The 144,179-nt window shown below is 39.1% G+C and overlaps 1 protein-coding gene across 4 annotated transcripts; it reads right to left on the minus strand.

The window, feature by feature from the left end:
* Positions 1-11,946: 11,946 nt before the first annotated feature.
* Positions 11,947-86,048, minus strand: MAP3K1 (mitogen-activated protein kinase kinase kinase 1). 4 transcript variants are annotated; one of them, XM_047757816.1, is made up of 20 exons: positions 85,539-86,047; positions 43,752-43,902; positions 42,933-43,133; positions 39,332-39,532; positions 38,804-38,920; positions 38,117-38,265; positions 32,052-32,173; positions 31,396-31,477; positions 31,106-31,289; positions 28,710-28,988; positions 25,511-25,632; positions 23,778-23,869; positions 23,319-23,508; positions 21,794-23,075; positions 21,259-21,411; positions 20,250-20,412; positions 18,716-18,847; positions 17,104-17,246; positions 16,267-16,398; positions 11,947-14,535 (listed from the first exon to the last, which is right to left on the minus strand). In XM_047757816.1, the coding sequence occupies exons 1-20, from the start codon at positions 86,018-86,020 to the stop codon at positions 14,386-14,388; spliced, it is 4,527 nt and encodes a 1,508-aa protein (XP_047613772.1). In that variant the 5' UTR covers positions 86,021-86,047; the 3' UTR covers positions 11,947-14,385. The 4 variants fall into 4 exon arrangements, with proteins under 4 accessions (XP_047613772.1, XP_047613999.1, XP_047613849.1 ...); XM_047758043.1 differs by lacking the exon at positions 85,539-86,047 and adding an exon at positions 84,452-85,024; XM_047757893.1 differs by lacking the exon at positions 16,267-16,398 and having other exon boundaries at positions 85,539-86,048.
* Positions 86,049-144,179: the final 58,131 nt, after the last annotated feature.

Below are 144,179 nucleotides of genomic sequence, written 5' to 3' on the forward strand. Positions count from 1 at the left end.
TTCTCTGGATAGATGCCCAGGAGTGGGATTGCTGAGTCAAATGGTAATTCTGTTTTTAGTTTTCTGAGGAATCTCCATACTGTTTTCCAAAGTGGTTGCACCAATTTACATTCACACCAATAGGGTATTAGGGTTCTCTTTTTTCCACACCCTCTCTAGCACTTATTGTTTGTAGACTTTTTGATGATGGCCATTCTGGCTGGTGTAAGGTCGTACCTCAGAGTGGTTTTGATTTGCATTTCTCTAATAATGAGTGATGTTGAACATCTTTTCATGTGTTTTTTGGTCATCTGTATGTCTTCTTTGGAGAACTATCTGTTTAGATCTTCTGCCCATTTTTTGATGGGGTTGTTTTTTTTTGTTTTTTTTTTTTGATATGGAGCTGCAGAAGGGGTTTATAAATTTTGGAGATGAATCCCTTGTCAGTTGATTCATCTGCAAAGATTTTCTCCCATTCTGTGGGTTGTCTTTTCATTTTGTTCACGGTTTCCTTTTAAGTTTAATTAGGTCCCATTTGTTTATTTTGGTTTTTACCATCATTACTCTAAGAGGTGGATCTGAGAAGATGTTGCTGTCATTTATGTCAAAATGTTTGCCCTATGTTTTCCTCTAAGAGTTTTATAGCATCTGGTCTTATATCTAGGTCTTTAATCCATTTTGGGTTTTTTTTGTGTATGGTGTTAGGGAGTGTTCTAATTTCATTGTTTTGCATGTGGCTGTCCAGTTTTCCCAGTAGCACTTATTGAACAAGATGTCCTTTCTGCATTGTATATTCTTGCCTCCTTTGTCATAGATTAATTGGCTGTACGTGTGAGGGTTTAATTCTGGGCTTTCTATCATGTTCCACTGATCTATACTTCTGTCTTTCTATTCTGTTGCACTGATCTATACTTCTCTTTTTGATGATTGTTGCTTTGTAGTATAGTCTGAAATCAGGGAGCCTGATTCTTCTAGTTCCATTTTTCTTTTTCAGGATGTCTTTGGCTATTCTGGGTATTTTGTGCTTCCAAACAAACTTTAAAATATTTTGTTCGAGTTCTGTGAAAAATGTCCCTGGTAATTTGATAGGGATTGTTTGAATCTGTAGATTGCCTTTGGTAGTATAGTCATTTTGATAATATTGTTTCTTCCAATCCACGAGCATGGTATATCTTTCCATCTGTTTGTGTCGTCTTTGATTTCTTTCATCAGTGTCTTCTAGTTTTCAGAGTACAGGTCTTTTGTCTCTTTAGGTAGGTATTTACTCTTAGGTATTTTATTCGTTTGGATGTGATGGTAAATGGGATTGCTTCCTTAATTTCTCTTTCTGCTCTTTCATTGTTAGTGTATAGAAATGCAGTCAGTTTCTGTGTATTGATTTTGTATCCTGCAACCCTGCCAAATTCGTGGATGAGCTCTAACAGTTGTGTGGTAGAGTCTTTAGGATCCTCTAGGTATAGTATCATGTCATCAGCAAAGAGTGGTAGTTTTACTTCTTCCTTTCTAATTTGGATTCCTTTTATTTCTTTTACTTCTCTGATTGCAATGGCTAGGACTTCCAAAACTATGTTGAAGAGTAGTGGCAAGAGCGGACATCTTTGTCTCGTTCCTTATCTCAGTGGGAATTCTTTCAGCTTTTCACCATTGAGAATGATGTTCACTGTGGGTTTGTCATATATGGCCTTTATCATGTTGAGGTAGGTTCCTGCTATGCCCACTTTCTGAAAGGTTTTTATCAGAAATGGGTGTTGGATTTTGTCAGAGGCTTTTTCTGTGTCTATTGAGAGGATCATACGGTTTTTATTCTTCAGTTTGTTAATGTGGTGTATCACATTGATGGATTTGCCAATATTGAAGAACCCTTGCATCCCTGGGATAAATCCCACTTGATCATGATGTACAATCCTTTTAATGCATTGTTGGATGTGGTTTGCTGGTATTTTGTTGTGGATTTTTGCATAAATGTTCATCAGTGAAATTGGCCTGTAGTTTTATTTTTTTGTGGTATCTTTGTCTGGTTTTGGTACCAGGGTGATGGTGGCCTCATAGAATGAGTTTGGGAGTATCCCTTCCTCTGCAATTTTTTGAAATAGTTTCAGAAGGATAGGTGTTAGCTCTTCTCTAAATGTTTCGCCTGGGAAGCCATCTGGTCCTGGACTTCTGTTTGTTGGAAGTTTTTTAATCACAGTTTCAATTTCAGTTCTTGTGATGGGTCCATTCATCTTTTCTATTTCATCTTGGTTTAGTCTTGGAAGATTGTACTTTTCTAAGAAATTGTCCATTCCTTCTAGGTTTTCCATTTTATTGGCATATAGTTGCATATAGTAGTCTCTTATGATCCTTTGTATTTCTGTGTTGTCCGTTGTTACTTCTCCCTTTTCATTTTATTGATTTGAGTCCTCTCTCTTTTTTGTTTGATAAGTCTGGCTAGGGGCTTATCAATTTTGTTGATCTTTTCAAAGAACCAGCTTTTCATTTCGTTGATCTTTTCTCTGGTTTTCTTTGTTTCTATTTCATTGATTTCTGCTCTGATCTTTATGATTTCTTCCCTTCTACTAACTTTAGGTCTTGTCTGTTCTTCTCTCTCTACCTGCTTTAGATGTAAAGTTAGCTTGTTGATTTGAGCTTTTTCCTGTTTCCTGAGGTGGGCTTGTATTGCTATAAACTTTCCTCTTAGAACAGCTTTTGCTGCATCCTATAGGTTTTGGAGTGTCGTATCTTCATTGTCATTTGCTGCTAGGTATTTTTTTAATTTCCTCTTTGATTTCTTCAGTGATCTATTGGTTGTTTAGTAGCATGTTGTTGAGTCTCCACGTGTTTGAGTTTTTTTCTTTTTGATTTCCAGTCGTATAGCTTTCTGGTTGTAAAAGATGCCATGTGATTTCAACTTTCTTAAAGTTACCGAGGTTGGACTTGTAGCCCAGGATGTGATCAATCTTAGACAGTGTTCCATGTGCACTTGAGAAGAATGTGTATTCTGTTGCTTTTGGATGGAATGTCCTATAAATATCTATTAAGTCCATCTGGTTTAATGTATCATTCAGGGCCTGTGATTCCTTATTGATTTTCTCTCTGGATGATGTGTCCATTGCTGTAACTGGGGTGTTCATATCCCCCACTATGATTGTGTTATTGTCGATTTCTCCTTTTAAGGTTGTTAGCAGTTGCCTTATATATTGTGGTGAACCTGTGTTGGGTGTGTAGATATTTAAAATTGTTATATCATCTTCTTAGATTGATGCTTTGATCATTATGTAGTGACTTTCTTTGTCCCTTAAAATATTCTTCATTTTAAAGTCTATTTTGTCTGTTATGATTATTGCTATTCCAGCTTTCTTTTGATTCCTGTTTGCATGGAATATTTTCTTCCATCCTCTCACTTTCAATTTGTGTGTGTCCCTAGAAGTGAAGTGGGTCTCTTGAAGACAGCATATATATGGATGTTGTTTTGTGTCCATTCAGCCAGTCTGTGTCTTTTGGTTGGGGCGTGTAGTCCATTAACATTTAAGGTAATTATGGATATGTATGTTCTTATTGCCATTTTATTAATTGCTTTGGATTTGTTTCTGTTGCTCTTTTTTCTTCCCTTCTCTTGTTCTCTCCTCTTCTGGTTTAATGACTATCTTTAGTGTTGTATTTGAGTTGACTTTTTTATTTGTTTGTGTATCAATTGTAGATTTTTGGTTTTCAGTCATTCTGAAATTTTGATGTAAGAGTCTATATATATGAGATTGTTTCAAGTTGTTGGTCTCTTAATTGCAAATGCATGTCTAATGTCCTGCATTTGTACCCACCTCTTCTCATGATTTCTGATTTTGGTGCCATAATTGTGCATGGGTGATTTTGTATCTTTACCTTATATATACCTTTACTGCTGAGCCTTGTCATTTGTGCTATCTTTGTTTCCTGTTGTTGTCTTTTCTTTTCTGCCTAGAGAAGTTCCTTTAGTATTTGTTGTAAGGATGGTTTAGTGTTACTGAATTCTCTCAGCTTTTGCTTATCTGTGAAGGTTTTGATTTCTCCTTCAAATCTGAATGAGAGCCTTGCTGGGTAGAGTAATCTTGGCTGGAGGTTTTTTCCTTTCATTACGTTAAGTATATCATGCCACTCCCTTCTGGCCTGCAGAGTTTCTGCTGAAACATCTGTCGATAACCTTATCAGGAGTCCCTTGTATGTTACTTGTTTCTTTTACCTCACTGCTTTCAAAATTTACTCTGTCTTTAATTTTGGTTAGTTTGATTAATATGTGTCTCTGTGTATTCCTCCTTGGGTTTATTTTATATGGTACTCATTGTGCTTCCTGGATTTGAGTGAGTGATTCCTTTCCCATGTTAGGGACGTTTTAGGCTATTATTTCTTGGAATATTTTTTCTGTCCCCTTCTCTCTCTCTTTTCCTTCTGGCACCCCTATAATATGGATGTTGGTGTGTTTAACGTTGTCCCAGAGTTCTCTGAGACTCTCCTCATTTGTTTTTAATCTTTTTTTCTCTTTTCTGTTCCACACCCATAATTTCTACTAATCTGTCCTCCACCTCACTTATTTGTTCTTCTGCCTCCTGTATTCTGCTGTTAGCTGCTTCTAGTGAATTTTTTATTTCAGTTATTGTATTTTGCATGTCTTCTTGTTTAAGTTTTATATCTTGTATCTCTTTGGTCAGTGTTTCCTGTATGTTATCTGTCTTTGCCTCCAGTTTATTTCCAATGTCTTGTATCATCTTCAGCATCAACAGTCTTTTTCCTGGAGGCTGAGAATCTCCTGATCACTTAGCTGATATTCTGGGGGTTTTTCTTTCTCCCTCATCTGAGTTATAGTTCTGTCTTTTCACTTTTATAGGTTTTTGGTGTGGTGATCTTTTTATAGATAATAGAGTTGTAGCCTCTCTTAGTTCTGGTGTCTGCCCCCCTTGTGGCTGAAGTTGGTACAGGGGCTTGCTGTAGGCTTCCTGATGGGAGGGACTGATGCCTACCCACTGGTAGGTAGAGCTGATTCCTATCCCTCTGGTGGGTGGGGCTTAGTCTCTGGATGGGATTAGAGGCAGCTGTGTGCCTGGGGGGCCTTTAGGCAGCCTGTTTACTGAGGGCCAGGTCTGTGATCCCACCTGTATTGTTGTTTGCCCTGGGGCTTCTCTGCACTGATGGGTGGGGCCGTATCTTCCCAAATCAGCCACCCCCAGATAATGGCGCACTGCTGAATATTCCCGAGAGCTTTGTTTCCAATGTCCTTCCCCCATAACAAGCCACATGCACCCCTGTTTTCCCAGGATGTCCTCCAAGAACTGCAGTCAGGTGTGACCCAGATTCCTATGCAGACTTTGCTTTGCCCTGGGACCCAGTCTCTGTGCGCCTTTAAGAATGGGGTGTCTGTTTTCCCCCGTCCTATGGAGCTCCTGTGCACAAGCCCCACTGGCCTTCAATGCCAGATGCTCCAGGGGCTCTTTCTCTCTGTGCCAGATACCCACATGTGGGAGTTTGATGTGGGGCTCAGATCTCTCACTCGTGCAGGTGAGTCTCTATGAACCAGTTAATTACCGGTCTGTGGGGCTTCCCACCCTGGAGGTATGGGGTTGCTTATATCATGTAATCGCTCCTCCTACCTCTTGATGTGGCCTCCTCTTTGTCTTCTGGAGTAGGATATCTTTTCGAAGGTTTCTAGTCCATTTGGTTGAAGATTGCTCAGCATTTAGTTGTAAATTTTGTTGTTTTTAGGAGAGAAGTTGAGCTCCAGTCCTTTTATTCCACCATCTTAATCCCATCCTCAGTCTTCTTTTATTTTGGGCCCTCCTCTGTGCCAGCCTGGCTTTGTCTTGCCTTGGAGAAGTCTGTGAGCCATCAGGAGAGGTTTTTATCACTGTCCTAGGACTGTCAACACAGAGTCTTCCTGGTCATAATGATTATTAAATAATATCTCCAAACTACAGAGTCCTTGACCACAGAGAAGTGATTCCTTGCATAGTACAGTCTTGGGTAGGGTCAGTGAAAGGACAGGAGAAACTGTAAGGGCCTAATATGGCATCAGTTATGCTAACAGTCATGCAGTCTCCAACGTTAAGTGAGCATCTTTATGACCATTACTTTGAAGTCTTTATCTGGTAAATTACTTGTCTTCATTTTTATTAAGATGTTTTTCTGAGGTTTTATCTTGTTCTTTTGGAACATATTTCTGTTTCTCCCTTGGCATGACTGTATTTGTTTGTTTGTTTGTTTTTTAATACCTTAGGAAAAACAGCTACCTCTCCCAGACTTGAAAGAGTGGCCTTGTATAAGTCCTGAACCTTATCTTTCAGTCTTGCCCTGGGACTTGGTTGTCTCTCAAAGTTTTATGATTGTGTAAGCAGTCTTTTCATTTTTGATAGGTCTGAATTCTTGAGGTGTGCCAAGACTATCACAGTCTCAGTCAGCACCTAGTTTCAGGTTGATTGGAAACTAACACTCAGGCAGCACCTTTTGAAGTATGCAAATATATACAGTCCTGTGGGACCTTAATTGTAAACTCTGCTGGCCTCCGAATGAGGTGATCTGGAGGCGTGCCCCTGAGCAACAGTTACAAAAATTGGAGCCATAGACGAGCATATAAGCTTCTTTCTGGGAGATTCCAGTGAGCTGTGATCAGGCTGAGGGAGGGTGCAAAGACTTGGACTATGTTCCCTACGAACAACTCCGTAGCTTCTAGATGTCTGGTAAACCTGAGGTCTGTCCCATGGGCTGAAATTCAGGATAAGTAAATAGGCCTTTTTCACAGAAAGAATGGGTTTGTGTTTCAGCCTGTGGTCTCTTTGCATAGTAGACCACCAAAGACTGCCTCTGCAAGTGTAACTGTCCCATGGGACCCAGGAATACAAGCTCCCCTGGCTACCAGAGCCAGATGATCAAGGAGCATCCCCTGCGTGTATTGTGAATGCCCACCAGCTTTAGTGAGACAGTGGGAGAGTGCAGACCTGAGGTGCGCTCACTGGTGTTGTCAAGGAAGAGGGAGAACATAAAAATGGTGCCCCCAGTGCTTCCTGCCGTGGGGGGAAGCCCCAGCAAGCCTCTGCCCTTCCAGCAGAGGCTTTATAATTAGCACATGGATCTCTCTCACGTATAGTCTAGGTGCTTTTCAAACTGCTGTTTTTACTCTGGTATCTGGGGTGAGTGTGTCTTTTTCAGTCCTTTAAAAGAAATATCTCAGTTCTGTACAGTCCTTTTGGTCCCCTGGACATGAGCCCTGTTGGTTTTCCTAGCTAGAAGTTTTGGGGGCTCATCTCTCCACTATAGGTCCCATGGATTGGGGGAACTGTTGTGGGCACAAACCTCAGGGAGACACTCTGGATTTTTGACACCCTTCCAAATTTGTGAGTAGCTGCACTGAGGTAGGGTTTAGGTGAGACTGTCTCTCTCCTGTCTCAATGGAACCCTTTTGTGATCTGTTGTGAAGGTGCTGTTCAACTAGTTTTCACGTCTTTTCCAGAGGGAAATGTTCCATATGTAGTTGTAGATTTGGTGTGCCTCTGAGGGAAGGTGAGCTCAGGATCTTCCTGCACCACCATCCTGGACCACCTGTGACCTCTGGTTTTCTTTTTTTGTAGTGTCCTTATCTGGTTTTGGTATCAGGGTAATGCTGGTCTCATAATATGAGTTTGGGAGTGTTCCTTCCTCTTCAGGTTTTTGTAAGAGTTTGAAAAGGATTGGTATTAATTCTTTAAATGTTTGATGGAATTCTCCACTGAAATCATCTAGCCCTGTGCTTTTTTTGTTGTTGTTAAGAGGTTTTTGTTTACTTATTTAGTCACCTTAGTTGTTATTGGTCTGTTCATATTTTTCTGTTTCTTTTCAGTTTTGGTGGGGACATTGTATTCTGCCATGATGCTGACATCTCTCTCCCCTCATAATTTCTAGATATTGCAGTTGTCTTCTTTCCCTCTGCCTCTTGTACTGCCCCATTTCGTTCTCTTTATAAAATGCAAATATGGCTATGCTACTCCCTGCCAAAGATTTCCCCGTGTATCCCCATATCTCAGAATTTCTCCTCCTTGCCGGCCTTTCCCTTTCATCCTAGTTACAACCCGCATTCCCTGGGTATATCTACATAGATAGTGTGAGATCTCATTAAGCAAATTGACTTTCAGGGAAAATAGCACTTAGTTATCTCAAAAATAAACTCTAATAGGAATTTCAGCATTGTAGGAAAAGGAACTTTGGGGCCTGAAAACTTTGCCTCTTATATCATTAACTTAGCCTAGTTTTTATCTCAGCAGATTCGGCACAGCCATGAACTGAGGGCCAAAGTGGTGAGACTGGCTTCAGTCATGAATGAAGTTCTTTAGTTACCGATCATGCAGAATATTTATTGCAAAATAAAGCTCACCAAATTAGCTATACCACTGTCATGGCATATTTGAATGCTACATATGCATAGTTTGCTATGTGATAATTAGGCTTTAGTGGTAAGCATTTCACATTAGTGCATAAAATTAGACATCAGTTTTCTCTTCATAAGTTAGTTCTCTAGCATCTGTAATTTCCCTCTTATCTTAGAAGACAAAAGTCCTGGATCTAGATACCCAAAACTGAGGTTCCACTCTAATTTTCTACTTTTTTGTTTGCTTGTTTGTTTGCTTGTTTGTTTTGTTTTATAGGTCTGGACCCAGGTCAGAGGTCAAAAAACAGCTAGTCTCAGGCCAGATCAAGCATATGAGTTTTGCTTAGCCTACAGTTCTTTATAAAATTTAAAAATTAGTTTCCAGTGTATAAACCTCAAGAAATTTCATGTAAAAACCCAGACTCCAGCCTCCTTCGAAAATGTAGAGGCTTTGGCAATACTGGGCTTTCCCCCCCACCCTATTCCAGTATGGCAGCCATGGCCCCCTTTAGACATGAATTTGGCATGAACTTTCAGGTCAGCCGAAAGCTCTGCTGAGGCCACTTCTAGCCCCACAGGCATGGAGTCTTTAACTTTTGGGTCACTCATTCATTTATGCAAACACGTATTTTACCAGTGTGCCTGGTACTGTTCTGAGGCATTTACACAGGTCTTTTGTTTCTCAACAACACCATTAGTTTCATTTTATAGACTCAGAAATGGAGGTTCAAAAAGTCTAACAGGTTACATGACTGGCAAGTGGCAGATCCAGATTTGACCTAGGTGATGACTCAAGCTCTGTGGTTACCAGGGAGGTGCTTGTTCTGCTCCAGAGTCTTAGTTTTTAAAAGATGCATCCTTTCCTCTCGTAATTCAACATGAGATTTTTGCTTACACCAGAAAATGACAAACTTAAAAATGGTTATTACATGGAAATACAGAAGTTTGCATACATTTGTTTGTCATTGTGTTCCCCAATGACTGCAGTATGTGATGCATTTTGTTTTCTAACAAGTGAATTACCACATCAGTTCACGAAGACATTTATTGGCATGTCCATATAGGCATGATATCCTGATATTTTTCTAGATTCCAGAACCTGCAGATTTGGTCATTTTATAAAACTATTAATATCATTTTTTTTTTCTTTGTAGGGCTGCACTTTCAGCATATGGAATTTCCCAGCTAGGGGTCGAATGGGAGCTATGGCCTATGCTACAGCACAGCAATGCCAGATCCAAGCTGCATCTGCAACCTGCACCACAGCTCACAGCAGTACCAGATCCTTAACCCACTGAGCGAGGCCAGGGATCAAACCCATGTCCTCATGGATGCTAGTCAGGTTTGTTACCCTTGAGCCATGGTGAGAACTCCCATAGTAGCATTTAAATAGAATCAGGGAACAGTAGAATTAATTTATTAATTTCTTTGAAGTAGAAAGCTTTTCTCAAAGTTAATATTTTCCTGAAATGACTGAAGTGTGCCCTTTAGGAAAAAAATCCATTGTCTATTTAAAAGGTGTACATTTAAATCAAGTTATACAGAAAGTTTAAAACAAATATAGAGACACAAAATGGCTTCTGAACTCAGTTATTCAGTGACATTTCTTATCCTATAGAGTTGGATTACCTAGTTTCTGATTTAATTTTATCATGTAAGATATGACTGCTGAACAGAAATATGAAGGATGAAAGTGGAAAATGCCAACATACAACTGCAGGTACAATCTATGACTAAGACTCTGGGGCAGAGCAAACGAGTTCCCTGGTGTAGCTTGGATTGCAGAAGGATTTAAATTGCATTTTCTCACTTGTGAAATGGAGTATAACCACTGTGTTGTAAAGTATGCCTGACAAATAGTAGCTAGTAAGTAAATCTTTATTCCCATTCCCAATAGTTTAATGCAAGAGAATGGTTATTATTATGCTTTTAAAATAGTATGTTAGTGTGCGATATAAAGAGTTGTATGAACAATCAATTACATTTAATCTGTGCCATCTGGGAGCAGTAGTAGTAGATGCAAGTATATAACATGCCAAGCCACATAAGGTAGAGTTTCAAAAGTATAGTTCTCAGTTAAGATTTTTAATTAAAAAAAAAAACTGTCAAAAAGCCCTTCGATATTGATAGTAGAGGAGGTTGTGTATTATGTGGGGCCAGGAGGTATGTGAGAAATCCGTGAATCATCTGCTCAATTTTATTGTGAACCTAAAACTTTCCTAAAAAGTGTTTGTGTGTGTATACACACAAGGCAAACTGGAACAATGGCAGTCTGGCTGGGGGGGGGGGGCATGCAGAGAAGGCAGCTGAGTGAGGTGGCAGCCTGATGGGGAACAGGAAGGTGGATTACAAAGGTAGATGGGGAACTTGGACAAATAAGTCAATATATTGAGGCAAATGGAAGCCAGGTTTCTTGTTGTCCAGGAAGGGAGTTCCAAGTATGGGAAGAGGGAATGCTTGAATGAACCTGGGTTGTGGTAGATTCAGAACAGACTGCTGTGAACTCATGGTGTTATGTGTGTGTGTGTGGGTATGAATATATATATTTTGCATATATATGCAAGACCTCAAATATGTGTGTATGTGTACACACACAAATATATATATATATATTTCTAGCTCTGTCTACCAAGAGGGCCTGGAGCAGTGACACTCAGGAGCAATGAACATATTTAGCACCCAGCTTTTAAATACCAGTCAAAGGAGTCAGAGCTCTTTGGAAAATTGCCTGATCCCAGGGCTGAAACAAACACATACGATGGATCTGAGGGTAGAGAAGTGTCCAGAGAATAATGGTGGCTTGTCAGTCAATAGAGAAGCTGCTCTGAGAGGCTCCCAATGGCTAAATGCGACAATTTGAGCAAATATGTGATGACAGTAATGGATTTTATCTCACTGAATAGGAATCTACAAGCCCATTTGATACAAATGAATAATAAATGAAAGAAGAGAAAGCTCTTCTTTCTAGCAGAATGCCCATTAATGCAATATAGAAGGTGGGCAGGAAACAGAAAACCACTATTTGGCAACCATAAGAGTAGTAATTCAGGCAAGAAAGCTCAAGTTGGATGAATCACAAGGTATTTATGTAGTGTCAAAATATCACCTCTACAAAATATTTAATATAAAGGTAGATGTTAATTATAAAGGGAAAAAGTAACTTTCCAGTGGCAGAGCCTACTCAGATGATCACAGTTAGTATCACCAGCAATGGGGTACATTGACCTTGTCTGCCTCCTCATATAAGAGAGACCCTGCAAAAAACACTGCATCATCTATGAGCTATCCCTGTCACAAATGCATACTCTGAATTAAATCATGAGGAAGCATCAAATGCAAATTAAGGGACTTCTATAAAACAATATCCTGTAATCTTGAAAAATATTAAAGTCATGAAGGTTAGGGAAGAACTGAGGAATGGCTCTGGATTGAATGACACTAAAGAAACCCTAGCTGGCAGCAAACCTGGTCTTGGTTTGGATGCTTTTGCTGTAAAGGACATAAACTGAGCCGCTGACAAGACCTGAGTGAGGTTTTTGTGTGAATGATATATGGGAGTGCTTTATAGTGTTCTTATGACTCTTATTTATTTTGAAAGAATTCCATACTTAAAAAAAAGTACAACTTTTGTTCAAAAACTTTTATTTACTATAAAGACAAAACACCAAAATAGGTACAAATACTATAAAATTGGTTCAATGGGGTAAAAATTTTAATTAAAATATCTTGATATATTTAAAATAACAAAGGATACATTTAAGCCAAATTTTCTTAACCCAGAGATTTTTTTTGTAACATTTGTTTACACAGTAAGGTGCTAATAGAAGTTAGCCCTTAAGCCCTGGAAGTCTTAGGAATCATAGTCACACAGCAAATATAATTTCATTGTGAAAGTGAACTTTGGTAGAAGAAAAATCTATAGGACACCTGAGGTAGTAGAAATTGGAATAAACAGCAGTAGACGTTATTTACAACTTGAGTACCAAATAACATTAAGAACACAAAAATAATTACACATTACAATTTTCAGTCCAGCTTTGATCCAAAGAAAATAAGAATATTACATCACATTTGCATTGAAAACAAAACAAAACAAAACAAAACACCACAATTACCAGCAAGCTGAGGGAACTGCAAACAAACTCAAACAATGGATTTTGACATCTAGAGGCAGTTTGAGTTTGAAATGTGGTGGGCATGTGATCTACAAAGTAATACTGATTAGCTGAGGTTCCTCAGTTTATACAGTTTACATTTTTGTCAGACACAGTATTAATCTGACCAATGATCTTCCAGTACATAAAATGGCAAGAGTGCATCTTTTAAAGCTTGCACATGAGAAACTTGGAAACAATCTTATTAGAATTGTGAAAATTCTAAGTAGTCAAAAAAAAAAAGGAAGAAAATACAATACATGTAGAAGCTACCAAACTTCACATTTCGGTACTATTTTTAACTCTTCAAATATTGCCAATCTTCCAACCAAAGGAATGTAAAATTTCACTAAGAAACACATTCATTAAAAACTGCCTTTTAAAAATTATATGCAAAATATCCCTGTAAACTTATCTTGTAACTTATTTTACTTCCAATTTGCGTTGTACATTTAAAATGTACTCTATATAGCTTATTTATTTATCCTGAGTCTTTGAGAATAACCAATTCTATTTAACTCTGCAACAATTCAACTGGCTTCTGAAGAGTTAAAACTTAACATCTCACAAACTTGTATTAAATGCTTAATCAGTACTTGTTTTAAAAGACTCACAGAAAAAAGGTAAAAGAGCTGCTGCCATTTTCCTTCAGGAGCCCATGCATCTGAATTCAACTCAGACAAAAACCATTAGATAATTGTGCAAAATCCAAAGAATTAGTATGTAAATGAAATTCAATTTTACTTTTCTTTCTGAACATATTTTTCCAAGTTCAAAGTAAATTTACTGTTTAAAAACACTATTATTCATTGGTAGTTGAGTAAGTTAATTTTTCTTTAATTACCTATCCAGGTCTACTGTTAAGAGCTGATGCATGGTAGAAGGAAAACAGCAGTTAATGTTGTTATCACTTGTGATGATGAATGATGGATTGTTACATACAGAGTAAGAATTAAATGGTGTGAAGTTTCCTACAAAAGAAACCAATACATTAAAAAAATTCAAATTTCAAGGTAATCTTGATCTTGGTTGTGAGCTGCATCACAGGATAATTGACTTTCACTTAATTTATACTTAATCTGCATGAGAAGAGCAGTGACTGACTCAATGAAGGTAGTATTTTATTATATTCCAATTTTAAAAACAAAATTAAATCTGTATTTAAAAAACTCTTGCAATAGCAAGATATTTAATAAACTCTAGTTCACATCTAGTTCTATTTTTTTTTTCTGGTTTGAAAAGATCACCTTTCCCTGAATATTAAACAAAAGTGAAGGTGAAATGAAAATATAGAACCATAATTTCCAAAAAAGAAATGAATTGGCCAACAGTAAAATGCACAATGAACCACAATTGCCCAGGTATTTAAAAAAATAAAGGTCAACTGTAGGTCATAAAGAAGTTATCAACTTTTAAAAAATATATTTATTTCTGCTACTTATAGCATATTCTGACCTAAAAGAGGCAGATGATTTTTATAACCAGTGACAAAAAAAAAAAAAAAAAGAAGAACTGCAGAACCCCCTGCTTGTGATCACAATATGACATGGAAGAATAATTGAAACATTAAAATTGATCCTGAGCCCCTCAGCTGCTAATATTGCTGAAAAAGTGCTCCAAAAAAATTATGCTTCTGTTAATTAGTCATGCAAACTTCATTGCTTTCCTGTTCACCTACGGCCAGTTCTTTGAAAGGCACGGTTTACAGTTTCTGCACAAATTGTGGACTTTTGCATACTAAGCTTAGGTACAGATCATGATTTGTCAATCACATACTTAGGTAAGGGTTCCCCACTGGTCTCATTCATAGCTGTTCAGTGGCACAAAGGCCAGCAGATTATCGACGTGGTTCCCCACAAAAGTTTTTTCTCTTGTTGAGCATCCTGTCTCCATTATAGTTTGTTTGTATAATGGCTACCATGTAGTACGGAAGACTGGATGCTTCAGTAGCTCTCTCGACGGAGGTCTGTCCTGAGGTTGAAGTTCTAAACAACGAAGCGCCACATCTCGTAAACCAGGAGACAGATGTGACGGGATTGATGGAGCAGTAGTTGCACTGGCAATCTGTAAGAGAAAACCCTCATGTTAAAGCTCCCGACAACTGGAACTTTTGATAAAGAAGTACATGTGCATATATTTCATAACCTCTGTTGAGGCATCCTGTACCTAGAGGAATTAAAACAGAAGTGGGCGGGCTTTTGCTAACAAGGAGTCTATGGAAAAACTCACCCATGGATGAGAGGTTTCCTTCAAATTTTAGGATTTTAGACTTTGACCAAACGCATCCTGATCAGATGGTACTACAAATTCTCTTTACTGTCGCAAATGAACAGGCTAAGTGCATCAGAATTATTAGAGAAGTATTCATTCAGATCAATTCTGCTTTCCGCATATTCACTCTCCAAAATAGTCTGCCCTCTTTGCTTCATTTATATATATGAAAAAATATAGATATATACACATATTTTAGCGCAGAGAGCTATTCAGAGTAAATAAGACTACACCTGGCCAGTCAATTTAGTACATCAGAAACACAACTGCACTGATATTTTTCAGGTGACTGAGGAAGTTATATCAGCATGGGGAGGACAGAAGGAGGTTAGGGCAGGTGAGAGGTGCTGGGGGTCAGCTCAGAGGACTAATACTAGCCACTCCGCACAGAGGTGACTATATATGCCAAGTGCTTTATTCAGGCCCAGAGGTAATTCTGTTTATCCTCATAATATAAATAATTAATGAAGTAGGTGCTACTATTATATCCATTTTATCAATAAGAAAACAAGGAGTTCCTGTTGTGGCTCAGTGGTTAACGAATCCGACTAGGAACCATGAGGTTGCGGGTTCGATCCCTGGCCTCGCTCAATGGGTCAAGGATCCAGCATTGCTGTGAGCTGTGGTGTACGTCGCAGACGCGTCTCGGATCTGGAATTGCTGTGGCTGTGGTGTAGGCCAGCGGCTATAGCTCCAATTAGACCCCCAGCCTGGGAACCTCCATGTGCCATGGATGCGGCCCTAGAAAATACAAAAAGACAAAAAAAAAGAAATAAAAGGTGGGCAGAATAAATCTCAATCATTACACTATTCTCTGGTAGAAATGGAGAGAATGGATTTGAGAGTTGTCAGCAAAGTAGAACAGACTTGGCCTCTGACTTAGGTGTGAAATTTTTTAATTTATTTTTTGTTTGCTTTTTAGGGCTACACCTGCAGCATACAGAGGTTCCCAGGCTAGGGGTCAAATCGGAGCTACAACTGCCAGCCTACACCACAGCCACAGCAATGCAGGATCCAGGCTGTGTCAGTGACCTACACCACAACTCACAGCAACCCCAGATCCTTAACCCACTGAGCGAGGCCAGGGACCAAACCGGCAACTCATGGTTCCTAATTGGATTAGTTTCCGCTGTGCCATGACAGGAACTCCAGGAGTGAATTTTTACAATACAGGACATAATAAATTAGAATAAAAAATTTTTGATCATACAGTACACAAAGAGCTTCAAGTTTTTTAATTTAAATGTTTGATATATACATATATAGATACATATTTCATCCAGAAGCAGTGATTCAGTATTTGCAAATTCAGGGACTTGATATATAGCATGACTACCATGAATAATGAGAAGTGACTGTATATGCTGCCAACATTCACCACACCACGTAAATTCCTGGAGATATAAACATGTATTTATTTCACGGAAGATATGCCTTCACGTTAGGTTGATAGTTAAGGAGAACCCGTGAAAATTTGCCCCTTGCCAATTTTAGCAAAAATAAGTAATTTTATCTCACAATTACCTTAAATATCAAAGCAAGATGATTGGAGTGTTTTTCTGCATTCCAAGGTGGTTTAGCACAAGCCATTTCTATAATAGCACAGCCAACACTCCATACATCACAGCTCCTACCATACTGCTGACCTCTTAGGACCTAAAATAAAGCCGAGGGTTAATTTGGAAATATGACTCATTAAGAAAAGCCATTCTGTAGTTATGGATTCTAGTTTTTTTACTTCAGAGTAAAACAGTGCTTGAGACAGCAATTCCATAGACTACCTGATGTCTCATTTATTTTATTAACAAACTTTATCTCATATGTGGAACAAAAATATTTTGGAGAATTGTGAGATCCTGAAGCAGGGTTGTATCATAGAATTTCAAAGCCACCTCAGTACGTTTAGCAAACTACAGGGCAAGAAGACAATAATCACTATGTATGAACATGAAGAGTTCTAAACACAACAGAAGAGGCGGCCAAGGTCAAAGCAGCAACTCTTAAACAACTGGTACTACTTCTAAAGCTTCTACTAAGATTTGCTTTTGTGTGCTCATCTCCTCTTGTAATAGAGAACAATTTAAAAAATTTCTATTATGTGTACTTTGGGTTGAGTTCAAAACAACTACTATAAATTACCCAATAATTCTCTGTTAGAAATAGGTTTTAATAGATTTGCTTAAAGGCTATGGGAAGGCAGGGATTAATGGTCTGAAATCAAGGCTATCATTAAAACCTTGTTTTTAGGGCCATAAACTTCTAATTAGTCAGCACATAGTGGATAATACTGCAGAATTACTTGGTATAATGCTGTCACACAGAATTGCAAAATATTTCATCACACTCAAAGCTGTTTCTCACCTCAGGTGCCATAAATGCAATCGTCCCCAACAACTGTCCCTGAAACTCTCCCGCACCAGTTCCTTTTGATGCCAACCTGGCTGCAGCTCCAAAATCAGCAATTCTCAGTCTCTGACCTGTGCTGTCAATTAGCAAATTGGCACCTGTCAACAAAAACCACAAATGACCTCATATGTTAAAATAAAAAACAGATTAAAAACTCAGTAAAATACTATTAATGAAATAGGACAGCAACAAAAGAAAGAAGTAGAGTACATGTCAGAGAATCTACTCTCCTTCTCAATTCACTGTACTCCTACAGGCACCCAGGTTTCTGCAGTGTAAAATAAAGGAAATCCAAAACCTCAGAGGAAAAATCTGATGAAGCATCAAGGCATAAAGAACAAAGGCACAGATTTAATAAAACTTTAAAGTGGTAAACCTTTAATATAGTGATTCCTAACAAAAAATATTTCCTCAGGAGTTCCTGGCTCAGCGGTTAGCAAACCCAACTAGCATCCATGAGGATGAGGGTTCGGTCCCTGGCCTCCCTCAGTGGGTTAAGGATCCGGTGTTACTGTGAGCTGTGGTGGAGGTCACAGACAAGGCTCGGATCCTTTGTTGCTGTGGCTATGGTATAGGCCTGCAGCTACAGTTTCGATTGGATCCCTAGCCTGGGAACCTCCATATGCCACAGGTGTGGCCCCAAGAAAGAAAAAAAAAAAAAAATCCTCAAAGTTCAAATTTTAGTAGAGTTTATGGTTTAAGACAAAGTTCTACTGAAACATACTAGACCAAACTTTATACTGCAATTTCATAATTATAGCTTAATAAAAATTAATGTTATAAAATTATTTGACTATGTTATGTCAAATCCTAAAGGTGTTCATGTCAGAAAACCAAAGTTGACATGATGGAGGACAATGTGAAAAAAAGAATGTAGGTAGTGTGTGTGTGCGTATATATATGAATGGGTCACTGCTGTATAGCAGAAACTGACAGAACATTGTAAATCAACTATAACAGAAAAAAGAAAAATCTTAAAAAAAATTGTGCACATCTAAAAAAAAATAAGAAAACCAAAGTTACTCAATAGATACACACATACACATACATACATACTCTTTTTTCAGATTCTTTTTCCTTATAGCCAATTATTTTGAATAAAACCAGGAACAGGAACTTCTGGGGAGGCAATACATCATGAGACCAAGACAAGGAATCAGAGACCTGGATTCTGTTCTTGGTCTGCCATCAGTTAGCAGTGAGACTGGAAAAGTCATAACCTCTCCAAGGAAGGCAGAATACATGACCTTGAAAGTTCCTTTCACTTCTAATAGTTCTCATGGTTTGAGTTACTCAGAAGAAACAATCCCATAGTTGATCTCAAGTTAGAAACTGTCAACAAAGGTCTTAAGTTTCTTCAAGTTCTGTTGTACAGCAAAGTGACCCAATCACACACATTTCCCTGTGCTGTACAAAGTAGGGCCCCACTGCCCATCCATTCCAAATATAACAGTTTGCATCCAAAAAAAAAAGAAAAAAAAACCCAAAATACAACAAAGGACTAAGTTTTAAAATTACATCTATTTTCTACTTATTGATAATATGCAGATAACAAAAGAATTCTTACCTTTGACATCTCTGTGAATAATCTGGTTTTCATGGAGATACGAAAGGCCACGAAGTAACTGTTCAGTGTAGTTAATAACTACTGATTCCTTGAAGGCTCCATATTTACTAAGCAAATGAGCCACAGATCCCCCTAAAGACAAATGGGTAATAATAATAATTAATCGTAAACTTAAGCCAGAATTCAAATTGTTTATTACACTTTGGTTACATAAGCTTGCACTGCATGAGCTCACATTCACATCTGAAGTGCTAAATTTATAATTTACATCAGAAGTGAAACTGATTTAAAAATTAACACATTCCAGTAATCTCAAAATTTATCAATTAGGAGATATTTTCATAGAACTTTCACGAACTGCTTTTCTGGAAGGTCAAGGTATCAGAAAGCTTTAAAAGTTAACAAGTTTGGATGGAACTATTTTTCATGTACAATTCACCTCTCTTTTTGACCAAGGTAAACAAAAATGCCTTTCTTAATGACTTAGGTAAACAGTGGTAACATGTTATTTAACAGAAGGTAAAAAGAACAGGAGGAGCCAGAAGACCCAGAGTTAGGCTTCATATCCTACTATTTAGCAGCTCTGGTCTGAGTCACAAACTCAGTGAGTCTTATCTAAAAATGTTTATAGTGTTGGAGTTTCCGTAGTGGCGCAGTGGTTAACGAGTCCGACTGGGAACCATGAGGTTGCGGATTTGATCCCTGGCCTTGCTCAGTGTTGCCATGAGCTGTGGTGTAGGGTTGCAGACGCGGCTTGGATCCTGTGTTGCTATGGCTCTGGCATAGGCCGATGGCTACAGCTCAGATTCGACCCCTACTCTGGGAACCTCCATATGCCATGGGAGTGGCCCAAGAAATGGCAAAAAGACAAAAAAAAAAAAAAAAGTTTATGGTGTAAAGCTATATGCAACCATCAACCTGTCTACAACCAACATGAGAAAATGTACTAAAGAAATGATTTTTAAATAGAAATACACTCCTCAAACAAAAAATTCCAAGAAAAATCAAGCATATATGTATTCATTCATTATAGGTATACTACCCAATAATAGTCTGTTTAAGTAGATGACAAAGTTCAACCTCATGTTTCAGTGCTAATTTACCTATACATTTTTCAACTTGTTTCTTAATTTTAGATTAATTTAAATTTTAATTTCCAGGTATATCTTTATTTTTATACTGTCATGTTAAAACATCTCCTAAATCTGTCCAATTAATGATGGGCCACCTGGAAAAATATTGATCGTATCATAGCTAGTTTAAAAAAATTATTCCTAGAAAATGGTGGTACACAATTATTTTAAAAGAAACACTGAAAAATCAGTTTAAAAGTCAGAGGTAATGAATATTTATATTTAAATGAAAGACAAAATATTTACAGTCTATACTACTATGCTGGGGCAATCTGCTTGTAGAAATCTAAATATTTAATAAAAGTAAGTATTCATTAAACTGTTTTTCCTAAATTTAATATAAAGCAAAAAAGTTAAATCTATGTACTACTATCTATAATTTTTTTAAAACATGAACTTACCTGCCATCCACTCAATGAAGAGATTATAATTGCTCTTCTCACATGTGGCTCCTAACATCCTAATGATGTTTGGATGATTCAGATGGCTCATCATTCTTATCTCTTCTCTTAATGCTTCTACTACTTCTTCTTGCTCAGAAGATGTATTTCTGACATATGTCACCTGTTTCAATTATAAAGTTTTGAATTCTTTGTTTATAATTTTCACTAACAACCTGATCTAAAATGGACAAACCCAAGTTAGCTTATATATTAATAGTAGATGGCATTTCTGCTCATGGATGTAATGTCAGATACTTTATAAAAAACCAGGGCAGGAGTTCCCTGGTGGCCTAGAAGTTAAAGGATCTGGCTATATCCCTGGTGTGGCTCAGGTCCCTGCTGTGGTGCAGGTTCAGTCCCTGACCTGGGAACTTCTGCATGCTGTGGGCACAGCCAAAACAAACAAACAACCTCCCCAAAAAACCCAATGACTTTATTATCAAAATCTTTTAGATAATAAGAATCTAACTTAAGAAGCAGTAGCAATAGAATATCAGGAAATGATAAAAAAAAAAAATGGACACAGCCAATCCTTCAAAACTGTCTGAAAACAGACTAAAAAATGAGAAAAGCCCCATCCTGGGAGAAGAACCCACACAACTTAAAAATGAAAACTTTATTACTGTCCTATCTTGAAAGGTATGCTCCTTATAAAACAACAGAAAGCCCAAGATGATGTTACCCCAATAATTTTGCTTAAATGAGTATAAAATCATACTTAAAAAGCACACACACAAAAACAAAGCCATTATAAGGGCCATCTTGGTATTACAGCTTATGATAATGATGCTTCAACTTCCAAATAGAACTCATGATGCTTTTGTTGCTTTGACAACATCTACTCTGAAATTTAGGTTTCTGAAAACTTCAAAAGACTAAAAAATATATACACACGGGATATACCCTTTATTTTTTGATTTGTTTCATTTTTTAATTTTAATCATGTACATGCTCATTACACATTTACCTGTTTAACGGCCATTAAAGTTCCAGTTCCCACATCTTGAGCCTGGTAACAAGAAGAAAATGCTCCAAGGCCTATTTGCTGACCTTTCAGCCATTCGGTGTCTTCTCTATAAGGCTGTTTTGCTTTGGTATGTCCTGGTAGAGTCTCTGGTGTCTACATATTAAATGAGAGCAATGTATTTACTGTTAAGTTAAAAGAATCAGAGTTTGTGAAAATGGCCTGGAAAAATATTAAATATTACTCTTGCTCAGTCTAGCTTCCCAAATCACCTATAAACCTGACCTCTGAATGGACAATGTTGGTGATCAATGTCAAATGCATAAGAGATCACCACTGCAGAATCAACCAGAAGTGCCTCTGAAATAGGCAACAAATATTTTGGTTCAAATAATGATACAAATGTTGTAGAGTCAATTCTATGTGAAAAACTTGCTTCTAACAGTTCACTCATGTTAAAAGCTGTATTTCTGAATTAGATTTATTTTAGCATGGCCCAAGGAAATTCTCTAAACTCTTAAAGACACAATATACTTACATCCTGTTGAATAATGATGATATCTTCTCCATTTTCAACCTGTAACTGAGGAACTATGGGGAGGGCATCCTGAGACGCTGACATTGCCATGGCAATTGCTAAAGCTTCTTCTTCTTCAGCTTCCATCTTTTCTTTGCACTTTTGATTATGATTTACATCATCTTTATAGGTATCATCATTTTCATCCTTCTCAGGAGAGAGCACAGCAACTTCTGACTTAAAAGTTACTGTTGTGTCACTTGAAGGCATAGATGCTTCAAGAAGGTCCTCAATACTGGAGTTGAGCTCTGTATTGACATCTAATCTGCATTTCTCCTCTACTGGGGTGAACACTGTCTCATCGCTGGGTATAACAGCATTACTACCATTGCTGCTACTGCCAAAGCTGTCATCACATTTGGAACTACTGTTCAAATCAAGTGTCATGCTATTTTTTGAGGCATCTCCCTGTTTACTTGTATTACTTGGAGTAGGTCGAGATGGCTTTGGCCTGTGTATATTACTGGAGGGCAGGGGTCTTGACTGAGTAAAGATTGGGGAGAGTTTATCTGAGTCTTTGTTTTCAGAACAGTTTCTCTGGAACTGTAGAGAAAACTTGCGCTGTGTTTGAGGAGATGCAGAAGGTATTTTGCAGGGAACAAATCCCTGAGGTCTATGCTTAGAGACATCTGTTACGGTGCCAGCTGGTACAGATGGGACAGAGGAAGTAGGAGTTGACAAGGCTGGGAACATTAACTGGGAATGATGAGATAAAGGAGAGGAGTTCAAACACTGACTGTGGGGCCTGCCTTTTGTTTGAACCATTGGCTTTGGTTGCTCCATTGTTGCTGAACTAGGAAGTCCTACTGAAATGCTGGCCAGTCGGTCAGAAATGTCCTCTGAACTGGCACTCAATTTTGTAGCACACAATCCTTTTCCAGTTTTCTCTAAATGGTCTGTGCGCTCAAGGGAACTGTTCTCTGTGGCTTCTGGATAGTTGTTAGGCACAGGTGCCTGCAAAAAGCTGTCATGTCGACCATTCAAAGTCTCGTCTATGCCCAGCTGGATGGCCTCAGCAATTTCCACCTCATCTGCAATAGCCATCAAACGACGACGCATCCTGGTAAAATGTGTGGAACTGGAAACATTCAGCATTTCTAACAGTTTTGAAAATACATGGGGTACTGCAGTAACCATTCTTGCAGAACTCAAATATATCCTTCGGGAGAGTTTACCAACCATTGAGTGGGAATTATCAATGGACTGCAGAGCAAAGGTTAAGAGGGACAGCAGCTTCTTATACCTGAAAGAAAAAACACATTCAATTACAAAATAAGTCAAAATTACTGTAAAATATATACAGATAAAAAAGATGGTACTGATTTATAGCACATGTCAATCAAATATTAAGGTATTAGTAACCTATACATGCTCTGTAATTTCTGAGTCTTTTTTAGAAGGAGAAACGTCCTTTTTGGGGGGTGGGATTTTTTGGGGGGATGGGGTAAGAAGAGGAGAAGTAATGTATTTTCAGAAGAAAAATTACCTGACTTCAACAGGCTCAGCTTGTGAAACATCAGTACTAACAATATGAGGGTAAAATTCAGCAGGAAATTCCAACAGCAGTCTATCTATGAGACAAAGGCGGCCCAGAAGTTCTTGCCAGTTGTTTGATTCAGTTTGGTTTCCAAGAATACAATTTAAGACATAATCAACACCGCCGATGCCAATGGATCCTAAAAAAAGGAAAGTGAAAATAACTGAAAAATAGTGATATTAATATCTAAAAACAAAACATGATCAAATGGTATAAGGTCAATAAATACTCTGAATTGTATTAATTTTAAGAATTTCTCTTTTAGATTAATTCCTATTTCTAGTATTAGCTGAGTCAATTTACAAAATTACTTCAAAATCATACAACTGTCCTCCTGGAGATTATGAGATTAACTGCTAAGGAAAATGATAAAACATGCTATGTTAATATTAAGCAAAAAGTTATTACCAGCTTTAAGTATTTCTCTGCCAACTGCCAACTCTCCTGCTTGGCCTTTGCACAATTCCAATAGCGTTGATATAGACAGCTGACTTGTGCGACTACAAATGAAAGGAAGCATCATCAGACTTGGATAAACATATACTAAAAGGGGAGTAGTAATGTAATAATGCTTTGGGAAAAAATGTTTTCAGGAGTGTCTGCTTTCCAGCCACTAAAATTGCATTAATGATGTCACTGTAAATGATATTATTATTAGGTCTAATTTTATAAATTTTACCTTATCCTCTATGTTTAGCATTGAATCTTCACTACTGGCTCTTAAATAGCAAGTATTAAATATCAAACCAGATAAAAGGCTTATTTTTATTATCTTATCTTAAAATAAGAAAGAAAACCTCAACATTTTGATTTCTGAATTTTCACTAAGAACTCTTGAATTAAATCCAAAACCTTTACTTTCTCTTCATACAACTATAGTCACTTTTAAATATCTTAGGTCTCTACCATATTTCTTATAATGTTCAAACATTCAAGTGACCAGGTAAACAACTAACTTTAGAATTTCAGAAAGTAGACAACAAAACAAATGCCATGAAAACATTTATGCTTTTACTTTAATAGTTCTCAGGAAAAAAAAACTATTGTAACATTAAGAAGCAAAATGATTTCCCTATGCATTTTGCAAATTACTTGTTAAATTTTTTCAGCTATTTATAGTATTCTCTGTAAGCAGTAAGAAAACCTCTAATACTTACAATCTGTAGGCTTGTGTAGAGAAAACAATGGAGGCAAAAGATAGACTTCATGAGATGACAAAAGTCAAAGAAAGTGCTTAATTTTTGAGACCCTCTACTACTGCATCATGTGGCTTAAGAAAGAAGACAAAGTTGGATTGAGAGAGCTCCAAGAGTGAAATGTCAGAGGCAAAGCAAGGGAGAGTCAGTGCTTCTTACCACCTGAGATCTGCTGGGACATGAAGAGATGAGAACAGCTACAAGTATTTACTGTAGCTATGCCTTATTATATGAAAAGTATGAAAAGTGGTCTTTTCCTGCCACTTTATGGAAAGGTGTCGGGGGGTGAGGGCAGAGAGAACCAGTGGTTTAATAAAAGCATAGTTTGTGCTCATTTTCTCTATCACCATACCTCATTTATTTACCTCAAATCTTTATACCTCCAATTCTCCAATTAGGGCTATTCCTGTTTCTTGCTGATCTCTAAGCATAGGGTGAGGATATTTGGAATTTCTGTTGCTGTTGTTATTTGACATAAACTATAATTAGAATAAAGTTCTATCACAAAATAATGGAACTGAGCTGGGGTTTGTTGTTTTTTTTTCAGTCCTGATAATGCAAAGCATGTATAATCATTTTATTGGTTCCTATCCCGTGTAACTCTCTAAAATGAGATTACACTTTATATATATACACATACATATCAGCTATTGTTCTTATCAGCTGGACTTCAGTTTAAGAATATTACTTTAAAATAAAAGAGAATCAATCACAGCACAATAATGTGGAGGTCCATACAGTGTGTTAGCATGGTTTTTCCTTGCCATTAGTTCTTCCTAGTCATTAAGACCTTTAACTATTACATGTTAATTTCAAATCTAATATTAGAAAGCAATATTTAAAGCTTCATTTAATAAGTATGGATCAAATATTCACTAGGTGTGAGGCTCCATGCTATGTTTTTAAGACAAGAGGGTTTGAAGCAGCTCACTGATAAGGCCTTACCTATTGGCATCTGCACACTTGACAAGGATGGTGTCTACAACTGGCCGGAGAAGTCTCTGCAGCTTGATTCTTTCTGCCAAACTATGGCAAGGAGTATATACTAACATGGCTCTCAACGTTTTCTGGTGGGGGGAGGAAACGGAAGGTTAGTTTAACTATATTTAAAAAGCATCAGAGACAATGGCCTAATCTGAGACAAATGGAGAAACAAAATAACGACAGGAATAGATTATTACCTGTAAATAAGACTCTATGAGTTGATAACCAATACAAATAAAAAATTGAATAAGTAAATAGATAAGGTAGAAAGGAACTCTCAACTATTTCCGTTATTTTTGAAAGTCTGAATTAATTTCAAAATGCAAGTTATTTTAAAAAGAAAACGAGCAAACTTGAAAAAGTTCCCAATGGCCAAAGCTAGAGTAATGTGAACTACAAAATACGTCATAATACTGAATTATAACTTATAGAATAAAATAAGTACTTATGAGTCTGTGGTGATGGAAATAAAAAACTGAATAAATATATGAATGGGGGAGAAGAGATAGCTCTTCTTTATAGAAGAATTCCAATTAATTAATACTGAAGGAATACAGGAAATAGATCACCATTAGAACACCATAGTAATCATTGCTGTGGGCATGATCCACTGACAAATGCTAATAAAAATCTGTGAACAGAAACAGGATATCTGCACAGTCTTAAAGTAACTCGCCCACGACATCACCTTAATCAAGTGATGAAGGATGGCATCACCAATAATTAGACTGACACGATGTACCCCTGATAACAATTCACTGAGGTGGTCACATCACCTCTGGTGTTCTTACCAAAAAAAAAAAAAAGTTGCATACATAATCTAATAATGAGAAAATATCAGATAAACCCAAATTGAGGGAAACTGTTCAGAATAACTGGCCAGTATACTTCAAAGATATGCCAAAGTCTACAAAAGAAAAAGATTGAGGGACTGTCACAGAAGGGAAGAGATTAAGGGGGCATGACAACTAAACGCAAGGTAAGACCCTGAGCTGGATCCCAAAAGAGAAAAGACACTAATGGAAAAACTGATGAAATTTGAATAAGGTCTGCAGGTTAATTGTAAAGGACACAGTTGGGACAATTGGGGACATGTGAATATGGACTTAACATTTAATATGTACATAACAGTACTGTTTTTAATGCCGAGTTTCCTGAGTATGCTGACTGCACCGTCGTTATACATAAGAATGTATTTGTTCTTAAGAGACAAATGCTAAAGTATTCAAAGGGAAATGTCATGATGTCTGAACATAATTTTCAAATGGTTCAGGAAAAAATTATATATGGCGAGGGAGAGGGAGGAAGACAAAACAAAGAAGGGCAAGAGGGAGGGGAGAAAGGGAAGGGAGAGCTCTAAGGACCGGAACCATTTCTGCCTCCACCGTGCCTATCACAATAAATAAGTGTAGAGGAATCAGAATACAGCATCATTCACAGAGTCCCTGTACTCCATGAGCTCACACACTCATTGGGAATAATAACAATAATAAACCAAACAGTAAGACAGTATACTGAGCAGTCAAGGTTTGCATTCAAAAACAGTTAAGATGAAAGAGGTAAAAGGCTGAGCCAAGAACCCTGGTCTTTATTGTAAAGTGTGCTGGTGCCTTAAGATGCTACATGAAAAACAGACCATGGTAAGATCAATTTGGGAAATAATTAATCTTACCCCATGATTAGATTCCCAATGTATGTGAAATCACTGGAAGTTCCTAGAAAGCTTTCAGTGAACAGACCCATTTAACCTCATGTAATTCAGTGCTCATCAATTTTAACTGAACATAGAAGTCCTTCAGGGAGTTTATATAATTCAGTCAAATCTCCACAGAATATGTTTTAGGAAATGTTGCTAAAGAAAAAGAAACCTCTAAAGGTTTCTGGGCTGGAGAATAAAGTGGCATTTAAGGAATAATGACAGCTACCATAGTCAGTGTTCTTACAGTGTACTAGATGTTATGGTTAAAGGTTTCTACTCAGTCTCATCTCAGACCTAAAGGATAAATACTTCCATTATTTTATAGGAGAGAAAGCTAAAGTTTAAGAGTCCTAAAAGTTACACTTCTAGCAAACTGGAGAACCGGAATTTGAATCAAGGTGTCTATGATCTTGACCATACATCCCAATTGCCTAGACCAGTCCCAGTCCCAGTTTAATTAGCATATTATTCAAATATCCCAGCTGGGATGATAAATTATGAAGTCACTCAATTCTGACTCCAAACTAATGTTCACAACCACCATGCTAAACTACCTCTCAAAAAGGTTTGCTAGGCATAGTTATTATAGGATGGATTAGAAAAAGATTACGAGTAGAAACAGAGAGATGAGTGAGTTTTAAAAACAGACTAGATAAGAATTATTCTAAAGCAGCTGTTCTGAACTGGGGGCAGTTTTGACCCTCAAGGTACAGTCAGCAATGCCTGGAAACAATGCTGGCTGTCATGACTAAGGGGAGGGGATATCTAGTGGGCAGAGGCTGGGAATGCTGCTAAACATCCTATAATGCATGAGACAGTACTGCTTACAAGAAATAATTATCTTTCTCAATGTCAGTAAGTACAGAGGCTGAGAAACCCTCTTCTAAAGATATATGTATATATATATGTATATGTATGTGTATGTGTATATATACACACACTCATAATGGAGAAAATCAAATTAGCCTCCAAAATTACAAACAACAGCTGCCTTGTCATTCCATCCTACTCATGAAAGATTATCAGTAATCTATGTCATGGAATCCTCTCTTCTGTGAAAAGGCTTCTGAATTTCCATACACCAATGTTTATTGAAAATCAGTTGTTCTTCATGTCTATTAATATCAAATTTAAAAAAAATCAAAGTAACTTTGATTACCATGCTATCCCATAAAATATTTTTGATTTGGTCATGTATTAGGTAAGGCAAATGTAAAGATATGAACAGCTACTTTAGGGGAGAAAAGTAAATAGTATAAAGAAAAGTAACATCCAAATGAACAGATTAATTAGAAAACTGAATTTTCTGGGACTATGGATAAAAACTAAATTTGGATTTTCCAGAATTCAATCAGGTAAAGTAGTTTTACTGAATCTTAAAAATGATAAATGCAAACTGTCACTCACAAAACCCCCCTAAACAAACCCATAATGCTATGGTTATAGAATAAAGCTACTTACTAAAGCAGCAACGTACACTTTGTAGACAGGGTCAGCACAGACCATTGACAAAATGTTGCAGCACGCCTCCACCACATCTCCTGAGATACTGGTCTGGGAAGACCCACTGGTGGCTCCAGCACTCGGACTGCTTCCACCATTGCTCCCAGAATGTCCAGTGCTCTCCCCATTTGCCAATAGCAGAGCCCCACTAACATCGTGGGAAAGACGCCTGAGAGCCATCTCTCTTACATTCCAGTTTCTAGAAAATAAGCAGCCAACGAGTTCCATTCCAAATACCTATAATCAAACAAACAAAATGGTCAATGTGAAGAAAAAGCAATGAATCTAGAGTGTTTTGCATTAAGCATGATTCGTGATTACTAAAAGAAAATTGGACATTTCTTAAATCTTCACCACACTCTACAATTTAAAAATATGTCCATAAGGAGGAATTTTATACTGAAGTTTAACTGGTAATTATCAAAAGCCCTTAACATTTATTAGCTCAAGTAAAATTAAGAGTGGACACCATTAGGCAATTAGATGGATTTATATGCATTTCTGTACTCTTGTGCTTGCCACAAAACAAAATAAATCTGTGAAGAACCTTAAATCTGTATTTGTGTTAAGGTATTTTACAGAGAAAAAAACTGAAGCAAGATTAACAAAAAACAAACAAAGCCAAGACAAGAAAGGCACTGGGGCAGACGTTCAAGATACAGAGTATTTCTCCTATCAATGACAGTGCTAAGTCAAAGGTTCTTATTTGATTAATTAGAAAAAAATATGATGAGGAGTTCCTGCTGTGGCACAGTGGGTTAAGAGTCCAACTATAGAAGCTTGGGTTGCTGTAAGGTGCAGGTTCAATCCCTGGCCCAGCACAGTGGGTTAAAGGATTGAGTGCAGGTCACAGCTGTGGCTCGGATTTAGTCCCTGGCATAGGAACTTCCATATGCCAAAGGTGTGGACATAAATATATATATCATATATAATAAATGCAGTGGGAAAATCAAAAGACTAAAGAAAAATACTGTGTTTAAATCAGCAAAGGATAATGAAATACTTATAATTAAAGTGCATGTCATTATAGCTATCATTATCATATCTGCAAAGCCAAAGAGTCCCTAAAGAAAAGAACAGGTGCATTGTCTTGACATTATGGACCAGAGCTAAAGGTACAGTTAACTAAGATAACGCATCATATGAAAATTTTCTAAATGTTAGAGATGAATAAGCAGAAATTTGGGGAAAATAAATCATGACATTTTTATGTGTTCTTTGATAATGTGATACTAAAGTAATAATAAAGGAGAATAAGTCAATTAAAATATAGTGGATTTATTATATGCTTAGCATATGTCTAATATGATATTCTTAATTAAAAAATTAGGAACATATAGCCTAGTCCAACCTAGAGCTTAAGCAAAACAAACTAGGCCACTGCTTTGAAAAAATGGGCATCCAATAGCTCAATATCAACAGGACAGTTTTCTTGAGGATTCATGAAGGGGCAGGTGAGGGCCTACATTAAAAACCATTAATGAACTAGGTAAAAATAAATGAGATATATTTATTAAGTTTGCAAATTTTGCTAGATTCATATTAGGTTGTTAAAATGCTGAGAAAAGAGGATTCAAAAACTGCAGGACTATAAATGGTCACAAAAAGAAAAAGGAAATAAATCCTACTGATATATAAGCTTAAATTATTGTATCTGTTTACAAGTTTAATTATTAAACAGAATTTACCAGATTATTGAAAATATTTTACCTCACTATTTATCTACTGGAGATATTGTCTGGTTTTGGATTCTACATTTAAAAAAAAATGGACTAATCAGACAACAACAAAAAACATCATTAGAATCCAACCAACCAACCGAAATTCTGACTTACTGAGGATGAAAAAGCATTTAAGCAGAAGAGAAAGTAAAGGAATGGAAACTGTCCTTACAAATAAAAATGACTAATACAAGGCAAATACCACATATTTTTTCTTACTCATCCATTTAACAATTTTTTAGTACCTAACATATACCATGAAAAATACAGAAAGGAGAAACTGAATTTAAATGGAAGCAAATAAGAAAATGACAGAAATTCTTGGAAGGAACGGGATTAAACACTGGGACAAGTTACTGTTAAATGGATCCTCTATCCTTGGGTAAATGTTTATGTCTGTCAGTTCAGGAAGATGTTTCTAGAGATGGGAGGTAAGACTACAAAGAATTTTTGAAGTTTAACTCTGTAAGTGGCATAGTATTAACACCAAAGGTAAAATGAAAATTCTCAATGAAATGAGTCATGATGGAGATAAGCAAAAGTACTTTCTTAAATTATAAACAACTGGGGAGACAACTACATTAATTGGTCTATAAATGTTTCATGGAGAACTGAAGAATAAGAACTACTTACCTGAATCCATGGCTCAGCTAAATCTTTATAAGCAGGAGGGATCTGCTGAGTTCCATAATGAGTAAGGTTAAAATTGCTCTCCTGATTCCTTCGTTGTGATCCAGCTAAGGGATGCTGCTGTGTGGTTTGCTGCTGTGCAGCTCGCAAGGAAGAAGGGGAATCCACAGGGCTTGACAACTCATGGCTAAATGAAAAATTAAAAAAGCTTGCTAAAAAAATTAACAGATTTAAATAACACTCTGAGAGCATTTTTATTAAACATACCCAAATCACTAATTCATAATTTTTACCTGTAAAAATCATGGGATCTCCACTTAGACCTACAAAGGGGGCATATTAAAGGTTCTCTATTTCTTCTACATTCTTCTGCCCCTGAAAAATTAAGGAAAAAAACACTGACAAAAATATAAATATTTAACATTAAGTATTTATGTAATAATTGTTCATAATGGTTAATCTAGAATTTATATGGAAGGAACCTCAAAAAATTCTAAACATAGCAGGTTATTCTAATGCTCGTAATTTCTGCAAATGCTATTTTTTAAGTTATATAAGATGTATTTTATGGACTCTCTTTCAAAACATTCTGCCCACTTGATAAACTGGTAATGCTATTCCAGAGCTTGCTTTGATGTTACCTTTTCTGGAACACCTGTCCAGGCCTTCCTACACCTCCTTCCCCCAATGTGCACCTTCCAGATCACAACTCTAATTCTGTAAGTGACTTCCACTACCACACATGTCAACTTTCTAACATTTCTTTGCTCACATAGTTCATCTCCTAAGAGATCCTGAACTACTGTTCGTTGAAAACTTCACATATAGCCTAAATATACTTCTTTCCTTCTCTCGCTAGTCTCCCCAGAGGCTATGTTCAAGTCCTGAATCATAGTTAGCTCACAGAGTAACTGTGTTGAATAAGCATAGGGAAAAAAAAGCCACATACAGATTGACATGCAGTGGTGATGCAGCTTGTTCCTGCAGCCATCTTCACACACTGTAAGACTTTCTTCATCAAGCATACCCAACAAGCAAATAGGACACATCTGTTCCTCTTCATCTTTTATACTATAAGGAAGAGGAAACAAAAGCATTATCCACAAAAGAATATAAGAGAATTAATGCCATATTGCTAAAAACAATTTTGGTTTCTTTGGACTATGAAAAATAATTTAAAATTCTTGTATAGGTTATAAGAGAAGTATTTCTCCTGTTAATACACAGTAATTCTGAATCAGATTCACACCATTATGAATTTACAGGTTGTGGGTATGGTTTAACCTTTTCTTGCTATGACTATAATTCAATATATGAACTAAAATCTTAAGAGAAATATGTGTCCCCAAAATTCTGTTATTGGACCTTTTGAATAAACAAACTGCTAATAAGGTTTAACTATGTACAAGCATACTACATGCCAACAGCTTCAAGATTTCAAGTATTGGAAGAACCACAGAGCTCATCTATTCCACATCCTTAAGTATTAAGACCCATATCAGACACTTTTGGTAGGTTTATAAACTGATCCAACTTTCCTAGAAACAAATATATCACATTTTTAATGCATATAACCTTTCAACTAGCCTTCAAGGAATATATCATAAGGGAATGGACACAAATAATAAAGATATATTTGTGTGAATGTTCACTGCAGTATTATTTGGCATATTGGAAAAAAAATCAACCAAGTGAACATCAAAAAGTGTTTTTAAAAAATGGTACACCCAGACACTATGAAGTCTCTGAAAAGGATCAAAGAGATCCATGCATGATGACAAAGAAAAATATCCATAGTATGCTGTATGGTGAAAAACAACAGATAACATGACAGAATTCTAGCTTTTTTAGAATGATTCCATTTATGGCAAAATTATAACTTTATTATGTATATCTGAATTATATATATTTGACTATTCCTATTATACGAAGTGTATTTAAAATTGGTAAAAAAAAATTAACAGTAAAATAAGATAAATGAAAAATACCAGTAGCCAATAAATTTGAAAAAAGTACAAAATACATGTTAAATTAATAAAGCTCTATCTTATTTTATTTGTCTTTTTTTCTGGGTTGGTGGAGGATAATCTGACCAACACAAATTAAATAGGTTGATAATGGCGCAGGAAAACAGGTTCTCATATATATTACTGGTAGGAATAAAAAACCTGAAATTTTTGGAAAGGAATTTGCTAGTATTTCTTCAAGTACTAAATGTATATATCCATGACCTAAAAAAAACCTATTTTCTAGGATGCTGTCTTACAGAAGTATTTTGTGTGTAAACAAAAAAAGAAAATTTTTTGCATTTAACAGGCAAACAAAAAAAATCAAAAGTGTTACTAAATGTCCATTAATTATGGCAATGGAAAAATATATTGTGTCACATCCACTCAGTCTTATGTAGCCAGCTACTAAAAGAAAGTAGTGTATATTTTTGTATTGAGGAAAATTTTCTTGATATATAAAGTAAAAACATTTTTTAAATTTAAAAAAAAGTTGCAGATTAAAATATATAGTTTTATATTTATTTAAAAATAAGAAAGATGAGAGTAGTATTGGTGTGTGTGTGAATCTGCATAAGCACAGAGTACAGAGAAGAGTTTTTAAATTCCTTGCTTTTTATAATTTGGGAGGGGGCACCTGCAGCATGTGGGAGTTCCTGGGCCAGGGACAACCTGTGCCACAGCAGTGACCCAAGGCACTGCAGTGACAATAACAGATCCTTAACCTGCTGCACCACAAGATAACTCCTAATTTTTAAAAGATGTATTAAACTATTAACAGAAGTTATTTTGTGTGCAGCCCAGAATGAAGGGCAAGGTTTTATTTCTATTTACAAATTTTTGTTTGAACCTTCAGGATGTGATGAGTGGCTTTTAAAATCAGTATTTCCATTACAACATAAAGACAAGATTCTGAGATATTATAAATAAGTTGCCCAAGATCACAGAACAGTTTGTAGCAGATTTATCACTGGGCTTTGAGAAGACTATCCCATACTTACTTACCCCTATAAATTCCAGAGTCTCTACTAAGCTCAGTTTTCCCCTGGGCTCAATATTACACTGCTACTATCTAAAGCTATAATTCCTGAAAAACAGGTCTGAGTGATTGACAGCAAAGAACAGTTCCCCAAAAAACTTTCCTAAAAGCTGAACAAGCATGTCTTCAGCGTCACAATGCGTGACTCCTGCAGTGAAGTATGCTTACTGGTCTCTCTTCCTCCCAGTTATCTGTCCCATTTATCTCCTCATAATTAGGGAGCTACAAGGAGTGGGGAAAAACTGTTAAAATATGCATATACTAGTGAAAAAATTAATAGAAACACTGCAGAAATGATTTATTACAACAATCTGTAATAAAAATATTAATGGCAAAGATGATCCAAGATCAACTAATTTTTCAAGTAAAGACACCAAAACTAGCTTGTTCAAGAGTTAAACATATGAAAAATAAAGTTCCACGATTTACTCAAATTCAAGTGCAACATATTAAATGGTTCCCTAACTGAAAAAAATTCCTTTCTGGGGTATTTTCTGCCTATCTTTTTTCCAAGTACATATTTTATAAACATTATTCAGACCATTTATCTACATACATGTACAATGATATTCTTAAGAGATTTTTTTAAATTGAAGTATAGTTGATTTACAACATTGAATTAGTTTCAGTTGTACAGCAAAGTGATTCAGTTGTATGTATTCTTTTTCAGATTCTTTTCTTTTACAGGTTATTATAAAATATTGATTATAGCTCCCCGTGCTATACAGTAGGTGCTTGTTGTTTATCTGTTTTATATATAGTCGTGTATATGTTAATCCCAAACTACTAATTTACCCCTCCTCTCCCTTTCCCCTTTGGTAACCATAAATTTGTTTCCTGTATTTGTGGATCTATTTCTGTTTTGTATATAACAATTATCATAAAAATTCTACTTGTCGTTAAATTTCTTCAAATGGCGGCATCATTTTTCATTGATGAGACAGATCCTAACTTCTTAAGCATCAAGTTATTGCAGGACATTTGTTGTTTCCACATTTAAGAAACCATTAGAAACATCTTTGTGCCCACTTTTTTGACATCTCAGAATTTCTTTCAAGCAGTTTTTTCAGAAGTAAATTCACCTGAGTAGAGAGCAGGGATTAGCAAAGTAAAGGAGGATCAAGTTGGTCTCTGATCAGCTTTTGTGAATAAAATTTTACTCGAACACAGCCATGCCAATTCATTCACATACTGTCTATGGCTACTTCAGCTACATGGGCAAAAGTGAAAAGCTGGGACCAAGACCTGATGGCCCTCAAAGCCCAAAGTATTTAAAGTATACAAATGTCTAGTCAGTGTAGGAGCATGGGTTTTGAGGCATTTGGTATGGCTATTGATTAACATTTGTGGCTTAAGGGCTCCAGGGAGTAACATCCCCACAGGCCTTTGTTTACTATAGGCAGTATACCTACGCCCAGATGGACAATAATCCGAATCCCCCTGTGACTCAGTTTACGGGAAGAAAAGAGCAAAGGAACGACATTTCCACCCCTATTGGACAAGGACTGATACAGGTAATCGGGCAAGGCTAATGGGAGAAAACCACATCTTTCTGGACCCCATGTTGGTACCCCCCCCATCTTTAAGGGATAAAAACCCTTATAAGACAATAGAGAGGGGGGCGCTTCTCTCCCCTCCCAGCTGTCCTGGGAGCTATTTGCTTTCCTGTAATAAAGACTTTGCTTGTTTGCAAAAAAATAAAATAACATATATATATATATAAATGTCACCTGTAATACCACCTATTAATCACCATTAAAATTGTTAACTCACTTCAGTATTTATATATTTATACCTTTCATATATAAAAATTTGGCTCATGCATGACATAATATTATAATCTGCATTTTGTTTCATGCTATTCAGTATTCTTCAAAAGCATAATTTTAATGGCTGCATGAGGTATGTATAATATGGATAAATGTCAACCATTCATTTGCTGGATATTTTAAGTTGTTTCCAATTTTTCACCATAGTACTGTGAGGAACAGCCATATATGTAAGTTTTGTACATTTCTCAGATTAAAATTTTTTTCTTAAAAAAAGTACATTTATTGGCTCAATGAATAGTAATGTTTTAAAAAGTCACATTACACACAGTAATGCACATCCTTATAAGAATTAAATTGTCTCATTTTCATTACAAAGTATCTAATTCTATAAATAAATCTTACAGATATATCTATCTATATATCTTTAAATAAGTATTTCCTCAGTTATTAGGTTGCCTGAATAATTTTCATATATTTGATAGCCCCTTGAAATTCTTCTTTTGCGAAAATTCTCTTCATGGCCTTTGCCCAGTAAAACTTCTGTTTGCAGTTTTAATTTTGTTGGTAAAGTTTTGTTAATTACTTTTTGTAAGTATATTCAATTTGTCCCAATTATACAGTACAATAAGATGTCCAGATAAATTTCCTTTTTCTTTTTGACTTTAATCTTATTATTTTAGATATAAAAATTTGTGGTTACATGAAACATTAACCTACTCTTCACAGTATAATCTTAGTAAGATTACAACTTCTGTGGTTTTCCCTCTTGGGTACAACAAATTCAAATAAATCAATAAAACCCCCAAATTACGGCCAGCCCATACTTAGCAGTTATTTTTTTTTCACCTTGAGAGAGAAACTTTCTATTTTAACTTTGGCTACCTGGTTTTAAGCATTATTATTTTCTTCCAAAATAAAAAGCCACAGAAATATCATTCAAAAGGGGAAAGGCTCTAGAATAAGTTTGGGTCAGGAAGCTTGAGAAATAAAGTTAATTTGCTCATTCTATTTTGAAGAGACAAAAGGTAAAAGAGCCCTGAACTGGAAGTCAGGATATTCAGGTTCTGGTTCTATCTTTGATCAAATAACTTCTTTTGGCTTCACTTATCACTGAACCACTGTAGCCAGATGAGTCCCAAAAAACTCTTAAAACTCTCATTCTTAAATCAATTTATTTAATAAAAAAATAAGAAAATTCAAACATTTACTTTTTCCATAGATGAAAACACCTCTTTCAATTCTTTACTTCATCACATCCTTATCCTGATATCATCACTTTCTATTCTTCATGATTATGAAGTAGTTACAATACTTAAAAGATTGATGGGATGAAAATGGGACTTAATCACTTAGACCAGTGCTTCTCAGACTGAAGTGCCTGGGAACACATAGAAGGTGCCCTCCTAAGAGAAGGAGCACTTCTTTCTTAATTTTTAAGATCCTCATGTTCCCATTAAAACCAATGAATTTTTGTAATGCTCTAATTTTTTTCAGTTATGGGTTATGAGTTTATTCTTATCAGCAACTAGGCAATGGAAGAGTTTGAGAAGCACTGCAGATTTTAATAACTATGAGTAACAGCTAGTGTATCTCTTAATTACAATTGACTGGTCTTTGTTTAGAGGCGCCTTCTTACATTTTCACAGGTGAAACAGCCTGTAAAGAGGATTCCCTGGCAGTGTCTTTGAAAAAAGGAGCATGAAATTTAAAAAAAATCTTTTATTTGAAAAGTGATTTTCAATAACCCCTTGCCTTGTACATAATTTACTTATAAAAGAATTATAGACATATTCTTTACATAATGCCTCAGCTTCATTACACAGAAATGTGATAAACCTACCTAATGAGCCAACATATTAGGTGGCTGGCACAAGTAATGATTGATAAACAGTGCCATTTATTTTATTTTATACTTACCACTTGATTTTTCTTTTGCAACAGACATTTATTATATTCTAATGTTTAAGTTGCCATTTTCAACACTGTAGTTTTCAGGACAAAATGTCCATAAATATATGTTCTGATGACTTTTACTGTTTTTTACCCCTGATTTCAACCTGAAAGCCCAAATTCAATACTTAAATCATTTTAGAGCAACTTAACAAGTATATATATGTATATATTATATTTATATATAATTTCTAAAATTAAAAAGTAACACTGGATTAATGCTTTTAATTCCTTAAAAAGTACTAACCTGTTTTCTGAACTAGATGTAGAAGTGCTAGATGATGACAATGTATGGGAATTTGACATGCGTGAAACAAACTTCTGGATGGTGTTACGAGATGGAGCTTTGATCCTTGAGCTACGCCTACTGTGATATTTCTGGAACAAACTCTCAACCTAACATTGAAAAAAGACAGTAACAATGATATTTGTGCCATAATATAAATATGAAGAGTTCTAGAGGTTAAATTCTTTGCCTTTTACGTTTTTCATAAAGCCATTTTAAGAACTTCAAAATCGAGAATACATATAGCTTACTAAGGACAGGTTTCTTTTCTTTTCTTTTCTTTTTTTTCTTTGCCCATACTCATGGTGTGCAGAAGTTCCCAGGTCAGGGATCTAACCACACCACGGCAACAACCTTAGCCACAGCAGTAACAATGCCAGATACTTAGCCCACTGAGCCAGGGAACTCCCTAAAGACAGTATTTTTTACAGCAGGTCAATGTTTACTTTTTTTTTTAAATTTAGATGAAAAAACTAGTCAAAGGATTATGAGAACATAATAACAATTTACAAACATCAAGTAATCCTTACATACTTTCACACCTTCAAATGACCAGTCTATTTAAATTTATAGCTCATGGGAAAATTTCAAGAATATACCATAAAAATATGTTGACAGTTTTACTTTAAAGCATTTATTAAAAATTACCTCAAAATTCTTTAAAGTTTTTCTCCATAACATCGGGTCTGAAGGTTCTAGCTGAAACACCCGGAGCATAACAAATAGCAGATGAATACAAAATGTTCCACGCCCACAGCTGCAGTTCTAAAGAGTTAAAACAACAACAACAACAACAACAACTATGGTTTAATGAATCTGTAGTTCTATTAGAACTCCTAGATCGATCACTTAAAAAAATGTCTCCAAGCTTATTATACTGAACTTTCTATTAATTTGCTTCATTATATAATAAGATATTAAGGATACACAAGAAAAGCCTATAGCTATATCCATGAATTAATCTCTTCTTTTTGGCCCAAATTTGAAGTGTATTACATCATAGTTAAACCCTTTATAAACACATTAAATTAAAATGCTTATTAGTTCCCAAAATATATTTTAAACTCACTTTATTAAAGATAATTACATAATTGATCTAAATTTATGAATGTTATAGTGTATAAATTTGACTTAATACCAGATACTAATAAAGTATAAAATGGTGACAAATCCCACCTGCGGCCCAATAAACACCCGGTATTTGTTGTCTGGGCTGTCTCCTCCAATCAGGAAGGAGTTAGGTCCTATTTGCTGCAGTAAGTACAGCCTGGCCCGCATCACTTTGTTTACTCGGCGGCTTGTTTCCTCAGGGCTATATGGTGAAAAGCCATCTGGTGAAGGGGCTCTTCGAGGTGGTGTGATTCTCCCGCTCTGAAACTTTACAACATTTTAAAATGTAGGTAAATTGCTCACTTCTCCATAAGAAACAATTACCCAAAAAAGGTCATACAGACAGTCATGTGGCAGTTTCTATTCTGAAAAAAATGCCTCAACTTATAGTATCATGGTACAAAATGCATTTTGCAGATGCCTATGTCTGACACACTCATCGTGAGTAAACTGCTAAAATCTGTCAACACTATAATAATAAATCTTTAGCCAAAAGAGACAACCATGCGGTGATTTTACAAATGATAAATATCTGACTTCCTTGAAAAGTATTACCTCAACCAAAATAAAAACTATAGAAAATCTGCCTCATAAGCAGGCAAAATTACTTGTTTCTAGTGATAAAAACTGAGCATCCAATTTCCTGACCTCTATTTAAGGCATTACTAAATGCCTTTTGTGACTGGTGATTTACAGCATCATGGAATTCCTTTTGTAGATAACTAGTAGCAAAGTGACTCTACCCAGATGAAGACAGACCACTGGAGGAGGATGAAAACTCTCCTGTGGTAAGGGTGATATATGTGACTCTCACTCCAATTCATGCCCCTAGAATTTGGTGTTTCCATCAATGCACAGTGGAAATTCTGGTTCTTTTTCATCCCTAACTAAATAGTGAAAAGATAACAAAAAAAGTTGGCAAGAACACAAAGCAATCAGCAGCTTTATTAAGTGCTTATGGAAAGGTAAAATGGTGCAGCTGCTTTGGAAAATATATGATCCAGCAATACCACTCCTGGGTATAAACCCAGGGGAAATAAATATGTCCACACAAAAATGTGTACGGAAATGTTCACAATAGCATTATTCCTAATAGCCCTGAAGTGAAACCAAATGTCCATCAAGTGATGAGTAGATAAACAAAAAATGTATATCCATACAATAGAATGTTATTCTACAATTAAAAATGGAATACTTGTGACGGAACATGATGGAGGGTAACGTGAGAAAAGAAATGTGTGTATGTATGTGTGTATATATATAATATATAAAATGACGGTCACTTTGCTGTACAGCAGAAATTGACAGAACACTGTAAATCAACTATAATAGAAAAAATAAAAACCTAAAAAAAATTAAAAGACAGTAAAAAAATAAATAAAACCATTGTTTTCTAAAAAGGCCATTACTAAAAAGTAAAACAAAACCCAAAACAAGTACATATGCATGTGCTATTGGAATTGCTAAGTATTCAGACTATAAATATGCTCACAGATGTGCAAAATGACACAGCATAAAAATATTTTTGCAGCACTGTTTTTAATAAGGAATAAATGTCTCTTACTATGTAGTTCATAAAATACGCCATGATTTATCTAGATAATGAATCCTAGTAGCTGTTATAAAGAATGAGGGGATAACTCTGTCTAGCATATATACCTAAGAGGGTGTAAGGGGAGGGGAGACACAATTCTGTATTTACTTGTGGTAGACTTCTACTTCAGTAACTTCCTTTGCACAATAAGGCTTTAGTAAACCTGATACAAGTGGTGGTTTGATAAGAGCTTCCACATTGGGATTTACCCTCTTGAATCACTTTTTGTTGTTGTTTTGTTTTGTTTTTTGCTTATCAGGAATTTATTGTCTCATAGTTCCAGAAGCTTGAAGAGCAAGGTGTTGGTAGGGTTGGTTTCTTCTGAGGGCTGTGAGAGAGAATCTGTTCCATGTGCTTTCCTAGCTTGAAACACCTGTTGTAACCCAACTGCCAGGCTATGAGGAAGAGATGCCAACAGTTCCCAACTGTCCCAGCTCAAACACCAGATGTGTAAATGAAGAAGCAGTCTTGGCTATTCCGGCTTCTGCAGATGCTATGGGGAGCAGACAAAAGCCACTCCTGCTGAGCCCTGCCCAATTTATAGATTCATGAGCCAAAAAATGATTGTTCTTGTTTTGAGTTTTTTAAAAATAGCTAATTTAAAGGTGTGTCCACATAAAGCAAATAAATACTATTGAGTATCTTGGGGTTTACTCTAAAAATTTTTACTTGAAATTTACTTGTGGAAGCATTTATATGCTTTAACTACCTCAGATCTGAGGAAAACCAAATCTCCCTTTTGTGGTCACTGTATCTCAATCATTTTTCCATTTATTCATTTGCTCTTCAGGGATAGGAAGTAAGTTTTAACTTGCATTTCTGCCAGTAGAAGTTTCCCTCTATCAGAGAGTTACATCTCTTTTTACAAGTCTCTTTGATGTCTGGCTTAATATAGAAGATAGCTGGATTCTCATCCATGCTTTTGCATTCAGTCTTCTGTGATACAGTGTTTTGGTTGGAATACATGAAGAAAATCTGGCCTCACACAGATACGTGGTTGGAAAAGGTAAGCCTTTTCAAATAATAATGAATATTCTTTTTTGATACTACATCGGAGTGGTTTCTTAAAGGAGGTCGTAATGAGGAATCTGAAACCAACATAAACATTTTTTTTTGTCTTTTGAGGGCTGCACCCGCGGCATATGGAGGTTCCCAGGCTAGGGGTCCAATCAGAGCTACAGCTGCCAGTCTACACCACAGCCACAGCAATGCAGGATCCGAGCCGCGTATGCGACCTACACCACAGCTCATGGCAACACCAGATCCTTAGCCCACTGAGCAAGGCCGTGGATCGAACCTACAACCTCATGGTTCCTAGATGGATTTGTTTATGCTGTGCCACGATGGGAACTCCATAATAGTTTATTTTTTTTCCCCAAATTTTCCCTACTGTTACATTAAAATTCAGATGGTAGATTTTACACACTTTGAATGAATCATTTACTCAAGAATGATTTTGTTTCATCATGCACTGGTCATATGGAAAATTCTGGTTCACTAAGTTATGCAGATCTTCCAAAAGTTCACACATTTCATTGTGTAATATACAGGGAACAACAAAAAAAAAATCACAATGATATCACTGGCCTATTAGAAAAGTCTAAGTATTGGGAAGCTATCAGGCTTATAGTGGTAGATATGAGTTTTCCAAAATTCTAATTTTTGCTAGAAACCTCAAATTTTACCACTAAAAATAAAATAAAATAAAATAAATTGTTTTCCTTGAAGTGAGTCTTACTCACTTCTTAAGGTAAATGCCAAATACCCAAGTGAACAATACAATTTCTACCATCATAGCTTTACTTCAAGCAAATTAAAGCACCAGCAGATTTACCCACCACTGTAAATGTCAATGAAGTGAAAGAGGCAAATAACATCTCAGTTTTATTCCCAAATGAGTTTTGGCCTAACAGATTCACAAAAAGCATCTCAGGGCAGGTCCCCCTTGAACCAAGGGTCTGTGGACCATACTTTGGGAACTGTTGCTCTAACAGATGGCTAGCCAATATTTTCTGTTTTAAGCAAGTTTAAAAATTATAGAAACTTAGCAAATTTGTTGAAACATTAACTTACAGGTACTGGGGAAACTCTTTTTCTCCTTACTCCTGGAGATTCTGATTTCACTGTGCGACCTGATGGGGAGCTGCCAGGGGAAGGACTGCGTCGGCCTTTGGGAGCTGGGGAAGCAACACTCGCCTGGCCGTCTCCTTGAGATTCAGCTGCCGAGTTATTAATTTCAGATCCATCTCCTTTAATAGGGATTGGTTTTACCACCTAAACAAAAATGCCAATATTTTTATTACTTAAAAGTATTTAAAAGTAAGTAAATTCGAACATAAGACTATGAAATGAACTCAGTTTATTGTGCAAAATTATATCAATACAACAGATAATATATCAACCTTTACTGATTATTACTTTAAGCCATAAATGTAAGACTAAATTTTTCCCCAGATTTCATTTATTAGGCTTTACCAACTAGTTAAAATATGGTCATACATAATTTTAGAAGATAGGGAATTAAGATCCTTAGATCCTATCTTAGAGATAAAACATCAAAATAAAATTAGAAAAATTGCTTTTCTTTTTAAAGTTTTAAGTACCATATAAATCTCTAACAAAAGGATTTTAAATACTGACATTAGAGGGCAGTCTTGCTATTTAGGCATTCTCTCACTCACTCACCCAAAGGGTTTTAGTTCCTAGAACAGTTACTTAAATGAGCATAGTTTTAGCTATGTTTTGTTCAAGTGTCTGGAATACCAAGGCAAATAAAACCACTGCATTTAAAATTAAGAAGAAAAAAACAGCTTACAAGAGGATCTATTTCTGCTTAATTTTCTATTTCCTTCTATGCTGTCTCCCTTATAGCAGGTAACCCACAGCACTCACCACAGGGCCTCTCCTGTTTCGCCTTTCCAGCCATTCGTGCTTCCAGGCTGGCATACAGGTTGCCTTCAGTTTCTCCCTGATCATCCGTTCTTCTGGGCGATCATCCATCTTGTGCAACCCCTTGAGTGTTTCTTTATTCTCCATCTCGCGACTAAAACGGAGGGAGAAACAAAGAGAATGAGATTTATATATGAAAAATAATTTCCAAGGACAAGCAGAATATGGTTCTATTTCATACCTTCAATGGACATATAACTAAAAAGATAACTGCGAAGCACCCCACATGATGTAAGAAAGATAAGAAAATATTGTGAATCGTATACTATTTTGTTGTTGAATTTATAACATGGATAGTGTTGAATGCTGCCTGATAACATGAGTTTAATAGTGCCTTTAAAAAGAAAGGTTCTTTTTAGAAGGTACAGGCTTGCTAATAATATTCACACAAACCTTTGTGTCTAGGTAGTTAATAAAGTGCACCCTAAGGCACTAAGCACTGCATTAGCAAAGTCATGAAAATTGCATTTTTCTAATGATACCATTCTAATAGACAAATATTTACAAGAATATATTGCTACTATTTATCCCAGGGTTTCTAATAACTCAAAACAATACAGATAAAATCTGGTGGATATGCTCAATTTTGTTAAAATAAGTGAAATATTAAATACACTAGGTGAAACCTAACTACATCTATAACCTCACAATATTTTTTCAAAGCCTAAATGATTAAAGTTGTTCTCTCAACATGCTAAAGCACTTGGGATATTTCATATATAAAGAGTAAAAATTACTCTTTTTTTTAGCACAAACATTTTGACCTTTATTCCATAATATAGTGTGGTGTTCTCACAATAAAATAATCTACAAGCTGATGACTTAAGCCTAATAGGTAAAACATCCACTAATTTCACAATACAATCCTATCTACACATGGATATATGCAATACACTATATATATATGTATATATGTGTGTGTATATACATGTATATATATGCATGTATATAATATATGGCATGGACTTTAAAACCTGGTTCATAAAGAAATTTAAAGGAACTGCATTCTGGAAGAAGAAACAATTTTAAAACATTAAGACAATATTTTAAACTTGGGTAACTATTTTGGAAATAGTATAAAGCTACAGAACAGTTATTTTTTATACTGATAGGAAAAGGAAATACTCAAGGAAATACCAGAGATGGTAACTACAAGTTTATCAAAAGTCAAATTCAAACTCCTCTAGGAATTTTTCAGCTATTCCTAACTGTAAAGCAGCAGTATTTTCAGAAAAACAGCAGAAAAATCCACTTACAACTAAATATATGCTCTAGAAAGGAAAATAACAGTTAACTGGTTTTATGACGCATCAATACTGTCAGGGGAGTGGAAACCAGCATGTTAAATACCTCTGTGCCATGACTGGCCTAGATGCTTTTAGGAATGCCAAGAACATACAACATTTGAAACTTGCAAATGGGTATTAAGACCATATAGGAGAATATCACCACCGCACAGGAATAAAAACTGTCACAGGAAAGAAGTAATATGAGAAGGAAGGGAGGGAAGCTGATTTTCTTACTTACTCAGAAATGTTGGGCTGTTCTTTCTGCTCTGAATGTATCATAAAGTGTCAACTTTAGGGGTGGATCAGAGGAAGAGGGAGGAAAGGGAAAGGAAAAGAAAGGGAACAGGAAAGAAGAGGGGGAAGAAAGGGCACAGGAGAGAGCAGAAAGGGAGGGAGAGGGGGTGTGAATGAGGGCAAGTGAGGGGAGGGAGAGGTGGAAGGGCTACAGAAGGCAGAGAGAGAAATGTTTTCTCAAAAACTCATCCTGCTCAGCCAATGCTTACCGGGAGAAACTCAGATTTACAGGCACCCAAATTTATGGGCTGATTGCATACTAAAAATTTACTTACAGCTCTCTGGTTTGAAAAGCACTTTCCCCCCAGTAACGATGTTGCAAGATGTGGCTAGGTTCCCAGGCTAGTTCTCAAAACCTAAGTCACAGTAGAGTTGCAAGCATTTTTACACCAGAAGCTCCTGCACCCCCTGACAAAGATGCTTATCCCCCTTTCCCCTGGAGATCTCTCCTTCCCCACATTCATTTAATGAGTATCTCTTCTCTGTTCTGTATTTTCAGTGTCTTTTTCCCTTGTACCCACTCAAAAATACAGAGAGCTCTCCTCATCTAAACAAGTCTTCCTGGAAGATGTAGCCTCCTTAAAGTTGGCATGATAGGCCTCCTTCCTTTCCACTTGTTTGAAAACACTATACTCTTTCAAACCAATTTCTCCTGATAAATAACAGAGGAGGAACATACTTGTAGCTCAACTTTTGCACACATCTAAGATTATTTCTTTAGAATAAATGCCCTGAAACTGGAATTGCTGAGTCAAAATGTACACAAATTAAGACTTCTGGTAATACTGACAGATTATCTTCAAGAAAACATATCTTCCATTCACAACACCCAGATCAAGCTGCCAACTGAGCTGTTCTGAACCAGCAACAGCCTTGTAAGGGGGTTTCTTCACTTTGAACCTTACTCCAATCTAGGCTTCACAGAACAGCCAAGGTCACTTCCCTAATTTAAACCCTCTGGTGGTTTCCCTCTGGGCTGAGACTAAAATCAAAAATGTTATGGCCTATGAGGCCCTGCACCATTTGGTCTTATTGACAAATTGACATCAACTGACGTCACCCAGAACACTACCCCCGCCACCGCCCCCACAGCCCCCAACCCTTAGGTTTCTTCTACTGCCTAACTCCAATATCTTTCCTACTTACGCCTTCCGCATAGGCTGCTTCTTACCTGTCTCACCTCAATAATTTCTACCCATTCTTTAGCTTCTCTTCAACTCTTTACAGACATTTCCCATCTCTATTAGGAATCCCTAGTTCCTTTCTTTCACAGCTCTGTACTTTTCCGTTAATGTACTCATTGCAATTTGCAAACTCCAACCACACATCCAAACTGTAAACTCCATGAGAGCATAGACCACTGTTTCATCCATGGCTATAAATCCAACATCTAACAATGTCTGACTCACAATAAGTATTAAAACAAATATTAAATGAATGATCATTTATTAACATCTTTGGCAGCCCTAAGGACTGTCCTAGTTTTAAAATTTAATCACTACTCATGTTATTTCATTTTATAGTTCTGTATTTAATTAAGACCGAGTTGGCAATTAAGATGTTATTCAGAAGAACTTTTGTTGTTCCTAAACTGATCTGCAAATATAAACCTAAGTGTTTTTCTAATGCCTTCATAAATAATTATACATTATTAATTCTAAAATATGTATTTTTTCACATTTCCATATCTTTGAAATCTGAATGCCTCTTACAATCAAATGCTATAATTTAACTGGCAGTTTTTTTAAATTTCCTTTCCTCATGGTATACAAAATAATGGTATAATTTATCTTAGATTCAATGAAATATACAGTAAATCCTATTCTACTTGCAAGGAAAAAATTATATCTACTTAGTTTCATTTATCTCTGAAGGAGAAAACAAACTGGGAAGGAAAACTAGTTACTTACATACTATTATTGTTTCATTATAATCTTAACATATAGGCTTCACAGGTCAGACATATACAGGGCCTTTATTTTTACCAGATATGTGTATGCATGTATATAGATAGCACTGACTTGTAATCTTATCCAATTAATATCATAGCTATAGCAGGAAACTTTTTTAAAAATACAAACTAATCTAAACAGATATTTGCAAAATCACCATGAGATGAGAAGGCCTCTAATTCATTTTGGTTAAACATGAGGGTTTAGGAGAGTTATTTTTGCCCCATTACCTAGAACCATACTTGTTGTTTTAACTAAAATAATAGCCTGTATATTTTTGACTTTTTAGCAAAACAAACATAAGTATTTTAAGAAACTACTTTGAAGACTTAAAAAATAAAACTTTATCCAGATAATGAGAAACTTAAATATTGTTACCGATTAAGCTTTATCCTCCTTTCCTGTTGATTTAGAAGATAGATTTCTTGCCTTTTTTGGTTTCTAAACATTCCTCAGAATGAATTTGTGACTGACCTAGAGCTTCAAAGAACCTTTTCCCGCCAAAGGTTAGATTTCTAGTTTAGTCTTTTCCTAGATCTTTAGAATTTACCTGCTAAAAAAATGAGATGCTTCAATGGCCCCCTTCTCAATGAAACCACTTAGTCCTCCTTTATGTGGCCCACTGTGGTACCAGCCACATTGAGTGGACTATCACTCTTGTAGATATCTCCTCCCTTGTTTTCTAGGAGATGATTTTTCCCTAGTTCTTTTCTAATACTCTGACTAACCTCATTGGTATGATATACTGGACTTTCTTCCCAGAGCCCCTTAAAAGCCAGCTATTGCCCTCTTCTCACAGCACTAAAATACTCTTTCCTTAAGCACACCGAGATATAGCATACCTCTCTGTCTTTGCAGATGATTTATTTCCTGGCAGGAATATGCCTTTTGTCATCTCATAGGCCTTTAGTAAAGAATTTCCTACCAACATCTCCTCCCAATATGCTAGTATTAATTATCCTATAGCATAAATGCAAGTATTTGTTTAAGTATCTGCTTCCTTCACCACACTGGGAGCTCTTCTGGAACAAGTTATCACATCTTATTCATTCTTCTATCAGTACCACATGAGCTGAATGGCACAAAAGGCACCCTGTACCACCCATCAGAGGGTGGTGCCTGATGCTTGGGGCACCAGGCTTTATACATTTGAACCCATCCTGCAGTCCACAGTTGGCTGATGCAAGAATGTGTCCTGATCCAAAGACCTTCAACAGTGGATGATGCTGTACATCTTAACCAGATCTTCTCTCTATGGAAGTTTGAATGCACAATGCACAGAGAGTGTCACTGCAGGAAGAATGGCACCAAAATAGAGAAAAGGAGCAAAGTAGTAACTAGGAGCAATGAGACAGATATTAGGGAGAAGAGAGAGAAATTAGAAGGAAGATATGGTAGAGATGGGGAGAAGGGAAGAATTGATAAAGATAAGAGTTAAATCTATAACTGTTAAGCTGTTAGCCATTTGGAGCTACTCTTATACCCCCCTGGATGGTGAATCACCATGTTCTCCAGGGGCCCCGTATACGCTCTGCAGTGGAGAAACTTCATGGGTCCTTTACTTTGCACTGAAATAAACCCTAATGAGTCTATTTTCCCTGCAACCCCAAAGAGCCTGATAAAACAATTAACTCAGCACACTCCCTGGCGCACAGAGGACATTTGATAAACACTGAAAAATAGAATCCTACCAAGTTTACCATAATTTCTTTAGGGTATTTCTTAAATGGTTCATTTTTAGTATGAAAATATTGTTAGTCAACAACTAGTGGTCAGAGAAATAACTGCCACACTTATGTCATAACAGAAAAAGTGAATGTCAGGAAAGGCGTTAGGTGCTTTATGAGTATTAATTTACTTCACCCTCCCAACAACCCTATCAGGTTGTTACCACAAGAGGCTTGGAGAGGTTGGGTTTCATGCTCAGGGTCACACAGTTTGTAAGTAGCAGAACAGGCTTCAGACCCCAGTGGATCTGATTCTGAAGCCTGTGCTCTTCATTGACATGGCAGGAGGTCACTGTCAAAACTAATTTTGTTTTTACAAGTCAACATCAGATATCTATGTTGGTATCTATTTGACAAGGAGTCAAAGAAATTCAAAGAAGTTTTTTAAATGGTGATTTTCATTATAAGAATTGAAGAAGGACATTAATTCTATTCATTAGTAAAGCACTTTAGTATAATAGGTGTAACAAAGACTATAATGATCATATGAAACCTTTCTGGAAATTAATGGGGTTTAACCTTAATATACATAAAGATTTCCAGAACAGTTTAGATTATGGATAACTTTATATAAAGAGAATCTTAATCCCCTCAGTGTCCAAGTAATCTCAAAGAACCCTGGAAAATACACTGAATTATTTGGGACAGGCACAATTCAGAGCCACCCAACTGAGGTTGACCTGGAACGTTCTCTAGCAGCAGGAATTCACATACTAAAACCCATAAGTTTTGTTTCTGAGAGGAGAGAGCAAGGGAGGGACTATCTCCCAAAACAAAACTAGACCATTGTGGGACCCTTTTAAGTTGCCCTCTTTAAGTTGAAGAGAAGGGATTACTTCAGTAAGGATGAGGAGAGTTGGGTGAAGCACCAAGGCTAACAATCCCTTACCATGGACAGGGCACCGTGCTAACTGCTCCTCACGGGTCATCTCAGCCCGTTCTCATGAGAAGGGGACTCACTATCTCACTGGTAGATAACAAGAAAAGCAAGGGAGTTACGTGTCCGAGGTAATAAAGGCTATATGTGAAAAATACAGTATTTAAACTCGGATATGAGTGAGTTCCAGGGCAAGAGGAAAATTAGTATTTACAAGTGTTTAAAATTTGTTGACCTAGATCTGAGGCCAAAAAAATCTGTATTTCAATAGCGGAACAATTCCATTTCCCCTTAACGATAATTTCTTCAGAAACATACTGTCATTGGCAATTGTTGGCCCTGTCCCTCTTCTAAGCAAGAAGGATTAAATAATCCTTTTTTATCCTTAGTGGGTAATCATACTGCAAATAATCACTCACTAGCTGACTTAGGCCAACCTAGACAAGGAAAGTACAAGTCAACAGAGGCAGGGCCTTTTCCTTGGCATGTCCTGCAGTCGCAAAGCACCCAAAGCAACATGCCATGGGCTTGATAAGCAATTGATGACTTGGAGTCAGTGTAGCTGCTTATCACTCCTATTCAACAAAGACCTGGAAAAAAACACTGCAGATGCTGTATCTAGCGCATGCAAAGGACAAACACAGCACAAACGAGTAAACTTTATGCTTCAACGTCTCCCTTTAAAGAAAACAAATGAATTTTTTTAAAAAAACTGTATTTTAACTGTGTAGTTGTTCTATACTGTATGTAGGTATCTATTATTTGTATGCTAGAAATGCATGAATATCTTTAAAGCAATTGATTCTCCACAGAATACTGAATAAATTCTACAGGATTGGTAAGTAAATTATTTCTGGTAATTATAATTCAGTGTGCTAAAAATTCAAGCACTATTAAAATATATTTTTAAATGTACCTAAAATATTGATAACTACCAATTAGGACACTATTATGATTGACAGAGGATATATTAGGTGAAAAAAGAAAAAAGATTGTAGGTTGTTTTCTTTTATGAATCACATTTTTGTTTAATTTTTTTTTTCTGGTCTTTTTAGGGCTGCATCCATGGCATATGGAGGTTCCCAGGCTAGAGGTCGAATTGGAGCTGTCACTGCTGGCCTAAGCAGCAGCCACAGCAATTCCAGATCCGAGCCGTGTCTGCAACTTACACCACAGCTCACAGCAACGCTGGATCCTTAACCCACTGAGTGAGGCCAGGGATGAACCTGTGTCTTCATGGATACCAGTCAGATTCGTTTCTGCTGAGCCGCAACAGGAACTCCACATTTTTAATTATACTCAAGGCTACTTAATGATTAAAAGGCACCTTTCTTGATCACATACATTCATAGGAATATTCAAATATGAATTTCATAAAACTGCCTTGCAAGAAAAGTAAATGTTGTAAAATTAACATAAAAACATTTGGATGAACAGCCTCCAAAGTTATTGATATATTTAAGGTAAAACAGGAAGACTATACTTACAGATAGACACACCAATATATAAGTAAATATTATGAAACTCAAGGGGATGTGTTTCTTGTGATGAGAACCCAGATAAACAAAAAGATACAATGCAAAATTATTTTCTAAATCACCTCTTAACACCTGCCTAGTCCCAGAAAGAATATAAAGCAGCAGTACAAAAACCTGGTTAAGAAGTTTCCTTGGTACATCCATGTTTCTCAGAAATACACCTAGCAGATTCCATTAAAAGTTAATACATAAGCCTACAAATAACAAATGCTGGAGAGGGTGTAGAGAAAAGGGAACTCTTTGCACTTCTGGCAGGAATGTAAATTGGTACAACCGCTATGGAAAACAGTATGGAGATTCCTCAGAAAACTAAATATAGAACTACCATATGACACAGCAATCCCACTCCTGGGCATACATCCAGACAAAACTTTCACTGAAAAAGATACATACACCCTTATGTTCACTGCAGCACTATTCACAATAGCCAAGACATGGAAACAACCTAAATGCCCACTGAGAGATGAATGGATTAAGAAGATGTGGTATATATACACAATGGAATACTACTCAGCCGTTAAAAAGAACAAAATAATGCCCTTTGCATCAACATGGATGGAACTAGAGATGTGCATACTAAGTGAAGTCATAAAGACAGATACCAAGTGATACCACTTACATGTGCAATCTAAATATGCACAGATGAACCTATCTGCAGAACAAACAGACTCACACACATGAACTTGTGTTGATAAAGGGGAGAGGGAGGATGTGGGAGGAACTGGGAGTTCTGGGTTAATACAAAATGTTACATGTAGTGAACAAACAATGAGGTCCTTCTGTATAGCACAGAGAACTATGTCCAATCACTTGTGATGGAACATGATGAAAGATAATATGTGAAAGAGAGTGTGTATAGATGTATGACTGGGTCACTTTGCTGTACAGCAGAAATTAACATAACAATGAAAATCAGGAGTTTCCACTGTGGCTCAGTGGAAATGAATCTGACTAGCATCCAAGAGGACACAGGTTCAATCCTTGGCCTTGATCAGTGGGTTAAGGATTCTGCATTGCTGTGAACTGCGGTATATAGGTCGTAGACATGGCTTAGATCTGGTGTTGCTGTAGCTGTGGTGTAGACCAGTGGATACAGCTCTGATTCAACCCCTACCTTGGGAACCTCCATATGCCGCAAGTGCAGCCCTAAAAAAAAAAAAAAAGAAAAACAAGCGATAATAAAATTTTTTTCAAAAAAGGAATGAAACTGGACCACTTACACCATTAAAAAGTTACTACATTCAAGTTATTAATGTAACACAAACAAATCAGTTTAATATGCATTACTGATGACATCACTTAATCATGGAACCAAGACCTTCTATCCAAATCTGGTTTAAAAAAAAAAAAAAGAACCAACATAAAATGGGAAAAAGACAGTGTTTTGAGCAAGTGGTGCTGGGAAAACCACACAGCTGTAAATCAATGAAACTAGAACACACTCTCAAACCATGCACAAAAATAAACTCAAAATGGCTTAAAGACTTAAACATAAGACAAGACCCCATCAAACTCCTCAAAGAGAACATAGGCAAAACATTCTCTGACATCAACCGTACAAATGTCTTCTTAGGTCAGTCTTCCTGGCAACAGAAATAAAAACAAAAATAAACAAATGGGACCTAATCAAATTTAAAAGCTTTTGCACAGTAAAGGAAACCACACACACACACATACACACACACACACACACACAAAAAGACAACCTACAGAATACGAGAAAATCGTTTCAAACGATGCAACTGACAAGGGCTTAATCTCTAAAATATACAAACAACTTATACAACTCAACAACAAAAGAACCAACAACCCAATTGAAAAATGGGCAACAGATCTGTATAGACATTTCTCCAAAGAAATAGATGGCCAACAGGCACATGAAAAACGCTCAACATCACTAATTATTGGAGAAATGCAAATCAAAACTACTATGAAGTACCACGCCACACCAGTCAGAATGGCCATCATTAACAAGTCAACAAATAACAAATGCTGGAGAGGGTGTGGAGAAAAGGTAACCATCCTGCACTATTGGTGGGAATATAAATTAATACAACCACTGTGGAAAACAGCATGGAGGTATCTCAGAAAACTAAACATAGAACTACCATATTACCTAGCAATCCCACTCCTGGGCATATATCCAGACAAAACTTTCATTGAAAAAGACACATGCACTCCTACGTTCACTGCAGCACTATTCACAATAGCCAAGACATGGAAACAACATAAATGTCCATTGAGAAGTGAATGGATTAAGAAGATACGGTATATACACACAATGGAATATTACTCAGTCATAAGGAAGAACAAAATAATGCCATTTTCAGCAACATGGATGGAACCAGAGACTCTCATATTAAGCGCAGTAAGTCAGAAAGAGAAAGACAAATACCATATGATATCACTTATATCAGGAATCTAATATATGGCACAAATGAACCTTTCTACAGAAAAGAAACAAACTCGTGGACTTGGAGAACAGACCTGTGGTTGTCAAGAGGGAGGGGGAGGAAGTGGGATGGACTGGGAGATTGGGGTTAGTAGATGCAAACTACTGCATTTGAAGTGGATAAGCAATGAGATGCTGCTGTATAGCACAGGGAACTATTATCTAGTCACTTGTGATGGAACATGATGGAGGATAATGTGAGAAAAAGAATGTATATATATATATTTCTGTGCAGCAGAAACTGACAGAATAATGTAAATCAACTATAATAGAAAAAATAAAAACCTAAAAAATAAAAATAAAAATAAATAAGAATGGCTTAAAAATATCTGAAATGCATATCTTATAAAATTGATTTTAAAAAAAGAACCATTCTTCCTTTTATTTATTTATTTATTTATTTATTTATTTATTTATTTATTTATTTATTTATTTTGGTCTTTTTGCTATTTCTTGGGCCGCTCCCGCGGCATATGGAGGTTCCCAGGCTAGGGGTCGAATCGGAGCTGCAGCCACCAGCCTACGCCAGAGCCACAGCAACAGCAACGCGGGATCCGAACCGCGTCTGCAACCTACACCACAGCTCACGGCAACGCTGGATCGTTAACCCACTGAGCAAGGGCAGGGATCGAACCCGCAACCTCATGGTTCCTAGTCGGATTCGTTAACCACTGTGCCACGACGGGAACTCCATTCTTCCTTTTAAATGTACTAACAGATGAATATAAAATCATCAAATTAATGTAAGTATAAAACTAATTATGTATACTTTATCGAGCTTGGGGATACATAAGGTAATAATCATATGTACCGACAACTGTGTAACTGACCACTCAAGAAAATGTCAAACTGCCAAAGAAGTTAAAACTCACCAGGAGGAAAAGATAATTCAGACAGCTCAAATATAGAGCAAAATTCAGGGTGGTACAGTAGCTATGCAGAGACAGTCAAGAATATGCAATGACCTATTAAAATTGCTAAGAATTTTAAAGAAAAATAAAGAATGAATCAAGTTAGTAATCAGGTTAGATTAGTAAGGAAGGAAAATCCTGGAAGATTAGAAATTTGAAATCAGAAACTATTATTATTATTATTATTACTATTATTATTATTATTATTTAAAGCAGCCGAGGAGAAAAACCAGAGAAAGTGAGGGTGTCTCAAGGTGACACCTCTCAATATATGGGCACAAATAAAACACATCAGACTAAAGTGAAACCAACAAATGTTGTCACTTCTATACTGTCTTAAGACTCAGGTTCAATGAAATTCACTGACTTGTCAGAAATTATCAACTAAAATTGGATGGTAACATTTATGTAGACAAGTGAAAGTTGTAAAAAATGGTCAGAATTGGACAGAAAAGAGTTTGGTGATTTTGTAAGATTCATCATCTCAGAAAACACATGAAAATCTTAATGACAGAAAAACTGAATACAGTTCTGTTATCAATGACAGACAAAACAAAATGGACTGAAAAGTTACCAGCTGTCACTGAGACATTTACTACTTAACTGAAATATTTTTCAAAATCACTTTTCTTACTCATCAAAGTAATCACTTCTACAACAAAATTCCAAATACTACTATTCTTCCACCCATCTTCTCACAGGGTGACATTTACATTATTCTTTTCTTCTCACTCATGAACTCAGAAAATCTATTAAACTATTTTTTGAGAGCCAGGGTTTACAGGTGGAGTTTAGGAGCAACAGGGTTCCCACTTCTTATTTGTTCCTTTCCAATAAAAAACCATGAAAGCTTCAAATACTTTTAATCTTGTAGGCTTGTAGTCTTTTGATATTCAGTGCTAAAAAATCCACTGTTTATTCCTTCCTTTGTTGAGTCCTTGATAATTGACAAAGAACCTTCAGAAACTTTTGAAAAAAATGGGACGTATGCGCATCCTCTTCCTTAATTGTTGAATATAGATAAGTAAGCAAGGAAAAGGATGCTTATTTTTTACAGTATTTGGCTAAATGTGTATTTCCTTTTAAGAATTCCCCTCTCCTGCTACTTGACAAATGCAGGGTTGGCTATGTGTAAAAGAAAACTGATGCAGAGATGTCCGTGACCTTTTATGCTGCATTAGAGGTAGACTGGAACTCCCCACACTACTGCTGTGGGTCAGTTTTCAGCAAAGCAATGTGTCCTGTTCTGGTACTTCTAAGGGCATAACGATACATAATTAAGATACACAGTGATACATAATTCATGATACAGAGCAGGTATTCCAGGGGGAAAAGATGTCTGCTCCTTCATGACCTTCGCTTTCATCAAGATCCCAAGTCAATGTTGTGGGGGGGGGTTCTGATGTATGTTTTTCTCTGGAACCTTTTCCAATGGGTGTGTGACTACATTTTTACCAAGTGAATTATTTTGAAAGAAATGCGGCAGCTCAGCCTCAGTATTCCAAAAGATTAAATGAACAAAGCTTGTAACAGGAAAGTGGTCTGTTAACTGTATATTTTCCCTCCCCTAGTTTAAGAAAGTGGTTTAAAGTTTAAAATGTAACATTCTGAGTACCTTCTATGTTAATAAAATCCCTGGGATTGTTTTTAATATTCCCAGATGAATGGAGAAGAAGGCATATAGGGCTGAATTAAGAGCACAAAGCCCTCTTACAGACTTTGCTAGGAAAATGATTTCTTGCAAACCCAGTAGAACAGCTAGTACTATTTCTGTAGTACTTCCTTCTAGCTGGTGGAAAGTCATGTTAACTGGGATGCTCATAATGAGGAAGAATGACTTCCTGACAAACTTAGCTTTTCTTCTCCATGCTTTTAATGCTAGAAAACCACTGTGTTCAATGACTGACTGCTGGCATGCCTAGTATGTGTAAGCTCGGGGCTAGGCAACAGATACAAATACAAAATGGGATAAAGAAAAGATAAAACAAGATCTCTGTTTCTCTAGGCGCTGAGTCTAGCAGAACAGCGAAAACAGATGCCAGTTCTGCTATAATAAAAGTATTTTGATATATCATAAAGGGTTGCAAGGATGGGGTGGATTTTCCTCCTTAATTTCATTTAGGGAAGTCCTAGAAAGATCTACAGAGAAGATGATGCCTAAATAATTTTAAAGGAACGAACAGAACTGATAAACAAAGAGCAGATGAAGGCTGAAAAATTTTCTTGACCAAACAGCTTTGATGAAAATAACATTCTATAGAATACTAAACAGTTTATGATTCTGCTGTTCAGGAAACACTAAAGTTATAACAAGCTTATTTAAAGACCTGTGTGCAGCATACTTTTTCAGGGACTGGGGGTGGGGGGGGGGAGTGTTAAACCAGAAGGTATGCAGCACTCCTCACGCTTATTTGGCACAGAAGTCCTTTTTTAGCAAAACACCTTTAATAGAGTAGTGGTTCTTAGAAGATACCGTGAGCAGTCTGTACTGGATCATCTCTATAGTACTTTCTGACTCAAATTAGACAAGAGGTCTGAAAAGAAAAATCCAGAGAAGATGAACATCAGCTATTTTAATGTCTTACTATTTAAGACTTCTTAAGCTATCACAAAATTCAGGAACTGTGTTCAGTGCAACTAAAGCTCCAAGAATCAAAATATGAGGGAAAAAGATAACCTGACAGCCAGCTAGAGATGGGTAAATTCACCTGGTACGAATTCATCCTAAGAGAAGTGGGTGTGAGACATTCAAACATCGTCCAATCTAACCACAGCAGAGGCCAGAGAGTGTCACCAAGATTTGCTCCTGGCCTAGTCCACTCACTCTCTGCCAAGGACTTTGGTCTGGGGTAAACACAAAGACATCAGTGGAAAAAAAAAAAAAAAGGCTCATAAACGAAAACCAAAAAAACCCCTTACAAGTCATTTTCTCTGTAAATCTCTCTATGCCTAGAGGAAAGCCCGAAAATATGAACTAAAAAAGGAACCTGGCGCATGGTCCTCCCTTCACTGCAAACCCATGGAGCTGTGGCACAGTGGGAGCACTCGTGTGTTCTCAGCACGGATGACAGTGCTCCTGGCAATGACTGGTGGGAAGTAGGTCATGGCAGAAGCAGTGCACAGCAGAGGCAGTGAGACCAATGTGGCTGAAGGATGTGAGGGTGATGGGTGAGGAACCAGTGCTGCACAGAGATGGCTACAAGGAACTGACCAAATTCATTCACTGGCACATACCAGGCCCACATGGGGGAATTTAGAAAGTATGGGGGGAAGGTCTATTAGGGACACTTACTGGCTAATAGCCACCAAAACCAGTAAAGTCTCAGTTGTATACACGACAAAATCAAAAGGGCTTCTTATTCAATAGAGATGACATAACCTGAAAGCTAATGCTTCTTAGGAGAGGGTAGATAAAGAAGCCATACCACGAACATCATCACAAGACATACAGCAGTGAACAATGGCATGAGTTCTATAGCTAGAAGGCTTGGGTTCAAATCCAAGGTCTGACACCCACTAGCTATATGGCTTTGGCCCAAGTTATTTAACCTCTCTGTATCTCAACTTCCTCACTGTAAAAGGGATAATAATTCCTACCAAACATCCCTACCCTAAAAGGGATAATAATCCTCTACCAAATAGAGTGGCTATTAGGATTAAATAAGTTTATAGGTAAAATCCTTACAAGGAAGTTCACCCCCCTAATTTCCTCCCATAATTTCTTCCTGTGTAAAATGCAGATAATAGCCAGTATTTATGGTGTATAGTCTATGTGTCTTACACTGTTTTAAGCCCTTTGCATACAGTTCTCATCTCATAGTTTTATTTATTTATTTATTTATTTAATTTTTTTTAATTTTCCCACTGTACAGCAAGGTCATCTCATTCATTTTAAAATGAACGAACATGGTGGATGAAGCACCTAAAACAGTGCCAAGTATATGGGAGGCACAAAATAAACATAACTATTGCAACTACTACTATCAGTATTTATGCTGCTGCTGCTACTCTTTTTTGTTTTGTTTTTGTCTTTTTAGGGCTGCCCCCATAGCATATGATGGTTCCCAGGCTAGTGGTCGAACTGGAGCTATAGCCACCAGCCTACACCACAGCCAGAGCAACAGGGGTTCTGAGCCACGTCTGCAACCTACATTGAAGCCTATGGCAATGCCGGTTCCTTAATCCACTGAGCAAGGCCAGGGATCGAACCCGTGTCCTCATGGATACTAGTCAGGTTCGTTACCACAGAGCCACAGCAGAACTCCAAATAGGATGTATCTTTTACTCCCAGGTAACGTTTTCTTATTCAGCATTTTATGGTAAATTTATCTGTAAATTCTTAACCTTTGGTAGCTTTTCTACAGTGTAAATTAGTTCTCAAGTTTTTTTTTTTTAAGTCTTTCACAAGAAAAGTATTCTAGAAGCATCTGTGGTGGTATAGGAAACAACTTTATTGGGATATAATTCACAGACCATACAATTCACTCATTTAAAGTGTACTATTCAGTAGTCTTTACTATACCCATGGAGTTGGGGCCAGGAATCAAGCCTGTGTCCTCAAGAATGCTAGTCAGATTCGTTTCTGCTGAGCCACAATGAGAACTCCTGCTGCTGCTACTCTTTATGAAGCCTCCTCTGTACTGGGTACTACGCTAGGTGCCATCCATACAAGTAGTTCCAAGTTTCACAAAAGCCTACAAGGTAAGACACATTGTCTCCGTTGGGCAGGCAAAGAAACTCTTGCAGAAAGATTAAGGAACCTGCCTAAGGACCCATAGCGAGTGGGAATTCTGAGTTTCAAAACCAGGTCTCTGCTCCTTTTAGTCTATGTTCTTCATACTTTCTTTTAACATCATGTTAGTTGAAAAAACAGATGAAAATAGCAAAATACAACTATTGTTTCTAGTTTCAAGGAGGTAACAATGTTGACTAGAGACATCTGGAATGTGAAGACTGGCTGCTCATCAAGGCTACTCATTGACTCTGGGGTGCAAAGACAGAGAGAGGTAAGAAGAAAGAGGTGGCTCCAACTATGTCTTTAATATTCACTTGTTTAAAGTGCACACACACCCAACTGCAGCAACTATGGTAAAATATTAACATTTGTTAAACACATGCAAAGGTTTTATGCTGTTCACTAGACTATTCTCTAATATTTTCCCTCTGTGTTTTTCTGTATGGTCGAAATATTTCCTTAAAAATAAACATGTGCTGGGAGTTCTCTTGTCACAGCGGGTTAGGGATCTAGTGTTGTCACCACAGCTGCTTGGGCTGCTGCTGTTGTGCAGGTTCCATTCCTGGCCCACAAACTTCCACATGCCGCAGGTGTGGCCAAAAAAAAAAAAAAAAGTGCTACTGAATAAATACTTGTGGGAGGCTTCATGGAACCAAAGGAAGATAATAGGATTGGGGAGTCTGGAGATTCAGAGCCCAGTCGTAACTAGTCATTAACCAGCTGTAACCTTTCTAGAGTTTAAGAATTTACCAACTAAGATCAGACCACAAGATGGTATTTCAGGGCCATCCAGAATGAACATTATTATTTTTTTATTAATGCTTCTACGTAAAAGCTACAGTCCCACAGGAGAAACATAATGTCAAAAATACAAAGCTCAACGGGATCCACAAACTCTAATTACTAAATCTGCAGTCCTAATAGTCTCTTTGCATAAAATATTCTTTGTACATCTATAATCCAGTGACTTCCAGTGTTTTAAAATGTGAGAATCCTTTCTCATCTGTCTACAACAGCAAGTGTAAATCACTTTAGCATACAGTTCACCTCCTTTTTAAAAAAAAAAAAATCACTCTCTACTTACACAGTCCTATGAGCAAGGGAAAAAGCTAGAGACAATCTATGCCTATCAATGTATTAAGCCACAAATGTGCCAATAAACTACAAATAGCAGCCATGTGAAAATTCCCAAATAAAGTCTTTTACTTTTGATACTGGTGCATTCACTAGTATCAAAACTAGTATCAACTTTTCACAGGTAAGAACTACCAAAAGGTACCACAGGGTTTACTTTGAAGTAGGTATTTGGATTTGCAGCTTGACCTCAGGAATCTCCTCAAGTGACCTATGGCCAAGTTGTGATCAAACAATCTCTGTACTAATATCCTCTAGGAGACTGAGGTCTCCCCAGTAGCTATTGACCAGTGTCATATGTTCCTTAATTCCCTTTAATTATTTGTTAGAAAAATTTCTTTCCAACCATTTGCTCACCATTCCTATTCACTGAATGTCCATATACTCATCTCAAGACAAAACAAACAAAAACCTCAGCCAGTGAATACATTTAAAAAATGAGGAGGTGTTTTGTTTTGTTTTGTTTTGGCTGCACCCACGCATGTGGAAGTTCCCCAGGCCATGGATCAGACCTGGGCCATGGCAGCGACCCAAGGGGCTACAGTGACAGCACTGGATCCTGAACCTGCTGCACCACAAGGGAACTTCCAGGGGAAGGTTTTGAAACTTGCGAAGCGCTGATTCATGCTTATGTTTAGGTTTTGCTTCCATGACTGTCTTTGGAGACACAAAGTCCCTCTAAGAATACTAGCCACCCTAGCCTATCTACTGGAGATGGGATCAGGTGTGACTCTAACTCCACTGTCTGGCATAAATTACCAATGGGAATTAACTATAGCACACAGTTGGAGAAAGTGATACAAAGTGACAGAACATTCTAGGAATAGAATGGGAAGGAAGAAAAAAAAGACTTCATTCAGTAGGTGGCACTCTTTCCTTAAAAATGTAACTTAGGCAACTATTACCATCAAAGATGTCATCTGCTCACTAATCACTTGAAAGAAGAGAAGGCACATTAATTCTGATAGCCTGTCCCAAATATAGTCTGAATCATTACCTTCAGTCTATCTAAATAATGTGTTCTCATTTCAGTGGAATCTGTAGGTGTTCATAAATATGCCATTTTTTTTTCCACTGTAGCAAAAGCTACAATTTAGAAGAACCAAATAATTGCATTTATTTTAAACTGGCAGGTTGTGACTTATAATTTAGCATGATAATGCTTCAAAAGACAGTTTCACCCTAACATTTTTCTAATCCTAATGAATTCAACTATAAAAGCATAATCTGAATGCAAATGTGGCAAAGAACTAACTTGTAATATATAAATTGTATTATTGTTTTAGTTTTGTTTTAAAACATGACAGCAACTCTTCTTTTTTTTTCAGTAACTTTAAATAAGCATGCATGTGAAATTCTTTTTAACCAAATAACTGACTAAATGCATTAGCATTCTGGCTCAATCTCAAACTTTCAACTGAAAAACAGAAACAAAGCTGGCAATTAATAAAATGTGAGTTTAGTATACAGAAGAAGCAAAAAATAAAATTTGTCTAGTTTTCCTTAGATAGATCTCTTGGTCTCAATACCATGTAGTTCCACCTAATCACTCAAGTTCTAAGCTCACCCCTTCTTTGGAAAACCTATCCCAGAAGTTTCCTTCAGCCTCCCTCACAGGACAAAGCCCCTCTAACTCAGTGTGTGTGTGGCAGGAGCAGCTGGGGGTGGGGTCCTTCTTCTGTCCCAACTCAGCAAACAGCACTCTGTTATAATGGCTTCTTATTTATCTGTTGCCAACATTTGACTGTGAGATCCTTGAGGGCAGAAATGAGTCTTAATTGTATGTTCCCTGCCCTAGCATAAAGCTTGGCATATGGCAGATAATGAATAAATATGTGCTGAACAAAGGAACAGACGGATCTTTCTGCTCAGGATGTGTTTTACTTGAGGGCAAGACCCTGTCTACGGCAGGCTGTGAGGAAGCAACACCTTTCCAGTATGAGTCTCCAGGCCAGAAAGACCTCTGAGATGTAAATCAACTTCACTGAGGTCTCTGTGTAAACCAAGTCCCCACCACTAGTTTTAAGGGCACTGCAGAAGAGCTGGGAATACCACTTGTAGCAAGAGTGCCATATTTCATCCCCAGTAAAAACATTAAGAGATGGCCAGTAAAAGAAGCCAAAAACCATGAGCCTAGACACATATATTTCAGTGGAAAAAACATTCTCATAACTTTGGAACTTATGTCTCTCTTTTGTTAATGGCTAGTGATTTTCCTGTAGTTAGCAGTTGCGAGAAAAAGTCTCAAAGAAGACCCCATGAGATTTTTTGCCTGGGATGGAAGAGGCAGAAGCCATGAGACTATATCCTATTAAGAAGCAACCTGAATGGAAGGAAGGGAACTGGCTGAGGGGGTCAATGAATGGGGTGTCCCCAGGGAAGGGACAGCAGGAGAACTCTAAATCCAGACTCCTCAAAGCTGGAGTCTCCGCGTTTGGGGTGATGCAGCTGGCAGAATGCATTTGCAACCACAGCATAAGCATGAAAAAATAGAGCATCTACTTGTAGAGTGTCAATTTTATTCCAAGATTTGGGAGAGGGGTGCAATGATAGTTGTGTGTTAAAAACACAGATATGACTGAAACATAAACTTCAAATGAATTAAGGCATAGGGACCTGAATCAGCGTTGTTTAGTGTTCCGAGTAAGCATTCCCAAGATGGGAGGCTACAGAGCACATGCCTGGATCCTTTCTCTTCACTTGGATGTTTGCTGCGTGGATGGTCACCACTAAGCTAAAGGAGCTGTTCTCGACAACTTTCCCACCACAATTTTTTAAAAATTTTTTTTAAATCTTTATTTTTATCTTTTTAATTTTTTTAAATTGGAGCATAGTTGCTTTACAACGTTGTTTTAGATTCAAGTTCACAGCAAAGTGATTCAATTATATATAAACATATATATCCATCTTTTTTTACAACCTGATGTTCACACATATAATATATAACAAAACTTCGGAAGATTGTTTAGGGTACATAATTTATCAATGGCACATCTACTAGTTACATGTAAGTAAAAAGTCACCCTCTACCACAAGCAAAGATAAACTGCCTAAGTGCCAATTATTAGCCATATGTCTACCACTTTCCATCCAAGAAAGTCTATGAGTTATGCAAGATAATAAACAAATTTTCAGGGATATTTCAAAATATGTCCTAAATTACTTTTCTAAAAAGAAGTAGTTTTATTTTATTTATTTATTTATTTATTTTTAATTTAAAAAAATTCTTTTTTAGGGCCACACTCGTGGCATACGGAGGTTCCCAGGCTAGGGGTCGAATCGGAGCTACAGCTGCCAGCCTACACCACAGCCACAGCAACACGGGATCTGAGCCTCGTCTGCAACCTTCACCACAGCTCATGGCAATGCCAGAGCCTCAACCCTCTGAGCAAGATCAGGGATCAAACCTGTGTCTTCATGGATACTACTCGGGTTCAGTAACCACTGAGCTATGATGAGAACTTCCAAGAAATCATTTTAAAACTTTGACATTTTATTATTACCAAGGAAGTACTCTTGGATAACTTCCCACACACACCTTTGGTGTTGACATCAGAATCTGACTGGCTACCAGTCAGGTACACATGCTGCCCAAGTTAAAATGGGACCTAGACAGTATTTCTATGTAGTAACTACATGCAACAATTAGGAAGACGGTAGAGAGATGCAAAAGCCACCTGGACGGCTTGGACAGACAGCAGTCCCCTGAACACTTGAGGCCAGGAAGGTCACTTTAGTGTTCATGTCATCCACAAAACTTGAAAAAAAACAAAACAAAAAAAACAAACCCATGCAAGTAGAAACCATGAAATCGGTTCTAAAAATACTTATAACCATGTTTTTTGTGAGAACATAATCTCTACAAGAGCATGGATTTTTGTCTGTTTCATCACTGCTGTATTCCTAGTGCCTTGCATGCAGCCAATTCTTAATAAATTCGTTGGGTGGGTGAATGTTTTGTTACACCATGAGCAATAACAATTTAAACCCAGAGAAAACTCCTACCAACCTATTTTATAACTTTGGCAAACTTTTAATTACGGACTGGCTTCCTATTCACTATGCAGTCAAGCGCCCTCCAAGCCCCCTTGAGAAACACCAGTGTTCCAGAAAAGCACACTCGCTACTTTAACAACAAATCTCCTCTCTTTGCTTCATCTTTTTAGCCTATAAGCAAATCTCCCCTCTTCTTTCTTTAAAACAAAACCCTACCAAACCAACCCCAAAATGTTTCCCTGTCTTTGCAAATCCTTAGGCTTTTCTGCCTATCTCCCCCTCTGTCCTCCTCCAGCTTCTCAAGAGAAGCCTGTGCTTCCTCACTGCCCTTCCTCATCCCTTAAGGAAGCTCTGTGGCTCCAACACCCATTATTCCACTAAACCACTGATCCTGATACAGTTGCTGCCACCCCTGCATCCCACCCAGTGGCACTGCTACTGCTGACTACTTATTTTCTCCTTGGATAAAATCCTCTCCTCTGCTCTCGCAGATCAGCTGCCCTGCAGGTTCTTCTCTGCTCCCTTCCAGGAAATCCTGGCACTCCTCGGAGGGGGGAATCTGAGCTAGAATTCCCCATTATCCTTTCAAAGATATAGCTATGGGTCTGGGCCTACCTATCAAGGAATTAACATTGCCCACAGGAAGTCCCCATTCATTCCTCAACCTTTAGCAGTTGTGAGAGATTCTGAGCAACCAAAGACTGAACTGAACAAAGGTATCATTAGAAGGAAACACTGTGAGAAGCCATCAAACTTCAATCCCAGAGGTGGAGTTACTATCAGTGTAATAAAATAAAATTCAACATATTTTACTTTCCACAAGTTGTATTCTTAAACGCTATATATAAATACAATACACATAATAAAATCATTTTTGGGGGTCTGACAATGAATCACTCTTGATTTCAATCTTGATTTTCTAGAGGGGATGTCAACACACATTTTTATTAAGAGGACTTTCTTAAAGCTGCCGCCTCGCCAGAGCCATAGCAACGCAGGATCCGACCTGCATCTGCAAACTACACTACAGCTCATGGCAACAGCAGATCCTTAACCCAGTGAGTGACGCCAGGGATCAAACCTACGTCCTCATGGATACTAGCTGGGTTCATTACTACTCAGCCACAACAGGAGCTCCATAACAGCTTTTCTTTCATCTGTTTTTCTTCATTGCCTACATCATTTGCACCCCAAAAGGAAAGTCAATAGCCAACATTCATGAAGTGTAAACATGAATACTGTCAAATCCAGGTAGAGCCTACAACTATTTAGTTTTCTCCAAGAGCTTCTCAAGAAACTAGCTTTGAGTAATCAATAACGACCTAGAGAACACAAGAACTCAATTATACTGTTACCTCCCCAGCTCTGGGGTACTCAGTTCCTAGCAGAGTAGTATATACACATGGTATGTTGGTAAAAAATACTGAGTTTGGGATCATAGTGTAAGTTTCTATAAGCAGCACATATGTAAGATTTCTGGGACAGCAAACACATTTCTATTACTACTTAAGAAAACAAAGTAATGGAATATTAGAGACATAGTTAAGGGCAAAGATATTTACCGTGTCTTAAGGGAGATTTCAGTTTTACCTGAATGACCTTTCTATAGTTAAAGATAATCTCCTTTGTTTGTTGGGGAGGCAGAGGGTCAGGGAGATTAATGAATTCTCTCAAAGACACTAAGCTCTTTTAATTATAGAAGATGTCTGCTGAAGACAAAATAAAGATCCCATACTAAAGAGGCAGGTATTCCTTCACTTCTATTACTGGTGGAGAACAAACATCAATGAGAGCATAAATGAAGTTCATTTAGACATAACTCTATATTGGATGGTGGCCTTAGAAATTAATATCTTTACTCAAAGTAGTTAACAGGCACAACTGACAATCAAAACACACCAATTAAAAGAATGCTGAAGTCTAAACTGAGCTTTAATTTACAACCACTGGAAATGAAAACTAGCTATTTTTGTTCATGACCCATTTATAAAGAGCTCTAGAAGCTACGTTTAGTTGTAAAGAAATAAAATTTTAAATGCATGAAGTACCCAAGGCAACTACCTCAGAGCATGTCCTAGGACACGGGGTGTGAGCCTAGGAGAAGCCCCAGAGGAGGGAGTGTGTGTGTGTATAGAGAGCGGAGGGTCAGCAGATTCCACTCTGCCTCTTACTATTTCACTTGGCTGGGGAGGCCCCCTAACTTTTCTGAGGTATTCCCAGCAGCTGTAAAACAAAAATGATGCCTATGTCCTGTGGACGAAGATAAGACAGTCTACAGGCACTCTGTGAAGGGTTAAGGCTCCACCACTGGACTTCAAAAAAAAAAATTTATTGACATATAGTTGATTTTACAATGTTGTATTAATTTCTGCTGTACAGCAAAGTGACTCAGTTATACATACATACATATTTTCTTTTTCACATTCTTTTCCATCATGGTTTATCACAGGATACTGACTATAGTTCCTTGTGCTATACAGTAGGAGCTTGTTATTTATCCATCCTATGTATAATAGGTTGCATCTATTAACCCCCAAATCCCAATCCCTACATCCCCTCTGCCCCGGCAACCACAAGTCTGCTCTCTACGTCTAAGCCTGTTTTTGTATCGTAGGTATGTTGATTTGTGTCATATTTTAGATTCCACATATAAGTGACATCAGTGTCCTGCAGAGGTGGTATAACTATACTAGGACAGGCCTGAAGGGCTTGAGCCTGTGCTAACACCTACTCTACTATAGTAAGAGGTTGGAAGAGCAGATTAAATACCTTTCAACTAAAGATACCTGGCCATTTCTTATCCAATAGTTGAAATGGGGAACGAAGGAATCAGATGTGTCCATTTGGAACTCTTGAATTTCAACTGTAATTTGAGTAGGCTTTTCATTTTAACTGAAACAGTAAAGAAAACTAAAGTTTTGTATCAGAATAATTTTGGTTTTTATTTTATTTTTTTCTTTTGGCTGCCCCACAGCATATGGAATTCCCGGGCCAGGAATCAGCTCCGAGCTGAAGCTGTGACCTAAGCTGCAGCTGTGGAAACACAGGAGCCTTAACCCGCTGTGCTCCGCTGGGGATCGATCCTGCATCCCAATGCTCCCAAGATGCCACTGATCCCATTGCATGACAGCATGAACTCCTAATTTTGGTTTTTAAAGTATTGTCCGCATCATCTCATCTTCAAGTAGCCCTACTTGACTCTTGAGAGGTCAAAGAATTCTCATGGAATTTATTTGTTTCTAATTTTTTTATTAGTCCTATATAAGCAATCATAGATACTGTGAAACAGACCAGAGTGTTCAAAAGCATTTTTTAAAAAAATTTTTAAAGTTCTAAGAGAAACAAATGATCAATGATTCTAAATATCATTTAGTAAGTCTAGAAGTTAACATGCTACCAATGTTTTGAAATGACAGTCTAAAGGCCCACCTGGTAGTTAGTGGGATTAAACCTCAACTATAAAATGAACAACTAGGAAAAACATTGTCACAATCAGGGGTTAAAAATAATTTAGGCCTAGGTCTTTTATGGTCCATCCTCCTCTCTCAGAGTCTAAGTGTCTTGGAGGAAGCCTGTTTAGGTTGCAGCTACCTAGAGATTGATTCTGGCCACCAGCACCAGAATGGTTTATGGAAAGAAGAAAAAATATTGTACTTAAAAAGATTTGACATGGGTGGCTGCCTAGGCATATGGTAAAGAATGAATCAATGTTTTAAATATATTATTCCCTAGGGAGAAACTTTTTACAAAACTTAAGCATAGGAGTTCCTGTCATGGCTCAGCGGAAACGAAACAGACTAGTATCCATGAGGTTGCAGGTTCAACCCCTGGCCTCGCTCAGTGGGTTAAGGATCCAGCGTTGCCGTGAGCTGTGGTGTAGGTCGCAGATGTGGCTCTGATCTGGCATTGCTGTGGCTCTGGCATAGGCCAGCAGCAACAGCTCCAATTAGACCCCTAGCCTGGGAACCTTCATATGCCATGGGTGTGGCCCTTAAAAAAAAAAAAAAAACAAAACAAAAACTTAAGTGTGTATAATTGGCTGTGGCCCTAAAAAAAAAAAAAACTTAAGTGTGTATAATCAATGTTTTTAATGTAGGCAATCTCCATGGTATACTGAAAAAAATTAATCCTAGATTAGGTATCTAAAAAAAAAAAAAATCAGTAATTGATAGCATGCAATTTTCTATGTCTTTGGGCTAACTTTTGTGCCAGATTTTAAACCTGTCTGGCTTCGGCAATATAAAATGCAGCCCATGTGCTCTACATTCACACGAAATGATATACCAGGGCAGGGGTAACCCAAAAGGATGAGGACAAGAAGTCAGCTTAGGAGTAAAAGTATGGTATAGGTAACCTAAAGGGTAAAGCAGATTCGACACAAAAGCAAACCCCATCAATGTTCAATAAATAATTTATAAAATGAGACTGATTTTTAATAAAGAACAGAGAAATACAGGGAAAAGGTGAGTACACTGGTACTAAAGGAACCTTGCTATAGCACAGAATTCAGTGTAAGTTGCTTACTGAAGACCCTGTAATGGCAAGTCCCAGTACAACTTGTCAGCATGGTGAAAAGAGTACTTTAGCAAGACGTGTGTGTTGGAGATGGGGGGAGGCGGCATGTGTAGTGCTGGAGGATGGGGGGATAAGTAAAAGAGACAGAATTCAGAAAAAATTTCATCTTGGCTCAGGGCATGGCCAACCATATTCTCTACTTCAAAAAGAAATTTCTACTATTTTTAGTAATTAAAATATATTCAATATTTTGGTGAAACTTCAGTAAGAATAAAGCATTGTATTATACAACATAATTCTGAACACAATTATTTTACAAGTATTTAGAGATAAATGACTGAAGACACTAATGGTTTTAAATGTTATCACCAACACTTGGTCCAGAAAGTAAGAGAGTGAAGAGAAATCAAGAAGTTCTTGAGCATAAGCCTTTTCTCATTGATGCCAAAATTGCCTTTATGGATCTAAGTCCAAATAGGGAAGGCTTTGTTCTCCTGTCTTTTTGGCACTATTTAAAACTCTCCTAGCATATCTTCTTGCAGTGGAGGGAATGTTCTACTATCCATCTATAAAACTGTAGGATGATTTCAGCTTGCATTGTGCAAATGACGTCTAGCTGCCTTATTTATTGATGACAAAACCGAAAGCCAGCCACAACGGGCTGGAAGAGGCACAACAGGTTGGAAGAAGGGTGTTAAGGCAACCAAGACTCAAAAGGACTTTGCGCTATTTCTCATCACAGCCTCGTCTGGAAATCATGTGCTGGCAGTATGCAGTAAGTGCTCCCAAATACTGGAATAACCGATCACAACAATCAGAACTACGGAGCTGTGCAGGTTCTGATGGAGGCAGGAAAGGTCATGAATTCTTCACTACCAGGAACCTAAGACAAACAGTAATTACTATTGGATGTCCGTGTGCTCAGCAATGAATTATGAGCAGCTTCGGTTCTATATGTGAAGAATAGTAACGGGCAAGAGAAGTTAGTGTAAACATGCTTCAAAATGATGTAACCACAATGATTACACCAGTAAAATTCTATTCCACAATTTCTAGAACTTGAACCCCAAAATACTAGATTACAAAGAAAAAAATTCCTAGTGAAATTCATACTTCTCAGTAATTGCCAAATCTATATAAATTATGAGAGAAGAACCTCCAAAAGGGAAATCTAAATTTTCAAAATTAGGAAAAAATTTAACTGTCATTGAACAGTGCATTTTTTTGTTTGTTTTTAAATTTTTTTTTTTTTTTTTGCTTTTTAGTGCTGCACCTGTGTCATATGACAGTGCCCATGCTGGGGGTCAAATCAGCACTACAGCTGCTGGCCCACTTTACAACTGCGGCAATGCCAGATCCAAGCTGCACCTGCAACCTATACCACAGCTCATGGCAACACCAGATCCTTAATCCACTGAGCAAGGCTAGGGATCAAATCTGCACCCTCATGGATCCTAGTTGGGTTCGTTAACCGCTGAGCCACGAAGGGAACTCTGAGCAATGCATTTTTAAAAGTTTTATTAAAAAAAAAAAACTAGTATACATATGTATGTTTGTAAAAAGTCTTTATAAACATAGGAAAAAGTCAAAGGATTGCTTTGCTTATTAGAAGTTATCCCTAGGGAATGTTCCTTCCTAATATAAAGTTGAAGGAAAAAAGATAGCTTTTAACAGCAGTAAAGATACCAAAAATTAGAGTTATTTCCAAAACTACTCTCTTAAGCTTAGCTAAATCCAAGCATGCCAATGACCTTGCACTAATTTATTTTCTCCATTTTCAAAATACTGTTCTCTCAGCATAGTTATAGGCTTAAGGTAAATTTGGGGGATTTAATTGCTAGAGCTTGAAGGAAAACAAAAGACTATGTAAGCCAGCCTCTTCTTTTCACAGAGAGACCAAGGAGACCAGCCTTAGGTTCTCAAAAAGCAGTAAGAACCCTGATTTACATCCTACTGACAACATGCTTTCTCTCACATCACATAATTTTGAAAAGTGTATTTTTCATTATTCTCATAAATAACTTCAAAATAATAAAGATACACTGCTCTCAAGATGATGTATAATCTATACAAACTGCCACTGCTCAGGTAACTAGTAAGGTAACCATGAGTCTCTTTACTTCATCCTCATCTGTACAGTCAAAGGTTTAAGAAGTGAATCTTCATTGCTACTTGCAATAATAGTTCATTTCTACTGGGTGCTTTTCTGGGTTAAGAAATCACGCTTCATTATCTTGTCTAATCACCACCAATCACCTCATTTTCAAGATGAGAAATCTGAGGTTCAGAGAAGTTAAATGACTTCCTCAGAGGGCAGTGATAGTAAGTGACTAAGAGGGTCTGACTCCTCAGGTCTAGCTTTCTCACCACTACCCTGTGCTCCTCTGAAATGTAATTGTGCAGTTCCAAAACCACATTTAGGACCACAGTGGATGGAATTCAATTGCCTGAGAACATTTCCCAATGTGTGAGCCTCTGAAACTACAGCTGTTTGAAATGCGAAGAGCCACAGCTTCCAGACTGTAGCCTCAGACTGTCTTGGACCAGCTCTGATATAACTCCTCCTTTGGGCCTCCTGACCCACTTCCTAGAGCACTGTAGCTACCTGTTAAACTACAAAGGCCCTTTATTTTGTCCCAAGCATAGCAATCTAACGACTGCCCAGTGGGAGCAATAGGGAGCCAGAGACTTCTGCATGGTTTTCTGGCCAGGATCAGGACTCTCATTCCTGGCTTGGCTGCTGCACCCAGTCTGCACCCTGCTCTCCACCCACACAGAGCTACCTGGACTACACTCACAGTCCTCCAGATCAGCACACAACCCTACGGTGGACTTCCAGGCCTGTGGGTATCCCCCACAGATCCCTGCCCCCACCCTCAGGCCACAAAACCTCCCTCCAAGTCCATTTCCCCTGTTTAACTCCTCCGTGTTCTTCAGGACTTGGTGGACCTTCCATTTCCCAGAAAACTCTCCCTATAGTCTCCTCATTCTCAGCTGACTGAGGCCAGCACCACCCTTATCATCAGGTAGTCTGTTAGCTTCTTAAACTCCTTCATGGGCTTCCCTGCTGCCGGGTCCCCAGCACCTCTGTACCTGGCTCACAGAAGTCATTCCAAGAGTGTTCTTGAAGACATGACCCTACTCGTGTCGGGAGTGATGACGGCACTGACAATGGGCATTCACCCTGGCATGTTGACTACTCTGCACTTTGGTTTTTCTAGAAAGAGCACACACATAGACCAGACAAAAAAATGTGGAATGACCACCTCTGAAAACATTGCTTGTTTTCCTACAACCCATCAGCTCCCCAGCACCTTGCTGGTAGAGGTCAGGCAGCTGATGTAAACCCTGTGATGGATGTACCCAGGCCACAATCAAGATCTGTGCTTAAAACGTTTGAGCGTGTTTATTCTCTGACTTGAGACAGTCTTGGATTATTCTGCATGGCAGCAATAGAGTCATCCTTGGGTAGTCACGAGACACTGGTTTCAGGGCCCCCTGCGGACACCAAATCTGCAGATGCTCCAGCCCTTACACTATAAAACTGGGTAACAGTTGGCTCTCAGTACCACAAGTTCTGCAACAGCAGGTATGAGGGCCAACTGTACACTGCTTAGGCATGAAAATATTTTCCTGAGAATGTAACTCTGAAATTTTAACACAAACTAATAGGAAAATATGATTCACTTTACATTAATGTATAATTTAAAAAGAAGTTTTCATAAACACTTGTTCACTAAGACATACTGCATACGCAATGACAGGAAAAAACCAGAAAGAAAAGAGTTCAGCAGAATTCACAATATAGTACTGACTTGTAATAGTCACACTATATTTAGTAAAATACCAATAATTCTTTATTGCAAAGGAAATAAAAACATTAAAAGAATCTCACAGCAGAGACAAAATGAGTATTTCAGAGAGAAGAAACGACATTTAGCACACTGAGAGAAAAGGAGGGCAAGATGGGAAAACAAAAAAATGTGACCATGGCACTGAATGACTGGAGCAGGGTGTTATGGAACAAATGGGGAGCTGAGAGGGGAGCAGAGCCAATTATACCAGGAGCTTCTGAACTACATTAAGGAGTCTAGATTTATTCTGAGAATGAAGAAAAGGTTTGATGGATAGAAGTGTCAAGATTGACTCACACTGTAGAAACCTCACTCTAACTGGAAATGGAGAAAAGACTGAGCGGGACACATCCAAAAGCCAGAGGCTGGTTAGGAAGAAGCTTTCCAAGAATTGTGACGAGGTGACAGAGGCCCGACCCTGGGTTAGCAGCCGTAGGAGTGGATTTCAAGGCAGAGTGAGAAAGCCAGAGGAGTAAGAAAACAGCAATGAGGGAAATGCTGGTAGGCTTACCAATGGCACCCTGAAGGACCAGGAGATCTGAAGGGGAGGATGGAGAGTTTGGGGAGGTCAGGGGTTCAATATGGACACATGCCGGCTGCAGTGCCTGGCAGAGCTGTACCGCCTGGGGAAATGCTCCCAGAGGTAGTTGGAGGTAGGGTTCCACCACTGAAGCCAAGACATTTTAGGCACCAAAATACAATAAGAACGATTCAGCAAAGATACAGCTAACAGTCTTCTGATATATCCTTTTCTCTCTTGTCAATGACATTCTTTCAGGATCTTTGTACAAAGCTTGAAATGTGGTTATTTAGGAGTATAGGCCCTTGGTGCAAGAATAAAATCTGAAATAAAGAAAATAAATGTATTTGGAAACCTCAAAATAATTGAAAATTTAGGATGTGATAAGGGGATACTTTTAATCAGTAAACAGTGCTGGGACACCTAGCCAATTATTTGTAATAACTAAGGGCCCTATGTCTTCAACTTCAGATAGATCAGAAATTAAAAATTTTTTTTAAAAACCTATAAAAACCGTATTAGAAAAAATAGGTAAGCTTGCAAAATAGGTAATAATAACATCAATTATAGTGTTCACCATGCACCACGCACCAAGCACTGTATTAAGAACTATACAACTACTTTGTCCTCATAACAACTCTGAAGCAGTATCTTCATTTTACAGTAGAGGAAACTGAAGCACAAAGAAGTAACAAAACTTCCCAGGTACACTACTTGATAGTGGTGAAACTCTGGCTAGAACTCAGGCATCTCAACTCCTAACCATTACACAGCACTGCCTCTCTAGAAGGCCGTTCTGTAAGATCTAAACATGAAATAATGAAAGAACTGAAATTTTGAGGAATGTTTAAGGTTTCTTTATGGAAAAATTCTATAATCAAAATTCAAAAGCTATAACACACTTGAAGTAGAGGAAAACAATTCCAATAAGCAGAATATCCTAATATACAATGGATGCTTAAAAATCAATAAGAAAAAATAAACAACTGTCTCATATGTGAAAGGAAATACACAAAAGGAAGCAGGACATTGTTAATAAATACAAGTTTACTATAATGTTAAAAAGCAAAGAAATGCAAATTAAAGTAAGAAACTATCATCCACTACATTAGCAAAAATATCTGTCAGTAAGAATGTGGGGCAATGGACACTCTTACATACTGCGAGATAAGCGTAAACAGGCACAATGTTTTACACGATTTGGCTATATGTATGCACACTCTGACTCAGTAATTTCATTTCTAAATATTTACTTTACAAAACCAAATGCATACAGTGATATAGCCACTGCAGCTTAATAACAGCAAATATCAAACAATATAAATGTCTAAAAATAGGAAACTGGTCGATACAGCCAAATGATGGAATAGTATGCAGTCATGAAAATGATGGCTCTACACTGGGAACTATGTCTAGTCACTTATGACGGAGCATGATAATGTGAGAAAATAGAATGTGTACATGTATGTGTAACTGGGTCACCATGCTGTACAGTAGAAAAAAACAACTGTATTGGGGAAATAACAATTAAAAAAAAAAGTTAGGGAATAAAAAAATGCATGTAGTCAGAGAAATGGTGTGCTTACGGACACAAATTATTGCAGACCTTTTCAGCAGTCATGTGGCTTTGTATTAAATGGGAATTCAATGATAAAATATTGTGATGAAAACTTTGAACCAGCAATGTTATAAGCAGGGAATACAAATAAAGAAGAAAACAAAATTGCCTGCAGAATATTTTAAGAATAAAAGTGTAGATTAGAAAGAGCTATTTAACTGGAGAACCCTTACCATGTTGTTGTTGTTTTTTTTAAAGAATATAGTTTGCTGAAGGAAGGGGGTCTACCTATTATTTCTACAAATGAAAGAAGCTCAGCTGTTTTCATTCTCTTATCCATGTTCTGAGGGCGTGCAGTCTTTGTATTTTTTTTTTTTTTTTTGAAATACATAAACACTGCTGAATTTGTGGCTGGCCTGCTGACTTAGTTTTGTTGCAAGATCAAATGATCTCGTTGTTTGTAGAAGTGATTAAAAATTACTTTTTACGATTAAAAAAACATTGGCCCTACATTCATCATTAAGATAACAAAATACTATTCAGGACAAAAGCAAACAGTATAGCAGTCTACACAGTAGCATCCTTTTTGTTAAATGATAAAATAACTTTAGGTTAAGACACTAAAACTTTTCCATGAATATTAATATCTACATTAATAGGTCACGTCTTTTTTAAAATCCAAGGCTCAATAAAAATAGTTTATTACCCAGGAAGAATTTAAGAATACCAATAGAAATCAAGGCAATAAATATCAGGTGCAGACAATTATGTTCAAAGAAAAAAGAAAAGTGAAATGTCTGTCTCAAAACACTTCGCATCTTACAGCAAGTAAACATCAAGAATCTTTTTGCAAGTAGCCATCTTATTAAACGAAAAACCTTGCAATAATTAAATAACTTGGGCAGTGTTGCAAGGCTGGCACCTACTGCCTGACTCCTCACAGTCTAGCTAGGAGAAAGGGCAGTACATATACATTGTTGGTAGTGTTTAACTCTTAAGCATTTTTTTTTTTTTAATTACAGGGTATAAAATGACTCAGGCCAACAAATAAAGCAAAAAGGTTTTCCCACACAGTCAACCACAAGACATCTGTAATGAGCAGCATCCAATTTTATGTAATTCTGAAGAACACTTCATTTATTCAGCATGATCAAGGCTACAGGACCACTTCTTCCAGGTAATTTAGATGTTTACCGCTTTGAGTATCAAAATACTCTCTATGACTATTATAGATGGAAATCTTCCTTAATGTATCACAAGCTTTCTTTGGTGTGTGTGTGTGTGTGGGTGGGTAGGTGGGTGTGTGTGTGTGGGGTGTGTGTGTGTGTGGGTGGGTGTGTGTGTGTGTGTGTGTTTCTGCCTTTTCTAGGGCCGCTCTCTCGGCATATGGAGGTTCCCAGGCTAGGGGTGTAATTGGAGCTGTACCTGCCAGCCTTCACCACAGCCACAGCCACGGGGGATCTGAGCCGAGTCTGTGACCCACACCATAGCTCACGGCAATGCCGGATCCTTAACCCACTGAGCAAGGCCAGTGATCGAACCTGAAAACTCATGGTCCCTAGTCGGATTCGTTAACCACTGAGCCACAATGGGAACTCCTATTACAACCTTTCTAACTTAGTTCCTTGAGTAGATGGAAACAAGACAACCTTGTAATAAGGAGACCCCTTATAATAACAAGACACAGTTGTCATCATGATAAAAACAAAAACAATCATATAATCTTGATCATTCTCATTTTACAAATAAGGAAACCGATGCCCAAAAAGGAATGTTTGAAAGTGCTGTGATTTAATAAATTTATAATCTCAGGGCCTACCCACGTATGTGGAACTTAACATTCCAACACCAGGTGGCCCCCAACTGCAATGTTCCAATGTCTCCTCTCTCCCTTCTCCTCCCTTATCTCTCCTCCTCTGCCAGGTCTCCGCCCATACGCTGCCTTCAGGGAACCTGACTCTTGCTGACAGTGCTGGCTCTTCTAATTGGCTGCTTTTAATTGCTGCATGTTAAGGGCACCAAATGGACAAGACTGCAGGAATAATAATTTACATAAATGTCAGCAAATCCTGAGCAAATGCCCTTGGAACTATTCTAAGTGTAAAATCAAAGAACTTCAAAGTGCAGATTTTGTTACAGGTCCTCTGGCAGCTCAGAGCATTTTCCCCTTACTTCTTAGTGCTAAACCATGTTCTAGATAAGAGAGGCGGCCAGGGTTAATTACCGTCAGTAAACTTTAAAACATTTTCTGTTACGTGGGTTCTTGGCTCCTGAAAACTCATGGAGTACTTGCAAACCTCTTCTTTAATGCAAATGTGAACTATTTATCCCAAACTGAATGATTATCAATAACGAATTAATACATTTTGAATGAAGTAGGGTTACTGGGACAAAGATCCTAAAAATCATATCCTAAGTTTAGATAACATTATGAGAACTTGGAAAAAGGAATGATTATATTAATGCATAACACCATGTGTAGGTTTATTCATACATACACACACACACACACACACACACACCCTCAACTCCCTAGTAAGAACTACACACACATAGAAAACACTTTTACCAACAATGTGTTATCATGCAGTATAGCTATTTCCCTTGTACCACATCAAGCTATCCTACCCTACTTCACCTGAAGTACTTGATGTGTCTAATGGTCCAGATGCTTCTCAATGAATCTATCACAAGCTGACAATTTGGAAACACCAATCACCTAGGCTTTGCCATTTTAACCCCTTCTCAGCTAGCTTCTACATCTGACCAAAGGGGAAGAAGAGATGATCCATTAAGTTGAACTTGCCTTGTCACTATTACCCTCATCCATTCATTCAACAAATATTTACCAAGTGTCTACTCTATGCCAAGCATTTTGCTAGATGTTGGGTCCCTCCCAGTGGGCTCTGCCCACTCAAGTCTTACAGTCTTATAGGGAAGACAGCCATTCACCAGATGAGAGTACACATGTAGAATGACAACAATGGCAGCAGGATCACCCTGCTACAAAGCCAGTCTGGGAGATCAAGGAAGGAAGGCTCCCCTGAGGAAGCATCAGTGAGCTAAGATCTGAACACTGAGGAGTTGGCACAGGACTGGGGAAAGCGCTTCCAACAGAGGAAGCATACAGTGCATGCAAAGGCCCTATGACAAGAGATGGTGTGCTGAGGCTGAGGGAATCCTGCAGAGAACAAGAACAAGAATGAGTGTGATGAGATGGGCCTGGGGAGGCAGGCAGGGGCAAACCAGGCACGAACTCGTGGGGCATGTTGCAGATTCTGAAGTCTTTATCCAAATGGAAATCATTTGAAAGTTTAAAAATTCAATTTACTTTTCTGGATGAAAATTTTAATTATCAGATTTACATTTTAAAATGATTGCTCTCGCCACATAACATGAAGAATAGATTGGAAGGGAGAAAGGGAGTGAGTCAGGAGGCTACTATGTTAGTCCAAACAAGATCACTGAAGCATGGGTCAGGGATATGATACCAGATCAAATCACCAGCCTCTGATGATGAACGGAAGTCTAGGAGTTGTCAAAGATAACTCTTGGGTTCTGGTTCTGCTATTTCATGATCAGGGAGGGTATTTATAGGACAAGGTGTAGGGAAAATCCTAAATTTGGTTTTAGATATCCGAGTACGGATGTATAGGAGAGGTCATGGCTAGGAAAGTAAACTCTGCAACCACTTGTGAAGGGCCAATAATTGATCTAAATGTATTAATGAGACTCAGGTGGAGGTGGATAAGAGAGAATAGCAGAAGGCCTAGACCTAAGGATGTTCTAATACTAATGGTCAAGAGGATATTAAGGAGCCTCAAGGAAGGGTGGTTGGGGTTAAGAAGAAAATCAGGAGGGCATACCCATCAGCCCAAATAACTAGACACTCAAATACCAGAAACTCAATTTTCTCAATATTTGACAATTTATACACGGCTTTGTAATAGAGTTAGTTAGCAAACTAATTATTGTTACGTTCTTGTAACCTAAAATTGGTTGATATTATTAACTACTGCTTGCTAAATACCAACTACTGCTATACAATGCCAAGCAATGCACAAAAGCTCATAAAAAATAGTTCCTGCCTTCAAAACTTGCCTTAAGCTAGATCATGATTAAAATCACATCACAGTAAGTCATGAGTTAGTGTTACAGTTATTTTAAAATAATCACTTTGGGAAAATCAATTCATCCTAACACTCCTGTGCACCAGAAAATTCATGGTGCCAGAAAATAGTCCAGGTGCTGGGCAATGACATAAAGACTTAAAACAGAGTTGCTTGTCTGTTAGCAATTGCTAATTCATATTCAGAACGCTCTAAGATCAGTTCGGAGATTGTTTGATGCTCTATCAGTTAAATGATTATTTAGGCAATAAAGAAAGGTAATGATCATGTCTTCTGTCGAGAGTACAACCTTGACCCACTGCCCAGAATCTACCCTTTCCTCACTCCATTATCATGCTTACATGTGATAAACTTAGTTAACATACTAACTACAGCACTGTATAAGCTCCAGGCACTTCCTCCAGTCTTCAAGAGGTCTGATGGCCTCATTATTAATTCCCAGGTGACAGACTGTGCTTTCAGAAATACACGCTTGATGGTTCTTAAGAACTTAATAGTTTTTGGCACTCTACAATATCTCAATCTATTAAATCTAACTAACCAGACTAGTATTTCAAAGGACTCAATCACTAACAGTGCAGAACTCTTTCCCACACCAAACATACCTAAACCAACCACGATTTGCCACAGAGTAAACGAAGACAAAGAAATCTTATACCCTACCGCATGTTTTACATTTCCCAATGTTGGTTTCTTAACTAGCACCATTGCTGTTACTAACAATAAAAACTTAATTTTAAAGCCAGCATTGACAGATACTGAGTTTCCTGCTTCCATACGCCCATTTTAATTTTCTTTCCTTCCTTCTTTCTTTCTTTCTTTCCTTCCTTCCTTCTTTTTTTTTGCCACGCCCATGGCATGTGGAAGTTCCCAGGCCAGGGATCGAATCCACCCCAGAGCTGAGACCCAAGCCAAAGCAGTGACAATGCCAGATCCTTTACCCACAGAGCCACCAGAGAACTCCCTACTTTTCTCTTTTAAGAAAGAAAAAACAAAACAAAACAAAACACACACATTTGAACTTGTAGCTCCATATATATTCCTCTTAAGAGCACAGGCAGAAACAGTCTGAAACTAATCTATATCTAAATTCCTTTTTCCATTCCTGTGGAAATGGAAAAGCTATAGCAATATATGTCCTAAGAAAAGGGAAAGCACCCAAAGGGAAAGAGCAAAAACTAGCAGAGCAAATGTACAAGCAGAAAGCAGGACAAAGCCACCACCCTTAACTACTAACCTGGAAGGTCAATTAATTCCTCAGAAAGTTAGGGATGTATTACTGTATTCACTGCAGGAGCACAGTGTGAAATACTGTGGGTGAGGTTCAGAGCACTAATTTTTAATCTGGGTGCCCCTCTCCATTCCCATCTCTCTTATGACACTTAATATGGTATTGTGAAACATGTTCATACTATAATCTGTCAAGAGAAACAGAGGCTGTACAATGACATTTTTCTCCACCACCCAGACCTTCACCTTGCAGAGGTTCATAAATGTTGGATGAATGAAATCTAAAACAGTAACAAAGGGATAGGTCCAGCTATACTGGAACAGGTTTTTTTTTTTTCCATGTGTGAGATTAAGATGAATGTGTGATATTACTTCAACTTATTTCCTTCCACTTATGATGAAAACAGCACAAATCAAGAAACCTAAGAAACATTCAACACTAATCATTTATTCTCCTTGCCTAACATAATGAGATGATCCAACTATAAATCATTTATTTTCCTTGCCTAACATGACCAGGTGATCTAAGCACAGATACTTGTATAACATGTAAAGGCTAGGTTACAGAAAGCTATACATTATACACACACCCGGAGACAAATGTATTGGGAATGGCACCGGATAGAGACTTATCAATCTTACTGACTCTTGCAGAACAACTTCCTCCCAAATTATTAATCTTATTATTAATTTGAAAAAGAAAATGAAGGCAGCAGAGAGTGGTGGAAAGAAATGGACTATGGAGTGACCTAACTTGGGTTCGAATCCTAGCCTGTCTTCTAGTTGTGTGATCATGGGGCTTTAGAATTGCACATGAGTTTCCACCTCTTGAAAACAGATATTACAATGCACTGGAAGGCTGCAGTGATGATGAATGAATAAGATAATATAAATAACTTGCCTGATACACAGAAGGCAAGAAAGGTGACTATATAAAAGGTATCTAAACCTATCTATACGCTTAATGAACATGTTTTAGCCACAGCTTGTATTCTTGCAATAAGAACATCTGACTCATCTCATTGCTTTGCAATGAACTATTTACTTTCATTCTGTTCCTGATTATTTCTTCCATGTTTAAAAATGTTCTTAGATCATTTCTTAATAACAACTTGGGTTGATTCCTAATACTGCACATTTCCTAACTTTAGTCTTTTACCCATTCACATTTCAAAGTAGTTCTAATTTTTGACTTAGACTATTAAAAAAGGCCAAGACTGAGGAAAACAACCAAGTCTAAGGAATATACTTGATATATCTGATCTATCAAGGCATTTCAAGGTTAGAAATGCAATACACTGCAGCATTTAAGGAGTCTCTGGAGACTATTACTTTTCCATGCCACGTTCTTCTATTGCCTTTTTCACAGAGAAACGGCCCTCAAGCCAAGAAAATGTGGTACAAAATGCAAACGTTGTGCCTTCTAACTCAGAGCACTTCTGAATGCCCTATATTTTTCCTCAGGGGAATCCATTCCCCATTAACTGCCTTGCCACCCCATCATTTCTTCTGGAATGCTCACAGCAACTGTCAAGGGCTGATCAGCAGACAGCCTAGGCAAGCTGTAGCTGGTTCTTTTATTCTTGCTGAAAGCAAAGAACACTCCTTTCATTCTATATTTTGAAGTCTTCACGGCAATAACTCAGTGACCATTTCTAAAACATGCAACATATGCTTGAGGAGCTATAGGAGATGTGAAAGAATATCAATGAACAGAGCTACTTCCTGTTTTTTTGTATCTAACAATATGGAGTTATTATAGTGTATTGGAAATAATACATTAAGGAATGTTGGTTAACCAGTCACTCTTGCCAAAATCAGATATGAAAAGAAAACAAAAGTTGGCAACAATTCTAGCTCTGATATTTCTCTTTCAGAATTATATTTAATAAGGTTAATCTTTGAAGAATGCATTAATTTTCCTACCTGATTTAAAATAGAACTTGAAGACAATTCAGAACTACAAAACTTACAAATTTATATAAGACTAACTTATGCAACTATCTCTACTATTTTATAAACTTACCAACTCAAAAACTTATTTTGGGTATAACATTCCTATACCTCCTTTTGTAAAAAGTCACTAAATTATATTTTTAGTCTAGCAGCTTCTAAAAGGAGGTAAAAGCTAAGGACTGTATGAGGATATACAAGCAGCTAGCGAAATAGCTTTAGTTTAAACAAAAACTAACATTAACAAGTACAGCATATCTTGTTCTTTCATGGGCCAGCAAATTGATAGTTAGGTTTTCTTAAGTTACAAAAATAAGATAGAGTAATTATATCTACCAAACTCACAACAGCCTGTTCAATGGAGAGTAATGCTGTAATTTCTGTTCAAAGACAGCATATAGGAAGAAAAAGCCCCTAATTCTGTAATATAAGGAAAAATCCCAAACCCTTGGGCGCCACTTACAGGCAAAAAACTTTCACTGATTTCAGTTATTACTCTAAAGAAAGAGGGATGGCCCTAAGATCTTCTATTTTTAATGGGTAATATTTATATGTCTTATACTACAAAAATGCATTTTCTACAATTTTAATGTCTACATTCAAAGACCAAAAACTGAAGGAAATTATAAAATTTTAAAACAGATAGAATTTTCTTTTAAAAATGCAATACATCTTTAAACAGAGGGGTCTCCAGATCCATACCACTGAAACGTAAAAATATTTCAAAAAAACTCAGTATTAGATTTTTCTCCCGAAAGTATGAATGTAACTATTGTCAAAAAAGTAAAGTGTAACATTCAGCTGCTTATAACCAAAGTGTGTATACCAATAGATTCAAATGAATTTCAATTCCATTGACAAGGAAATTGGAAAAAAAATCATTATTTCAAAAAGAGAGGGAATCGACGTCTTCCAATAAATGAAATGTTTAGATATTATATTTGGGATGAAGGAACAGCATTCTGGCTAATGAAATACATTAAAAAAAAAACTGGCTTTCCTGATTATCCCATTATTTCATATAGTGTGCAATTATAATCCACCCTTAAAAAGGGGGTGAAAACCTAGGCTATAAAAATGCAAAAATCAAGCATGGATTACTCAGTCTTATAATTCTATCTGCCTCCACTATACAACATGTATACATTAATTTTACAGTGGTTCCTCTTTTCCTATATTCAGAGCTCATTAAGATGACTAGAATGCTAACACTTGCTAAATTATTTACCACCTCCAAAAAAACTGGCCTCATGAGAATAGACAAAATTAATTTCTCAACTTTGAGGCTTAATAATTTTTTCTGGAACTAATTTGTAGTAACAATCGCCAACAAAGAATTGCTCTAGTCAAGTTTTAATCCAATGTATAGGAGCTCATAAACTGTGGAGGAATATAATTCTTCTAACACTAAGTTACATGTACAAGTGCCCAGAGAAAACTATCACAGTCACAAATCTCCTTTCCTCTCAATACTGCCCTGGCACAGTGCTGACCACATTTTAAGGGGGGGTGGGGGGTGGGTGTGTGGGTGTGTGTGTGTGGTGCGCGCGAGCGGAGAGGGGTAGAGGAGAGGGAAAGGGGCAACTTCCAAGTAATAAACGAACTGTGGTTTTAAACAAATAATCAACTTGCCCCCAAAACTGCCAATCACATTAGATAATTAACCCAAACCAACGATTTCTACTGTCAAATTCGTTTCACAAGCGAAACAAACATAAGGCAGTCTTTAAAATACTCGGAATAAAGGTCAGGAAACTCTATAAGGCAACGAGTGACTATCATGAAAACATTTCCAGCATCTCAAAATACCCCATAAGCCTGTGCTCTGCATAAACTATGCAGATTTAAAATAATAACAACAACAAGAAGCAAGGATTATGGCTGTCACACTTAAAAGAATTTCTTTAAATATAAAAATTCCCAGTTGCCACAAAAGGGTCAGGCCAGGAGCCCTTGGTCTGAATTACCTTACACATACCATAATGCATAAACGGCACAGGTACAGGACTATCAGAGCAGGAGCCCACCGCACTGCGTCCACTGGAATCCGGCAGTCGGCAGGCGACCTGCGCAGCTGCACGGAGCAGGAAGCACCGCACCCGCGCTGTGGTCTCCAACCACGCCGGAGAGGCTGCGGGGAGCAGTCACCACCGCTTTGAAACTGAATGGCTGACACATCCGGTCCTGGCTCTTACACCCCTCCGCCAAATGCAAACTTCAAAGGCCGAATTCAAACTCCAAACAGAAGTCACTTAAGTCTTAGCGGTGCAGTCCGCATTCCCAGAGACACTAAGGAGCCCCTTGGGGGACTAAATTTGAAAACTTCACGTCCTAAAAGACCGCAAGCCCCGCGAGTTTGCAGCCGGTAGGTCTGCACCGCTTTGACAGGCGTTACAGAGCCGTCCACCACGGAGTCTCTGCGGCCGCGCTCCGGGCGCGCCGCCTTCGTCCCCGCCCGGTCCCGGTACCTGAGCAGGGGCTCCGCCTGTCAAGGCTGCGGGGACGCCCGCCGCTTCCTCCGCCGCCCTCTGGCCCCCCTTCCCGGCCTCAGGCAAGGCTCCCCATCTACGCCGCCCCTTTTTTGACCACCACCCGCCCTCGGTCTCGGGCCTCACCCGCAGCGCTCCCCCCGCCCCGCGGACTCCAGTCCCGGGTCGCCGCCGCCGTACTGCTGCCCGCCGGGAGGACAGCGCCAGGGTCCCGCGCCGGGGCTCCTCTGAGAGTCCCTATTCCGGGAGCCCCACAAAGCTATCCTGGGCCCCCCGCACCTTATCTCAAGCGGTCCCCGCAGCAGGGCTCGCACGACTGTCACATGTCTGCAAACAATAACAAACTCTCCGGCAGGTCCCCGCCCCGGGCCCCCAACCGGTCCCCCAGGCCAGGTCTGAGACGCCACCCGATGCTGTAGGGGTCAAAGTGGGTGCCCGAGGACTGGGTCCCGGCGAGCGGCGCGCAGCCGAGCTGCTCGGAGCCCCGCGGCGCCGTTCGCGGTGCCCAAGGTTCATTCATTGCCCTCGACCGACCGCCTCCCTAGTCCCCGCCACGCTCCCGGCCCCGCAGCTCACCCGACAGGGGCCGCAGTAGAAGGTGGCTCTGCGGCGGGCATCCGCTTCTCCCCGGGCTCGGCCCCCGCGGTGCTCGGGGCGCCGCTGTCTGGGGCGGCCGCCGGCTCTGCAGGATGGGCGCCGCCTCGGCTCCCGGCTCCGTGGGGCGGCGGTGCCGCCACAGGCTGGAAACTACTCCCACTCGCAGGAGCGTCCGCCGGCTCTGGCGACGGGGAAGTGGAGGAGGACGGCGGAGAGGCGGCGAGGAAAAGCGGAGGCTCCGGCAGCTGGTCCAGCTCCACACTCCGCACTTTGCGCAGCTGCCGCCGCCTCCAGTCTGCCCGCTCGCGGCCCCCGCTGCCCGCCTCCCGCAGCAGCCCCGCGGCTGCCGCGGGCGCGCTGCCGGCCTTGAGGGCCCCTCCGCCGCCGCCCGCTTCGGGGCTCGCCGCCCCGGCGCCCGGGAATCCCGAGGACGAGGCGCGATTCCCCGCCGCCGCCGCCATTTTCTCTCGCGGGCTACATTCGCTCGGCCCCTGCGAGGGAGGGAGGGGGCGGGGAGAGTGCAGGGGGCGGGCGGACCGGTTGGCGCTGCGCCTCCAGCGTAGGGCAGCCTGCGCCAACTGCGTGAGCACGGCCCTTCGAGCGCCTGGCCTGCACCCACAGGCGGGCGCGCGGGGTTTGGCGCGGCGGGTGGGACGACGGGGTGCAGGTGGAGGGAGCTGACTGTGCGCTCCGCGCGCGGGCTAGCGAGGTGGGCTTGGAGGTGGCTGCCGCGGGAGCGCGCTGTGGTTTGCGCGCCTCACCCGCTGCGCCTCCAGGTAGTCCCGGGCTGCACCGGGAGAGGAGGAGCCTCGGCGGCGGAACGCCGTTTCCTCTCTGCAGCAGTCTCGGCCCGTGCTCGCTCATCGAATGTTGCAGTTCGAACTTCGTTGTGTGGTGTGTTGCAGGGGAAGCATGCAGGAGGCTTTGCAATCTGTCATTCGCACTGCCCGTTACAGTGGGAGCTGGAGAACTCCGGCGCGGACCAACCCCACCCCCTCCCCCCCTTCGCGCAGGTGGCACCCAGGGCAGTCGGCCACTGCAAAGTGAAAGAAAGCCAACGTTCAGTAGACGTGGTGCCGCGGACCAGAAAAATCTTTTTTTTTTTTTTTTTAAGCTTTCCTCATGTTTTGCCTCCCTCCCCCCAACTCGTGCTAAGAATAAAAAGTTTCCTGGAATAGCTTGTTCATAACCTGAAATCACCAATTTAGTAAACCCTTCTTATATGCCCTACCCCTGCCCGGGGCTAGAGAGAGGCAGAGAGCGGCGAGAGGGAGCAAGGGGAATCTCTATAGATCTTGATTTTCCTCGACTGTCTTTGGGAAAGGCAGCGATACATATACATTGGACCACTTGAAGCACGTTTAGGGAAGGAACCAGGAAGTGCTCGATAATTGTCCTCCGCCAGGTTCTGGCCCTCCCCGAATCCTATGCCTCTAGCTGCACGTCTCTCTTCCCGGCAGGGTCTGGACACCGTCCGGGTTCCCTCCGCCCCCACCCCTGCAGTGCCGGAGCTGCCTAACTTGGCGTTCCGAACCCTTCCAGTCCCCGGGGGCGTCTGGAGATAAGGTGCTTTGGAATGGAAAAGGCACCATTTACATGTTAATGATTTTCGAGCTTCGGGCTTCTGCGTCGCGTTTTTCCTCCAGCAGGTTTGTCTATGATGGGAAAAGTGCCACAACCCGGGGACCCGAGTCCCTAGATTTATTTTGTGAAGGTGGAATTAAGGGAGGCGGGGAAAGAGAGGGACGTTCTTCAGGAACCGAAAGGAGAGCGCTATCTTGTCTGTATTTATGTATTTAGGCAGAAGTCTAAACTGTCTACAAAATCATTGCTTTGACTTCTTGGAAATAGATAAAGTAAGAGCCCCCTTCCTGGGTGTAAGTGTTAACTGAGGAGGATGGTGATACTCGAGGGATTTTTTTAAAATGGGTTCAGATTTCATATTAGCTCAGTGTTTTGAATACTGCTACAATGACTGCCGTAAGATAGTTTGAGATAGTTACATCCAATGGTACAAATTTTGAAACTTTAGATAAATCTGTTAAAATTTAAAGTCTACATTTAGCCTATAATTATACACTCTTTTAATAGTAGCCAAATATATCATCCAAAGCAAACAGTAGTTATTTCCCAGGTCTTCCCGGATTGCCACACCCACCAAATGCTACATTGGAAAGGATCGATTTTTTCCTGTTTAGATCAGAAAACCTTGAAATTTGCACACATACAAGATACCTGTAAATGAGAGAGTTAAGTAGACGCCTTCAGCCTTTAAAAATTGCTCCAGTTTTGAAGTTCCGCCAGAGTAGCAAAGTAGAATTGGATTTCTGCAAAACATTTTACTTTGCCTCTTTATTCGTACAGTGTTGAAAACTGGACCAAGTGAGAGGAGTAACAAATAAAACACTATCAACTAGCCACAGTTCTCTGACCTCCTCCAGGCATCACACCACCATCGATAAAACTTAAATGCTGGTCTTGTGCCTAGTTTTTGGTGCTTTGTGTCATTTTCCCCTTAATCGTTCATGTAAATATTCGCCTTGTCATTATGCATCTATCTATACACTGAGGGACTGATTTTTTTTGAGAGAAAAATAATCAAAGGACATGCTTGACTGAAAAAGGTGTTTTTCCACTGCCATATGTTAATACAAAGTCTTCTTTGAACAGAATTTAACCCATGAGATTACTACCGTAGTTTTTGCATTTTAAGCATTGGTTAATATTCTTGCTCTGTTTTTGGTGCTGTTGGATCCTGCTTTATATTACTGCATAAAGGCAGTAATGTTGAATTACCTTAATTTGATTACTTTAACTACATAAAGGAGACTTGGGTCTCTTCAAAAGTTGCTTGTACACTAAAATTTCCAAGCTCCTCATTTCTATCCTCTCAGATACCAATGTTGCAGTGATTTCATCTATGCCATGATAGCTTTGGTAACCTTTATGCCTGTGCTTTACAGATCACTGCTTCCACATAGTGCTTCTGGCAATTGCCTAAGTCACAGTTCAGTTCCTACATCACATTCATTTGGAGGATCCAGTTTAATATTGGTGCATTTCCTCATTGTACATAAAAACCACGATATTAGAATGAACAGATTTATTTTTAAATGATTTTTATTTTTTCCATTATAGCTGGTTTACAGTGTTCTGTCAGTTTTCTACACTACAGCAAAGAGACCCAGTCATACATACATATATACATTCTTTTTCTCACATTATCCTCCATCATAAGTGACTAGATATAGTCCCCAGTGCTATACAGCAAGATCACATTGCTTATCCGTTCCAAAGGCAGTAAGTTTGCATCTATTAACCCCAGATCCCAAGTCTATCCCATGCCCTTTCCTTCCCCCTTGGCAACCACAAGTCTGTAGAATGAGCAGATTTAATATGAACTGGCAGAAATATTTCAGCCTGTACATGATTCATCATGTATTTATTAAATACCTTACTATGTACATACAAAGAGTTTTCTCTTTCTCTGAGGATATTGTTTGTTGTTTTTCATATTTACAAAATTAAATAAATGAAACATTCCCTTCTGCTAATATTTTTATTAATGTGTGTTTATCTGGCTGACTCTGATAAAATTTCAGATCCATAAGTGTATGTATGTGTTTTCATGACCCTGTATGTGAGATCTGTGTCTTAGATAGATGTAAAGAGTAAGATCATATTGAGAATAGAGTAAAAGCTGGTGTTCTACCTGGCTTTTAAATAGTACTATGGAATACTTATAGGCGGGTTGGAGCTAGATCTTGGTTTCTCCATGCTCTTTCCAGACACTGTACTTTCCTAGGGGTTTCCAGATGTTCAAAGTAAGGAAATCTTGTCATTTATCGGATAATTGACTCCCTCCAAATACACTGTGACGTTACAGTGGAAAGTTTCTTAACCAACCTCCATTTAGCTGACTCATCCGGTAACAGATACCTGTCATTCCTGGTGAGGTGCACAGCAAGCAAAAGGATGCCACAGCACAACGAATGCTCACAAAACCTGCACACTTCTGCTCCCACCAGGTGAGTCATGGACCCCAAGAGAATCCATCATATTTGTTCCCAAACCTGATTATACCTATTACAACTGTCCTTATGGAATTTAAATACTAATCAACTGAACATTAAATTAATAAAACAAGTATTTAAGGCAAAACGAAAATTGCTACAATGAAAACTAAGTTAAATGCTGTGAATGAATGAAGGTGAAACACTAAAGAGTCTCCGTCAAATTAATTGTGGGTATGATGATTGTAAAAGATTGGGATTAAAGTATTCAAATCTCTAGATATCTATCAGTTCTCACTCTGCTTATAAGAAAGTAAAAATGAAGATTGTAAACAAAGAGATATATGAGAAAGATACCTGGGGCTCTGAATAGTGGACACATACTCAAAAGACCAAGGCCCTACAAGCCAACTGCTGGTTAAAAACCCTCAGACTATGCAAAACAAAACTCTGTTATTTATGGTTTAAACTAAAGGAAAGTGTTGTATACTATGTGTGTGTGTATGAGATTCCTTTTTATTAACCAGCCATCTAAATATTTTTCATGTATTTGCATGTAATTAAAATCAGAAGCTAAATATGGAAGTAAATAATGAAAACCAGTTGAATTGGGATTTTATGTTTGTTTGTTTGTTGTTTGTTTGTTTTGGCTGTGCCTGTGGTGTGCAGAAGTTCCTGGCCAGGAAATGAACCTGTGCCACAGCAGTGGCTTGTCCTATAGCAATGACAATGCCAGATCCTTAACTGCTAGGCCACCAGGAACTTTAGGATTTTATATTTAAAAATAAAACTACAACCTATGAAATTTGATCTACCTCACAGCAAAATGCTGTTTACCTTTACAACTCTGCACTAATTCTTTGAATTCTTTGAATGAGCCTATTGTTTGCTCTTTTTTGATGTGTGATGAGATATTCTTTTTCTGTTTTATTTTTGCAGCTTAATCATGACTATCATTGTTGCAAAAAGTATTCAAAGATTTCATAGGTTTCTACAAGGTCCTCTTATAATATTCAATTACTTTCTTTGAATTGATGTCCTTGTTAGTTTTCTCTTCCTTTGTGTTTCACTGGTCCAACTCTGCTAAATTCTACACTGACAAGACTTTACTGGTGATCTGGGAAGTTTAGTACCACTTCCAGTGGCTCTATCAACTTCTGCATCACTTGGAACATTTGCACCTTCCCTTTGCAATTGATGTGCATTGTTTTGGGGTCACAACTGCTAAAGAGTTATACAAAGTTGGCATCCACTAGGGCGGTGCCACCTGATAAAATATAATGCAAGCTGAAAATGCAAGGCACATTGCATTTCTAGTAGCCACATTTTAAAAAACTGACAAGAAACAAATGAAATTAATTTCAATATTTTAGTTTACATATATCCAAAATATTCATATTTTAATATGTAATCGATTTGTAAAATATTACTAACAAGATTTTCTACCATTTCTTTTTGTATTAGATCTTTGAAATATCTGGTGTGCTTTTTACACTTCAGGACATTTTCAACTAGCCACAATTCAGCTGTTCAAAAGGCACATATAGATGGTGTTCATTGTATCAGACAGCAAGGCCCTGGAGTTTCATGGACTGTTAAATGCCTGGTTAGGCCAGATTAGTGTCTAATTTTAGATATCCATATTTGAATGTTCAGGAAATAAAGAATCACAATATATATAAATTAGTAACATGTAAGTAAAGAAATTCATCCTTCTTCTTCCAGCAGTCAAGCTTTCAAATAAATTTTAGATTCCATTGTCAGTTATCTTTCTACAATACACTTCTGATTCTGTCCTCTCTCCTCAAACTAAATGGTTCCACATTATATAGAGTATAGAATCCAAATTCCTTCTTTCATTCATTCAACACATATTAAATACATTAACTCCTATGTGCTGGACACCATGCAAGCCCCAGGAATGCCGTAAGATCAGAGTAGACATGCCATCTACCGTCCATCATCCTCTCAGTTTTCCACGCCCCTCGGCCTCCACCTGCACTGGGCTCTCCTTCCTCAATGCTTTCACCCATGGGCCCTTGTCTCTTGAAAACACTTCCTTAAATCCACCCCACCCACCAAAACTCTGGCCCCAACCACCCCTAGGCCAGTCCCAATCCTAACATTTGAGAGCCAGAGTGAGCAGAGATGAAGGCCCCCAACAACATTCGAATTATTTAGATGCCAAAATGTAAACCAACATTAAATATGTTCTAGGCTTCTACCTTGATGAATAGACCTTTATAAAGACAAACTTGAATACTATGTGTAAAGCTATGATTTTTATATAATTAACAATAAACAAAAACAATTGTATTTATTATATCTGTGTGTTCCACTGATGGGCTGACAGTGTTTGGATGAGGAATAAAATAAAGATATACATTAATTTCCCACTTTTATTTCAAAGAAATTACTAATTATGTTATTATAATTAGGACTCATAATTTGCATTCGATCACTTGAGACAATCCAATTATCCATTATTATTAAAAGGGAAAGATTCTATTTTAAAATACAAATTTGATGAATATCAAAATTTTAAATAAAAATGACAAGATAATTTTTAACTTTTTGAAAGTTTAATCAAATGTCATCAAATATCTTATTAGAATAAAACTATTTGCAATTCTAGCATTCAATATCCATATAGTTGCCAATATAAAGAATGGCAACAAACTTCCCACATTTTGCCTATACCTACATAAATATAAATCTAAATCAACCATATTGCTTAATATTGCAAAATTTTTCTCAGTATTTGTGTGCAACTGCTGTGAACAGTGCCCTAATAGGTGACTAGCTTAGGACCCATGAAATAGGTCAAAAAGGGGAGTTCCCATTGTGGTGCAGCAGAAAAGAATCTGACTAGGAACCATGAGGTTGCGGGTTCGATCCCTGGCCTCACTCAGTTCGTCAAGGATCCAGCATTGCGGGACGTATAGGTCACAGACACAGCTCAAATCTGGCATTGCTGTGGCTGTGGCATAGGCCGGCACCTGTAGCTCTGATTAGACCCCTAGCCTGGGAACCTCCACATGCCGCAGGTGCGGCCCTAAAAGCAAAAAAAAAAAAAAGCCAAAAAAAAGAAGGAAATAGGTCAAAAAGAGAAGCCAGAACACAAAAACATGACACTAGATGATGAGATTATGACATGTTGTTGTTCAGGAACCCTTCTGTTATCAGAGGGGCAGATTTGACAAGTTAGCTCACATTAGCTCATTTGTCTCTTCCTCAATATTTCTACTAATGAGATTTCTCCCTGACTGCAAATTAACGTTGATCTCCAACACTGACAGCAGCACAGCCACAGACCTTCGATTTTCTTGACATGTGAAGGACCTGGGACAAGACGTGTGAAGCAGAGTTTCCCTGGGGCCTGATAAGCATTGGTCTGGAGAGCTGATCTTTAGGGTTACAGGTCATGCTGAGCCAGTAGGGAGCATTAGACCCGAGGGACCAGGGCAGCTTTGTGTTCTTGAATAGATTTGTGACACATGGTACATTGTATCCTCCCGGCCAGGCCTGAGAGGTGCTGGGAGTAGAGGAAGTGAGACAAGGTCCTTTCCATCCGAGACCTTCCAGAACCTGCCTTGGGGTGACAGCCCCTTTCGTCCATGTCCATGTTTTCCACCAGCTTGTGAGACCCTGGAGAGAAGGACCATCTCCTCTTCATCATCCTTGCCTCCCCAGAGTCCCTAGCTCAGTGCCTTGTGTGTAGGAGATGCTCAATTGACAGACGTTGACTTCAGTCCTTAAAAAACACCCACTGCCTAAGACTCCTTAGGATTTGAGCTTCCATCACAATATTTCCTTCCTAACAGGGGGAAAAATTCTCTTTCCTTAAAATGATACAGATTCATTTGCAAATATAATTGTGCACTTTATTTAGAAGAAAGTGAGAATTTATTTCTATATGCATTGTAATTGTCTCTTATGGGGAATAATTGAGAGGGAGGGAAAGAAATAGAGGAAGGGAAGGAAGAAAGAAAGGGAGAAGAGAATGAGAGAACTGGGGAGTATGAATCTAAAATGCAGAAAAGAATGGTAGAAAAGGAGCTATAGCTGTGACACAAAAAATAAATCTGAACGTTTGTAGAAAGAGGATCTTGTTAAGTTTCTCAGAAGCATAGGATATTAAAAATTATTAATAATTATAAATGATTTACTAAGCATTTACTATGTGCCAGTATAGTGGTAAGTGTTTAATATATTTTAACCTTTTTTTTTTTTTTGTCTTTTTAGGGCTGCACCTGCAGCACATGGAAAGTCCCAGTTTAAGGGTCGAGTTGGAGCTACAGCTTGCCAGCCTACACCAGAGCCAGAGCAACACCAGATCTGAGCGGTGTCTGAGACCTACACCACAGCTTATGGCGACTCCAGATCCTTAACACACTAAGCAAGGCCAGGGATCAAACCTGCGTCCTCAGGCTCGATTTGTTTCTGCTGTTAACATATTTAATCCACATAATAACCCTATGAAGTAGGCACTATCATAATTTTACAGATGAAGAAACTGAAGCACAGAGAGGTTAGGTAAGTTAACCAAGTTTACTCAGCCAGGAAGTAGTGGAACTGGGGTTTAAACTTAGACACTCTGGGAGTTCCCGTCGTGGGGCAGTGGTTAACGAATCCGATTAGGAACCATGAGGTTGCGGGTTCGGTCCCTGCCCTTGCTCAGTGGGTTAACGATCCGGCGTTGCCGTGAGCTGTGGTGTAGGTTGCAGACACGGCTCGGGTCCCGCGTTGCTGTGGCTCTGGCGTAGGCCGGTGGCTACAGCTCCGATTCAACCCCTAGCCTGGGAACCTCCATATGCAGTGGGAGCGGCCCAAGAAATAGCAACAACAACAACAGACAAAAAGACGAAAAAGACAAAAGACAAAAAAAAAGAAAAAAAAAAGAAATGTTATTCATAATTTCACCATAAAAACACTACAAAGGACTATTTTTTTAAGGAAAATATCCAGAGGGATTATAAAAGCAATTTTTTAATAGTGAGTTCACGGAGTTCCCGTCGTGGCACAGTGGAAATGAATCCGACTAGGAACCGTGAGGTTGGGGGTTCGATCCCTGGCCTCGCTCAGTGGGTCAAGGATCTGGCGTTGCTGTGAGCTGTGGTGTAAGTCAGATCTGGCGTTGCTGTGGCAGTGGCATAGGCCGGTGGCTACAGCTCCAATTAGACCCCTAGGCTGGGAATCTCCACATGCCACGGGTGCAGCCCTAAAAAGACAAAAGACAAAAAATTAAAAAAGTGAGTTCATATCAAATGATATCACTTATATGTGGAATCTTACATATATAAAAATATACAAAACTTTATAAATATATAAAATATATTTTATATAATGTGTATTATATATAAAATATGAAATTGTATATATTTTTAAATACATAAAATATAAAATATTTTATATAATATATAATATATATATTACATATTATATATAAAAATGATTTATAAGCAAACTTATTTACAAAGCAGAAATAGTAAACTTAGGGTTACCAAAGGGGATAGTGGGGGTAGAGAGGGAGAAAAAAATTAGGAGTTTGGGAAATCGGGCCGATGTGTACCAAAGTAGTGGTGAGGATGAGAGGGAAGGGGTGAGACTCTAATAGCATATCTGTGTACTAATGACTAAAGTTTGGGCAGCTCACCAATAGTCATGTAGCTGAGATTCCAACACAGACCTGGCTGATGCCAAAGACCTCTTGTCTCTATGTCATGCTGCTTCTCCTATAGAAAGTTGTAAGTGTTACAAGGCATTAGTGAACAAAGAAAACTATACGGTATTCCTTAGGGTAGGAATCTATAACAAATAGATCTAAGTAAGTAATGGTACAAGACACCAGAATTTTATTCCTTGGTCAACATAACAATTTTTTGGATGCTATTTAGATCTACAGCAAATAGATATAAATAAGTAATGGTAGAAGACATGGGAATTTTATTCCTTGGTCAAAAAAAAACAGAATTTTTTTTCTGGGAAGGAATTCAGGAGGTTGTCTAGAGGGGCTGTCCTCCACCTCGCCATTCAGAGACCCTTTTATTCTGTTGCTTTGCCATCCCATGGGACACTGTAGTCATCTGAATCCAGACAGTGGCATTTCTTTAAAGCCAATGTGCATATTCTGTTGATAAGAACCAGTCATGTGGCTATACCTAGCTATAAGGCAGGCTTGAGAAACATAGCCCCTGGTGCAGCAACTGCTTCTCAACTACATCTATAGCGTAATGGATGGAGAGAGGGAAATTTGTGGGCAGCTAACTGTCTCTAACACATCTTTTCAGTGGATATTTGGGCTAGGTATTAATTTCCATTTCTTCTTATAATGAATTTAAAAATCTATAGTAATTCAAAGGTAATTTTTACTGTACAGTGGAAATTGACAGAGCACTGTAAATCAAGAATAATGGAAAAAATAAAAATCGTAAAAGGTAATTTTTATGTCTAATATATAAAAGCTCTTTTTTCAAAGATAACATTTGAAACAACTTGGAATTTGGGGTTAAAAAGTAAGACAGAGTGTAGTATCCTTTTTCTCATTCAAAGGGATCTGTTAGTAAAAGGCTCTGTGGTAAATTTTCACTTGAGATGCTTAAATCATTGAAGGATTAAAAACTGCATTGAGGCAAGAGCTCTGAAAGATCTCATGAGTATTTTTATGTTCACTAAGAGAATAATATCTAACCATTGAAGATCAACAGATATTTTATGTTTTATTAGTAATAATGGATATATTTTATAGTTTTAAGTTTAGAAGAATGGGCTGTGCAGCCAGAGTGTCTAAGTTTATTTATTTATTTATTTATTTATTTTGTCTTTTTGTTGTTGTTGTTGTTATTGTTGTTTGTTGTTGCTATTTCTTGGGCCGCTCCCTCGGCATATGGAGGTTCCCAGGCTAGGGGTTGAATCGGAGCTGTAGCCACCGGCCTACGCCAGAGCCACAGCAACGCGGGACCCGAGCCGTGTCTGCAACCTACACCACAGCTCACGGCAACGCCGGATCGTTAACCCACTGAGCAAGGGCAGGGACCGAACCCGCAACCTCATGGTTCCTAGTCGGATTCGTTAACCAGTGCGCCACGACGGGAACTCCGCATAACATTTCTTATTAAGTTAATGGGGTCTTAACAGACACCACGACTGAGGATGTTTTGGTAAAGCCAAAGGATCAGTTTCTGAAGAAAGGGCATGGTGACTTAGAAGAAAAAGCACCAAACCAAGGGTTGGGAGTCCCAGATTCTTGCTGTCTCTATCTGTGTCATACTGGGTGAGTCATTCAGTCACTTCCCTTTCCTGGATCTTAGTGCCTGCATTTTCAATGTAAGTATCCTGAACTAAAGGACATTTAACATCTGTTTCAGCTCTAACATTTTATAAAAGTCTAACACATATGGACAAAAAGCCCCAATTCAAATCATGTAGTTATCATTTCCTGGCCATATCATAACATTTCAAGGGCTATAAGGCAGTAGGGAAAGACTTCTGGTCATTTTGCTTTCTTGCTGTTGTCTGTGCATGTCAATTATTATGTGAAAATCAGAAAGTACTACCTTGACGGGGGCGGGGTGGGGGGGGGGGGGGGGGGTGGGGGGGTGGCAACAAAGTATTTTTCTGTGAGCTTTTAATGTTAGAAGGAGTGACTGATTTTTTTTTTTTTGGCTTTTTTAAGGGCCACACCTGTGGCATATGGAAGTTCCCAGGCTAGGGGTCAAATCAGAGCTGTAGCTGCTGGCCTACACCACAGCCACAGCAACACCAGATCCTAGCCATACCTGTGACCTACACCACAGTTCATGGCAATGCTGGATCCTTATCCCACTAAGCGAAGCCAGGGATCGAACCCACATCCTCATGTATACTGGTCAGGTTGGTAATCCAGTGAGCCACAACGGGAACTCCCTTTTTTTTTTTTTAATTTGTTGTAGGATAAAAAAGTTATTTTAAAATTGAAGTAGATTTATAATGTCATGTTGATTTCTGTTGTACAGCAAAGCGATTCAGATATATACATATATACATATATCAGATATAAATAGACACACTCTTTTTTATATTCTTTTCCATTATGGTTTATCATAGGATATTGAATATATTCCCCTGTGCTATATAGTAGGAACTTCCTGTTTACACATTTTATATATGTTTGCATCTGCTATCCCCAAACTCCCACTCCATCCTTCCCCAATCTCCTCCCCCTTGAAAACCACAAGTCTGCTTTCTATATCTGTGAGTCTATTTTTGTTTCATAGATATGTTGCTTTGTGTTGTATTTTAGATTCCATGTATAAGTGATATCACATGGCATTTGTCTTTCTCTTTCTGACTTCATGTAGTATAATAATCTCTAGTCGCATCCATGTTGCTGCAAATGGCATTATTTCATTCTTTTTTATAGCTGAGTAGTATTCCATTGTGTGTGTATACATATATATATGCCACATCTTCTTTATCCATTCATTTGCCTGTGGCCACTTAAGTTGTTTTCATGAGAAGTGACTGATTCTTGATTGTGGTTTACTTTTGAAAGTATGTTTTATGTTTAACCTTACTCTTAAATCAGACATGCAAATTAAAACAATGAGACATTTTTCTATCAGATTGACAACATTTAAAAAGGTAGCTAGTGCCTACTGTGGCTGAGGATGAGAAGAAACAGTCACCCATGGTAGGATTTAATCTGCACCTGTGTTAGTGGAGTTCCCCCAGGAAGTAAAGCCTAAGACAGGGGAATAGGAGTGAGGGAGTGAAAACGGAGAGGAAAGCCAATCCAGGGGACCCTTTCCTGGCTGGCCACCTCCCTTGTTGGCAATCCAGGCTGGATTTCTGCCTGACCTCCTGAGGAGCTATGTAGATCCTGCCTCCAAGTTGCCCACCTGAAGAGTAGAAGAGGGCAGAGGCGCATTTACCCATTAGTTCCTGTCTTCATTGAGCAAGGCTGCACCAGAGATGTCAGCTTTTCACATTCCACCGTTTGTGCATGTGCCAAAGCTGATCTGGGTCCAATAGACATCCCCCCAAGAGCCTGAGAACCCCTGGAGCAGAACTGAGAGGTATGGTGAGGCTGGAGTGAGGTGGTGTCAGGCTGCAGACAGCTGCACCAGGTTGCACAATAGTGGAAGTAAATGGTGGGCCGAGATGTGAGGTGGGCACAAGAGGCATGCGGTGCAGTACTGTTATCAGAGGTCAATGTGAAATGCTGTTCAAAATTTAAATAAACCTATGCTCTGAAGCAGCATTCTACTCTGCAGAGAACAAGTTTATTCTACAGAGAACCAAGAGTGTCCTTTATGGCAGTGTTTATATTCATGAAAGAGTAACAACAAACCAAATGCCAATTAGCAAGGTTAGGTTAAAAAAAATTATGCTGACTAAAATCAACTGTACCTCGATGAGATTTTTTAAAAATTAAAAATGGAAGATGTAAAATGCAAGTATTTTAAAAATTATGCTAAATTAATATTCAGTAATAAAGAAGAGTGAAATAGCTTATTCTGCCCATTTATGGTATTGAAACCAAAGGAAAGGTCTTTGAAATGCAAAGTGGAAAAGCAAGTAGTAGAACATTATATAATTCCAGCTTTGTAAAATCTATGATATAATATCTTATACATATTTATATTATATATAAAGCAAAGGTGATATGATGAAATTAAAAAAATAATTTTCAATACATGTAAGATGGTTAATAGTACTCTTGGGAGTTGGATGGAGGGATTTTTGCCTTTGTGTGTGTGTGTGTGTGTGTGTGTTTGTATTTTTAGGGCCACACCTGCAGCACATGGAGCTTCCCAGTCTAGGGGTCAAATCTGAGCTGTAGCTGCTAGTCTACACCACAGCCACAGCAATGCAGGATCTGAGCCGTGTCTGAGACCTACACCACAGCTCACACCAACACCGGATCCTTAACCCACTGAGAGAGGCCAGGAAAAGAACCTGCGTCCTCATGGATGCTAGTCAGATTCATTTCCACTGAGCCATGACGGGAACTCCTATGTGTTTGTTGTTTGTACGTTTTAAAACAGACATGTCAGTTTTTCATAACAAATAAGTAATAGTAATGAATTTAAACAAGATGTATAAATGTAAAATAATAAAACTTTCCCCAAAGTGTGCCTTATTATCAGTGATTTTTGTTTTGGCTAAGTTTTAGTTAGACTGATATAACTTGTTTGACTTTTGAAAATAAATGTTTCTATAATGAATCCACCAATTTACATACATTACAAAGTTAAGTTTTGGGAAGCAGTCAGGGTGACATTAAACGCTAGAATGCTAGGTTCTCTTTTGGAAACATAAAACTGTATAATCGATTTTATGTACTTGTTTTCCCCAAACTTTATTGCTGAACATTTGAATTGGTTATGAAGACTTTGTATTTCAGTCTGAAATTACAATACGGGAGTGACTGATCCTTGCAATACATTCCGTGTACATTGTGGACACAGCATGCTTTTCAGTACATTAAGTAATTAAAATGTTTTTGCCAAGTTAAAAAAAAAAAACTAAAAAAGAAATACACCTCCCGAAGTGTGGGAAACAGTCTTGATTTGGGGACTTAATTTAGTACTGCTCTGCATTTCCTAAGAGGATGCCTATCAGTGACTTCCATCACTAAAGTATAAAGAAAAATCATTTCTGAGATGAAAACGCAAAGGCGTCAATGGAGCAATGGCTCTAAAACACAGGAAATTTCTGCAGACAGCTCTCCCCTTCACACATATTTATTGGCCATTGTAGGATGCATCTGCTGCTTCAGATGGCTTAGTGGGCAGAGAGTTTGCTGGGCCAAGCTATGGGAGAACATGGCCAAGTGTGGAAGCTTAAGCAGAAGTGTTTACTCTCCTCAATTTTGAGGACTACAAAGCAAGTCCTATCCTATCCCAGTCTGAGAGAGGCAGAAGAAAACTAAGAATGGATTTCCTAATGGTGGGGAAACCGCAAGACTATCTTAATTACTAAATAGATTCATTTAAATGGGTGGGCATTGCTGTTACAGCTCATTAGGACATATGAAAACACTGGAATGCCTACTCATTTTAAGATAAGAAAGCAGTGGACTAGGCAGAATAAGATCACAAAATAAATACTCCTTATTTTAAATCTCTTATGATATCTCAGAGGGTCTCAACATTTTGTTTTAAAGAGTCATCTCCTTTAGAAAGAGAGATTGACAAAGCAAGTTAAACCAATTCTAAAGAGATTTAAGTTTTTTAATTTTTCAAATACTGAAATGTTCAGGGGTGAAAATTATATGGGAATATCACTGGAAATCAAAAGCTTCTGAATTATAAGAACGGTCTCTAAGCTGATTTTTAAATTGCCATATTTTCCTAAAGGCAAGTCTCTGTCTTTCTGAAACAGCCAACCCTATGTTGTTTCTTAGATTCCGCACTGAGGGCTGAGGAGACACAGGACATTTGCATTTTTAAATTTTCCAACATCTTTGCAGGCGTGTTGGCTGGAACTGGTGTTCCTCACTGCAGATTCAGGCCCAGACCCAGCTCTGCCTATTCATGTGACAGTTACTGATTATCATCTTGTCTGGCAGAAAGGCAGCTCCCTAACAGTTTGGCCTGCTACATACTGGGGCTGTCAGTCTCCTGAGAGGCTGAGCATATGTTTAGAGTGGTCTCTTCTAACTCAGCTGATTTTTGGCCACTTTACTTGTACCTCTTTCTATTTCCTTGGATGCCCTTTTCATTTTCTTTGAAGGGAAGTATCTCAGCATCTGTTATAACTTTTCATATTAATCTAATCAAGAATAATAATGCCAGCTTAGGTGACTACCAAGAGTCAATCCTTGATGAGAAGATGGCATAAAATTATAATCAGTTGGGTTCTCTGTGAGACGCCACCGTTGTTGGAACCAACAGAATTTACCATTGGACTCTCTGCTTCCTTTAACATGCACGTAGGAGCCTGGGGCCACCCTGTGAGCTTACTAATGTCTCACAGAAGGTCTTAATCCTTTTTTATTGACACTGTAATATTTAATATTCCTATTGGTTTTTTCTTGCATTGGTACTTTGCGAGAAATCAGTCGATTATTTTTAAGAGAAGAGGAATAGTAATAGCCCAGAGAACAAAATATATATAGATTAAAACGATTGATGGAAAGACTAAAACTGGAGACAAACAAGATCATGAGAATGAGTAATTTTGGATTTGATTTACCCAAGGTTTGCTGAGAGCCCCTGAGTGTCAGGTGTTTTTACCTTCTGGCATCCTATTAAATTTTCCCACAACTCTTTTTGGACACAGACATAGTTCTTCTTTCCATTTTACAGACTTGGAAATGGAGGCTCAGGGAGATTATTATTATTATTATTATTATTATTATTATTATTATTATTATTATTGTTATTATTATTATGTCCCAAATCACTTAGCTGGCAAATTGGCCGGGTAGGCTGCTAACCTTAAATTTGGTATTCTTCCCACTCTTTGTCACTGCTTCCAGGAAGAATAAATGTGTTCTTTGTATAACTATCAGGCATCGCTTTATCAGTCAACAAATATGTATCAAGTGCCTATTAGGTACCAGGCACTTGAAGGTTTTTGGGTGGCGATATGTAATCACTCATTGTCCTTGCCCAGTCCTGTTGTGACCAGTAGCACAAAATCTCTCAGCAGTTCACTGGAGTTAGAAGTTCAGTTGGTGGTAAAAGTAACAAAATCTCTTTGAATGATGCTTACTCAACAGGGACTATCCCTGCCATGTCACTTCATTAGCGTTAGGCATTAACTCATGGAGGTAGCTGGACTATGCCAGAGAGCATGGGACCAGAGTTGCACAACAGATGCTTGTGCATTTGCTAGGATCATCCAACCTGCACAGGAGGCATTCAGAGCACTCATGCTATATTATCTCAGTTTTGCAAATTGAGTACTTGGAATTCACCTTCTTAGTAAACTTGTTTTAAAGTGCAGCTCTTTCTTTTCATTCTTCTTCTAAAGATACTCAGGTGGATGAAGAAGAAAAAAAATATCCAACAAACGTGCCAAGAAAACACTCTGCTGGAGTTCCCGTCATGGCACAGCAGAAACGAATCCAACTAGGAACCATGAGTTTGTGGGTTCACTCCCTGGCATCGCTCAGTGGGTTAAGGATAGGGCGTTGCTGTGAGTTGTGGTGTAGGTTGCAGATGCAGCTCATATTCTGTGTTGCTGTGGGTGTGGTGTAGGCCGGCAGCTGTAGCTCCGATTAGACCCCTAGCCTGGGAACCTCCATATGTCGTGGGTGCTGCCCTAAAAAAGGAAAAAGCAAAAACAAAACAAAAAAAAAGAAAAAAAGAAAACAACCTGCTTTATAAATTGCTCATAACTGAAGGAACGATAATCAAACTTTCTCTCTAAATTAGGTTTTGGGTTGACTCCAACATGGAAAACTCCAGTTGCAAAGGATATAATCCCAGAAATGTGCAAATCCCAGAAATTTTCCATATTCTTTGTCTTTGACACGGATCTTTTCTATTAGCATTTGGTAGGGCTAATACAAGTCCATTGGAGGTGAACAAATGGAGATGGTTAAAACAACAAAATGAGCTCATAAAAAAAAAAAATCACTGGCTGGTCATGAGTGAACAATAGCACATAAAAATATAATTGTTTTTCGACTCTTTAGGAAAGTCTTTGAGTAAAATGTCACCTCTCCTTCCTGAAGTGCTTCCCTTTACAAAGTAATTAAAAATTTAATTGAACTCAAAAGGGCAGAATAGGCCCTCAGAATTTTACACTTGAAGTATAATCAGTATCTAATTTGTTTAAATGCATGGCTAAATGAAGAGACATTATACAATAGCATATTGGCATGTTTTTTAAAAATCATTTTTCCCTCTAATATTTATACGTCACTGAATTAGAAATAATATCACAAAATAGTGGTTTTAGCCAGATGACCTAAAAGCTCAGTGAGAACAGCCCAAGTCTGGTTTTTCTTGAAATGATAGTGAATCAACGTTACTGTACTTGACAACCCACCACAAGAATCTATGTGCAATTCTGTCTTTCCCACATGGCCCAAGGGAAAAAGAAAAGGATGAGCCATACAGCAGAAAACGTCCGTCCCATCTGTACCTTCATATCACCAGCACTATAGCCCCTTAGAAAATCTCACAAGATTGATGACTTGATTCCAGGACAGGAAAGGCAGTGAAAGATTGTGTTTGGTTTATTAGTGAAACAAAGCAAAGAACAATTCCTAGGGGCACCAGATAGCCAGTCTTAGCAATGGCCAGTGAAATTGGTAGGTTTGGTAGAGGAAAAGGAAGGGCCCCACAAATGAGGCATCTGATGGTCAAGGCTTATCCACCACCCCACTCTCCCGCCCCCCCCCCCCACCCAGCCCCTTAACTAGCTCTTCTGCCACCATCAGACCACGGCAGCCACACCAGCAATTCAGAGCTGCAACATCTACCCCCAGCCACACAACAGGATTTAGATTGGATTGAGTTTTCCCTGTTTCATTGTAGTGGGGGAATTGCATTCTGGAACATTGAGTTGGAATTATAGCCATTGTTTTTTCTTAAACAGTATTACACATGTTAGTTTGGTGCTATAGGACTATTGGCCTGGTATTATTTATTCAAAGTTACAACAGGTTTTCTGTTGTGAGGGTTTCTAAACTGTGGGTCATAACCAACTGAATGATTAGGAACTCATGTTATTGGTTTTAACCAGTATTGTAAAAAGAGAAAGAAACAAGAATAGAATAGAATAGAACATAGCAGAGTGCATGCCAGAAGTAAGGGCAATGTGAGTCGTGTGTGTGTGTGTGTGTGTGTGTGTGTGTGTGTGTGTATGCAGTCACATTGTAAAGTGTAAGAGTGTATTCCTTACTGTAGGTGACACAAAAAAGCATTTGAGGTCATTGAGTTGGGGACTGTAGGACCACAACAACATTTATACATTCCAGTTCTAGGTACTGAATCAGGCGCATGCAGCAAAAAATCAAGGCATTGACAGTGAATTCGCCACAAGCCGGATAACCAAAAATCAATTCCACAAATGATTAATCTGCTGAATTACCAATTCATTGTCTTATTGGGGAATTTCCCCACCTGTCAGTTTCATTAAAGCTTTGCTATAATTCCATAGCTAGAGATTTGTTAGACTTGTCAAAAGACTATCCATTTTGACTGTCAATCTCACAATTTCGATACCTCTGTCCCTTTCTGCTCTTAGCCATGCGGATGGCTCTTGTGCTAACACAGCTGCAGTGAATTTTCTGACAAATTGTAGCAAATGTGTCATTTGGCAAATTAATTGGTAAATTGACGACTTAACAGCAAAATGACCTATGACCTGCTTATAGCTTCCCTACTTAGGAAATTCTTTTATAATCATTTCTATTCATAAGGACCTCTCTCTTTTTGGATCCTTTTTACCTTCTCTCTCTGAACCACATTTTACATTATGATACAAGGTGCTCTTGTCACCTTTACCACATAATGGTATCATACCATGTTGATATAAATGGGTGTCTGTCTCTGTCTCTCTCTCTCTCACACACACACACACACACACACAATTTGGAGCAAGACCACCTGGGTTTGAATGTGACACTGCATCTTGGTACTTTGAACAAGTTACTTAAGCTCCATGTGCACCAGTTTGCTCATCTGTAAAATGGGAATAATAGTAGTACCTACTTTATGGTGTCAGTGAGAGGAGTGAGTGAGTTAAAATTGGTAGAGCTTCCTGTCATGGCTCAGTGGTAACAAACCCATGAGGACGTGGATTTGACCCCTGGTCTCTCTCAGTGGGTTAAATGATCTGGCATTGCCATGAGCTGCAACATGAGTCAAAGACATGGCTCTATAGCTGTGGTGTAGGGTGGTGGCTACAGTTCTGATTCAGTCCCTAGCCTGGGAACTTCCATATGCTGTGTGTGTGGTCCTAGAAAGACCAAAAAGAAAAAAAAAAAAATAGGCAAATCACTTAAAACAGTGTCTGGAACATATAAAGTACTACATGCATGTTAGTTATTATACTTCTATATAAAATAACATATAAAGTACTTCTTGGTAAAGTAATTTTAGAAATGGTGGAATTTGATTTCTCTTCACTTAACTGCTATCAACATTTAAAGCTGGCTGTTTTAACCTTACATCATCAATTAACCATGGATTGTTTGTAGATAATCTGTTATATCCCTAGCTATGTGGAACCAAGAAGGCATCTGAAAGAGGTATAAAGCAAAGGAGTTTATAGTGTAGTTAAAATGATGCTACAGGAGTTCCTGTTGTGGCGCAGTGGTTAACGAATCCGACTAGGAACCATGAGGTTGCGGGTTCGGTCCCTGCCCTTGCTCAGTGGGTTAACGATCCGGCGTTGCCGTGAGCTGTGGTGTAGGTTGCAGACGCGGCTCGGATCCCGCGTTGCTGTGGCTCTGGCGTAGGCCGGTGGCTGCAGCTCCGATTGGACCCCTAGCCTGGGAACCTCCATATGCCGCGGGAGCGGCCCAAGAAATAGCAACAGCAACAACAACAACAAAAGACAAAAAAAAAATGATGCTACAGACAGGAAACAGTTTATGACAATGACAGCCTTGTATAAATAAAGTTCTAAATCCTACAGTTATATTATAAAATGGCAGAGTATAGAAGATTGTGCTAATTGGATGAGGTGGATAACATGTGCAATATGATATTTATTTATTTTTCTCTAAGCACACACTATTCTCACAATAAACTGGCTTGAGATTTCAGCCATCTAAGAATCTCTTCTCCACCTTCGGTCCCTAAGCCTTTCCCAAACTTCCTAAGAAATTTCTCTCAGTTCTCTCCCACCCCCCGCCGCCATTTTCATCCTCTTGTCCAGAGTCCAGTTGTCCCTGGATTGTTGCAACTGCTTACTGATTTATTTTCCATACTCCTCCCCTGCCTTCCTCTTTCCTCCCCCTCCTCCTTCCTTTTCTTTTTAGTTTTATCAATAAAAATAGTATAAGGACTTAAATAGTTCCAAAAGCTTCGCTATGAAAAACAGTGTTCCCTGCCTCCGTTCCTACTATTCCCCCTTCTTGGAGGCAGCCTCTGTGACCTCTTTCAGCTGCTTATTTTATGTTTATCTTTAGGTATCTTTTAACAGAGGGTATTGCTACTTTTTGATTACTTCATGGCAGCTCTTCTCTGTGGTCTTCCCATCAGAACAGAAGAGGATTTAATCCTTGTTCCTTCCTATAACCTTATCATGTATGACCCGTCCTTCCAGCAGAGGTAAATTACAATTTGGGTCATCCATGAATTCAGTGTTTCCATTATTATGACCACTATTCACTACTCAGTTAAACCATGAGAAATAACTGCTGTTTGCCCTGGAGTTAGGGTAAGCGGCTGTTATCGCTGATGTTATCTTTTAGGCTTGTAAATGTCTTAGTCCAGCTGTGCTCCTCAGGGTGGTTATTAATTCATCCTTCAGAAGCTCAAGATTGCCTCACACAGGAGTTTTGTTCCCAGGATGTATATTCATCAAGATGATCACTGTAGTATAATATTTCCTTTCATATTTATGAATGTCTGATGCCTTGTACTCTTTGGAAGGGGCAAGAAAAGAAATGTTCACCCATGGATTTGCAGGCTCAGACTTCCCAGGCAGCCTGCACCTACAAGTGTCCTGGTTTGTCCATAGATGAAACCCATGGGGCGCTTTGAAGTTACAGCCTCACAATAACCCTGCCATCAGAGACTCCCTCTTCTTGATTCTTTCCATACAACTGCCACTTGCGCAGGTGACTATCCCCAGGCAGCCCATGGCCACCTTCTGAAAATGCACGCTCGTGTTCTCACTGGCTCTCCATCAGACTTTTTCCAGACCCTTTGTCAGTTCCTCTGGTGGGAGGTAAACGTTTGTTTTGCTGAAGATTGTCCTGGATCCCTAGGCTGCTAATAATAGCATGTTTCTAATAGATATTCTTTGAGTATCTGGTCAATATCTATCTAGTAAGAATGTAGAAGAAACCATGTTCTAATAAAAACCAAATATCTCAATTTATTTTCAAAATACCAAGAAAGTATTCAAAAGTGGTACAAAACAGTCTTTATTACATGCCTAAATAACATGTTATCTTATTTGGACTTGTCTGTCATGTCAGTTTACCTGAACAGGTTTGGTCCTCTACATTTGCTAAAGATACATGGACATCTTTACAAAGGCATAGGATTTTTTTCCATACACCATGAATTTTCTATCAGCAGAATGTTACCCACTTTTTCTGACCTCTCATCAACTTTTAGGAAAGCCTTTTTGGGGAGCTATTTTTTCAGAAAGGATAATTTTTTGATATATATAATGGTTTAAAGTGTAAAAAAATAAATAAGGAGTTCCCACTGTGGTGCAGTGAATTAAGAATCCAACTGCAGAGGCTTGGGTTGCTGCAGAGGCAGAGGTTTGATCCCCAGCCCTGCACAGGGATCTGGCATTGCCACAGCTTCAGGCAAATCACAGCTGCGGCCTGGATTCATTCCCTAGCTTGGGAACTTCTATATATCATGGGTACAGCCATTAAGAAAGAAAGAAAGAGAGAAATAAAGAGAGAAAGGAAATAAATCAGTCTCTCACTCCAGGCAAATCTAATCCCCATGCATTACTTGCTTTCAGAATTTTAGCTGACAGTCATAGGTGGGGTCAGGCAATAGTTGGCCACTGATCCCAGGCTTGGTGGCACAGTCATTGTGGTGGCACCCAGGAAAGCTGTGCTCCTCAAGACACAAGAATAGTCAATGGAGATGGCCCAATGCCTGGTGAGGGAGAGGTTTTTTTGTCTGTTCATTCATTTTAAAATTAAAATCTACACTCTGGTGGCAGAGTGAAACCAGGTTCCCTATGTATATATATCATACAATATCATTTGTATAAATTAAAAGTCTATGTACACAACCGTATCATTATGAGTTGAGCTTGTCTCTGTGCGTATGTTTCGTACACACATAATTTTAAAATATACCCCAAAAGCCTATTATTAAGGCATTCGCTCACTCAGTTTCAGTTTGAGCTGTTCAACTGGAATTATCAGAGATAGAGCCATTGTCCAAAAGGTCTCAAGAGTTTAAAAAAACAATGCAAAGAGACGAGATCTGGTTTAAGAAGGAACTTTGAGGAAGAAGGAAAAACACCAACTTCACAGAAGGGCTTTGTTCAGGAGAATTATCTCAGTTCTAGCAAGAGGAGCCTTGATGTTTACATCACCCTAAAGAAGAGAAGGACAGAATACCTCTACCAAGAGAAAAAGGTAGCTTTTATGTAAAATTGTCCCTAAGATTTTGTTTCAAAATCAACTACATAGGAGTTCCCCTGTGGCACAGTAGAAACGAATACAACTAGCATCCATGAGGATGTGACCCCTGGCCTCCATCATTGGGTCAGGGATCCGGCACTGCTGTGAGCTGTGGTGTAGGTCACAGATGCAGCTCAGATCCCATGTTGCTGTGGCTGTTGTCAAGGGCAGGTGAAGCTCTGATTCGACCCCTAGCCTGAGAACTTCTATATGCTGCAGGTAGGGCCCTAAAAACAAACAAACAAACAAAAACAAACAAACAAAAAAGATACGTGTGGAAAAAAAGGAAACATGTTATAAATAAAAAAAAATATGCAATTTTAAAAAAGAACAAAGTTTGAAGAGTCACACATTCCAAAACAGCTTAAAAAGCAGTAGGAATTGAGACATTGTGGTACTGGCAGAAAGACAGACATCTAGATCGTAGAATGAATTGAGAATCCAGAAATAAATCCTCACATTTAGGGTCCATTGATTCTTTTTTTTTTTTTTTGTCTTTTGTTGTTGTTGTTGTTGCTATTTCTTGGGCCGCTCCCGCGGCATATGGAGGTTCCCAGGCTAGGGGTTGAATCAGAGCTGTAGCCACCGGCCTACGCCAGAGCCACAGCAACGAGGGATCCGAGCCGCGTCTGCAACCTACACCACAGCTCATGGCAACGCCGGATCGTTAACCCACTGAGCAAGGCCAGGGACCGAACCCTCAACCTCATGGTTCCCAGTTGGATTCGTTAACCACTGCGCCACGACGGGAACTCCTGGGTCCATTGATTCTTGACAAGAATGCTAAGAAAATTAAATGGGGAAAGTATAATATTTTAAACAAATGATTTTGGGACCATCATATAGCCACATGCTAAAAAATGAAGTGGAATCTCTGCCTCATAGCATATACAAAAATTAACTCAAAATGGATCAAAAGGTTAAATGTAAGAGCTAAAATTATAAAACTCTTGGAAGAAAACATAGGGGTAAATCTTTGTGACCTTGTGTTACACAATCATTTCTTAGATATGACAGCAAAAGCACAAGCAGAAAAAGAAAAATAGACAAACTAAGTATCATCAAATTGAAAACCTTTAGCTTTTCATAGGATGCTACCAAGAAATTGAAAAAACAACCTTGATAAAGAACTTATATCGAGAATATATATGAAGATTTCTTCCAAATCAGTGATAAAAAGACAACCTGGTTTTAAAAGGGGCAAAAGATTGAAATAGACATTTCTCCAAAGAGGATATACAAGTGGTCAATGAGTACATGAAAAGATGCCTAACATTATTAACTATCAGGGAAATGCAAATCAAAAGCACACAGAAATATCACTTTATACCCCGTGATGATTATAACAAAAAAGACAACAAGTGTTGGCGAGATTGTGGAGAAATTGCTGATGGCAATGTGAAATCATGTGGCTGCTTTGAAAAAATTTGGCAGTTCCTCAAGATGATAAACATAGCGATACCATATGATGCAGCAATTCCACCCCTGGGTCTATGGCCAGGAATAACGCAAGGTGGAACAACTCAAATGTCTATCATCTGATGATAGATAAAATGTGATACATCTATACAATGAAATATTATTTAACAATAAAAAGGAATAAAGTATTGCTATAATCTACAACATGGGTGAATCTTGAAAACATTATAGTAAGTGAAAAAAGTCAGTTCCAAAACCATCTATTCCATTTGTATAAAATATCCAGAATAGGCAAATCCATAGAGAGAGAAAGTAGATCAGTGGTTGCCAGGAGCAGGAAGTAGGGGGAATTGAGACTGACTGCTAATAGATATGGGATTTTTGGGGGGGTGATGAAACTCTCATAATTAGACAGTGGTAATGGTTGCACAAGTCTGTGATTATATTAAAACCCACTGCATTTTATACTTTTAAATGGTGAATATTATGGTGTGTGCATTATATCTCAGTAAAGTTGCTATAAAATAAAACATAATAAGAAAAAACATGTAGGATGTGGAGAAGTAGAGCTTTGAGGAAAATGCATAAACTCAAATGCATATACTAAGGAGAATTTGAAAGTTAAAGAGTTAGTTTTCAACTCAATAAATTAGAAAAAGAATCACAAAATAATCCCTAAGAGAGTAGAGGGAAGGAAATGATTTAGGTAAGAACAAACATCAACAACAGAAAACAAAAGAGCATCAATAAAACCAAACTCTAGAGTTCCTTGGAGGCTCAGCCACATCGCTGCTATGGCATGGGTTCAATTCCTGGACCAGGAACTCCAGCATGCCACAAGTGTGGCCAAAAATAAAGTCGAATAAAAAGAAAGAAAATGCACATATTTTACAAACTAGCAATGGTACTTCTAGGAACTGACCTAGAGGCTTTCCTCTCACAACTTCACTGGAAAGCTATTCAATGACATTCCAGGAGCATCCTTTATTTTAGGGAAAAATCAGAAGTCATCTAAACTGGTTCATTGATAAGCCAATAAATTAAAGTAAAATTGAAGAATATCTACAAAGTGGAACACTATAGAGTCTTAAAATACATAAGAGTTCGACCCACATCAAGGTGATTAAATTTTGAAACAAACATTTCAAGATAGATTTATATAAACTTTTACAAACCATGAAACAATATATTTTGTTTATGGATGCAAACATACATAGTGAAAGCATAAAAATATGGAACATCTTCAGGATAGTGATTACTTTTGATGTTTATAGAAAGGAATAGGAAAGGGAAGCCTTCATCTTTATCTGACATACTATGTTATTTCTTCAAAAATATATTTGAAGCAAGAGTGGCAAAATATTGGCACATATTAAAGCTGGTGAGTATCTAACTCTTTATTCTTGTCACCCATTTTTGCAATTTTATATGGCTTAATAATTTAAGAAACAAAGTCTTATAAGCTTCATTTATTTATGTGTTCCTCCAAATTTTTCAAAGTGAAGTCACAAGCTAATTTCCATCTCCTTAACCACATGTAAGAAACACATGCCAGCACAGGGAACAGTGTCTGATCAGATCACTTTGCTGTACAACAGAAATTGAACAAACATTATAAATCAACTATACTATAATATAGGGAAAAAAAACCCTTAATAATATAAAAGCAACAAACTTCGTTTTTCTCAGTTATCACAATGATGTCAGATATCTATAAAATTGTGAAGAAAACAAAAACATATATACAAATCATACCTTTTTGGTTGGTTTTGGAGTAGCGTCAATGCCAAAGAAGAGAAAGTTCTGTGTCTTTATCTGGTGGAGAAATGGACTTGCAGGCTATAAGGGAAAAAAGAAGACTGTAATTTATCCCCATCTAAAATGTACTGCTTGAATGAAGCTAGAAGTGGCTGTCTAATGCTTGGGGGCTTTGTTAAAAGTACTTGAAGAACTTGCTTAGATACTTAAATATTGGAAACAGGAGAACCAGCTTTTAGGCACATCTGGGCCTTAATTCCAATTTGTTCTTTCTGGTAGAACAAAGTATCCACAAGCCCAGCTTCTAAAATAGTATCTCAATTTCACCTGAAAAAAATTGGTTACCCAATTTATGTGTGGGGTAACCAATTTATGTGTGGGGTAACCATTTCTCTAGAGAGAATTGTCTACACTCGTCACTTGACTTTGTACCCATAGTGTATGTCTCTTTCAGCCAGGGCACTTTGGAGACCTGTAAACATCAAAAAGATTATGGGGTCCTCTCAACCCACAGGTGATTCAAAAAATTTTTTAATTTATTTTTTACTAAAGCATAGTTGATTTACAATGTTGTTACAATTTCTGCTGTATAGCCAAGTGACTCAGTCATATATATATATATATATATATATATATATATATATACACAATCTTTTTCTCATATTCCATCATGTTCTGTCATAGTTATTGGATACAGTTCCCTGTGTTGTACAGCAGAACCTCATTGCTCAAATTTTTATTTTGACACAAAACTTTCATGTGTGCTGAAATTAAAGGAGTCTCTTTCTATATTTTGAGTGTGAAATCCTGGAAAAGTATGTCAGAGTTAACCTGCATGTAAGGATTTGCTGGTGCTCTGAACACATCATGCGCTATGGGATGGTCCTGCACTATCTCAGCTATTAGTAAAACTAAAAGGCTCTTTAAGGCAACCCACTATTTTGTACCTTTGAAGTGACTAGAAAAAGCTACTAGAGGTTCTACGTTTTCCCAGTGGTTTCAGGATTCAGAGTCTACTCTGAAAAAGCAAACACTCAAGTAGTTGAATAAGCACCACGGGGCTGAAGCCTAACGTTGAGATGTTCATTTACACTCTGCCATCCTCTGCCACAAAACAAGAATGCTAGACATCAGTGGAATTTGGACCTACGACCTTCTGAATATGCTACATGAACCCTTTTTGAAAAAGCTATACTCTTCAGCTTCAGGACTGCCTTTGTTGTGTTTGCAATTACTGAAATAAGATTGACGAAATGCCTTTCCCAGCCAGTGCTACAGATTTCTGCAAATAAAGGTCATGTAGAAATATGCACTTTTGGGTTTCAAAAATAAAGTTAATTGTGACAATGGGTATGGCTTTAAACCAATCCATCTCAAGCCCATGCAATCTTACCAAAGGTCTTTATATGTTTATAAACTTAGCAAGCTTGTTGAAAGCAGGGACTATCTATGACATTCTGTGCAATATCCAATGAGGTAATGGGTGAAATGTCCAGTTATATTACAAATGATAAGTCACCTGTTTTTCAGTTATGTGAAGACATGAAAAATATCAGTTAAAATTCACATTAATCTAAAAATCTGATATTTAAAATCACACAGAGCTACAATAGGAAATACCCACCTGAGACCTTTCTATTAAAAAATACTTCTTTGATGTGTCTCCAAATAAATTTAGTAAATCAAGGAATACCATCAATAAATCTGTCAATTAATCAATGTTATTGAGTCCTTGTTATTGAAAAGAATAGTTACAGTTACTGTGTGGAGTTTTTTTTGTTTTGTTTTGTTTTTGTTTTTTAAAGCATAAAAGTTTGGCCCTTAAGGATTTATAATTTGGTCAGGAAGAAAAGGCTTAAGTACATTAAAGCATATATTGTAACATAAGAAAACAACATAAAAGCATACAGAGGCAATGCATGATCAGTGGTGCAATCTAAATAAATGTAATTCTTTCATAAAAGGAAGAAATCGTTGTAGAACAAAATTTGGTATGTGAAAATTTCACTGTTCAATCAAGAAACACTGAAGGTCAGACAAGTCACAGACCAGTTGGGCAAGAGGGTTCCCTTGCTCCAATGTTAAGACCAAACTAGGTCAAAACTATTTGAGTATTTACATATCTCTAAAGTTGTGAACCAAGACTGTAAACAGGGGACAGCTTGGGGTAAGCAGGCTGAGGCTGGAGAACCAAAGTGCTGGGAGCTGCTTGCACATCTCCTGCGAACTCTTACAGCCAACCTCCTAACACATTTGATGTGCATAAGGTGGATAGTTACATCTGATATGTTCCTATAAATGGATAGTATTGTTTTAACTCATGTCTTTTTTATAACAGCCTTAGGGAGATAGAGTTAACATACCATACAGTTCACCCATTTAAAGTGGACAATTCTTTGGTTTTTAGTACATTGAGTTGGGCAACCATCACCACAATAAATTTTACTATATGTATACACACACATATACATACATATATAATATATATTTTATATATATATAGCTTTTTTGGGCCACACTTGTGGCATATGGCATATGGAAGTTCAGAACTGAATGGGAGCTGTAGCTGCCAGCCTATGCCACAGGCAGTGGGTTCCAAAAGCCATGTCTGAGACCTACACTGCAGCTCATGGCGATGCTGGATCCTTAACCCACTGGGTGAGGCCAGGTATCAAACCTGCGTCCTCATGAATAATAGGTTCGTTACTGCTGAGCCATGATGGGAACTCCAATTTTACTATATTTTTATCTTCCACCAAACTCTGTACCCATGGAAGAGTCACTGCCCATCTTCCCTCTGCCCAGCCCTTGGTAACCACAAGTCTGCTTTCTGTTTCTATGGATTTGCCTCTTCTGGACATTTTACATAAGTGGAATCATAAAGTGTGTGGCCTTGTGTGTCCCACTTCTTTCACTTGCCATAATGAAATTTATCTACGTTGCAGCACAAATCAGTACATACTTCATTCATTTTTATGGCTATATAATATTTCTTTCTTTCCTTTTTTTTTTTTTTTTTTGGCTTTTAAGGGCCACACTTACAGAACATGAAAGTTCCCAGGCAAGAGGTTGAATAGGAGCTGTAGCTGCCGGCTTGCACTGCAGCCACAGCAGTGCAGGATCTGAGCCTTGTCTGTGACCTACACCACAGCTCACAGCAATACTGGATCCTTAACCCACTGAGTGAGGCCAGGGATCAAACCCTCCTCCTCATGGATACTAGTCGGGTTTGTAATCCACTGAGCCACAATGGGAACTCCTTGGGTTATCATTTTATTGTGGAGTTGGAAGAAATTCTTTCTGGGTTTAACTTCCTTTTCACTGAGGTACAATCGTTAGTGACTCCTTCAGCCAGGGTCTTTTGGATGGTAGATTGTCCTTATTTGGAAATGTCTTTTTTTTTTTTTTTCCCACTCTTTGTCTTCTGGTGACAGTCTGCTACTCTGGGCTGTGGAACCATCCCTGCAGGGAGGTTTCATTTTTACTTCTGCTGATCCCGGGAGTTTCCGGTGTTTCACTTTGGGATCTCCACATCCTGCAGTGGTGTTAAATCAGAATCCACATTCCACTGGGGACTGAAATCTACTAGAGAATCTCTTTTTTTCTGCTCAGAGACTGAGAAAGAAACCAGCTTCCTTGGGCAGAGAGCAAAGTTTTTCTAATTCTCCTTTCACTCGGTGTGTGTGTGTGCGCTTTATGAAGGAGTCTTCGTTTTAGATTCCTTCCTCATTGGGTCCAGGCTACATCTCTGTCCTCGTGTGGCAATAACGCCCAGCCCCTGGGACAGCATCCCCTTTGCTCACTGTTCTTCTGCCTGTGGGTTCCCACATCCCGTTTTACATCTTGAGATTTGCTGTTCTTTCTTTGGAGCTTAGTTTTGAGTTATGCATTTCTAAGTGTTGTAATACGAGAGATTCCCCAGGATAGCAGTCCTCCTTGTTCTTAGAACCAATTTTTTTTTTTTTTTGGCTTTTTAGGGCTGCACCCAGAGCATATGGAGGTTCCCAGGCTAGGGGTAAGCCAGGGATGGAAGCTGCAACCTCATGGTTACTAGTCAGATTCATTTCCACTGCACCACAACGGGAAATCCAGAACCAGTTTAAACTGCTTTTATATTGTTAAAAAAAAAAAATCCTTTGTACCACACAAGCCCTATGAACTTATGTAACTTAATTATAAAAGTTCTTTAAAATTAGGAATGTCTGATTAAGAATAATTGTTATTGCACTTTACAGAGAGAGCAGGGGTTCTAACATTTTAAACATATATCAGATTTATCCGAGGACTGGTTAAAATCTTAAATTCCCAGACCCTACCCCCAGAGTTTTGGATTCAGTGGGTCTTGGGCAGGATCTGAGAATTTCTCAAATAGGTTCTCAGGTGAGGCTGGGCTGCTGACCTTGGATTCATACTAGCCATATAGGCATCACCTGGGACAATTCTTGAGAACCACTTATGTAGAGACACCAATATATTTTCTTAGCATTCTTTGGCATTAATGCTTTGAGAAAACTTAATTTTCAACCTATTTTATAGATGAGGGATTTAGTGAGGAAATCAATTAGGTGATTTTCCAAGGTTTGTGCTGATAAACCAGAACTAGAGATTCCTGGGATTTTTTTTTTTTTTACTTGGTATTTGTCGCAACAACTTTTAACTAAGACTAAATCATAAGACTTAAAGCATATTTAACAGACCTGTCCTCTTTTTTACTTAAAAATTTTATCTTTCTATTATTTATTCTATAAATGAAAGTTGGCTGGTCTTGATTACATCAACAAATAAAATGCATAAAATGAATCCCAGAGTCAAAATGTAAACATTATTAGAAAACAAATTAAAGTACTACTTTAATTAAATAGATAGGGATAATAAGCAGAGAAAGCTTACGGTATACTTACGGTCAAAGCAACTCAATCATAAAAGGTCTAGTCACTAGACTACATACTAAGTAAACCTTACTTACTTACTGTCCATTAAATCTTTTTGCTTTGGTCAGAAGACCTGACAGGTGCAATATCTTCTTACCTCCATATCCTATTCAGTGTGGTCTGAGGACTAGCTGTGTACCCATCACCTGGGAACTCACTAAACTGCAGGATCTTGGGCCCCACCCCAGCCTTCTGGGTCAGAGGCTGCTTTTTAAGGAGTTCCCATCGTGGCTCAGTGGTTAATGAATCCGACTAGGAACCATGAGGTTGCGGGTTCGATCCCTGGCCTTGCTTAGTGGGTTAAGGATCCGGCGTTGACGTGAGCTGCGGTGTAGGTCGCAGACGCGGCTGGGATCCTGCATTGCTGTGGCTCTGGTGTAGGCCAACGGCTACAGCTCCGATTAAACCCATAGCCTGGGAACCTCCATATGCTGCGGGTGCAGCCCTAGAAAAGGCAAAAAAAAAAAAAGAGAAACCTCTTTTTAGCACAATCCCCAGTTGGCTCAAATGCACATCAAAGTGAGAGTTTTTAAGATTCTGTATTTCTATTTTTTTTTGTCTTTTTGCTATTTCTTGGGCCGCTCCCTCGGCATATGGAGGTTCCCAGGCTAGGGGTCGAATCGGAGCTGCAGCCACCGGCCTATGCCAGAGCCACAGTAATGCGGGATCTGAGCCGCGTCTGCAACCTACACCACAGCTCATGGCAACGCCAGATCGTTAACCCACTGAGCAAGGACAGGGACCGAACCCGCAACCTCATGGTTCCTCGTCGGATTCGTTAACCACTGCGCCACGACGGGAACTCCAAGATTCTGTATTTCTAAGAAGCTCTTAGGTGCCATTGATGCTGCTCTGCTGGTCCACTTAACCACACTTTAGCTGGACTCTACTCCCTCCCTACTCCTTAAAATGAACACGTTTGAAAAATGCTACCTTTGCTAAGTGGTTGGACAGTTACTCAATTCAGTAAAAATTTATCACCACTATGGTGGACATTGTCTCAAGGAGGGAAAATAAAGACCGGCAGGCACAGCAATCAGAGTGAAATGATGCGTTTGAGAGGCAGTGTTTTAGAACAGTGCTGGTTGTATGTGATTGCTCCAAACAAAAGAAAGCTCCAAAGAGCAACACTAATAAGTCTAAATATATATATATATATATAATATGTATATAGTCTGTATATATAATATATAAAATAGCAAAGAAAGTCCAGAATTCAACTTCCATAAACTGTCTTCCATTTGAAAGAATATAAAGCAAATGAAAACAGACAAAATATTTAGATAGACCCATCACATTACACTAAGTACATCATTTGATTTGTTAAAGCACTTCTATAGTCAGTGTTTTGATTCAGGGGCTTTTGTACTTTAAGCTATTTACAGAGTAACTGGTGTGAAAGAAACACATGTTTTATTAGAATCTGCATTTGGGTCAAAATGCCTTGAAGTTTTTCCAGCTTTAAATATAAGGAGGAACTTTTCGAGCTTTGGCTAATATATTCTGGTGTTGATTCGTGCCACTTAAAGTGAAGCAAAGTAAATTGCTAACTTCCATGGTTTGAGGATAAATGTCAGTTTGCAGTTTTGACAGCTTGTGCCGTGACAAAGCCTATTGCAAATGTAATTGGAACCACACATGCTGGACCAAGACTGGATTGACATCTAGATATCTGGATATCTGGATGCCCTTCATGAATTCATTGCCTCCCCATGTCCCCCTCCATCCCAGTGCTGCACCCCCTACCCCCACCCCACCCAGGGGTATCCAGGCCAGGTTTGTAATGAAATACTTTCCTGTTGACTCCGGAGCATGAGGGCAGATTTTCTTTTTATGAGAGAAAATATGAATAAGGCTCCTGAGAGACGTGTTATTTCCATAAACAACATTCTCATGTTTTCTTCTTTCATCTTTTCAGTTTCTCCAGGGTCAAGAATTGGAAGGCTCATGGGTGGGACAGGACTCCTACCTGAAGGGGCTTGGATAACATCAGCAGGTTATTTTTTTTCTGCGTGTTGGTTTAGCAATGGAGCAATAATATCCCATTAAGTCTGAGAATATCTATGGTGGCAGGATAGCTTCCTGTTCCTATTTCAAGGACATTCAGATTTCAGTGGCTGTCTAGTAATTTTGGGTAAATCCATCCATCCACCCATTTTTTTTTAATTTATTTTTTTTTCGCCTTTTCTAGGGCCGCTCCCACAGCATGTGAAGGTTCCCAGGCTAGGGGTCTAATCAGAGCTGTAGCTGCCGGCCTACGCCACAGCCATAGCAACACAGGATCCGAGCTGAGTCTGCAACCTACACTACAGCTCAAGGCAACATGGGATCCTTAACCCCCTGAGCAAGGCCAGGGATCGAACCTGCAACCTCATGGTTCCTAGTCATATTTGTTAACCACTGCGCCACACGGGAACTCCCATCCATCCATTTTTAAATAATTTTTTCTTTCATCCAGTATCCATTCATCGAGTGCCTATACCGGTTGCTTTCTAGATACCAGGCATGTGCTCACTGCTGTGATACAAGTATAAAAAGATTTCAGTCCTCAAATTCAAGGACTCTTCAGTCTTTCTTGGGACAGAGACCCTCAAAGCAATGATTTTTAATATGGTAGGACATATGCTTCTAGGCAGGCGTTATGGAAGCTACTGCAGTGGAGCCCCATCACTTACTGGTTATAATGATAATAACTTGCAGGGCCTTCAGAGTTTCAGATTAGCTAGAGCCCAGCTCTAGACTGCTTGGGTTTAAATCACATCCTGCTTACTTTGTAACTATTTCACCACAGACAAGTTAGGTGACCAGTCTGTGCTCAGTCTCCTCGTTTATGAAGTAGAGATAATAATTATACCTCTTGCACGAGGCTGATACCAAGATAAAACAAGTTCATAGATGTAAACCACTAGACTAAATGATATTTAGCAGCATTTATCTATACTATGAAATGCTAATTATAGTTACCACCTCTTATTTTCAAGATAGATTTAATATGCCATTAGAACACTAATCGCCAAAGATGATCTGTTGAAAGCAGGAAGAAAACACTAAAACAACTATTCCTATTTGCTTTCCTATCCCTTTTCAACTTCTGTTTTTTGTGTCTTATATATTAGAAAACATACAGATACAGTTCATTAATGAACGAATAAAGAGACATATGGATATGAGGGTAAATGTTTTTGCAGGAACTCAATCAAAAGCTTAAAAATAATTGCACTACTGAAGTATATGACATCCCTGTCTACAGAAAGGAATTGTAATTTTTAAATTTTTATTTTTTTTGTCTTTTTGTCTTTTAGGGCTGTACCAGTGGCATATGGAGGTTCCCAGGCTAGGGGTCAAATCAGAGCTGTAGCCCCCAGCCTACACCAGAACTGCAGCAACACAGGATCTGAGCCAAGTCTGCAACCTACACCACAGTTCACAGCAACACCAGATCTGTAACCCACTGAGCGAGGCCAGGGATCGAACCTGCGTCCTCATGGACGCTAGTTGGGTTCGTTAACCACTGAGCCATGATGGAACTCCCAGGAATTGTAATTTAGAATGTATAATATATGCTTTACATACATTACCCCATATGCCATGAAGATCCTGAGCATATTAGTGACTATATACTTTTCATCAGCTTCTGATTCCTGCTGAATCCCAGTGGATGGAACTGAGTGGTGCAGACACACCAGAAGAGATGACTCGAGAAGTCAGTCCTACCTTACACTCTTGAAGAGGCCGTCCCTCGGCTTTGCAGGGCCTCAGAGAAGATGGCTAGCCTATGTGCTAATCATACATACCCGGCTATTGCATGTCAATGACACATGAAATATAATATCCATTGGAATATAAGTTGAACATATCCTTGACCCATGTTATCTCCAGCGTGACATTGACAGATGATCTTTTTTTGGTGTTTACTTTCCTGAAACTTTAAAAGTTCTGTAACACAAAGCATACAAAAACACTTACTATGGAAAGCAATCTGGTGTTCCTTCTACATGACTCATTTTCAGATTTTCTTGTGTAAAAGAAACTGAAAATGCTATCAAAACAACAGCTGCTTAGCTGTAAATGACTAAAACAAGCTTCTCATTCAAGATGACTATTGAAAGCCTTTCTTTAGAGCAATTTACAAATTCATGAAGGATTTTACCTAACATATTCATATGTGGTATAGTTTTTGAAGCCATTTAGGGAAGGTCTGGGGACTACACAGGAGCAATCCCTTTTTTCTTTGCTGAGAGTTTGAAGATCAATTTATGTAAACAAAATGTTTGCTAGCAGTTCCATAAGCTCACTACATATTTAACTGGGGTTCCATAAAACCTACTCATTAAAAAGCACAGCATATCATGTGGAAAGAGAGTTATCATCAACCTCTCATTGACTAAAAAGATGACACAGAGGAGGTGGTGGTAATTAGTGGAAACCTTGGGGGGAGGAGCCACACATATTATTATGCGAAGTTTGCCTGTTAGTTAAAAAAAAAAAAAAACTTCATTTCACCAAAACTCATTTTTCTAAATTAAGCCGCTGCAGTGACAATACCAGATCCTTAACCTACTGTGCCACCCAAGAACTCCTAAATTGAAGATTTTTTTTTCTCCTTTTGTTCTGTTTTGTATTTCTTGATTTTTAAGAGACAAAAATCCAAAGCAGTTGTCCTAACAGAGTCTACTTCACCTTTGGTGCTGGTGCTGATGCCTGCCTTGGGCATGTCATTACCTCCTCCTTCCTCAGTTTCTCCAGCCACCAAACAAGGATGATAATGCTGATCTCACCAGCTTACTGTGTGAGTCTATTTGCTAATGCTGCTGAAGCATTTTAAAGATGGAATGTCCTACTTATTGTTCCTTTTGACATACTTGTATAACTTGGGGCACACACTCCACAATTTCTAGTGAGAATAAACAAACCTCAAGTTTCTCTTCTTTTGTTTGTGTGTCAGTGTGATTTGGCCTTTTAAGAAAAGCAAATATTGTGAACTGCTCATTAATGGGTTAATGAAGGATGCCTTACCTTGCATGTTTCATTGACAGATCGTTCCTAGGATATTCATAATAACCTGTAAGGGTTGGGAAACATGAGGACGATTGTATTGGCTTCTGGTCTTTATTATTTAAAGTTTTGTGAAGATCCAGCTGTTTCCTCTCCTCAAAATAAAAAGAATGTTGGGGACATGAATCCCAAATCCTATTAACTTTCCTTACATGGATACTTCCTTCGATAATGTCCAGATTTGGTGAATCCTCTCTTTTGACCTGAAGGGGGTTTTGTTTTTAAAGAATTCTACAGCTGCAAAACACACCAGGCAGGGCTTGCTATCAATGAATCAACATACTCCTAGTGAGCAGCTTCTATCAACTAGTCCTGGTATAGATGATGTGGATCAGTTGTTCTAAAAGTGTAGCTGCAGGACCAGCATCACCTGGGAACTTGTTAGAGAATTTCTCCGTTTTCACCCAAGACCTCAGAGTCAGGGACCCTGGGAATGAGGCCTAGCCATCTATGTTTTAACAACCCTCTGAGTGATCCTGCTGTTTGCACAAGTCTAATGAGCACCACTCTGGAGGATTCACAGTTGGGGTAAAGTTTTGTCACTTGTAAACTCTCCGCCTCTGTCCTTGTTGCCGCGTTTGGGCTGAATAGGCTGTCAGTATGTATCTTCCACATAAGTGCCTCTGTCCACTAACTATGTACTTATGTATCTCTTCTTGCACCTCCATTCCATGAGCAGGGGTAGGTGTGGAAATTGTGCTAGGAGGGGAGGTTCTCAACTGCATTCAGTTCTTCTGGACTCGTGATAAGCTCCATGCTGCAGGGGTTAGATAAGGGCCTACACCTGTGCAGAAGACTATTTAAAAGCTGTAGAGGGGGGTGGGCTTCAGCCCAGTATGTGAGAGCAGGCAGGGTGGGGGTGGTATCCCTAGGAGTGGCAGCTCTGGCTTGTCCCCATGCTCTCTGGCTCTGTGTTTTTGGTTCATGATGTTTACCTCATTGGAGCCATTGGACTGTCCCAGCAGGATTCTGCCTTCCCAGGTGAATGAGATCTTCTCTGCCAGGCAACGTGGCTTTACCCTCATGTTCAAAAGTAAGTAACTGGAGCTCTGGTCTCTGTCAGGGAAGGAATGTTCCAGAAATGTAGCCTTTCAAGGGGCTGGTGTGGGAATGGGAGGTAAGTGACTACAGGTGTCTGGGTCTCTTGAGGGTAGAACGAGGCATTAGGGGCAGTAAGTGCTCCTTAGCTGGTTTAGCAGGAAAGGAGTCCATTTCCTGGTCTCCACTCTGCAGGTCTGGTGGGTGAGGTGTTCTGAAGCTTTGTGGCTGATATCCTTAATATTCTGTGTGCAAGGATGCTCTAAAGTGGAGTGTGTATCTGGTAACCTGGGCAACTCAGTGTGTTAGGAGGCATGACAGGGTGAGGGGCTTATCCTAAGCTATGGTGGCTGGGATGATTGTCAGCCCCAGGGCCGGGGCTGTCCTTCTTGGCCTTAATCCAAGAGGTAGGTGATGGCAGAAGAGGAAGCTCTGTCCATCCCTGGCTGCTGTGAGTCCAGACCTGGCTTGGTGTGTGGGTGTACACGTGCTGGATCTGCCATGTATTCTGTGAGGCTGGGTGGATGGGGAGGAAGGAATTGACAGGGGGAGGGTTGAGTAAGCATCTTCCGTGGGATGTTCTGTGATGGCAGCCTTCTCAAGCATCCTCTCTTTTTCCTCCTGGGGTCCCAGATCCTATACAGTTACTGGCTTCTCCATTTTGAAGTATCCCCCCTTTGTGGGAATTTCCTTGATACAGCTGTGGGGCTGGGGGCCTGCTGCCCTCCATACAGCTAAGCTGGTTTTAGAGTTTGAGCATTGTTGGGGGCACCAAAAGATTCCTTCTAGGTTCTTTGCTCATTATCTTTCCATTCTATCAGTCAGAGGATCACCATTGAAGATGTTCACTAAGGTATTAGGGGGAACTGGTGCCCACCCTCACAGCAGCAGAGCAGGTGCCATCCCTGACGTTGCTGACACCAGCTTGAATGAGTGTGTCTGCATCAAGGCAAGTGAGATACAGAGCTGCTGGTTATGTCCTGTCTCCTTGCACATCCTGGTTGTGTCCTGGCTCCTTGCACAGCCTGCCCTGCCCCTCATTGCACTTGCCTCTCCTGCAGGAATCCTTTATTCCTGATGTGGAGCAGTTGGTCCTGGGTCGGAAGTCTGCTGTCCCTGGTAGATAGGGACTGACCAGGGTAAGCCTCAGTAGGGAAGCTCTATTATCTGCAAGATCACCAGGTGAAAGAACTTCAGAGCTGCCTGGGGGGAGTGTATTGTTTGCACCTGATTTCCAACTCCCCTTCCCTTCAGGGGACATCCCTGGCCCTGAACAGTGAGCTCCATCAGGCCCACTTAAGATATGCAACACATGGAAGCTTGTTGTCATCTGGGATGACATAATAATTGGAATGGCAATAAGTGCTCAGCTCTCTCCAAGCCTGTCTCCTCCTTTCTGGCCAAAGAAGCCATTGAAAGTGGCACTAATGAAATGTAATCTAATCAAATATGTCACATCTCCCCCCCCCCCCCCCCGTTGTGACCTTATCCTTTATCTCCTTTGTCCAAAAGAAACATCCGTTTCCTAAAGATGGGTCTGAAGCAGCCCTGGTCCACGAGCTTCTTGCCCGCACACCCTAGCCTAGTCTACTGACGCCCTTGGGTATATGGGGTGTGGCTAAGGTAGTACCCACCTTCCTCCCTTCCTGGGGAGAGAGGCTCCTCCCTGCTCCTGGCTTTTCTGGGTCTGTGGTCCATCAGGGTCAGGCTTTTCTTCTTGATGGTCCAGGATGATGAACACAATATGAATGTTTACTGTGTGAACACATCCCTGATAGAAGAGTGTGACTACTTTTGAGATGCCCTGGAGCCTCCCACCAGCTCCACAGTCACTCAGGTCTCGGGACCCTAGTAAGGGATGGGTTTACTCCTCACAGCGACCAGAACTCTTGGAGGGAGGTAAAATTCATTTTCTGTTTCTCAAAAGTACAGTAAGAAGGGTGGAATATGGGAGCAACCTGCCCTTGGACGATTGTTTTTGATGTGGGCAGAGGCCCCTCTAGTGCTCTTCTTACTGTCCCCATCACTGGGGGAGCTGGGCCCACTCTGTGTCAGGGTGTCTGGATATTTCTTTGTCCTATAACAGGTGTGCTGACCAGGCTGAGTTTCACTTTGAGGGTCAGTTAGGAGGGGAAGGAGGAGTTGGAATGAGTGTGTATGCTCTTGGCGTCAGGATAGAATGGTTGCTGGTCCTGCTTTGGATCCTTTCAAGCTATTTCCCTCTTCTCAGAGGGAGAAGCCTGCAGGCTGTCAGCTCCTCCCCACCTAACATTCCTGGCCTCTTTGGACTAAGTGAGGACTCTGTCCAAGGCAGCACTCTGCACAGGCCAGGCGTGGTGCAGGACACCAGGCCTTAGCTACTAGTGAGTGCTAGATGAGAGCCTGGGCACTGCTGGGTGTGGAGACTGACCCTGGGCACCAGGGAATTTTGACCTTACAGAAGAGTTAAGTCTCTCATTAGCATTTAAGAAACTTTCTGCCTAAAGATGGCTTAAGTTAGTTATTAGCTCTTTTGCTATTTTCAATCATTTTGATTAGTTTTGTGGGTCTCGTGTTGGATATCTCTCTTTAATGTCCTTGAGAGTCTGAATCAGAATGAATGGGCTGGATTTCAAGTCCTATTGTCAAGGATTCCAGAAAAGAGAAGCAACTCATGCTCTTTGAAATAAAGGTCTATTTAAAAGTTTACTTATAATTTCTGGTTTTAAGCTCTAAAACAGAGCTGCAAAAGTATAAGGAAATACTCCAGTAAAACTGTTAATGCAAAAATGACTTGTTAGATGTTGCTGCAGAGAGAAACTGAAAGTTGAAGACAACCCTCTGCATTTACTCAGGACCTTTATGATTGGTCATAAAACCCTAGAAATGGGGAGGAATACAGCAGTTAGATTTGGAAATAATCTTAAGATTGCTGCATCCAGTGTCTTCAGCAGATGTTCATGGTTCTCCCTGTTAGCCTGGGTCTGACGCAGCATAATTTATGTTGTTGATAATATGAAAGAATGGTGTTTGGGGTGGGGGCTGAGTTAGAACACAGAACAGTTCCTGGCTCCTATCTTCCCCAAGCTCTGTCTCAGTTTTGTGGTATTTTGTAAAGTGGATGTATTAACTTACAGTTTGCTAGGTTTTAGTACTTCTGCAACTGAAGTTCAATACGTTGATGGAAGCAGTTATTTTTTTTTATAGTTATTTCCCCAAGACAATTTTTTTTCTACTGTACAGCATGGTGACCCAGTTACACATACATGTACAGATTGTATTTTTGCACATTATCATGCTCCATTACAAGTGACTAGACATAGTTCCCAGTGCTACACTGCAGGATCTCATTGCTACTCCATTCCAAAGGCAATAGTTGGTATCTATTAACCCCAAGCTCCCAAACTACCCCACTCCCTCCCTCTCCCCCTTGGCAACCTTGAAGCAGTTTTCAAATGTAAAGAATAGCAGAGTATACAAATGAAAGGCCCACCTTCCACTTTGGACCCTAGACCCAAAGTCATTACCCTTGCCCTTGCCAGTCTTCTTACTTTGCATATGAATGTAGTTTTAAAAAAATCCTGTAGCTCCCAGGGGAGGAAGAAGGATGGTAGGGGAGGGAAGTATTGGGATTTTGGCATTAGCAGATGCAAATAATACAAATAATTATTAACAGATGCAAATAATACATATCTAGATTGTACATAGAATGTATAAACAAGGTCTTGCTGTACAGCACAGGGAACTATAATCAATATCCTGTGATAAACCACAATAGGAAAGAATGCATAACTGAGTCACTTTGTACAGCAGAAATTAACACAGCGTTGTAAATCAATTATACGCCAATTAAATTTTTAAAACTTAAAAAACCCTATAGCTCCTTAACAAGGTATTAGGAAATATTTCGATAATACAGTATTTTATTCGTAAACACTAGCTTTTATGTAGTATCTAAATAGTTCAATAATCCAGTTAACTGATGCCATTATTAGTAAATAGTTGAAGGATATTTAAAGTTACATGCTGTTACAATGAGATCAATTCCGAGTACATTTTTTCATGTTATAGGAGAATTTCTCTAGGGGGAAGTGCTAGACATAGAACAGCTAGTCAGAGATATGACTTGGTCTTACTGCACTACTGAGCTTCCTCCCCTTAAAGAGGACTGGATTGGTTTACGTTCTCCTGGGCTGTGTCTCCTTTCTCTCCCTGTCCCAATATACTGGGCAAGTTACTTTTTGTTCATCAGATTATTTCACTGCTTTAAGTTGCATCTTTAAAAATGAGGATTTGAATATGTCTTGTAGGATACTTGAACTCTTTACATTTCTCTCTCTTTTTTTTTTTTTTTGGCTTTTTAAGGGTTGTATTCATAGTATATGAAAGTTCCCAGGATGGAGGTTGAATCAGAGGTAGAGCTGCCAGCCTACACCACAGCCTCAGCAACACAAGATCTGAGCTGCCTCTGCCACCTACACCACAGCTCATAGCAACACTAGATCTGTAACCCACTGAATGGTCTTTAACCCACTGATCGAGGCCAGGGATCGAACCCGTGTCCTTGTGTATACCATGTAGGTTCATTACCACTGAGCCACAACGGGAACTCCTCTTTGGATTTCTTTATCATTTTTTCTTTTTTCTTATAGAAACTCTTAAACTGGAGTATGTTTGCCGCATGTTTACCTTTTGAAAGTTAACCTTTTCTATGTGGAGGTCTTATACAGACAAGCCCATCACTGCTTTTATTAATTCTGGGTTTCACTTTTGCTTAGCTTTCTATTTAAAAAGATCATACACATTCTGTACTTCCTAGTTCTTGTGTGTATAGTTATATCTACATGTTTCTTCCTCTTGAAATTTGTTTCTGATTGAGGAGAGGTGGATGTCTCCCACACCCACTGCTCTGTGAGGCATAAGTGGAAGTCTGCAAGGTTTCCACGAAAGCTCTTTTTTGGAGCTGAGGGGCTGAGCAAATGCAGGGTAGCAAAGATGGCAAAAGAGTCAAGGAGGAAAGCTGGAATGACCTGGGATTGTGTAGGGTAGAGTTCAGTAAGACTTTCTATAAAGGGCCAGAGAGCAACTATCTTAGGCTTTGTGGGCCATACCACTGGCTGCAACTACCCAAAACTGCTATTGGTGTGTGGAAGCAGCCACAGAGGAAATGCCAACAAATGAGCAGAGCTGTATTCCAACAACTTGACTCACAGGCACTAAAATTTGAATTTTATGGAATTTTCACTTGTCACAAAACATTTTTTAAGTTTTTTTTTTTTAATCATTTAATAAGACCATTCTTGGGGGAAAAAGTGTTTGCAAACCATATATGCAATAATGGGATAATATCCAAAATATGTAAGGAATTCATACAGCTCAAAACCAAAAACCCCACAACTAACCCAATTTTAAAATGGGCAAAAAATCTGAATAGACATATCTCCAAAGACATTCAAATGGCCGAAAATTACCATGTTCAAAGCCACTACTCACCATGTAAATGCAAATCATAGCCACAATGAGATCACCTCACACCTGTTAAGATGGCTGTTCTCAGATAGCAAGTCACAAGATAAACAAGTCTCAAGATAACACGTCTTTGTGAGGATGGGGAGAAGAGGGAGTCCTTATACATACACTGTTGGTGTGAATTTACACTGATGCAGCCATTGTGGAAAATACCATGGAAGTTCTCCAGAAAATTAAAAGTAGAACTACCGGATGGTAGTGGAATCCAACAATTCCACTTCTGGGTATATACCCAAAGGAAATGAAATCAGTATCTCAAAAGGATCCCTGCATTCCATTCTTCCTTGCAGCATTTTCATAGTATCTGAGATATGGAATCAACTTAAGTGTCTATCAAGTTATATATGTGTGTGTGTGTGTGTGTGTGTGTATATGAATATTAGTAAGCCTAATAAAGAACTGAATCCTGTCATTTGTGACAACAAGAATGAACTTGGAGATTATGCTAAGTGAAATAAGCTAGACAAAAATAAATGGTGATACCACTTCTACATGGAATCTAGCAAAATAAGTTGAACTTATTGAAAGAGTGAAAGGGTGTTTACCAAGGGTGAGGGAGTGGGGGAAACAGGGCCGAAGGGTACAAGCTTTAAGGTGAATATGTTCCAGAGACATTGTGTACTACATGGTGACTAACGTTAATAATGTATACTTGAAATTTTCTGAGTAGATATTAAGTATTTTTAACACACAAAATCAACTATATGGAGTGAAATATATATTAATTATCTTGATATTGGTAATTATTTCACAAGGATAACAAGCATCACATTGTATACCTTAAATGATATAGTTCTTTGTCAATTATATCTCAACAAAGCTGGAAAATAAATGAGAATAAAAAAAAAAACCCTAAAAAATACCATTCTTAATCTGTGAGCTATATAAAAACGGTGGTAGGAACTGGCCCATGCACCATAGTTTGCCAGCTTCTGCCTAGAGGATCATTGAGCAAGTGGGCCACTGTTAGTAACTCTCTCTCCTGGCGCATATGAGAAAATATAGCCCTATTTGTTTAGGCCACTGTTTGTTTTTTGGTTACTTGCAGTTAAATGCATTCTTACCTGATAAGGGTCTATTTTATTCCAAATAGCCAGTGTCCTGACCTTTTTATTAGCTATTAAAATGTTTCCCCAGTGACTTGAAACACTATTTTAATCATCTTTAAAGTGAGTCTTTTTCTTTCATTCCATTCCAATCCACTGATTGTTGTCCATTTTCACGTCACTACTGTCAACTTAATTCTATAGTTTTTTATGTAGTAGGATTCTGGGAGGATTTGCTCTACCTACTAAATTGTTTCTCTCATGAGTTTTATTTTATTTTTTTGGCTTTTTAGGGATGCACCCATGGTATATGGAAGTTCCCAGGCTAGGTGTTAAATCAGAGCCACAGCCGTTAGCCTATACCACAGCAATGCCAGATCTGTGCTGCATCTGTGACCTATAACACAGCTCATGACAACACCATATCCTTAACCCACTGAGTGAGGGCAGCAATTGAATCTGAGCCCTCATGGTTACTATTTGGGTTTGTTACTGCTAAGCCATGATGGGAACTCCTGGGCTTATGTCTACACTGATGGCATGGACTCAGTCCATATTATTCTTCCATTTCAGTATCTGAAACCATGTAGACTTGGAACATTGTTTTCTACCTAACTCTAAAGATCAAGCCAGAGTTCAGTATTTTCTGGTCCTTTGCAAAGTTCCACTGAGTAGCTCCTGTGTTTGAATTAGGTGGAGTTACATAGGAGTGAATCCCTTCTTAATGTCATCTAGAACAGCAAGATGGTATTTCGTGCCGTTAACTATTGGAAGGTGAATGGAATCTCAATGCTGAAAACAGTACGAGTGGTTTCAGTTTGTTTTCTAAATATCATGTCTTGGAGCAGTGAGCAAAGCAGGATGGAGATGCATATGTTTAATCAACATATATGGTCAGCTTCTAGAATTAAAAATAGAGGTAGTGGAGTTCCCATTGGGGCACAGTGGTTAACGAATCTGACTAGGAACCATGAGGTTGTGGGTTCAATCCCTGGCCTTGCTCAGTGGGTTAAGGATCCGGCGTTGCCGTGAGCTGTGGTGTAGGTCGCAGACATGGCTTAGATCTGGAGTTGCTGTGGCTGTGGTGTAGGCCGGCGGCTACAGCTCCAATTCAGCCCCTGGCCTGGGAACCTCCATATGCCGCGGGAGCGGCCCAAGAAATGGCAAAAAGACCAAAAAAAAAAAAAAAAAAGAGGTAGTAAGTGCTAAGGCCTGGGCAAGGGGTTGAAGCCTCATCCTCAGACCTTCTATTCCAACAGGGAAAATAGACTCCTGGTACCATGACATGCATCTAAGGACACATGCATGTGTGCTTTGAGACCACATCAGTAAAGATGCCCTGAACGACGAACAACCCTCAGACCAGGGGAAAAGGGGTAGGGTAGTGCGGTTTCCTGGCTGAACAAAGCAGCAAACACAATGGCCTCAAAAAGAAGAGAAAATAAGAACTGTGTTTAGATAACTGCAGAAAGCTTGGTGGAGCTGGAGCAGGGATTTGACGTAGAAGTTGAGGGAAGAGGGGTAGGCAGATAAACCCTTGGAACTGTTCCGAGCAGAGCCTGTGACATCATCTGCACTCAAACATATAATGCTCTTCATGAAAAGTTGTCTAAATCAGATGATATGAGATCGCTTCTCTAGAGTGACTTGTACTAAGAAACTTACTGGGACTATCTGTTACTGAGCACCTGTACCTATGACATAGCAATGTTATGCCTATGCAAATATCTTGCCCCCAAATATAGCAGTGCTGTATGTAAAAACTGCAAACTGGAAACTGCCCAAATGCCTCTCACCAGTAGGATAAATTATGGTATGTTCACACAGAGGAATATTTTGTAATGGTGCAAGGAAATATAACAGTCTGCAACAGGAGTGATGAATCCACAGACGTGATGTTGAGGCGGGAAAGCCAGACACAGAATAAGTACGTACTTGTATGATTCCATTTTCAGAGAAAACAGTCAAAACTAGCACAAACATTGTGTGATTCCACTTATATGAGGTACCTAGAATAGTCAAATTCACAGACAAAAAAGATATACTGGTGGTTGACAAGACCTGGGGGAGGAAATAGGGAAAGTGTTGCAGTTGCAGTTTGGGATTAAGAGTTCTGGAGATGAGCTCTGGAAATGAGTGCTGGTGATGGTAACAATTATAAAAATAAATTTAAGGAGTTCCTGTTGTGGCTCAGAGAAAACAAATCTGACTAGCATCCATGAGGACGTAGTTTCAATCCCTGGCCTTGCTCTGAGGGTTAAGGATCTGGTGTTGCCGTGGCTGTGGTGTAGGCCAGTGGCTACAGCTCTGATTTGACCCTTGGCTTAGGAACCTCCATATGCTGCAGGTGCAGCCCTAAAATAGCCCAAAAAAATTTTTTTAAAGGCAAAACTGACATTGTTAAGATAGTGGTGGTTATTAGCTGGTAGGTGGGGCAGCAGTGGTTGGAGGGGAATGCTTCAGAGCAGGGGGTCCCCAGAGGATGCTCAGTTGGTGAAAACATATCAAGAGGCATCTTACCTGCACTTCTGTCTGAATGTTACACTTTGGTACAAAGTTATCTTGGAAGAGAAAAAGAAACAGGAAATATTTAAATGAATTAATAGGTGACACACTCTTGGAAAGCCATGTGTAAGGCACTCTTCCACTCATTTAACCTTCTTATGATGTGCTGAGGTAGGGGCTATTTCATAAGAGGAAGCAGAAGAACAGTGGGTTATTGAGAGAGTAGTTGTATGTAGGTGTGTAGTGGTAGAATTCAATATCTCAGATCATTGGGTACATTTTTGAGGTACATTCCCTTGCCTACTCAGTTTAAAGGTTTTCAGTGTTTTGAATAGAACTTCAAATTCTTAAAAAATAGGACCCATGTCAGAGTTCCTGTCATGGCTCAGCAGTTAACAAAGCCAACTAGTATCCATGAGGACTTGGGTTTGATCCCTAGCCTCGCTCAGTTGGTTAAGGATCTGGCATTGCTATGGCTGCAGTATAGGCTGGTTTCTACAGCTCCGATTTGACCCCTAGCCTGGGAACCTCCATATGTTGTAGGAGCAGCACCCCCCCCCCAAAAAAAAAACCCCACAAACAACAACAAAGCAAAAATTAGGACCGGTGTTAAAGTGTGTGTTTCTCAACCAGAAGAAGAAAAATTCTCAAGTGTAATCAAACTTTCTCATTCATGTTAACTTCAGGAAAAGCTGGCATTATAGGTTGGATGCTACCTCTGCATTGTTCAAAACCAATCATGGCTATTTTTTATCTCTTAAGTGAATTTCCAAAAGAGAATTTGTAATACTTAGGAAAGCACCCCGAGTGTCCAGCAGATGAATGGCTAAAGATATGGGATATACATATACACAGTGGAACATTACTCAGCCATAAGTATTGAAATCTTATCATTTGTGACACCTTGGATAGATCTAAATGGTGTTGTGCTAAGAGAAATTAAGTCATACAGAAAAAAAGAAATACCATATGATTTTCACTTATAGAACCTAAAAGATAAAACAAATGAACAAACTTAACAATAGAAACAGAGGCATAGGTACAGAGAACAAACCCATGGTTGCTGGAGGGTGGGGAGGGGGATGAATGAAATAGGTGAGGAAGATTGAGGTACAAAGTTGCAAAATAAATGAGTCATGAGTGTGAAATGTAAATTGTGGGGAAAATTATTCAAAAACTGTGTACTATCTTTGTATGGTGATGGTTGGGGATTAGATTTATCATGGTGATCATTTTCTAGTATGAGAATATCAAGTTACTATGTTTATATGCAAATTTAATTAAGTCAATTATACTTCAATTAAAGTTCACAATACCTCAGAATTTTTAGGGATCACACTAGGAATTTGAAAGGAAATTTCAGTGTCTCAAAGCATTTCACAGACCTTTGGGATAAAGTATATCTTAAAAATGCATACAGTGTACCACTTTCTCTTAAAATATGGTCTTCATTCTTTGTCCTTATTTTATAGGGAAAAGAGACATAAAACTTCTGGGTCCTAGTCTCTGTGTTCACTCCTTTATTTTCTTTTTCTTTTCTTTTTTTTTTTTTTTTTGTCTTTTTGCTATTTTTTTGGGCCCCTCCAGCGGCATATGGAGATTCCCAGGCTAGGGGTCCAATCGGAGCTGTAGCCACCGGCCTACGCCAGAGCCACAGCAACGCGGGACCCGAGCCGCGTCTGCAACCTACACCACAGTTCACGGCAACGCTGGATCGTTAACCCACTGAGCAAGGGCAGGGACGGAACCCGCAACCTCATGGTTCCTAGTCGGATTCGTTAACCACTGCGCCACGATGGGAACTCCCACTCCTTTATTTTCATATTTGTTCCTCTAAAGCACATTTGTCCTTCCCTGCTTCGTTTTATTGAGCTTTGCAACAAGAGCCCGTCCACCTTCAGCCACAGCCACGTCCAGTTATCTCCAGTTGGCTGGTCAGAACTCAGAGCAGCCATGGGTGGCATCCTGCTGCAGGACAGAGAGCCATGTGCCTCTGGCAGGCTGCTCTGGCCCCTGTTCTTGCCACACCCCATCAGACTTTTTGAGACACCATCTTGCCTAAGGGATTGGGCCTGGTTAAAATTGTTGAGAACGCTCTTAGAGAATGGTTATCTGAGGAGGTTGGGAAAGAAGGAGAGTCAACTTGGAAAAGATAAAGGAAAACAGTACAGGAAGTGGGGGAAGTGATGGGGGCAGAGGTTAGTTCTTATCACAGCCAAACTGGAGCATCTTGCTCTGTATCATCTAAAATATCTCCTTCCACCAGCACTTTACAGGATGTCTGCTGGTAACTGCCACTTATTTCACAATCCTGAACTCAAGGGTGCCCATGAGAGAACAGTATCCATTGAAAAGGCTCCCACATGAAGTCCATTGTGCTCTCCCCTAATTTTAGCTTGAATCCACGCACACTGACATAGTTTAAATGGGAGATCTGTGTACAAGCTCACTCACTGCAGACAAGCCCTTCTCCTGCTATGTGGAAACCTCCCATTTCCCTTCCCCACTGTGTCTTTGGTCAACAGTTATAAACTCTCTCAGACAGCTGGTTGTGTATTAAAAAGTCTATTTATATCAGTCAACGGACAACTGCGTGTTTATGGGGAATCGTGGCAATTTTTGCTTAGGAAGGACAATTGGGGTATTTCTTCTGTAGCAGAGCGGGTTTGGCTGCTGGACACTGCAGACATTGCCTCACTTGTCTTCTTACATTCTGTGGACTGAGGTTACCCTGGGTGCTAATGGTGAATTCAGACCCAGCACAGACTGCTGGTTCTTCAGTCAGGTTCTTGGGGGCTGGACAATGGAAAACATGAAACAATAATACTTTGTGAGGAACAAAGAAGTACATAAGTACCCATAGCTTAGAGGAACAGCACACTCAAAATCTGTGCTAGAACTCATGAAACTGTGGGTTTTTTCCTGCTCTTATGACTCTACTTAAAATATGACCATATGATAACTTGTTAGCATTCAAAAAACCTTTCTAGGAGTTCCCTCGTGGCACAGTGGTTAACGAATCTGACTAGGGACCATGAGGTTGTGGGTTTGATCCCTGGCCTTGTTCATGGGTTAAGGATCCGGCGTTGCCGTGAGCTGTGGTGTAGGTCGCAGACGCGGCTTGGATCCCGTGTTGCTGTGGCTCTGGTATAGGGCGGTGGCTATAGAGCCGATTAGACCCCTAGCCTGGGGAACCTCCATATGGTGAGGGAAGCAGCCCTAGAAAAGGTAAAGAGACGAAAACAAAACAAAACAAAAAAAAACCCCTTTCTATTCTGGGCATCTCAAGGTGCTTTTTTTTTTTTTTTTAAATTTCAGAAAGTTTAAAAATTAGAACATAACACAATGAAAATCTACTGGCCATGAGTGGGCAATGAAATAAACATCTTAATAGAAAAAAATTTGTTTGGATTCCTAGAGAATGTCTTGCATAATGTTTTTCTACCAATGGTAACATTGATGTGCTGGCTTTCTCCTTTCCCTGTTTTAAAAAATAATGGAATGGGTAATGACATTTATTTATTTGTTTTATTTATTTATTTTTTGCTTTTTAGGGCCACACCTATGGTATATGGAAGTTCCCAGGCTAGGGATCTAATTGGAGCTGCAGCTGCTGGCTGGATCCGAACTGCGTCTGCAACTTACACAACAGCTCACAGCAACGCTGGATCCTTAACCCACTGAGCAAGGCCAGGGATCAAACCCACATCCTCATGGATCCTGGTTGGGTTCGTTACCACTGAGCCATGACAGGAACTGCCAGGTAATGATATTTAAAATAGAGTGTATTTGGTTTTTATTATGAGAAATAAGACAGGAAAATTAAAATAGGAGTTCCTGTGGTGGCTCAGCAGATTAAGAACTCGACATAATGTCCCTGAGGAGGCAGGTTTAATCCCTGACCTAGCTCAGTGGTCTAAGGATCTGGCATTACTGGAAGCTGCTGGGTAGATTGCAGATGTGGTTCAAATCCAATGTTACTGTGGCTATGGCATAGACCTCAGCTGCAGCTCTGATTTGACCCCAACCTAGGAACTTCCATATGCCACAGGTGAGGCTGTAAGAAGAAGGAAAAAAACACAAAAAACTATAGCCTCACTGATCAGATTACACTTAATATGTTAAAAAGAACACTAGTACATGGTTAGAAAGCTCAACTGAGTAGCTTTACAATGAACATGAAATGAAAACTAAACACAAATATTATTTGTGAATATCAGTTCAGGAAAGAAAAGTATCTACATACATCTCTGTGTCCATAGAAGAGTCTTTTTGTTTGTTTGTTTGTTTTTGTTTTTGTTTTTTTTTTTTGCCATTTCTTGGCCCGCTTCCCTTAGCATATGGAGGTTCCCCAGGCTAGGGGTCGAATTGGAGCTGTAGCCACCAGCCTACGCCAGAGCCACAGCAATGCGGGATCCAAGCCGCGTCTTCGACCTATACCACAGCTCAGGGCAACACCAGATCCTTAACCCACTGAGCAAGGCCAGGGATCAAACCCACAACCTCATGGTCCCTAGTCGGATTCGTTAACCACTGTGCCACGACGGGAACTCCAGAGGAGTCTTTAAAAATGTATTTAAATAGTGCAACAACCTGATCCACCTCTTGGTTGACTTACTCTGATTCCAATTTATTCCACATTATCTGTAAAACAGCACATCTCCTGTATTTTATTGTGCCTTCTCCAGAAGATGCTAATGATTACAACAAATATGATTTTATGAGTAGACTTTTAAAGTTAATAAGGACTTAGATAATTTGTAAACTAGGACTTTCAGAATTCTCAGTTTGTTTTTTAATCAGTAAGTTATCCCTAAGTGACGACTTATCCAAGTTTAAAGGCTTGTGCTGGATTTAGTTACTTTTTGAAGCATTGTTTAACCCTTGTTTTTCTCTGTACTTTCTTAAAGGGTAGTTTGGAAAAGAAGCAGCCTTGTGTTGCTAGAACAACTTGTTCTTAATTCTGTACTAATCTGAGACTGCTTTCCAGAAACAGTGGGATAAAGCCAGTTCATTCTGCTCAGTAAGGTCTCTTTGAGATTTGGTTCTTGGGCCTTTTTCTTTCAGCCTCAACTGCAGCAAAAAGGTAAATTAATAATGAGGTGCAGGTGAATCAAGCCAAGGCCATTTCAAGAGAAGCCTGTATAGCATTCTTGTGGTTTCAGTTTTTACAGTCTGCCTAAAGTCTTGGCCTCTTCTGGGATGCATAACTGCAGAACCTTCTGCAGAGGCTGGAATTGGTTTCAGGTTGTTCAGACAAGATCATCAGTCTTACTTGTGATTCCCACCAGAGGTGGACCTAAAAGTTGAGCTATTGAGGGCTTTCCTTGTGACCACATAGATGTTAAGCTGCCAGAGATAGGAAGAGAGAACAGTCAATTCATCCCAAATAAAAGCCCCTTTCTGTGGGTTTAATCAGAAAAAAGTAGTAAAGTTTTACATTGACTGATGCCTCTCTGAGCTATTTGAGGTGGAGATAAATAAAGTGGGAAGATGAAGACTTAAGTAGGTCAAAAGAAGTATTTTCAGAATTGCACTCCATATGTGAATATAGAACATGCTGGAGGGAGTCGTCAATAGAAACAACAGTGGTACATCATTTAAAGCAGAGAAACCTAGATTTATTAGTTTGGGGCTGTATTTTAATATGGTTTTACTGGGGAACAAATCGGTGTGTTTTTTCCCTTCTAGCAGTTTAAAAAGTCGGAGAGTGTTAAGAACTGAACACTCTTTTAACAGTAAGATCCATGTAATTAGTCTCCCACAGACTATGTAATATAACTTTGAGAGAAGGGAAACTATAGCTCTTCAGGATCAGCCAGCCCCCAAGATACAGAATGATCCTCTCTCCAGAAGAACACACTTCTATGAAGCCAGCAAAATTTCTGCCAGATAATTTTGGGAGCAAGAGGGGTTTGACAGACCTAACTTTCTTTCTTATTAAAAAATCAATGATGGGGTAGGTTCCTAGGAATGATGAATGGTGATTTTGAGCATTCTTTTTAAAATTTTTTTACTTTTCATTGTTGAAACCACACAGAGAGTTGTTCCCCAAGCACACTGAAACAAAGAAATAGAACATGCTATCACCAGAACCTTCTGGGAAATTTTGAAAGGGTGGGGGTGGAGAGGAGAGGTGGATTTTTCAGGGAAGCGACTTATGGTCACTTTTGGCAGAGCAGAGAATCAATGAGGGAGAGGGCAGAGCAAACCTAGGACAAAAGCTGTAGGTGCTGCTGGATGGAAAAGCTCTGGGGAGGTGAGGGGATGGGGAAACTATTGGAGGGTCCCTTTGGAAGCAGGAAAGTACCCTGGCACCCTTGGGGGCAGTTCTTCTCTGTGCTGGCTCAGCTGGGCCAAGGTGAGCCTAGGGCCACTAGGATGTAATGTATTAGAATCTCCATAGAGACTATTGCTCTACAGCTATGTCCACTTATCCATAAGGGGTGCATTCCAAGACTCCCACAGATGCCCAAAGCTGTGGGTAGTACCGAACCCTATGCCCACTATGTCTTTTCATATACATGCACATCTGTGGAAAAGTTTGATTTATAAATTAGGCACAGTAAGAGACTATCTGAGTTGCCAGCACCATTACTCTTGTGCAGTGGGGCTATTACTAATAAAATATTACTTGAACTCAAGCGCTGCAGTCCTGCAAGAGCTGATCTGATCACCAGGATGGCCATAGAAAGGATACTCTAGACAAGGCATGACTCACATCCCCGGCGGGAGAGTGCAAGATTTCATCACGCTACTCAGAACAGCGTGAAATTGAAAACTTATGAATTGTTTATTTCTAGAGTTTTCCATTTAATATTCTAGGATCATGGTTGACTGGGGGAAACCGTGGAAAATGGGGGCTATTTATAATCCTCTTTAGGTAATTTTAATATGTAGCCATGAAATCAGCTTCTGCCCAGAGAAAAAAAAATATATGTGGCCTGTGAGGGAGTGACTATTCCAGAAAAGATCTTGTGAATTCCAGCATGAAACCCTCTTAGGTAGTAACCTTGGGTAATACTGCCGCTAATGCCTACTTCATGGAATTTGCTGGGCAGGTTATCCTGTGGTTGAGTTCAGAGGTTTGGAATCAAACATGCTGTGTCCAAACCCTGGGTCACCCATTGACCAGGTGTATGTCCTTAGGTAATGTGCTTGATTTCTTTAAGCCTCAGTTTCACCATTTGTAGAATGGATGTAATAATATGTAACGGAGGACTTAGTTCTATATCTTTGCTGAGCATGCTGCTTGGCATATGGAAAGCATGCAAAAGTTGTAGCTGCCCTTTTTTACCTGCCTTCCTCCTCTTGCTGTTGTTGTTATTTTTAAAGCTTAACAAAATGCGTAAAAACCTATATGTTAACCTTTCTTCCCATTTCCAAACACTTTGTTAATGCTCCTCATATGATACTCACAGACTGTGGAACATTATTTTATTACAGTGTGTGTACTATAAAATAATACATTACATAAAATGCCCATGGCCTGCTGACTTTTTTTTTTTTTGACTAAGTTAAAATCTTTCATCATGAAGTGGGCAGAATATGCACAATGACTAAATGCTGGTTGTCTGGATGGGATTCAAGTCAAATGTGACAATACTTTCTAGAAAATAATAATGACATCACCACCACCTAGATATTAACTGAATGTGCTAAGAATATCACATGGATTGCCCAATTCAACACAGTATCCCTTTGAGCTCATTAATAGAAGGGCCTCTGTTTTTTGATAAGAAAATGGAAGTTTATAGAAATTGTCATTTGTCCAAGGTCACAGAGCTAGTGTGAGGTGGAGGAGGAGGAATTCTAACTCAGGCAGGCTCACTGGGCAGGGCTCTGTCTCTAACCTCTATGCTTAACAGGCCCCACTGGCTATAGCTGAGTGTCATGGTCAAGGTCCTCCAAGGCAGACCTGCCACCATAAGGGAAAAGGGAACACCAAGAAGCTTTTTCCTCCAAGTTGCTAAACAATAACTTTCCTCATACGTGGGTTGCTGTTAATGGCATAATTTTTACACTGTTATTTTGGAACATGTTATGTATGTTCCAGTGTTTATACTGTTTGTGGCTATCTGCATATCTCTGTGAACTCGTATATAAGAGGAAGGTTAAAAGGCAATGAGATGTTATCAGAAAAATTGTGTCAACTTTAGTTTTTAATATTTTCTTCTGATTATAAAATAGGCATAAAAATCAGAATAACAGATTGTATGGTATCTCGGCTATTCCGAAATGTGCATTTACACATGGAGATCTACAGAGGAAAATACATCCTAAATGGGAACACCAAAATATTGACAGTAGTTATCTCTCTAAAGCACACCTGGGTTGACTATTGCTTTACCTTTGTGACCTTCAGTATTGCCCGATTTTTTTCTTTCTTATGGTGGTCATGCATGACTTTTATAATCAGAAAGATCAAAATATATGTCCACTATGGAAAACTTGGAAAAACCCAGAGAAGTATAAAGAATAAAATAACAGCGATCCTATTCCCAACAGTTAAAAATGCTGACTTTTTGGCAAATTTTCTTTCAATTTCATCTCTATACATTGATATCTTGTGTGATCATACAGTATTTACTATTTGGGGAACTCAATTTCTTTTCTTTCCCTTTTTTTTGTGTCTTTTTGCTATTTCTTTGGGCCGCTCCCGCGGCATATGGAGGTTCCCAGGCTAGGGGTCCAATCGGAGCTGTAGCCACCGGCCTACGCCAGAGCCACAGCAACGCGAGATCCGAGCCGCGTCTGCAACCTATACCACAGCTCATGGCAACACCGGATCCTTAACCCACTGAGCAAGGGCAGGGACCGAACCCACAACCTCATGGTTCCTAGTCGGGTTCGTTAACCACTGCGCCACAACAGGAACTCCCCCCCCTTTTTTTGGTTAATATATTGTAAGCATTTTGTGACAGTAAATACATCTGTCAGGGAATTCTCTTGTGGCACGGCAGCTTAAGGATCTGGTATTGGCACTGCAGTGGCTGAGGTTGCTGCTGTGGCCCACACTTGATTCTCGGACTGGGAACTTTTGTATGATGAAGCATAGCAAAAAATAAATAAACTTTTCAGGCGTTATTTAAATGGCTACACAGTTGGTCATCTATACAGTTTAATCTTTTTTTCCTATTGTTTTATAGTGATCACCAATGATGTAGTAAACATCTTCCTTCATGAAATTGGTCCATATTGCAGAATGTTCCCTACATTCCTGGAATTACTGGGTTAAAGTGAATGATCATAACTTGGTTATCGATTGCTATGTGACAAACTGATCCCCAAAGGAGAAGGTTAAAATAATGTACTGTTATTCACAATTCCGTGGGTGGTTGAATGGTCTGCACTTGGCCATTCCTGTGCTGTTGTTTGGGACCTCATATAGTCAAGTGGAAGCTGGGGCCCGAGGGCATCGGAAGGCTTCCCCATCCTGGAAGTTCTCAGGCTCCTCCTCACGCAACGTCTGCTGCCTCCGTGCTCCTCCGCGCCTCTGTGCTCCTCTCTCTAGTGAAGGGGAAGCTGTCAGACTCTTCCAGGCCAGAGCCCAAAGCACGATGTCCCTTCTGTTCGACCCTATTGTTCGGAGGAATCCCAGGCCAGCCAAGGTTCCCCCTCCCAGTAGAGAAGCACAGGAGGCAAAGGTAGGAATTGGTGGCAGCCATTTCTCGAGTCATGTTACCACCGACCATTGTGGAAAATGTAAAGTTCAGTGTGGTGCGGTTTTAAACGTGTGAAGGGGCTGAATGCTTGCAGCATGCCACAGGAAGAACTTTCTGTCAGAAAGACATCTTGCTGAGGCCCCTTGAAGGAGAATGAAGAGGGGAAGCAGGCCTATTAGGACTGGCTCTGGGTGCTGGGGTGCAGTTCTAATGAGGGGAGTTACTGGTGAATGCCTGGGGCAAACCCTGAACTTTCCCCTTCCCTGAGGTTCGGTTCGGCTTGAGCTGTCCCTGGCGAGGCCAGGCCTCTGGGGCCAAACCGCAGCTTGGGCAGAGGTGCCAGGGGAGAGGGTGTGGGGACTGCAGGCAGGGCGTGTTCTGGGGCAGCCCTGGGGCACTCAGGTGAGCCGGGCTGGGAAGGGTGTTGAGATAGTGAGGGCTGTCTGGGGAAGGAAGCAGAGGCACAGGACAAGATAACTAGATAGTGATCTCAACTCTGGCCTGAAGGTAACAGTATATCCACAGTGCTTGTTGGCGCTGGGCACATGGCAGCTAGCATAGTCTTTCTAGAAAGGCTTGTGGTCTTGCTGGGGTGTGAACCCTCCACCCAATGACCAGAAATCTAGCATTCGGCCCCAGTGGAAACTCCACCACGGAGTACTGTGAGACTCTGAGATACTTAAGGAACAGGAAAAATGAGGACACTCATTTTTTTTTTCACTTTCCTCAATGACTCTGCCTCTTTCATTCCACTCTGGACTCCCTCCTCCCCACCCACCCATGCCCATGGTGAGAAGCCATCCTTCCACCCTAAGCTGTCCCCAACTGCCACACAACCAGGCAGGGGACAATAGGTTAGGAGTGTGGCTTCTGGAGCTCAGGTCCAAAGTCTGGTGCCACGACTTACTAGCTGTGACTTCCGGTAACTTGTGCAGCTTCTCTGCACCAGGGCTCCCTCATCTGTAAAAGGGGATTAAAAATGGTCTCTCATTTAGTCATAGTGAGGATTGAATGAATTGACTCATGTGGTTTCTTAAAACTTCCAGCCAGCAGGCACACAGTAAACACAGAGCATTAGTTATTTTTACTTTTGTTATCACTTTTTTCCCCGCAGCTCCTTTAAATTTTGAGTTTAAACATTTATTTTTTTAGAGCAGTTTTATGTTCACAGCAAAACTGAGCAGAAGGAACAGAGATTTCTTTTACGACTCCTGTCCCCAAGAATGTATAGCTCCCTCCCTCACTACCAATACCTCCCACCAGCATGTTGTACATGTGTTACCTATTACCCAGAGTCCATAGTTTACATTAGGGTTCAAGCTTGGTGTTGTACAGTCTGTGGGTTTTATCAAATGTGTAATCCAGTATCATATGTCTTAGTTTTACTGCTTTAGAATCCTCTGTCCTCCGTGTGTGTCATTTTCAATTGAAGTGTGCCTCAAATTGTCGATAATAAGACATTTCTTTTTTTCCTTTTTCTTTTTTTGACTATACCTGCAGCATATGGAAGTCCCTGGACTAGGGATCAAATCCCAGCCGCAGCTGTGACCTGTACCAGCAGCAGTAGCAGCGCCAGATCCTTAATCCACTGCACTGGGCTGGGGACCAAACCCACACTGCCGCAGAGACAATGTGGAATCTTTAACCTGCTGAGCCACAGTAGGAACTTGAATAAGGTATTTCTCAGGTATGCTTTGTTTCCTCTTCCAAATTAACTAAAACCGAGATAGTTAGTATGACCTGTACAATTTTACTTGCTCCACACAGCACCATGTTATCTGTGGCAGGAGGCCCTGAATTTTCTGGTAAGTGTTCACTTGGGTAGTTAAGGGCACAGACTCTGGGGCCAGATGTATGAGTTCAAATCTTGATTCCTCCCTTCCCTGCTGTGCGAACTGGAGCAAGTTACTGCCCTGGACCTGCCTTGCCTCGTCTGTAAAATGGGTCTGATGACGGTAACATGCTTATTGAGATTTGTGAGGATTGTCAGAGTTAATACATGTAAAGTGCCTGGACGGTGATTGGCAAGTAATATATGCTCATAAGCATTTGTTCTTATTTGTCACACACTAAAGCTTTTTAGGACACTCAGGATCAGCCTAGAAGTTTCTGTTCCAATTCAGCATTGTTGAGGGTCTATGTGTGCCCTGCCTTTTTTTTTACTGTCACACCCGCATGCTGGCCTGAAGAAGGACAATTCTGACAAAAGGAGCTACATTTTCAATTTCTGTACAAATCTAGCTTGAAGCTTCTGCTACCTTTTGAACTAAAACTCTGTTGGAGTCTTATAAACATGCCAAGAGGTAGTTAAAAAGGTAAGACTTCATTATATGCTAAATGTAAAGGGGCAATAGTCTTGCTCCCTTGGTCTTCCTTTCACCTTTTAATTGCACCAGCAAAATA

The sequence above is a fragment of the Phacochoerus africanus genome, chromosome 1, assembly GCF_016906955.1.
Source record: "Phacochoerus africanus isolate WHEZ1 chromosome 1, ROS_Pafr_v1, whole genome shotgun sequence".
Taxonomy (NCBI): domain Eukaryota; kingdom Metazoa; phylum Chordata; class Mammalia; order Artiodactyla; family Suidae; genus Phacochoerus; species Phacochoerus africanus.

What these genes read in the sequence shown, in the direction of transcription:
- MAP3K1 (XM_047757816.1), bottom strand. Translation starts at nt 86,020, where the DNA reads ATGGCGGCGGCGGCGGGGAATCGCGCCTCGTCCTCGGGATTCCCGGGC. An exon ending in GGGTGTTTATTGGGCCGCAG is followed by an intron (nt 38,921 to 39,331) that starts GTGGGATTTGTC and finishes TTAACTCTTTAG; the next exon opens with AACTGCAGCTGTGGGCGTGG. An exon ending in CAGAGAAATACTTAAAGCTG is followed by an intron (nt 23,509 to 23,777) that starts GTAATAACTTTT and finishes TCCTTTTTTTAG; the next exon opens with GATCCATTGGCATCGGCGGT.